The 134,436-nt window shown below is 43.0% G+C and overlaps 7 protein-coding genes across 10 annotated transcripts; 6 read left to right on the top strand and 1 right to left on the bottom strand.

Moving 5' to 3' along the window:
• The first annotated feature begins 4,203 nt into the window (after nucleotides 1-4,203).
• LOC103539789 (protein FAM83D-B) lies at nucleotides 4,204-9,869 on the top strand. The gene is made up of 4 exons (XM_008506324.2): nucleotides 4,204-4,668; nucleotides 7,174-7,341; nucleotides 8,181-8,305; nucleotides 8,662-9,869. Exons 1-4 carry the CDS (start codon nucleotides 4,219-4,221, stop codon nucleotides 9,641-9,643), a joined length of 1,725 nt encoding a protein of 574 aa, XP_008504546.2. The 5' UTR covers nucleotides 4,204-4,218; the 3' UTR covers nucleotides 9,644-9,869.
• Nucleotides 9,870-12,262: 2,393 nt separating this feature from the next.
• LOC115599456 (protein FAM83D-B-like) lies at nucleotides 12,263-15,577 on the top strand. The gene is made up of 4 exons (XM_030463342.1): nucleotides 12,263-12,712; nucleotides 14,070-14,237; nucleotides 14,816-14,940; nucleotides 15,187-15,577. The coding sequence occupies exons 1-4, from the start codon at nucleotides 12,263-12,265 to the stop codon at nucleotides 15,575-15,577; spliced, it is 1,134 nt and encodes a 377-aa protein (XP_030319202.1).
• A 2,661-nt stretch (nucleotides 15,578-18,238) lies between these two features.
• On the top strand, nucleotides 18,239-46,108 carry DHX35 (DEAH-box helicase 35). Of its 2 annotated transcripts, none has more exons than XM_030462952.1 (22): nucleotides 18,239-18,312; nucleotides 20,505-20,638; nucleotides 21,002-21,094; nucleotides 21,426-21,503; nucleotides 23,652-23,756; nucleotides 24,943-25,004; nucleotides 25,249-25,318; nucleotides 25,863-25,922; nucleotides 27,927-28,039; nucleotides 28,319-28,415; nucleotides 29,142-29,300; nucleotides 30,573-30,783; nucleotides 31,095-31,219; nucleotides 31,896-31,950; nucleotides 35,818-35,913; nucleotides 36,304-36,398; nucleotides 36,928-37,005; nucleotides 38,170-38,299; nucleotides 39,037-39,118; nucleotides 39,661-39,732; nucleotides 41,644-41,755; nucleotides 44,358-46,108. In XM_030462952.1, the coding sequence occupies exons 1-22, from the start codon at nucleotides 18,273-18,275 to the stop codon at nucleotides 44,400-44,402; spliced, it is 2,112 nt and encodes a 703-aa protein (XP_030318812.1). In that variant the 5' UTR covers nucleotides 18,239-18,272; the 3' UTR covers nucleotides 44,403-46,108. The 2 variants fall into 2 exon arrangements, with proteins under 2 accessions (XP_030318812.1, XP_030318811.1); XM_030462951.1 differs by having other exon boundaries at nucleotides 41,644-41,782; nucleotides 44,358-46,104.
• Nucleotides 46,109-54,473: 8,365 nt separating this feature from the next.
• Nucleotides 54,474-67,839, top strand: YWHAB (tyrosine 3-monooxygenase/tryptophan 5-monooxygenase activation protein beta). Its single transcript, XM_030463412.1, has 6 exons — nucleotides 54,474-54,595; nucleotides 62,311-62,611; nucleotides 63,104-63,227; nucleotides 64,204-64,367; nucleotides 65,380-65,475; nucleotides 65,946-67,839. The coding sequence occupies exons 2-6, from the start codon at nucleotides 62,318-62,320 to the stop codon at nucleotides 66,000-66,002; spliced, it is 735 nt and encodes a 244-aa protein (XP_030319272.1). The 5' UTR covers nucleotides 54,474-54,595; nucleotides 62,311-62,317; the 3' UTR covers nucleotides 66,003-67,839.
• Nucleotides 67,840-71,386: 3,547 nt separating this feature from the next.
• PABPC1L (poly(A) binding protein cytoplasmic 1 like) lies at nucleotides 71,387-81,138 on the top strand. Its single transcript, XM_030463341.1, has 14 exons — nucleotides 71,387-71,579; nucleotides 72,406-72,599; nucleotides 73,060-73,175; nucleotides 73,895-74,034; nucleotides 74,868-74,962; nucleotides 75,226-75,363; nucleotides 75,863-75,958; nucleotides 76,393-76,659; nucleotides 77,148-77,238; nucleotides 77,519-77,647; nucleotides 79,005-79,144; nucleotides 79,466-79,559; nucleotides 80,438-80,568; nucleotides 81,058-81,138. Exons 1-14 carry the CDS (start codon nucleotides 71,387-71,389, stop codon nucleotides 81,136-81,138), a joined length of 1,905 nt encoding a protein of 634 aa, XP_030319201.1.
• Nucleotides 81,139-83,614: 2,476 nt separating this feature from the next.
• TOMM34 (translocase of outer mitochondrial membrane 34) lies at nucleotides 83,615-87,639 on the bottom strand. The gene is made up of 7 exons (XM_030463411.1): nucleotides 87,479-87,639; nucleotides 87,291-87,390; nucleotides 86,975-87,127; nucleotides 86,278-86,438; nucleotides 85,881-86,025; nucleotides 85,134-85,260; nucleotides 83,615-84,666 (listed from the first exon to the last, which is right to left on the bottom strand). Exons 1-7 carry the CDS (start codon nucleotides 87,591-87,593, stop codon nucleotides 84,568-84,570), a joined length of 900 nt encoding a protein of 299 aa, XP_030319271.1. The 5' UTR covers nucleotides 87,594-87,639; the 3' UTR covers nucleotides 83,615-84,567.
• A 140-nt stretch (nucleotides 87,640-87,779) lies between these two features.
• STK4 (serine/threonine kinase 4) lies at nucleotides 87,780-133,956 on the top strand. Of its 3 annotated transcripts, XM_030463085.1 has the most exons (12): nucleotides 87,794-87,902; nucleotides 90,469-90,549; nucleotides 91,384-91,512; nucleotides 93,387-93,501; nucleotides 94,011-94,175; nucleotides 94,570-94,737; nucleotides 95,290-95,427; nucleotides 96,071-96,199; nucleotides 96,573-96,626; nucleotides 98,350-98,536; nucleotides 111,915-112,072; nucleotides 130,826-133,956. In XM_030463085.1, the coding sequence occupies exons 1-12, from the start codon at nucleotides 87,871-87,873 to the stop codon at nucleotides 130,982-130,984; spliced, it is 1,515 nt and encodes a 504-aa protein (XP_030318945.1). In that variant the 5' UTR covers nucleotides 87,794-87,870; the 3' UTR covers nucleotides 130,985-133,956. The 3 variants fall into 3 exon arrangements, with proteins under 3 accessions (XP_030318946.1, XP_030318945.1, XP_030318948.1); XM_030463086.1 differs by lacking the exon at nucleotides 96,573-96,626 and having other exon boundaries at nucleotides 87,780-87,902; XM_030463088.1 differs by lacking the exons at nucleotides 87,794-87,902; nucleotides 90,469-90,549 and adding an exon at nucleotides 91,623-91,703 and having other exon boundaries at nucleotides 91,425-91,512.
• The last annotated feature ends 480 nt before the right edge of the window (nucleotides 133,957-134,436 follow it).

Here is a 134,436-nt window from a genome sequence, read left to right as displayed (position 1 = left end):
TAAAAAAACTCAGTTTAGTTAAAGGGAGGGGCCTTCTTTATATGTTCTGAAACAGAATTCTGAGAAGTTGGTCTTCCTCCATTGTTGAAACACGTGCTAAATACAAACTAGGAAATACTGCTTGTGCTTGACTTCATCTTAAGAGATCTTAAAAGTCATTCTCTAGTACGAAGAAGATGATTTGCTAACTGGACAGACATTACCACACCTGTGTGTGGTCAGCATTGGGTTTTCTGATTAGCTGGAGAAAATCATTCTGGGGTAACACCAAACATAAGAGCAGAGGGGGAGATGATCATTCAGATGCCTCTCCCGTGGTAGTGAGGCTGTTTCTCCACATCCATCCTAATGAGAATGCTGGACTCAGCATTACAAATTTTGGTGCTGCTATCCTCCAGGCTGTGGAGCAAAATTTGGGCTCAGCTGATGCCTTCCCTCCCAGGGAAGGAGTTGGGTCCTTTTCCTTCTCAGAGCACTTCAGTGCTATCGAGTGTGTTGGATCCTACCTAACTCCAAGCAAATGAAAAGGGTACCATTGAATGCAGTAGGGCTAAGTAGTTTGAAGGTCGTTTTAATGAGTGGATGATGCATTAAAACTGTAGGAATCCAATCCATTTCAGACAAACAGCTTTTAGTGTGTTGGTATTTCACTCTGTTTATACATGCAATTCCAGGAACTCATCACTCTAGCTGTGATCTTGAGCAAACCACCAATTGATTTACTATTAGGCAAAAGATATTACAGGTTCTGCATTACAAAACGTCCCCCTAATTGGGCTTGGTATGATAAAATGCCTGTAACATAGCTCTTGTGGCTCTATCACTGTAAGCTCACCTGCTCACTGAAGTCTAGTGCTGCCTGACCAAATGTAATCATTTCTTATTTAGATGAGTCAGTAATCAATGAATCTGCCAGGGTATGTTTCACAGCCATGCCAAGTATTTATTTACCACTGGCTTGGGGCTGAAATTACATCAAAATGGGACTTGTGAAAGCTGTCGAAGAATGACCTAGAATTGATTCCAGCTTATGAATTGGTGACATGCTGGTTATAAATGTCACTGCCCTGCAGGGGCAGTGCCAATGCAAATAAGACTCAGGGAAGGAGCTGGCAATTTCTGCTGCATGCAAAGCTGCTGGTTGTAGGTTTGGGATGAGCAGTTCCATAAATTGGATATTTAACCTGCTTCTGGTAAACACTTTTGTAGAGACAAACAGGCTTTGGGGGATTAATAAACACATAGATACTCTTCCATGTGCATTGTAGGAGTGTACCTCTAGGAATGGGGCTTTTAATTATACACTTTAACAATATTACAACAACAGTGTTGCGGGGGGCTTATTATCTGTGTGTTTTAAAGGCCGTCCCAGGGGAAAGCTCTGTGGTACACAGCAAAAGGCACTTGGCTGTTTCATTGGATATAAACATTGTTAAATACTGTAAAAACTAGGATCCATGTTGTGATTGGCATATTTAGCACTTGGCTTGTTAGAGGAAGGTTTGGAGATTTTTATGCTATACTCAGTATTTTTAAGCTCAGTAAACATCTCAGTACAGATTTAAGGTCAGATTAGAGTCCCACTTCTGTTAGCAGTGAGCCAAAGATGGTAGTTGTTCATACAGACTGTACAAAGATTTGAGAATGTGGATATATTGATGGGTCTGTTGTAGGCAGAGTGAGTGGCACATGAGAATAACCCTTCTGCATGCAGAATCTTTCTGTGTGCTGAAATCATACTGTTTTTAGCAGACAGTAAGAGGGCAGCTTTACTTTCCATGTTGAAAAACTTTTTTAGATGGAAAAAAAAGGGTCTCAAAATTGCATCTCAGCTTTATTGAGCTGAACCTAGAAGGTCTTGGTAATTAAAGCTGGATAAGGGCTTAAGATTCATCTGTGTGACATCAGATCTGGATCTGTATTACATGTACCAAGTGAAGCAATTTTTTTCCACATAGTCTCACTTCTGTGGTGCTCGGAATCTTAAAACCCTCCCAATTTTGGGAAGAACTGACTCAAACTATTGTGATTTAATACCATCTTAACATGTGCATGAGGAACTCCTGGTAGAGAAGGAGAGCACAGAAGGGCAACAGCAATAGTAAAACAGGAGAATACTCAGTGGAGGCAGTGGATTCTCTAGTTTATTGAGCAGGGTTTTATTTCATGGGTTGAAAACATTTAAAAGCTCCCAAATGGCGTTACAACTTCTCTTTTCTCTTTTCCTTTAACCTGTTTACCCAAATCTCTGCTGAAACTAAATCAACAATAGCATGAAATAAGAATATCTTAGCCAAGAAAGCAATAGCACTGGTCTCCAGTGAGCCACAGACAAACTGTTGTCCATCTGTTGGAAGGTGTTCTCCCCACATATAGATATTTCTGTGCCTTATCATACTTGCTAAAGGTAAGTTGCTAACTAGTCCCTGGCAGGTTTGTGGTCACTGTACAGTGCTGTTCTTTAACTTGGAGACTTATTTTGCAGGGGGATAACAGCTCGGAGCATGCTAGATTTTCAACCTTTTATTTACTTTCAGTTTCTCTCACGATCACTGCTTTTCTCTTCCTAAATACACTGAAGAGAAATGCACAGGGTCTTCCCTCTAATTTAACAAATCACCTTAAGCTACTTTGTTACAGCAGAGTCTGGAACATGCTTGTAGTTGAAAGGGCTCTTACTACAGAGCACGACCAATATTTACATTTTTATGGTGTTTTGCCTGTGGCTGTAGAATAGAATTTGTTGACACTAGTTGATGTTCAGCTTTATCCTGCTGTTTTCATCTTGGCCAAACTGGTAGTGGACTTCTCAGTTCCATCCCACCCTTACGAGTACCACTGGGTTCTTCAGGCAACATCTGCTGTGGCACAGTTACCACCTAGAATATTTTGCTCTGTTTCAGACTGTGGAAGCTGTAGTAGCAGAGATTCTGCTCAAGATACCTGTTCCCAAACCTACACCAATGCAATTTTCTCCACCTGCAGCTGGAGGGGAGATACGGGTTTTCACACAGTGCAGATCCAGCCTTAGTATTGTCACCTCTATGTCTTCAGCCTATAGATTGCAGTGTAAGAATGGGCTCCAGTGGTGTCAGTAACCCCGGTACAGCTCGGTGTGACTGCTGCATGTACAGGTTATTAACAAACAGTGAGAAGCCTTCTGCAATAACTTGTAACTCCATTGATCAGTAGTAAACAATGTACAAATAAAACTTGATGAGATGTATTTTATGTGAAAAAAATAATGTAAGAACTGTATATTGTATTAGCAGCTTTGTGTATAAAATGGCATTTTGGCAATCAGAGTCTAATATATTTAATTTTTTTTTTAAAAAGGATATTTGATATTGTATGGAATTGACCTTATTGCTATTGTAAGTATGAAAAGATGGTTTCTTAACATGTTGAAGCAATGCATAAAATCTTAAATTGTATGTAAAACTCATGCCAAAAGGGTATGTCTGACAGTATTAGCACCTGACTCAGTGTCTTTAATAGATATTGAATTTTTTAATTTAAAAATTATATTAAATTTCTTTTAATAATACAGAAAATTGACCCTGAGTTTTATTTAATTAGCTTACATTTTGGAACTCTGCCTATCCCACAGCTGCAATTACCACCAAGAATTGCTTAGAGCAGTACGTCTAGGGAGTGGGTTGGTAGAACTTGGTATTTTTCTGCTGTTATTTTTTTTCTGGTGGCACTTATTCCTTTTGGGGACGACCAGGAGGGCCAGAATTGTACCAACTTCTCCCAGGCTGTTCGAGGTGTTAGGGCAGCTGCTGGTTTGCGTGCTCCATGAAGAGTCTGGTCCTTCTCAGGGAGGTTTGGTTTGGAGGAAGGTGGAAGCACCCTCACCCCCTGGCCCTGCCTGCGGGGAGGGCGACACAGGGCGGGTGACAGCAACGAAAGGTGCGGAGGCCACGCAGCGCCAAATGGCAGCCTCAGACCTGCAGCCTCCGGGGCGGGGCATGAACGGGGCCGTACGTTTCCTCTGCCCCAAGGCAGGAGAAGCCTCTCCAGGCTCCTTTTACTCGCTCTCCCGGTTCCCCGTCCTCCCCTCGGCCCTCCCCGGCGGGGCAGACTCTGCCGCCTCGGCCAACCACGGCTGCGGGGCGGAGCGCGGCTCTCCCACTGGCGGCGGCGGCGCGGTTCTGTTTGGATTCAAAAGCACTATAAAGGCTCTGCCGAGCCGGTTCCGTGCCTGGTCCCGCTATGGCCAACCACTCGCAGTGCCTGGAGGAGGGCGCCGGGCGCTGGCCGCCGCGGCCGCCCGGTCCGTACAGCGAGGCGCAGCGACTGGCGCTGGAGGAGCTGGTGGCGGGCGGCCCCGAGGCGCTGCGGGCCTTCCTGCGGCGGGAGCAGCTGCCGCCCTTCCTCTCGGAGCCCGAGGTGAAGGCCATCGCGCGGGGCGCTCTGCCGCCCGCCCCGGAGCCGGCGGGAGAGCCCTCGGCCGGCGCCTCGTCCCTCGACGCCTCCTCGCTCACCTACTTCCCCGAGCGCTCGGACCTGGAGCCGCCGGCGCTGGAGCTGGGCTGGCCGGGCTTCGGGAGCGGAGCCTTCCGCGGGCTGACGCGGGTGGAGGCACACTTCCAGCCGGGCTGCGGGGAGAGCCTCTACGGCTGCAAGGAGGCGGTGCGGCGGCAGATCCGCTCCGCCCGACAGGTGAGTGAGTGCCCGATGGGCTTGAGGGTGGCTGTGCCTCATGGCCCTTCCCAGCGGGTCAGTGAAGCGGAGTAAAACTCAGCGACTAAAACTCAGGATGAGCATCGCCGTGATGTGACACTAAGCAAGGCCAAGTGGCTTTAAAATCCCTTTCGAGCAGGCAAAGCCTCGACGAGAGGACGAGCCCGTGCTCCAGAGGTGGTGGGACAGGAATTGCCCATCCCCCTGTGCCGCCTCCAACCCCGCTCTGTCTAAACCACCCTCTTGTTCCGAAGTGACTTTGCTCCGAGTCCAAGCGCTGGTGTTCCTGCTGTAGCTTCCTTGCTGGTGTGGTCTGTAACCCAGACCCACTCACATAAACCTCCTACTGTCCTTTAATTGATATGACTAAAAAGGCCTCCTGTATTAAAGTAGCTACAGAGATGACCCTCTGATTATATCCCCATTCGTCTTTCTCCTCCCTGATCCACCCCTATGTAATGTGCAAATCTGCTCCTGCAAGGAATTCCCTCCTACAGGAGTGGATGGTTTTGATCTGAAGCAGAGCATGGCTTAAAACTCATGTGGTGTAGCAACTTCTAACTGTTCTGTGTGACTCGTCCTACCTGAGTTTACTGCCTCTAACTCAGGAGGGAACCACCCTTCCATTCATTGGCTCAGCTACAATTTAAATGTAGAGCTTCCTCCCGAGGTGGCCAAGTGAAGCAACCTCTGGCTCTGTAACTGCTCCCACATGGAGAACTCTGAATCAGCACCTGAGCTCAGGGAAGCTTAGGGTGTGTGTGAGGATCAGGCTTCCTGCCAGAAACGGTCACAGAAGCAGCTCTATTCTCAAAGATCTCTATCAGGATGATGAGACCAGTCTGGAGGCTTGAGTAAGCTCTGTGAATACATCTTTTCTCAAAAAAGTGAACTTGTTTATAACACACTTGCTTGTAGCATCCTGCCCAGCACTTTCCTTAAAACCAAGCCAAGAGCCAGGCAAGCTGTTCCTGACACATATTTGCCTGGAATGGGGAGAGCTTTTGTGGCCACAGAGTGGAGAGAAATTTTGGCCCTCTATAACTCAGTGAATATCAGATGCTGTGTGATGTTGTGCAGCCATGTCTGAGTTCTTTGGGTTAACATGAGGAACAGGAGAACTTCAGATTCTGTATCGTTTCATCTCAGCTTGCTTGAGCGACTAAAGAGGATACTGTTGCTATCTTGCCACCCCTATTCTGAATGGATGCATGTAGGGAAATGGGTTTTCTCTCTCTCTAAACGTAACTGTTCTTTTGCTCATTTTGAATAAAAGTATATTTCTTTTTCAGCTGCTACTTCTGGGATTAGAAAGCAAATGTGCTGCTAACTGAACAGTCGTTTGAAGGCACCAGTGTTTCCAAGTGGTTTAGTGTGAATTGTTGTGTTTTCAGGGATTATTTTTTTTTTACTCTTCTGGTCTTGCCAACAGCATCTTATTTTTCTTATCTTCATTTGACACTTAGACAAGTAATAGAGTGGAAAAAAAACACAAGACACGTAGGAAGCATAAGCATAATCTAACTTTATCTAGAAATACCAATCTGCCTGTGTGTTTTACAGGTAAGAGCTCCTCCATCTGGAGCCAGTCCCTTAGGGAGCAGGGCAGAGGTGTGAATGCCAAGCTTAGCCTGTTCTTGTGGGAAATGTTTCCTTGGAGTAGAGGCAATGCCACACACAGTGCAGAGGTGTTGCATGCAGATACACCCCAGGGCATGCTGCAGCAATGTGTGGATGATTTATCTGTTTGATAAAGGCAGGTGCCAGGTACCTGCAGCAGTTGTATAATCTGAAAGAATAGAAAGAGAAAAGTTACAAAGCTAAATTCTTTGTGCCTTTGTATCCCCATGGAGCTGTGTGTTCCTGCTTTTGAGGGGTGAAAATTCTATCACTGGAATAGATTAGCTGGAAGTGATTTCTCATTGATGTAGGACTATTGTCTTTGGCTCACTGAAAGAAAATCTCATATTTGACCTTGCCTTCTGTAAAGAACTGTTGAGTTGAGTGAGTGGAAGGATTTCTTGTGAAGGTGTGAAAAGTCAGAATACATCTAGTAAGTCTGGAAAAAATGAGAAACATTGTCACAGAACTAGTTTATGTCTTGGTAATTTATATAGGGGCAGCACAGGAGTGAAGAGGGCTTGTCTGGATTCCCGAATCTGCTGTGATAACTTCTCCAATGTTACTAAAAGAACAGTTTAAGAGAGATTAAGTAGGAAAGCAGGCTGTGAAAGTATTAAAAAGCAGCAGCAGATGGGAGGAAGAAACTCCAGGGCAATTCTTTGCACTTCATGACATAGCAAATTTATAGAAATATTGTGGGAATACAGAAATCTTCCATAATTTGTCAGGACCTGCACAGCAGGACAAAGAAATGTGTGTCTGGCCTTGATGACAGCAGCAGCAGAAGATGGCTGGGGGAGGCAGAGATCTGGCCTTGTGTAAAATTAAGCTCTTGAACAAGTGTTGTCCCTTTTCTTGCAGGTGATTGCCCTTGTGATGGATTCCTTCACAGATATAGATATCTTTGGTGACCTCCAGGATGCCTTCAGCAACCGCAAAGTCCCTGTCTATATCCTTCTTGACCAGGATTTTCTACCCCATTTCTTGGAAATGTGCAAGAATTTGGGAGTTTGTCCTGAGCAGGAAAGTGTAAGTATTAACATGAGTGGGTGTGGACTTTGTTTTTATTTTTGTGGTATGGTTTATTGTTATGGATGTTAAAGATACCCTTCTATAAAAACATGAGGCTTCCTTGAAAGGCTAGACCCTCTCTCCTAGATAACTGATATACAAAGATATTTTCTGAAATACTTCTCAGGGCTCAATATCACAAGCCTTTGGTACAGTCTCTTACCCAGCACGTGAAACTGACCACAAACTCATAAAAAATCATGTAGAAAAAGCACATCCACTCCTACCATACATTGCCTCTATGTAGGATTTGCAGTGCTGGATGGAGTGTGCTCTGTGTTCCCTGCCCTGAAGAAGAGCCATTTTCAAGCATTTTATTTTGCAAGATCTAAGTAGCTTTATTCTTTGGCTCAAGAAACTGCTTGCTAAGGAAAATAGAAACACAGGAAGCCCAAGGGTGGTATAGCTTTGGTAACATCTCATTTCTTCACACAGGCCTAGTTGTTTTATTTTAAAAGGATTTGTGACCCAGGTGGTTTACTTAATTCCTCTGAATATAAGTGGACACAACTGTGTTATGGCTTGGCTTATGTACACCCCAGTGAGAATTTCTCTGGATGAGGAAACACTCCTAGCTTTGTGGGCAGTAATTAATAAGAACTGGCTTTTCTCTCCCAAGCTCACAAATTTAGCACTGAATAAGTAAAAACATTCACATGCAGACAATGTAAGGAAGTTAATTTCACTCCTTGTCTTTTGTGGTGTTCCTAGCTGCTTTTAGATCAAATTGCTAATCAGAACCTTTTGGAAATTAACTGAAGTCTGCTGTAACTTCTTTCTCTTCTTTTCTAAAACAGCTCATGAGAGTTCGAACTCTCACAGGGAACACATACTACATGAGGTCAGGTGCCAAAATCATTGGGAAAGTCCATGAGAAGTTCATGTTAATTGATGGCATTAGAGTGACAACGGGCTCCTACAGGCAAGTATTGGGGTCTGCTGGTGCCTGATGCAGCTACAGAAAGGGAGAATTTCTGCAAGAAGAATGCATTAACTTTGCTGTTTGCTTTGTATTTATGAATGTCAATAGCAAGGGGACCAGCTTGAGTCTAAGTGGGACTAACACAAAACTGGAAGCATCTTTGGAAAGCTGATTTACACAATTTGTAGCTAGCAAAGCACTTGACCATAGCTAGAGTTCTTTGTGAAAAAGACAGTGAATTGTCTATTGACTTTATACCTTCCATACACACAGGACTTGTAAGATTAACTTTTGCTATCTCTATCTGTGTTGAAATACTCTGGAGATAACTGTGAATCTTGTTTTGTTTTCAATAGTTTCACCTGGTCTGATGGGAAGCTGAACAGCAGTAACTTGCTGCTCTTGTCAGGTCAAGTGGTTGAACACTTTGACCTCGAGTTCAGGATTCTTTATGCCCAGTCCATGCCCATCAGCCCTAAATGTCTGTCCAGCTGCAGGAACAGTGGGATATTTGATCACCTGGCAACCAGAACAGAGTCCCCCAAAGAATATACTGTGGAAAGCAACTTGAGAGCAGAATTTGCCAGGCTGGCTAGCACTCCAAAGAAACTGCTGAAAGAACTAGATCTGCCTGAAGATACCCCTGGAGGCAAACCTTGCAACTTGAGGGATTCCTGCCTCTGTGAAGAGGAGTGGCTCAGTGATCAAGAGGCCATAGTGGAACAGAAAAGTGTGTCAACTCAAACTGGCCCTTGGGAAGAGCAGCCTGTAGTGACCAAGAGGAACACTGCCACGCAGACCAGTGTTGCAACAGCAGAGTTGGGCACTCAGGCTTCTGTCAGTGCCAAAGTGATGGGCACTCAGACTTCCATTTTGCTGAAGACTGCAGTGACACAGACGAAGGAAGATGAGCACACAGAAACACCCCTCCTTCACAGAAAGCTGTCAAAAGAAGGACCTGCTCTATTTGGAACAGCTGTATCAAGGTCCAGTCTGCGATCACTGTCTTCATCATCATCCCAGTGCTCTCTTACCAGCTCTGCTGGCTCATTCTCTTCTCTCCGGTCCTTTGAATATTCTACCAGTCACAGGGCAGAATATTTTCAAAAACTGCATAAAGAGAGGCAATTCCACTACTCCACTATCAGGTCAAAGCTTAGCCACATGGTGGATATCCTGTCCCGGAGGGGACGTGTACCTGAACTGCCCCAGAGGGCACATGTGCCTGAAAACCACATGGCCCAGTACCCTGGGAGATGCAACCTGAAACAGAGGAGGGACATCAGCGCCAGCCTGCGCAGCCTCCGGGATGTCTCACTCTTTTCTCTCAATAAATGATCACTGCACTGAGTGCAGGGCACAAAAGCTCAAGTCTCAAATTGCAGTCACTTTGTATCTGCTAATTCCTCCACTTCCTTCCAGCACTTTCACTTTTTTAACACATGTACATCACTATACATGTATATCATATGTGTACATCTTATTACCTAGAAGGGTTGGACCAGATGATCCTTGAGGTCCCTTCCAACATTCTATGATCACTCTCTGGCACATGGTTTTTATTACTTAAATTGCATGGTATAAAAGAGGGGGGTTATTTGTACTGTAACTACTTGCATGTATTACTGGTGAAGGTTCATCCAGATGCTTATGCAGAAGAATAAACCTATTACTGCTTGCTAGGGTTGCTAATGTTCTGGCTTTAATTTATCTAAATTTGGAAAAATCTGAGTCAGAGTGAACTTGCTCAGAGCGGCTTTGGAGATTGAGTTTACATCAAGGTACAATAATTAAAAAAAATTTTTAATGTTGCTTTTTATTTCTACCTTACCGTTGACATGAAGAGAAACAACTTTTTATAAAGAGACATGAAGCTATTTTAAGTCTGACTTCAGGGATATATTCATTACTTTCCCAGTGAAGCATCTATTGGAGCAGTTGCAGTTGCATCTTAGCCTGTCTCCTTTTCCCCTTTTTTAAACTTTCTGAAATGGACTGAGTTAACTAGCTTTTGATTATGCCTCTCATGCCTTTGTGTATGTGTGTGTATATATATATACATATATAGTGTGTGTGTGTGCATGTGTGTACATACACCTCCTCAAAGGAGCATCTTTTTGAATGTAAGACTACGAAGTAGCAAATTAACACTCCAAGATAGCTGTACCCATTTTAGGTACAGTTCTGGTGTAAGTATTTCTAGTGTTTGGAACTAAAAGCTGGATATATTGCACCTGTAAGATTATTAGTGGGAATGTATTGATGCATTGTGCTTGTGAGAGGGAGAGGAGGTGTCTTGCTGCGGCATACCTATTGTATTTTTCTTCTGGGAGTATTACAGAGAACTTTGTGTCTTGTGCAACTTCTTACATAGAGTTAAGACTTAGTTCCAGTTCTGTCTTGGTCTAGAAATATCTGAGCCAGCTTGCTTCTGTTGAGACCTATAAACAGCTTCCTTCTTTGGAGAGAGCTTAGGGGCAAGACAATCACTGAGGGCACATGACAAAGCCCTTGCTCAAAAGCAAACTGAGAAATGCACTATGAGATGTTATGTTTGGTTACATTTTTGTTACATTTTGGTACTTACTTTTGTACAAGAGTGAAAAACAAAAAAACAGAATATTTTTCTCTTTAAACTCTCCTATCTGAAATATTGTTTCCTGCTGTTTACCTTTTATTCACTACTAATGGTGTGAAGAACTCAAGTGCCACTCTAGTTTTTAAAAATACTCTCAATATAAAATGGATCTTAGGTTCAGTTGCTTTGCAGATACATTACCAGGATGTTTTTTTGAGGTACCATGGTTGTTTGTACTTTCTGGGTTGCTTATTTGAGCACTGTACTATTGTTCTTTAGACTGTTGGGTACTGTTGTTCTTTAGACCCACATACCAGCATCTCAGTGGCCAGTCTCTGAATCCTGCCAAGTAAAATCAGAGTCTGGGTAATGTATTTTCTTATTTACAGGTATGTGTGTCCAGTAGGTGGCACATTTCAGCTGTTGTCTTGAATATTCCTGTAAACAGCAATGAATGAACAGAAAAATAGCCAAACCTGCAACTTAAGTTGCAACAGTTTATTCTACTGTCTTTGGCATTTCTGTCTTAATAGGCTGGATTTCAAAGCAGCCACTCCCTAAAGCTGTAAGGCAGATGTACAAAGAGGTATGGGTGGAAAAGCTCTGTCTGCACTTGTTTAAAAAGATAAGATACTTTCTTACACGGCCCCTGGAGCTGGAACACCCTGAGTGTAGCAAGCTGCAGAGAGGGAGCCCACCTGGTTTTTAAGAGCTTGTGTTCCGCAGTGCTTGAATGTTTGTAAAATCAACTTGTTCTGTGTGCTTTTAAACTTTATTACACTGTGCAGCTGTTTTGGTACTCCCACAGAACAAGGGAGAGTTTAAAAATAAAGTTTTGCCATGGGGGTTTTCACTTGACCATTGCTGAGTTGTTTATTTGACGTTTTGGATCTGGGGCAGTGATGCTGTGCTTCCCCTTTTGTTGGTGCTTTTCCTGCTGCTCTGGCTGAGCAGCCACTACTGCCTGCCTGGGAGGGCCACCTGCCCTCTAACATTAGGAGCAGCCTTGGGGTCGGGGGCAAGGGAGCAGGTCCAGGGGTGGATTTATTCTCCCTCTTTAATTCAAGCTTCGCTTTTCTACGGGTGCTTCCCTGGGCGGGGGGAAGTCCTCTCCTGGCTGGGGTGGGGAAACCACCCAACTTTGTCCCCCAGACGCTGGTGGGCAACGCTGCTCCGCACCCTTTTCTTCCCGGCTTTGGGAGATGGGAAGGAGCGGAGCCTCCTCACCTGCGGGGCCTCCTCCCTGCGCCGTCCCGCCTGCTCCTTCCCCTCCGCCCCGGGGTCGGGCGGGAGGCGTGGAAGAGCCTCCACGCGTGGTGGGTCCGCCCGCCGAGCCGCTATAAAGGCTCTGCCGAGCCGGTTCCGTGCCTGGTCCCGCCATGTCCAACCCATCGCAGTGCCTGGAGGAGGGCGCCGGGCGTTGGCCGCCCCGGCCGCCCGGTCCGTACAGCGAGGCGCAGCGGCTGGCGCTGGAGGAGCTGGTGGCGGGCGGCCCCGAGGCGCTGCGGGCCTTCCTGCGGCGGGAGCAGCTGCCGCCCTTCCTCTCGGAGCCCGAGGTGAAGGCCATCGCGCGGGGCGCTCTGCCGCCCGCCCCGGAGCCGGCGGGAGAGCCCTCGGCCGGCGCCTCGTCCCTCGACGCCTCCTCGCTCACCTACTTCCCCGAGCGCTCGGACCTGGAGCCGCCGGCGCTGGAGCTGGGCTGGCCGGGCTTCGGGAGCGGAGCCTTCCGCGGGCTGACGCGGGTGGAGGCACACTTCCAGCCGGGCTGCGGGGAGAGCCTCTACGGCTGCAAGGAGGCGGTGCGGCGACAGATCCGCTCCGCCCGACAGGTGAGTGAGTGCCCGATGGGCTTGGGGACACCCGCGGAGCTCCTGCTCGGCATCCCCAGACCCTCCTCCTCTTCCCTAACTTCCTTTCCTCTTGAATAAACTCCCTAAGTAGCTTACTCTGCTATTTTGTGATTGGGTTTGGTTTTGTTCCCCCCTTCCCCACCCCCCACCCCCCGGTAATAGTTTTTTTCAGTAAGTTAATTATTTGCAAGTTTTTTTCTCCTGTACTGACGTAAAGCGGGTCCGGGCTAAGCTCCCTCCGAGAGGGGCCAGCCGGTCAGCCGTGCATTCCGAGCGCGGCCCCCACAGCTTTTCTAAGCACCCGTTGCACGTCAAATAAACATCAAATAAACGTCAAATCCGGGGGTTCGGTCCGCGGGAAGGACCAGCGAGGGGTTTCCTTATGGACATGGGGAGAATAATCAGATTTGGGGTTGAAATACCCTGCGAATCTCAATAATAAGTTGAAGACAAACCTCATTCTTAAATAAGGGAGGTGAGACAGAAAGATCAGTCAGACACTAGTTTTAGGGTTTTGTGTGTGTTTTGTTTTGTTCTGTTTTGTTTTCCTTTTAATTGTTTCTTTTCATATTTGAAAAGTTTGACATACTCTGAAAAAGTTAGATTTTGAAAGTTAGCTCAACTTTTTCTCCAGGCAATGCTTTTGAGGAAAACTGTTCTTAAAGGAAAAAAAAAAGAACAAACTCTTTGCCTATGAATGAGACACCAAATTAAATCCCTCGTTTTGCCATATCTCAGGGTGAGGAAGAAACATGAAGCAATACGATTGTTTTGTCACTCTTCTGTTTTTTTGGAGTTATTCTCAGCACCTCCAAACGTCTCTATGATCAGTTTGGTACCCCTAAAACACCAAAATTCTACATTGCAATAATAAAATCTTGAATGATAATTGCTGCAAGTGAATCAAGGAAAAATGAAACAGGGGCAAAATCACCTCTAATTACTATTTCTGTCCATAAATTCTGTTCAATGGTTGTTTTGGGGTTTTTTTCTGCTTAATTGTATAGAGACATGAACAAGTGATCATAGTAGAGAGGCAATATGAATTGCGTGTCCTATACTTGGTAATCATCTTTACTAAAATATGCTTCATAGAACTTTCTTCTAATTTTTTTTCCCTTTCTCTTCTCTCTTACATGTCTGTTAGAAGTTCTAGCAGTCCTGTGAACATAAGAATATACTGTATCATTGTTTGATTGTACCTTGTTCCAGAAATACTTGGTGGAAAAAGGGAGTGGAGAGGAATGTTTTAATTTGAAAGTCAAATTCCTCAAGTGCCATCTCCCCTGGGATGCTGTGGAAACAGCCTAATGATTTCTTCTGAACCTTGTTGCAGATGATTGCCCTGGTTATGGATTCCTTCACAGATACTGATATTTTCAAAGACCTCTTGGAAGCTTGTAGCCAGCGGCAAGTTAAAGTATATATCCTTCTAGATCATTCTTCATTTTCTCACTTTCTGAAAATGTGCAAGGATCTGAGAGTTGACCTTGAACAGGAAAAGGTGAGCCTTGTCATATTTATACGGATAGCAATTTGATCCTGAGTAAAAGCTATGAAAAGAAGAAACTACTATGCCTGCTGCCACAGCTTGCATCAGGTTTCTGTGGCTCTAGCTCTTTCTTGGAAGATGTAACTGTTCCTGCATGAGAAGACAATTAATAGATAAATTGAAATCTTTATATGTAGATGTTACGGGTGTGTTATGAGCACAAATACTAACTGAAAATTCAAGGAAACGCAGGAGGAATGTCCAGACCCTAGAGCATGACTGGAGTTGCCCAGGCTTGCTGAGGCTTTGGAGGTTCTCAGGAGCCTGGGGAGTTTGGGTACCTCCAGGATTAGGCAACAGGAGTTTTTACAATAACATTTTGCACAATCAGTTTATGGATTTTCCTCTTAATGTTTACCTCTTTCCCTACTAAATCAAGGCAAAATTATCATTTGTTTCCTAGAAGGTGAATCTTGTGCCACTGCAGCAACCTTTGCTAGTCCATTGGTGATGATTATTGTTGTGTGCCACTCCTTTAAATGCAGTCATTTAACTTTGAAACTCACTTGATGCTTGCCATATTTTAACAGTTGATGAGAATTCGAAATATCACTGGGAAGACATACTACACAAGGTCAGGTGCCAAAATTGTTGGAAAAGTCCATGAAAAGTTCATGTTAGTTGATGGCATCAGAGTGACAACGGGCTCCTACAGGCAAGTGCCAGTGTCTTTCTGTTACTTAGTGTGATTCCTTTGCATGGAGAGGAAAAACATCCCTATTGCACAACTACTTTCCTCATCACAGTTTATTTATAATGTTTGTCCTAAAAAAAAGCACAATGCTTATCGTTTGGATTATAAGAATGATTTAACTAAACATGATGAAAGGGAATTTTCAGGTAGTACTTTTTTACTGTGTATTTTTAATCCAGTCAGAATTTTCTTGTTCTTTCTTTCTAGTTTTACGTGGACAGATGGGAAGCTGAACAGCAGCAACATTTTGATCCTGTCAGGCCCTGCAGTTGCACACTTTGACCTGGAATTCCGAATTCTTTATGCACAGTCAAAACCCATCAACCTCAAAGAGTTCTCCAGCTGCAAGAAGAACGAGGTGTTGGACCAGCTGGTCAGGATAACAGTGGCTTCCAGAGACTTGTCCAGGGAGAACTTACTGAGAATGGAATTTTTGTATCTTAGAGCATTTGTAGGAAATCTCAAAAGGAAGCGGAGCTGGCTGCATGCCTCCAGAGAGGCAGTGTATGTGTCGAATAATGCAATGCATACTTCTCCTCCACTGACTAAAAGGAATGGCTCTCTAGTGATGAGGCCACACTGGATTGTAGAGAGATGAACTGCATGCTCACTTGGAGTGAGAACTAAAACCTCAGGAACCACGTCCAGCTGGCCATGCCCAGGACTGTCTCACAGTGTTTGTGAGAGCAGCCGAGAAACCTCGAACTGAGAGAAAGTGATACTGGACTTGTGGTTTCATTTGAAGACCATTATTACACAGACCAACAGATAAAGTTATGAGATTGTCTTAGGCTCAGGTGTGTATTTAAAAAAAAAAATTAACACCTGGAAAGATATTATTGACTTCTAATATTCTGTCAGGTTTTCATTTTTTCACCAATGCTTTCATGTTCTAAGCTGATGGGTTAGCAATGTCTTAGATCAGTAGGAAAAAAAAATGTTTTTTTTTAAAGGAATCCTTAGATATAGGATATAATATTGCTTAAAGATCTTCCAAGATTAATAGCAGGGCTGCTATATGGCTCTGAAATCAGTCTAAGCTTAGTCTTGTGTTGCACAAACTCTCCACAAACTTGTTTCATGACACAGAACTGGACTAACCATAACCTAGGAACTAGCAGGTCAGTGCCATGCTGGTAGTCCTCAGCTGTTACGTTTTATTGGCACAAAGCTGTGCTGCTAGGCAGAACTAGCAGCATAGATCAGATGAACAAGGCTTTTGCAATAATTTTATTTCCAATGACCTTTCTTTTATAATTAAAAGAATTCTTAGTTTGTTGGATATCATGAAATAAATGTGTGCAAGGGATAGTATTCCTGAGAACACACTATGTTTGTAGTGAGCTTAATGACACCACTTTCTCAGCTTTACTTTCTATATTTTTTTGTTTCTTTAAGGTTGTTACTGCTCTCTGATCTTATGGGAAAAGTTGAGTAGATCTAAAACTGTGAAACTGTTGCTCAAAAGTCTCACTTCCACCAGACCTGCAATAACATGGAAGTCAGAAATAGAACCATTTGTTCTTAAATTTTCATGTAATCTTGACTGTGGCAAAAGCAAGGGTATGGCATCTCTCAAGCTGTTCTTGCTACTGCAAAACGCTCATGTATAATTAATGGCCTTTATGCAATAAGGTACTGATTAGGATACAACTAATCTGTGCCCTTTTTCTTCTCTGCTTACCATCATGGAAATATAATAGATCTGACTCATCTAATCTGTAAATGTTCAAGAGGTTTTTGGTTTAATAGTCTTAACTTTCATCCAGATGTAAAGAAGCTTGAAATACGTATTTTTATTCTTTGGTATATTTTCCAGACACATAAAAAGCATACAGTGTTGTGCTCTGTAAAATACTGTTTAGGCAGTTTTAGTTTCAAAATAATTATCTGTATGTTTTCTGAAATAAAAGTTTTTAACATTGTTATTCATCTCATTACTTTAATATACAACTTTTTCCACGGGCCATAGTTTGGACGGTTTCTCAGCAACTGCTGATACCACATGCTGTGCTAAGAGCTGTGTCTGGTTTGGATAGGGTGCACTTAATCTGAAAAGGATTTGAAGCAAATAGTGACAATTTGAAGCATGTCTGTAATTTAACTGATTAACTTCTTTTCCAAGTGGTTACTTAGAGACTTAGCACAACAGGTGAGAATGGAAGAACAGTGTTGTGGAGCTCAGTCTGTTACCACAACTGCACTGCTAGCGTGTCAATTTACTATTGAAGAATGAGAATGATTAATAGGAATATAAAATGTGATTAGATTTTTTTCCATAAGCATGAAGTTTTGACAGCATTTGATTCATTTGTAAGGGTTGTTTTGTTTGTTTGGGTTTTTTTGGTTTTGTGTTGCTTTTTTTTTTTTTTTCTTGCCAGCCTGTAGCTAATTAACTCAAAGCCTACATTATATTCAGTAGTAACTTTCATGGCTGTAAGAGCCTGGCCCAGGCTGCTCAGAGAAGCTGTGGCTGCCCCATTCCAGGCCAGGTTGGGTGCGGCTTGGAGCAACCTGGGCTGGTGGGAGGTGTCCCTGCCCATGGCAGGGGGTGGAACTGGATGAGCTTCAAGGTCCCTTCCAACCCGAACCATTCAGAGGTTCCATGAGGATTCCACGTAAAGAGCCTGTGGTAAGGGCACTGAGGGGTCTATCAACTATCACTGGAATTTTCTTTCTAGGCTTTCAGCTGCCAGGTGTGACCTGCAGCACAGGGTGTGAGGGAATTGGCTTCACCTCATTATAGAGACGAAGACTGTTTTGGAGGCTGCGTTCAATCCCCTTAAATCTTAGGTTCTCCCCAGCTCCATTTCTGTCACGGGGAGAAGCACCCGTGGGCCTCTGATACACCTGTGTCACTCTTCTTTCTGGTGTGGAGGTGAGGGGGGTTTCAGTCACACTAAAGCATTATCAGCTGGGCTCCCACTCATCATTACGAACCGGGAGCCATTTTTGCCGCTAAAATAAGAAAATGTCCAAAGCTTCAGCTCTTGACACTTCGCCCCAGGAGCTGCGGTGCCAGTAGCGGGCAGGACCTGCTGCAATCCCTCAGAGGAGCGCTGACTGCACTCTTCCGCAGGAGCTCCCGCTCGGCCACTCGGAAGGCAGGGCCAGGGGCGGGGCCGCCTCCCGCCTCCCGCCTCCCGCCTCCCGCCTCCCGCCTCCCGCCTCCCGCCTCCCGCCTCCCGCCTCCCGCCTCCCGCCTCCCTCTAGAGCCCGCAGCGGGCGCCATGGCAACGCTCGGGCCGTCACGTGGTCCCCGCCGCCGCTTCCGCTCGCCCCCTCACCCCGAGATGGCGGCGCCCGTGGGACCGGTGAAGTTTTGGAAGCCGGGTGAGGGTGTGCGGCCGGTGCGGGCATCTGCGGGACCGGGGTGCGGGCTGGGGCTGGGGCTCGGGCTCCTTCCCGGTCCCACTCGTTCCCCCCTCCCCGCTCCCCCCGGCTGGTTAGGGGTCGCACGGGGCTCGAGGGGAGCGGAGGAACGGGGCTGTCCCCACGGGGCTGTCTCCCCGCGGCTCTGGAGGTCTCTGTGACCGCAGGCGATGCCCGGGGTGGTGGTGGGGATGGAGTCCTCCTTCAGCCCGTTGTGGTGCGGGTGGAGCTGTGCTGCCTCCATCGGGGGGACTCGGCTGGTTGGAGGGAAGCGCAGGGGAACCCCGAGAAGTTGAAGGAAGGAGGGGTGCCCAGTCCTACCCCGGGGGGGAAGAGGCGGTGGTGCCACACAGGCGAGAGAGCCCCTCACCGTGGGGTCCTGCGGGCAGCGAGCTGAGCGTCAGCCCTTGGTGGCAGCAGAGAAGGTCACCCGGGGTGTCCCAGGGGAGCGTGGCTGGGGGGCAGGGCGGTGAGAGGTCCCCTCAGCGCCGGGCAGACCGGAGCCGAGGGCTTCCCAGCACCGGGAGTGACACCATTCGGTGAAATGCCACAAAAATGATTGAGAGATTTGAGGGAGCGAGGGGAGGCTGAGAGATATGGGAGTGTGGAGATCAGGGCTGTCAGGAGGATCTTTTCCATGTGTGTAGCTACCTGGATATAGGGGAGTGGGAAGAAGGTGGATCCAGATTCTGTAGTGCCTCTGGGCGGGACAGGGGGCAGTGAGCACAAGCTGAAATATGAGAAAGTCAGCTTTAACATGAAAAAAAAAATTCTTGTATGGTTCTGGATCAGGTTCTGGAGCAAGCAGGCAGGCAGGTTGTGGTGTCTCCAACCCAGCTGCATGAGGACCAGAGCAGCTGCTGGAAGGGACCCTCTAGTAAGCAGGGAGTTGGGCTCCAGAGGTCCCTCCTGTCTCTGCTGTTCTGTGGCTCCAGGATCATTCCCCTGGGCTTTGGGCAGTTGGATACCCTCCCATGCACTTACCCCAAAGCAGAGCTTGGTGGCTCTGAGTTTGATACAGTTTTTAAAATTCATCACTGCATTGTGCAGTTTTAAAAAAAATTAGTTTGCAAAGCTGTTCCACAGTCAAGATAAGTTCATCAGAGAACTTCCTAGCACTTTGAATATTATGGTAATGTGTGTATATACAACATGTATGCATATATATAGTAATATATTAAGGGTTGTGTATTAAAAAAAACACCAAAAACAAAGGATAGAAAATGCTGTGGAAGAAAATCAGTGGGTGATGAGATGCAATATCTGTTAACTTTGTTGATTTGTAAACATTGATTTGTATTCAAGTCCCTGGTTCTTAACTTCCACATCTGTCTTGGGGAGTAAATAATTACTGGAAAAATTGCTTATCATGCTTAAAATTGGAATAATTTGCTTCGAAGTTTTGAATAGGGACTAACTGTTTTTTAACAGTGGGAAAAGCCCAAAGAAGCAAATCCTCCAAAACGGGGGAATCCTTTTTGCTCTCAGGCTTTCCCAGTTGAATCTGCATCTGGAGGCAACACATTCTGTTACTGAGATGAGTTTTTTTGTTTCTGCTTCATTCACATGATTCAGCATTCTCAGTTGCCAGTAGTTTTATGGTTACCAGCAGGAATAAATCAAGTTTCAGTTACTGAGGTAAATTCAGATCTGAAGCAAGTGGCATATCTTGTGAGAGGGCAGGGCTGAATCTTTAAACAATTGGTGTTAGGGCAGGTTGTGTTACATGTCTGACTGGTTGGCTTCAAATCTGTGGCTGTACTTCTGAGAAAGGTATTGAAGATAATCTGAACTGTTGCACAGAAGAAAGAAGGTTCCCAGGATCCTACTGTATCTTTTCCTTGTGTGTTTTTTTCTTTCTTTATCTTATTTTAAATATTCAAATACTTATTCACATTTATTATTTTTTAATAAATTTATTTTAAATAGAATTATTATTTTCTTTAGCCATTAGGAGACACATATTAATTTGAAAGAATTTCTGTATGTTTATTATCAGTTAATACTTTGATTATTCTCATATAAAAGTTAGTCTTTTGATATATGCTGCTGTCCATGATTCCTCCTTGTAAGGAACTTTCCTATTTGAGTTTCAACGTGATACAGAAGGCTGAAGTGTGTTCTCCTTGTTCAAATTAATTTCTGTTATTTAGGCACGGAGGGTCCTGGTGTCAGTGTCTCAGAGGAGAGACAGAGTCCTTCTGAGAGCAATGGCATAACTGTCATCTATAATCCTTATGCTTCCCTTTCTATTGAGCAACAAAGACAAAAGCTGCCTGTTTTTAAGGTACAGAATTTCTTTTTTTGTGTGTATTAAATCTGTTGCATGATATCTGGCTCTTATGCCTTCTTCTGAAGCAGTAGTATAGAATCATTTTACAATATTGAACAATAATTTTATGACCTTGCTCTTGATTGGTTGTCCTGTTTGACAGCTGTTACTGACAGTTTTACAGGCTTTGCAGAATCATGTTAATTACTACATGTTGTGCCTGTCATTTATGGATTTTAATGAACTGTTTAGCTTTTGGCATTAAACTCCATGTAAATGTACTTACTGTGTCTGCTAGATGTGTAAATATTGTCAATTGAGTTGTTTTCTTGTGTTTGTGTATATCTGGTTTTCATATTTAAATGCCTTCTCTTTCAGCTAAGAAATCACATCCTTTATCTGGTGGAGAACTATCAGACTCTGGTGATTGTTGGGGAAACAGGTTGTGGGAAATCAACACAGATTCCACAAGTAAGTGTTTGTTTAACTTGGCAAAGCCAATGTCATCTGCTTCAGTGTGAGTGAAGGACTTGTGCCACTTAGCTCTTTTCTTAAGGGGGTTATAAAATAAAGGAAAACAGGAAAAATGAAGTAGTTAAAAAATACTTGAGACACAAAGAACTGCTCTTAAAAGCATTCTAAAAGCTTGCATGCTTAGGATGTAGGTTTTGTGCTATATTAGGCACAATGGTGAGATCAATAATGCACAACATCTCTTAGTAACTGCTTACACAAGGTCAAAACACCTTGTTGTAATCACAATGTGACCAGTTAATTTCTGAACCTCATTATTTGTTGGCAGTACCTGGCAGAAGCTGGCTGGACAGCTGAGGGAAGAGTTGTTGGAGTGACACAACCTCGTCGGGTCGCTGCTGTTTCAGTGAGTTTCCCCGTGTCCAAATTTTCCTGGTTTGTTGTTGGTAAAACCTTCAGTTCCTGAGCAGGTTTTGCTGAGTAGCAGGAATCACAACTGCACGAGCTCCCGGATGAATTGGCAATTCTGCTTATCTTCCTCACAGGACTTTGTGTTGAATTCAACCTGATTAGTAGGCCTTGCAAACATTCCAAGTTCAGAATTGCAGATGTAGAAGCTTTGAAATAAAATTGCATGGTATCAGCAGAACTGGGTGCTGAAGTTAGGGCTGCACGGGGTTGAGCTATGATTGACTTTGGACTAGAACTGTACTTGTGTGACCCTTAACTTTTTCACAGAGTTACACAGTGATGTAAAGCTCTGTGTTGTAACATAGCCAGTGGAAGGAGGAGGTTCTGTACCTCTTCCTAGCAATACTTGGTTAACTTGAATCTTCTTTCTGTAGTTTTTTTCTGTTGTGAGGATTTTTCATTTTTCCCCTTGTAAGAATGTCAGGGAAAAGAAGAAACAGTTTTATTGTGAGAAATCTTTTCAAACACACAGTATATCTATGAGAGCATAACATCAGCTAAATGTTCTAGGAGAGGAAGAAGAGGGAATGCTGAGGGCAACAATTTACACTCTCAGGTAACAGCCTGCACAGAAAGCAGCCAGCTTTTGTCTTCCTTGTCTTCATAACTGCTGCCAAACCCTGCCTTGGTGGGCTGAAGTTTCTACTGCAGTGTTCTGTTTGTACAGAAAAGTGAGGTGCCATTTTTTAATCCTCATTTTGTCTGTTATAATATATTGAGCTATAACTGCAAGAAATCAGCGTTTGCCTCTGGTAAAAATGTAGCAGACTGTACAACTTGCTGTTTCACCTCATCCAGTATTCTCTGACCAGTTCCAGCATGGTTAAGGAAGCTGTCTCTAGCAGTGATCTGCATCTTGTGCATTGGGCAGTCTGCCTGCAGTGTCCTCCCTTTTCTCCTTCACAGGACATCCAGCTGACAGTGCAAGTGATGTTGTGTATACTGCAATGATTTCTCATGGCAACCTTACTTTTTTTCCCCTTTGATGTCTTAACACATTATTTGAAAGCCTAAAATAAAAATATGACTCAACTAGGTCTTGGTGTGTAGATACAGTAGGATTTTTCCTCAAGAATGTTATTGCAAACTGCCTGGACTGTATGTCTGTTGCAGGGAGATGAGAGTTAAAATGGATTTGTTGCTTTGTCTTGAACTGGAAGTGATTTTTTTTTCAATTGATGTGTTTATCTACCTTCTCATCTAGAGTACAGGGGTTGCTAGAAGTAAAGATATTGTAGAGGCATAAGACATAGTTTTAAGAATTCATGAACTTCTGCTTGCATTAATCAAACTGACAATTGACTGAAAATAATGGTGTGATAAGATTCCAGGTGAAATCATTAATTCACTTACTGTTGGTATGGTTTAGAATGTCACTCAAATGACTGAAAGTAGCTTCCTCTTGGAACTCTACTACAACTGTTGTAGGTATTGTGGAGTTTGAGTGTGTCTTTGTAGCTTGCTTAAACTGTGGCCTAATTATACTTGCTGTTCTGTAGAATAAGTCTGGATAACTTCAGATTTTTAGCCAAAGGACCCTTGGGTAGTACTGTTATTAAATTTAGCCATTTCTCTGTTTTCTGAATAGAAAATTTTGCATTAAGAAAAGTAGCATTTTTTATTTAGAAAAAAAAGTCTGAGTAAGTCCAGCTTAACTGATTACATTTTTCTGCATGCCATATACCTGACTTCTTTCCCTTTTTTGCATGCCAATTACATTTCTTTAATTATGCTCTGCCATTGCTGGTAGGTGGTCCTTCCCCAGCATTGTGACTGGCTGGGTGGCTGCCTGTATAGATCTGTCAGTGTACTTCTGACAGAAAGGTACCTCCCTAGCTTTCCTGAGTAGAAGCAGTGGGAAATAAAATTATTAGGCAGCATTAAAACGTTTAGAAGTACTTACCACTTGTATGTTTAGTATGTGCTGTTGTCTTAATCAGAATTATGTGTTTAAATGGGAACAAATCTTTGGAGGCACTAGCTCTGTTCTCATTTTGATGCCAGTTCTCTATGGCCAGAATAGTGATATAGTAAGGAAGTGTGCTGTGGGTTGTCTCTTGTTTATAAGAATCTCTTTTCTCAGGTTGCAGGCCGAGTTGCTGATGAAAGAGGTGCAGTGTTGGGGCATGAAGTTGGATATTGCATTCGGTTTGATGACTGCACAGATCCACAGGCTACAAGAATTAAGGTGAAACACGAGCAGGATGTGGTTGCTCTGAAAGGGTCAACTGAAAGTTTTCAAGTACTTGTGCAAAATTCATGAGAATTTATGATGTCCAGTAAAGAGAACAGGTAGCATTTCAGTTTTCCAGGTGTGCTTGAACTGACTGTGGCCATCCAAGCATGAGTAAGACATGTACTTGTTCTATTCTGCTGGTCAGGCAGCCACCATTTTAAAACTAAGGGAAATTTCCAAGGGAAGTATGGCCACATACTGTAGTGTGACTGATGGATCACTGAAAACTGTGGTGAAATGCTGCAGTGAATCACAGCTAAAATATCCTCACCACCTTAAAAATAGATTTTGATTATAAAAGCACAGATAAAACATAAAATGATTGGGCTGAGAGTAATTGGTTGTGGATTAAAGAGCAAGCTTTGCAGCTGTTCTTTAGTACTGTGAGCAATATTCATGTTGCTTGTGTTGGTTCCCAGAGTTTAGTTATGCTAGAATAGAAATGATGCTGATTGAGGCAATTTATTTTTTGATTCTTTTTCTGAGGTTAGTAGCCCTTTTACAGTGAAAGAAATTGAGCTGTTTGTTCATTAAATACAGCTGGAATCATCTTTTTTTGAGTGTGATGATGAATTGTTTGGAGTTGGATATTTGGAGGTTTTTACCTTGCATTCCAGCTCTTGCCTAGTTCAAGGCCACAGCTGGAATCCCAGGTCAAACTGCTGTTTGATGGCTAGATAAAGCTGTTGGGTTTCCACTGTCTAGTAGGAAGACAGTATTAAATTAAGATGTTGGATTTTGTTAAAAGTGTTAAAGTTTGTGTTCTGGTTAGAAGTGTGGGATAGATACTAAGTAGCCTGCTTTGAGAAGGTCAAGACTGGATTGACACACAGAAGGTTATTGGTAGGGCAGATTTAGCCATATTACAAACAAGAGTGAAAAACTTCCCTTGCTGTTTTCTACTGCTGCCAAATTCTTACTTCTATTTCAACAAAAAAATGACTAATTTAAAAAAAATCAATAGTGGATAAGAGCAGTCACTGCTTATCACTGGCTTAGCACTCAGAATTACATATTTGGCTTCTATATTAATTTAATTGATCATTCGAAAATTAAAAGGAAAATAATCTTTTAAATTTGTATGGGTAATCAAGAGTACCTGATGGTTTTTTACATTTTTCATTGCATTCACTTTTAGTTTCTAACTGATGGTATGCTGGTGAGGGAGATGATGGCTGATCCTTTACTGACAAGATACAGGTAAAGAAACATTGAATCAATGCTTGCTGAAGGGTAAGTTAGTAAACAACTGCATTTTTTAATGCAGTTAGTAATGATTGTTAGTAATAATTTATTAATAATAACGTGATTATTGTAAATAATATACCAAAAGATTTTAAAATTCTGCAGATTTCAAGTAATGATTTTATAGAAGACAGGAAGACATGGATTCTAGTGTTTATCAAAGCATTTCTGAAATCCTATCTTTCTGCTTTATTCACAGTGTCCTCATGCTGGATGAAGCCCATGAGAGGACTCTTTATACTGATATTGCCATTGGCTTACTAAAAAAGGTTGTTTTTTTAATGTTCACTGTAACTATTGTCATTTTCATCCTTTTTGTTAAACATCTGATCCTGATGGCCAATTAGTGAACCCATTTGAGAAAGGGTGATTTTTAGCTCCTTGTTTATCCTACAGCCTGTAGTACATACCCAGCTATTTCCTTTGCACATCTGACACTTGGAGTCCTCTGCTTCCTCTCCCTGATGCTGAAATGTTTCCTTGGCTGATATTAGCAAAAAGGTGGTCTTCATTCTGCTGCTGATGATGATGTGAAGTGATCTGATAGGGAGCTGTTCTTGACTTTCAATCTGACACCCACCAGAAATTAAGAGTAAGTTATAATGATTACAGACTGAAGACTCTTAAAATGTAAATATATATAAAACTCCAAGCAGTCTTCAGTTTGTTAAATCTATGAGGTGATATTGGTGCTCGAGTTCATCAGCTTGTAGTTTCAAAGTATTTGGTAATCTGAATGCTCTAAAACTTGGTTCTAGTTTTATGCTTTAGGAAATAGTTTTCACTCTGAGTGTTCTTGGTCTCTATCTTAAGGTTCAAAAGAAGCGTGGGGATCTTCGACTGATTGTGGCTTCAGCAACCTTGGATGCAGAGGTAGAGCTCACAGATTTCATTTGAGATGACCTTAAGTGGCAGTTCCACTTCTATTTATATACAGCTTTTCCTCTGTGCTGCTTGCTTCTTGTGAAGCTTTATTGCTGTTCTAGTGGTGAAGAAGAGGAGGAGTATGGGAAAAATCTGCTGTAAAGTTGCTGTGTTTGGTTTTCATTTTGTGTCAGCAAACTTTTTTGGAAGTAAATTTAAACATGAAGCTGCTTTTCACATTATTATGCCTTTTTTCCTCTTTTTAGTGTTCTCTGGTCTTAATCTGGTCTTGTAAAACATCGCTGTCAGCAAAACAGCTAAATCATTAATTTGAGACAACCACAGACCAGTAAAAATAAGTAATAAATCAGTAGATCTAATTTCAGTGAGATCTTAATAGTCCCCTGATTAACTCATGGGCTGTGGAAATTTACCCAGCTTACTAAAAATGTCATTAATTTAATTTTGAGTAGCAACAGAAGGAAATAGTTAGATCAGAACAGTGTTTCACCCAGCCTGGTGTTCTGTGTGTAGCAGCAGCAATAGATGCTGTTCAGGAGAGCATTTAAGCCTTTCCACCCACTGTGGGTCTGTTCTTTTTGAGCTGCTTCAGCATTTGCAGTGGTTGTAACAGGGATATTGGACAGTACATTCCTGCTGTTTCTTTCTATTATATGTTTATGGACCTGCTGGTTTTAATTTGTCTGAGAATCTGCTTGATGAAGCTGTAAGACTCCAGGACATCACGTAAGAGTAATTTTCAGAAGTTTGCCATCTGCTACATAATGAAGTTCTTATTTCATTTATTTCAACCCTTATAATTTTATCAAGGACCTCCTAGTTTTAGTAGTGTGTGCATTGGTGTTTGTTTTTTTTTTTTTAAAACAACAACAACAACAACAAAGCCTCAAAACCAGTTTCACATTTACTTTATCTGTCACCTTTGATTCTGTAAACCTCAGCGTGGTGTCTCTTATCCTTCTGCTCCTCAAGCAGAGCCTCAGCCTTTTCAGTCTCCTTATCAGACAGCTTGTCCCATCTTCTTTATAATGTTCAGTGCTTTTCCTTGCACTTTTCCTAACACCACTGTGTCCTTCATGAGATGTGAAGGTGAGAGCTTGCATGTATCACTGCAGATGGAGCTGTGCTGAGGTTTCCTTTAGTGGCAACCACCAGTTGCCCTAAAGCTTGATAGGATGCTGTGCTTTGGTAGTACTTACACTGCTGTGTGTTCTCAGATCCCATTACAATGTGTTGCCTTTGCAAATATTAACTGCCAGAAATCACACGTTTGAAATAGATTACAGTTAATGTAAAAATAAGTTAATAGGAGGAAAATTATTAGTATGACTATATAAACATTTATTTAAATACAGAAAGTTTACAATATCTCTACAATGGTCCTGAGAGTTGAGATGGATTATTTGGATTCTTAATGTTCATTCTTTTGCTATTAAATATGTAACAGAAGGTGCCTCATGACACATAAATCAGGAACTTACGTAAGTCAGCCTAAATTGGCTTTTACAAAGTGAGATCTTGGTGTTTACAAACAGCTGTAAAATTTATTTATTCATCCAAAAATGGATGAGGATGTGCAAGCCCCTTGCAACACTTTCAGGACCAATCATTTCTAAGTTCTTTTTAGCTTTAAGTTCACTAATGTTATAGTTCCAGTAAAAAGTTATGTATTTGCTTTTCCCATCTGTATCATCTGATCTAATTTTATTATTTCAGTATTTGCTTCTCAAAGTAATAAACATATAAGACAGTGTAGTTGTGCTAATTACCTGGATCTCAGATAGAATTTAAGGCAACAAAATCAAACTTCAAAAATTTCTTAAAGAGGACCTTTATCAAAATGCCATCAAATTTCTGAAGAAAACATCCAAGTAGTAGTTATTTAGCTTTGTCATGTCTATGGGTATCTCTCTCAATTCTTGGAAGTGTCAAAATAAATTTTGGGTGGATTTTTTTTGTTGTTTTTCTTTTTAAAATATTATTTTAATGTAGAAATTCAGGGATTTCTTCAATCAAAATGAGACCGGTGACCCCAGCAAAGATACCAGTGTGATCCTTACTGTCGAGGGGAGAACATTCCCAGTGGACATCTTTTACATACAGAGGTGTGTTTTCATCTAGTTTAGACTCTTACCAGTGGCAAGGAGGCATAACATTCAATTTGGGAAACATCTGGATATTGCTCATAACAACAGACATGTTTGTAAGATTATTGTGGTGTAAACAAATGAATTGCTGAATGCTGATTCCCAAGGTTGCATCAGGAACTAAATGTCTATGGCTGATACATAGTGTCACAGTTGTTCTCTCTTTGTTCCTTAGGGAAGTGAGGAGCCTGTTCTCTATTTTTCTGCTAATATCTCTGCTATTTTTTCTCCCCATAGTCCTGTTCCAGACTACATAAAGTCCACTGTGGAAACTGCAATGAAAATTCACCAGATGGAGAATGATGGTGATATACTGGCATTTTTAACTGGACAGGTATAGACAGAAGATTTTTTTTGTTTGTTTGTTTTTTGCTTTCCAGCTATGCTGTGGGCTTTGAACCCGTATCAGTCTCCTGCTTTACTTACCTGTGCTTATTTAATCTCATTTATATTTCTGCATTGATGGGAGCAGAGTTAAGGCAGTCTGAAAGAAAATGTAGTTATGCTCTGGAGTTATCAAAGCCTAGTGAGGGGTGATAGTTTTTCTCATTTAAAGCTCTATGCTTTTTGGCTGTATTAATAAATAGAACAAAATGTGGGTTTTGGTGCCAGTCACAGCTACACAGTTGACAGTGAGTCATCAAATGAATGTCCTTTTTTTTGGCTTTAACATCTGAAGTCTGACAGAAAAAAACAAATTGCTCTGAGACAAAAATATACTGATCTCTTCTGCTCTATTTATACCTATCCACTCATTTTGCAGCTGAGAAGAGTGAAGGGAAGGTAGTTCATAATTTTTCCAGTGGGGAGCTACCTTGAAGAGCTTCAGTAACATCCTCATGCTTTCAGAATGAATTCTTCATCCCCAGTATTGACTCTGGAAGAGAGAATTTGGTATCTGACAAGAATAACTGTTTGAATGATTAGTATTACATTGAGATTATTTTGGTGTGTGTTTTGTACAGAAGTGACAGCTCTGTGATATTAAAGTGATGATAACTTCTCTCATAATAAGTGATAAACCTCTCCCATTCTGCCTCCTGTCTTGCTCTGGCTGTAGGAGGAAGTGGAGACTGTTGTTTCTATGCTCATAGAACAGGCTCGGGCCCTTTCTCGCACTGGGATGAAAAAGCACCTCCGTGTTCTTCCCATGTATGCTGGGCTGCCTTCTCCTGAGCAAATGAAAGTGTTTGAGAGAGTTTCTCACAGTGTCAGGAAGGTAAGGCAGTTGTGTTCTCAGTTTCTACCACAAAGAAGGGTGTCTGCATTTCAGAGTGGATATATCATGTTTGTATCATACAACTATTGCAAACACTTACTGAGGGAGATTTTTCTGCATCTCCTAACACTGACTCTCAGTTTTCAGGCTGTGAATCAAGGGCATATTCTCTGGCTTCCTTTTTCACCTCTGATCAGTCCTACATGTGTCATTCCTAACTATCCTGTCTACTTCATCAACTTCTCAATTTCTAAGAGTCTGCATACAATCCTGTATTTGTCTACATCCAGTTGCAGCTTCTTACACCCTGAGATCCTCTACTTTTACCTGGTTTTATTTCTTTTTGTGGTCCGAGTGTCTATGGCTGTTTTCTGTCACTGTCTATGGCTATTTTCTATCACTGGTGACAGTGTGGTTGAGTGCTGTATTTTCACCTAAGAAATTAGTTAAAACTTGCTTGGTTTTAGTAGAAAAAAAGCTTAATTTTAACTTCTGCAAGTCTTGTTTAGATGTTTAACGGAACTCTAGTATCAGTCATGGTTAGTGGTTTCTGTTTAGGCAGAGCCTGTCTTGGGGCTGAGATAAGCTGAAAGAATTTCACCCGGGTGAGTTGTTATACTTGTCCCTGCTGGAGTCTAACAAATAAAATTGTTGATCTGGTATTGGATTTCATTGAGAATACTTTTCCCTCCAGACTATGACATTAGTCAATTACCTTCCAAGATTTACTTTTTAAATTTCAAGTGAAATAAGAATTAAATTTCCCTTTGTCATCTGGGAAAAATAATTTTTTTAATGTTTTTGCACCAATATGTAACTGTTGTCTCTGCAGGAATACTGAACATAGAATGCTTAACCAGCTCTGTTCCTCTCCTATCCCTTACCCCACTCCAGTGTTACAAGTAATAGCTTAATATAACTGAGGGGCAGAAAGGAAATATTTTTACTTTTCTACATAACATTTGGTTTACAGCCAGTTAATGGTTTTCTCTGCAAACCCTGCCAATGTTCTTCTCTGCAAATGCTGCCAAATTCTTTTATGAAGAGAGAATAAATGTGAATAAGAAAGTGATTGTGGAGCTGTAAAAACTGGGCTTATTTCAAGCTGACAGCTCTTTCTGCTGCATATACTGTATCATTTTGTACTCCAGAGTGTGCTTGCTGGCTCTGTAGTATCCAAGATCTTTCAAGTCCTGATTTTGAGTCCTGATGCTTTCCAGTGAAATTGAGATTGGGGGACTCGGAATATCCTCACTGTGTCTGTGTCTGCAGGTGATAGTAGCCACCAACATTGCTGAGACCTCCATCACAATTCATGGAATTGCATTTGTAATTGACTGTGGTTTTGTGAAGCTTCGGGCCTATAACCCCAAAACAGCCATCGAGTGCCTCGTGGTGGTCCCTGTGTCCAAAGCTTCAGCCAACCAGAGAGCTGGGCGGGCCGGACGGAACCGCTCTGGGAAGTGTTACAGACTTTATACAGGTCAGTGATTTCATGCCTAGGGAAGGTGAACTTGCTGGTGTGGCTTCCATTACGTTTTACAGTATATTTAGTGTTAGGTTAAGGAGAAGAAAACTGTGTAGTGTAGCCAAAGCCATTGAATATTTAAATTAAATATTTTAAAAAATATTAATTTACATTAAGTAATTGGAGAAAAATTGTTTTGGAGTTAGAGTTCTTTTAACACTTAAGTACTCATACTTTATAATTTTATCTTGAAGTGGGTACAGTGAGTTTACTCACACAGTGAGTTTAAAGCCAGCCCCAAAGTGCTTTGTTTTCTCCCACAACAGAGGAGGATTTTGAGAAGCTGCCCAAGTCGACGGTTCCGGAGATGCAGCGCAGTAACCTTGCACCTGTCATCCTCCAGCTGAAGGCTTTGGGGATTGACAATGTGCTCAGGTTCCCCTTCCTCTCGGTGAGTGCTGGGCTGTAAAGTCTGTCATCTTTCTTTACTGTGAAGAAAGGTCTCTAGATGGTTTCTTGATAATCCACAGAACCATTGACCAGTAACCTTTGTTTGTAATCTGGGCAGCTTTACCTCCTCCTGACTATTGGTCAGCCAAGTATGTTTCTGAGAATCACCGAGTGCAAGTAATGTGTGACAGCTTAGAAACAACTACTGTTTTCTAGGGTTTGCTATTAGAAATGTTGAGAAAAACCTAGAAAGACAAACTCATGAGATTCTGGAAAACTCTGCTACTCCCTTTGCACTGAATTTATGAACAAAAAGGGAAAAAAATGGTATCTACAGAACTAAAGATGCTTCTCTGTCTTGTTACAAAGAGCAGTGCCAATTTTTAGGTGTGCTTTCTAGGTAAAGTTTCTACCTACTCTTGCACTGATGTGAAAAATGAATGGTAGCATTAAAAGGGAAAATTGAGTTATTGTTCTGATCCCTGCTGGGCTTGTTGCTGAAATGGTTTTGACTCCCAGTGCTGGTGGTCAGTGGAAGGAAGAGTTTGAGAGCTCTTAGCTTTGCATAAGTAGAAAAGTAGGTAGGTAGAACTTAAGGAATTTTTGTAAGAGTTTTCTTTGTGAAAACTCATGTTCTATCATGATAACTTTAAACAATTCACATTTTTTCTTCACAGCCACCTCCTGCACAGTCAATGGTGCAAGCATTGGAGTTGCTGTATGCTTTAGGAGGTGAGAATGTTATGCATTGCTTTCTTTATGATGATGTTACAGGAGTTATGGAAGAAATTGTTAACTTGGTATTGATGCTTGGGTGGACATTAACCAAATTTGCATTTGAGAACTGTGCTTGGAGAAAGAGAAACCACAGCCTTGACTGATGGAAGATTTTTGCTGGTGTGTTTTTAAAGTGTAAGCCAGTCTCCTCTGAGTTTATTTTCTTTTAGTAATTTCAGACAGGTAAGAAGGCAGCAATAACTTTTGGGGAGGAATTAGGAATGTATTGCATAGGATATAAACTACAATTTAACTCTTTGGCTTGAGCAAATATGTATTTTATAGCTATTTTCTGTGTATTTTGTGTGCCTTTGTAAGGCTAACCAGCTCTTTGTCCTCACTAGGAACAGGCTTTTGCACTATTTCTTTCCTTAATATAGTACCTGTTTTTATTATGTTCCCTGAATTACTGACCACTGCCAATTTTCAAATTCAGTGGAATCTGAACAGTGTTCTTAGTCATATGGTTTAGTTTCAGGTAGTCCTGCAAGGATCTGGGAGTTGGACTTGATGATCCTTTTGGATCATTTCCAACTTGAGATATTCTGTGATTGTAAATGTGTACGTTTGGGTTTTTTAATTAATTATTCTGCTGTTGGATACCTATAACACTCAAATCACAGCATAGTTGTATCCTTATACACAGTTTTCAATTTCTTTTTGTTGTGGTGAGTGGAATGTAAACTGTCTAGTTTTGTTTATAGGACAAACTGTTCCATTGTTGGCTTTTTGACAGCTGTTTAATCTTTTTGAATGAAACAAACCTAAGCAAAAATTAAAAATGATGGGAGAACAGGTAATCAAAATGAAACTCTGTTTGACTTTAACTCAGTTTTTGTAGTTAATGCAAAGTTAACAACATTTGCTCTAAAATGGAAAGGATAAGGATAAAAAAGATGGTGTAAGTTTTGGAAGGTCCCAGAGGTTTGTGGCTGTTTTTATACCACAAACAAATGCTGCGTTGCAAGTTCTGGCAGTCTGCACTCCTGTAGTTCTCATGGAGCTCTAAGTCTCTGCTTGGCCACAGTTTTGCTCTGTGCTGATTCAGTTCCATCCTGCAAAGGAGGGTTTCACTTCAGGCACAGAGTCTTGGCAACCATTTCAAGCTTGGAACAAGGACCTTCACAGTGGCTCAGAAGCATGTTGCAAGGATGAATTCACAGCCAAAACCACCTTAGGGAAATGGAGAGGAAAGGTCAATAAACTCATTTATTAGCTATTTGATCTTGTGGCAGCGTCAGAGAGAACTAGAGAGGTGTTAAGTCTGCTGGCTGCCCAGCTTGTGCAGCAGAGCAGGGAAGTGCTGATGTTAGTGTTTGAGATGGAAAGAAATGTTTGTGCATCTGTGTGATCCATGGATTCACTCTCCATTTTTTGCTGAAGTTCAATGTTTTAGGTGGTTTATTATGGGGATTTTATATAAGTTGCAGAGCTGAAGCTGCCCAAGTGCAGTAAGGATTAAATTCATCTTATGCAAGTAGGAGCATGGATTGCATCACTTGCATTGTAATCACATGCAAATGTGCAGATTAGGGTCAGAACACTATTGTGCCAGTTTGGTGCCAAGAGAGAAGGTTGTGCAGAGCAAACTCTCTTAAGGTTGAGATAATTCTGTTGAATAAACACATCACTGTTTTCAGATTGATTATTTTTTTTTAAGTCATGCAAATTGTTTACATCAGCAGTATCTCTGCCCAGCCTTCTCCTTTGATGCCCCTTGGAAAGTCAGAGTTGTCAGCTGGAGTTTATTGTTTTTAAGCATAATGTAGGAGGCAAATAAGTAGGTAATAAGTGGTTTTATTTTCAACTTTATTTCACATCCAACTCTTTGTTAAAGGTTTGTTTGCAACTGTCACCTCTCAAAAACAACTACTCTCAAGTAGTTAAAATACAGTGTTTTAATCTCTCATCTCATCACACACTAGTTAGTGGTTGTTGTTTGAAACTTCCTAGTGCCACAGTGCTTCAACAATCTCTTCTGAGCATATTAAAAAAAATCTTTACAATATCGTTTTCTAAGCAAAGCTGAAGATCTCTGGTTTCATACATATATATCAATACAATGGTGCTTCCAAGATTATTTGAAGGAAACTTTTACCTATTCCAAACTTGTGTTCATTGCAGACCTTTTATGTGTGCTCAGGCTTACTGCAGCAAAGACATCTGTATACAAGCTATATATATCCTTGCAAAATTGCACAGGGATTTGCAGGATTCAGCAGAAGCCAAAGGGTTCTGGCTTGGTACACCAGTAGAAAGTTAAGAAGATTACAGTTTTTCCTTCTTCCTTCTTAGGAACCCAGTTATCTTCCTGTAGATGCAAGACCATGGATTCTAAGCTATTAATTGTGGTAGCACTTTAACTTCTTACATTGCACTGGTCAAATGAAAGCTATCAAACCCTAATTTTTGCAGTTTGTGTGACTTGGTGTTTAAATGTATTACTTTATCATTTCACATAAGCTGCCTCTTGTGCCTGTTTCTGAGGAAAAGTTTTCACTTTATGTGAAATGCCTATTAGGTTTTGTTGAACAGTTTGGGGGTGAATTAATACATTGTCATAATAAGTGAGATGATAACATATCAAATAATAAAGGAAATTAGATAGAGACATCTGTGGTTTTAGATGTGCTGCCCTGAGTTATAGAAGCTCTCATTCCTTGACTTGATTTGTGGTTTTGCTGTTCTCTGTGCAGTCTCACTAAAGCACAGCTGTGGGGTTTTGCCACCACACAATTTGACAAATAATGTTCTTATAATGCATGGGCCATGGTTGTGTTTCCTCAGTCACTCTGCTGTGGTTATTGGTGCAATCTACAGAGCCCCAAAGTCCTATTATTGGCTCTTGGCAGTCCCTCCTTGTGTAGCTTTTCTCTTGTGCTTTGCCTCCTGGTTGTGCCACATACAACTTGGCTTACCTGCAGTTTTCTTTCTTCTTTCAATTCTTACTCTTTGCTGCCTATTTTAGAGAGCTCATTTCTCAATGTTTCCTGTGTCTGTACTATTCCATTCCCCATGTCCTCTTTCAGAAGAACTGCTTTTCCATTTAAATCCTTCCCTGGAATATCAGCACAGTGCTCTGGGATTAGATTATGACCTGATGGTTTGCATGGATAAACCTTACTGCAAGTGTTGGCCTGTGGGAAGCCACACAACTAACATGGTAAATGTGCAGGCAGGGGCAGCTGGGAATGGAAAATTGAGCTGTCCTGCCCTTGTCCTCTGCCATCTCCAGTGAAAAAGCTGCAGTCAGAACACAACTGAATAGTGTAGTTTTTAATGCATAAGGCAGACTGAACTGCAGAGACTCTTCATCAGCTGTACAGCCCTAGTTTAGGTTATATTAAAATTAAATTATTTTTCTCCATGACCCAAGCAGATGTGATTCAGAAAAATGTTACCTTACTCTGCCCTCAGTAGTGCTTTCTCTTTCTACAGTTATGCCTGTTCCAGAATTATGCTCTTTTAAAATTCTCATTGGGACTCCTTCTGCTTCCTGTCACAATGAGTAAAGGAGCTGGTAAATACTTCAAAAGGAGATGCCCAGTTCTAACAGCTAAGAGCCACTCTGGCCATCACATTGATTTTGATTGCAAGTTAAATGTTTAAAAAAAAAAAAAAGTACCAGTGACCCATAGGAGAGTAAATGAATATTAAGGAAAGACTTTTAAGCTTCGTTCAATATATATTCAGAAATTCCTAGGTTTTATTTTTGGGTTTTTTTTTCCTTAATTCTTTTCTTTACTACACAGAAAATTCCTGTTGAAGAGTTTCTGTGCTGCTTTTGCCTGTATCACAACTCCATTTATTAATGTGCTGTAGGTTTGGATATGCACTGCCGTTTAACAGAGCCTCTTGGAATGAGAATAGCAGAGTTTCCTTTGAATCCTATGTTTGCAAAGATGCTTCTGGAGTCAGGTATGAGGAAAAAAAAGAAAAAAAGTATTTTTTTCAAAGTGCTGTGTTGAGTAGGGGCTATTGCCTGGTGATTACAGGGTAATATTAGACATTTGTTCAACTTGGAACAAACTTCATCTTGATATGGTATTTTGTGAATAGAACTTGGTTGAACTCATAGATCTCTGATAACACATTTAGGACACTGATTAGTAAGTCTTAACACATCTGTCTGCAGTTTTGTGTTAAAGATGTTCACTGTTGTACACACAAAAAATAAACTAGGAATTTAAATATTATGATTTTATATGCTATAAAAATGTATTTTGCTTCTTTTCCTCTTTATTCTCTGTGGAAATAAGTTGAATGGAAGGGGATTTCATTTATGCAATTTCTCCATTCATACCTCAGGAAATTTTGGCTGCTCCCAGGAGATTTTGACAATTGCTGCCATGATGCAGATTCAGAACATCTTTGTGATCCCTCCAAATCAAAAAGCTCAGGCTGTAAGTTCAGTTGTGCCTCATCTTCCTCTTTTCCACATATCTGAATTTCTGTCAAGTGTTTTATTGGTACCTCTTACAGACTGCAAGTTTGTATGAATATTAGACAATGTCTTGCACTGCACATGTTGGTTATAGGTTCAAGAAGAGCTGAGGAATAATGGGAACCTTGGAGTCCCTTATTCATTTTAAAAGCCTTCTTCTGAGGACACAAAACGTCGTCCCCAAACACCTCTTTCTTATAAGAGGAACAAAAAAGATAGTATTAGGATGCAGCAGCACCCTAATTTTAATGCATCCATCTCTTGGGTTTTGGGGGTTCGTTTTCAGTTTATTTTTCTAATTTCAATTTAAAAAATGTTCCTGAATATAGGTGGGTTAGTAAAATACTGATGTTGCCCAAAGGAACTACCACATACAGTAAGATTTTTGATAGTCACTGGGAAATAAGAATGTGATAGGAACTGAATGTATTGGATATGACTTTTGTAAAAGTCAGTCTGCCTATAAAAATATGTTATTGCTTCTCCAGGCCAGGCACCACAGGAAGTTTGCTGTGGAAGAAGGTGATCACCTCACTATGCTTAATGTTTATGAAGCTTTTGTCAAAGTAAGTGAGTTCAAGTGTATGTGGATTTGCAGAAATGGGAAGAACTTGAGGTCCAGAGTTCTGATTCTGGAAGTCCTGGATACAGCATCTTGAAAGCTGTGAACTTACCAAGTTTGTTGGGTAATAACTGCTTTAGAGGGTAATCTGGTTGTATTTTGCCACAGACATTCTGCATTTCTTCTGAACAGCAAATAGAAATAATTCAGTTTGTGTAGATCACAGAGGTCTTACAGGATGCAGCTGTATTTGTGAGGAGACTGGGATGTTTGAAAGGGCCTAACAAAAACAGGTATTCAAATTGCAAATTAGTTAATATTTAAATATTATTTTAAATTAATGTTCTCTCATCTATTATTTAGATGTATTTGTTTTACTGATTATAAACTGCATCTAAACCTGTCAATCCTTTTTTTTTTTTTTTAATAAATGCCTTGTTGATCATCATATTCTCTTTTTCATGAGCATTATGCATTGACACCAATCTCAAAACTTCTCTGTAAGATGAGGCTTTACTTAATAGTCACAAATAATGTGACTATTTGAGGGAGAAGTATATTTTACTGGTACAAAGCACTTTTGTAATGCTACATTTGCATCAGTAATGAGCTGAAGCAGTGTAACCACTCAAGTGGTTAAATACAACTTCTCTCTCCCCTGCCCCAAAGCAATCAGTCAGGCATTAAATGAAATTTGGCCCTTTAAATTTTAGGTTGGCAGAATTCTTTTAGAAGTGGCAAAATGCAAAGGCTCTTGGAGTATGTGCTGGCTTCTGAAGAAATAGTATTTAGCATAGGGAAGAACAGAAAAGGTTGTTTATGGTTTGAGAATGAAAACAAACTTGTTTATGCTCTGATATGTGTGGCTGGAATGACTTACACTGTTCTCTTTCACCACATATGAAGAAATGAAGCACATCTGTTTGAAAATACCCCACAGCATTTGCTCTGCTATTATTTAAAAGTTTTTTGAGACATATTTTTTAGTTCTTGGTGCTAGCTACCCTTGCTTGTTGCTATGTAAATAGGTGATTTTCAGGGAAAATCACAATAAAAATGTTGTAGGAGACAGCAGAAAACCAGAACAGGGCAATGTGCTCCAAAAGAGACTGGCTTTTGTTCTGCTGATGGAATCTCATCGTAATTTTTTTCTGTTCTCACTATACAGCACAGCAAGAGTTCTCAGTGGTGTCAGGAACACTTTCTGAACTACAAAGGGCTTGTTAGAGCTTCTGTTGTAAGAGAGCAGCTGAAAAAGCTTCTCGTCCGCTTTAAAGTGCCAAAGAAGTCCAGTGAAGGTGAAATTAACTTTTTTTTCAACCTCTTGTCTAACACATACTAAAGGAAGTCTCCAAATCGTCAGTCTGCTTCCTGCTTTTCCTGTAGCCTTTGGAGTATTTTCTCCCTGGACTAAAAATAATGTTAATTAAAACTAGAAATTTTTCCTTAAAGTGTCCACAGAGAGTATTTTAGCTCAGTTTTACAATTAACATTTAGTCCAGTCTTCATTAGCTAAACTCTCCAGCAAGAGATTATAACCACTGATGGTTACTTTAATGGACAGATTGACCAGAATAATCATAAAGAGATCACCCCAGTCACTCTTTGGACTTTTCAAAAAGCCATTTTTATGGTATGTACAAAATGATGTGAAGTCATTGGGATCTCATTTCCAGCAGAGCTGTATGTGTGTGGATGTTGTGACTTGTTCTCAGCACTTGTTTTGTAACTTCACTGAAAAATCAGACCTCAGAATATCGGTCTGGCTGTCACTCATGGTTGCTCTAAGGACTGTGCAGCTATCTTGGAGACACCACTGGCTACAGTAGTTTTTATAGATAAAAAATTTAGATTCAGATTTAATTTACATTTGCTGTGCTACCGAAGTCAAAAGAGATTGCAGGGTTTGTCTGCCTTCAAGCCGTTTCTATCAAAATCTGATGCACTGTGAAAAGTTTTTTGAGATAATTCAGTGGTATTATAGGGATTTTTGCCATTCCATTGACTCATTTTACAGAAAAATTCCTCTTTTCAGGTGATCCAGATCCTGTTTTGAGATGCATAGTGTCTGGATTCTTTGCTAACGCAGCTAAATTCCACTCTACTGGGGCTTACAGGTAGGTGTAGGTTTGTTACAACTGTTGTTTAGTTTAAAAGCTCCTTTGACTGGGTAAATATAAAAAAAAACCCAAACAGATGCTTCTTTATAGACTTGCAGTAATAAATGTGGCAATTAATTTGCTGATGTTTGAGGTTTTGTATTTTCAAATTGCTTCAAAGTTTTATCTATCCTCTTTGGCAAATATAAATAAAATTATTGATAGTGGAAAGCTGTTACTAATAGTAATTAGCTTGTGTTAATGTAAGCATGCACAGTTACAGTGCAACAGTGCTGTAGCACTCCCAGTGCACCAAATAAAAGTCTGAAACATTACTTTTTCATTTATTGAAGATAGAACTCTTTAAGACATGAAATTATCAATTGCTCCTTGGGCCAGAATTTAAGTCTGATTTCATCTGTTCATTAAGTGCCAATGCTTTTAATTTGCTCCAGCTCTTTCATTGTTGCCTTTTATTAACATTCTTACTTGGGGGAGAAAGGAACCAAATGTTAAACAACAAACAGACACACAGTCTGAAATAATATCTTGCTTTCAAGGACTATTCGTGATGACCATGAGCTTCATATCCACCCCACATCAGTGCTGTATGCAGAGAAACCTCCCCGCTGGTAAGTTAAAGCTGCTTTCCCCTGTTTTGGGATCTTTATGAGACATCTTCAGCTTTCAGGTGTTCTCATGAATGCTTTTTCTCCATCAGTGTAGCAACAGATGTAGAAGGTCATAGTTCCCACAGAGGGAATTCAATGAGTATTTCCTTTGCAGCTTTTTGTAGGCAGTATCCAAATAAGTCATGGAAATAACACCTGCAGAGATTGATTGGGAAGCAGAGTCAGGTGACACTTTTTTTAATGGGCACCATATTGTGCAATGCACATTGCACAAGGAGTCTCTGTGCCTAGGTAGAACTAGGGTTAATTTATTTTTATTAAGCCTATTAAGGAAATACCTTGTCAAATAGGTCCTTGCAGTGATTGCAAGGAGTGTGCTAGGAGAGGGCATACATGTAAAATGTGTGATGTGGAAAGTTATGGGTGTCTGGCAGATTGAAGAAAGAACTGGTTGTGCTTTCCTGCTAGCTGGGATATTATGGAAGAATACTTTGCAAACATTGTAAGCTTGAAAATTTCAAATATAACATCCTGAAAGAGGTTGGGTTATGGGATTGTGATGGGCAGTAAGAAGAATAAATTGAGAAGAAATCTGTAGACAGTCTAGTGGTAGGAGAGGACTGGCAGATTTCTTTGCTCCATCACACTCCTCCAGGACACAGCTTTTAAATGGTGAGCCCTTAGTGTGCAGCTTCCATCCCAGCCTTAGGCACCTCCTGACAGAGAAGCAGAACAGGAGGCAGGTAGCTGGAAGTCTTAACTGGCAAAACCTTAAGACTGCTCTGTGCTTCACAGCCTGCTTGATGTTGGTGGCAGCTTAATTGCTGGAGTTTTTGACAATGCTGATTCTGGGCAGAAATCTCTTTTTGGACCAACCCCTATGTTGCAGAACAGGCACAGGGCTGTCCTCCAAGGCCATGTGGTATTGCCACCACCAGCCTAAAGTTGCTGCTCTGGCTCATGGCATTCTATAAGATAGGAGTTTAACTTAGCAATCCAAATTTCAGTGTGCTCCTGCCTGGGCAGCCATCCCATACTGAGAGGTCCAGTCCTCTGTTGCAGGTGTGTAGAAAATGTGTTCTCATTCCTGTTTGGTTTCCTCAGATTTCTCTTTAGTTGTATTAGTTAGTAGGTCTCTGGCCACGTTTGGCAGAGAAGATAATTTTGGACTCTTTCCTCATGCTTTTGAAAGCAAAATACCAATTAATGAGAGACTACAAAGCTTGTGGGTTTGCAGCTCTGCTGTGTATAGATGCAGGTATCAACTTCTGGTTTGGGTGACTAACCCTTCAGAATGTGGCTTTGTTCTTCCTTGGTAAAAATGACTTTTGCTGCTGAGGGATGACTTCAAAAGTAGGTTGCCCATGCTGACAACCTGTTCAAGCTGGCAGCAGGGATTGAGTCCACATGGCTATCTGTTTCTAAATCTCTAACCAATAGATGTTCTGGCAGTACTTAAAGCTGACATCTTCTAATCCTTATCTTGCTTGTCTGCAGACAGGAATAGTCATGCTGTGATTTGTGCCCTACTTGTTATGGGCACAGAGTTTTGGTGCTTTTGACATCCTTCCTCATGGTACCATGGGCTAACTAATGCTCTGTCTTCCAGAACATCATTATGAGTCCCCCTTGGCCCCATTATAAGAAATTATCTTTCCTACCTTGAGCCCATATTTCCTGGTAGTATGTGAAGGTGTTTTTAATGTCAGTCTAAAGGTTGTCTTCATGTAGGATACTCTGAACAACCAGAGGGAAGGAGGTAAGAGGCTGTATTATAACTTAAGGACTCTCTTGTCAGTCTGTAAACACTGCCTCTGGCAGCACTGATGTGAAACTGCCTAAAGATGCTGTTAATCATCTCTCTTCCTCATTGCTTTCGAGCAAATGTGTGTTTTTCTTTCTTTCTTCTAGGGTAGTGTACAATGAAGTCATACAGACTGCTAAATACTACATGAGAGATGTGACTGCTGTGGAGTCTGCATGGCTCTTGGAACTGGCACCTCATTTTTACCAGCAAGGAACGGTACGGAATCGGCATAAAGCCCAAACGGTACCATTGCTGTGTTAGCAGCTCTTGTATCTGAACTTTTTAATGTGCTTATGCTTTGTTGTCTGTCTAATGGTAAAAAAAAATGAATTTGCTTTTGTTCATTGTACTGGTTTTAATCTAGGGAAAGGGGGTAATAGTTTGCATGAAAGCTTTTTCCCTATTACCCAGCCAACAGCCATGATCTCAAAGTTACAAAATAGTTTATCAGTAAATGAAGCCTTCAGCCATTTTTCACTGTAATATAGGCACTTAATGAGCTTTTCTCTGAGCAGCCCCATAGCTAGGCAGTGGTCATACTATACACAGTAATTCTAGAGCAGTCTTTGCATGCTTTGCAAATGTTTGTGCAAATTCCAAACCCTTTTGTAAGCATTATTTATGTTTAATTAAAAAAAAAAAAAAAATCAGCTCTGATTTGTTCAGGCTTGGAATGGCACAGAACAGCTGCTGCTTGTGCAAACCTTCACTGAAAATTCTGTTTTGTGTGATGTACAAACCTTTGCTTTATGTCTTTTTTAATTGTTGCCACCATGCTTTATCAACTCTGTCCCCTGTGAATCTCTCAGTCTACACTAACTGGTCATTCTGAGAACTGGATTGGCATTGTATATTATTTAAATGTTAATTACAATGGAGATGATGTTGATACCACATTGCATGTTAATACTGTACAGGCAAGATTACCAAATTGGTCTTGCATGTGAATTTCTCACGGGAGATTAATAACTACTCAGCTTTTTATCCTAAATTAGTGAAGTATTTCAAATTACTGAATGAGAAAATGCACTTGCTTATCAGACCTGTACAAAGCAAGGGATCTGCTCATGGAAATGTGCAGCATGTTCAAAAACAGCAGTGTTTGATTTATAAATCTGCTGCAGGATTTTACTTTTCTGAGAATCTGTTTTATTTTTCCTTTTTTTATTTTTCCTTCTTTTTTTTTTCCTTTTTTTTCCCTTTTTTTTTTTTTCCTTTTTTTTTCTTTCTGTTTGTTTGGTTTTGTTGTGTTGTTTTTTTTTGGTTTTGTTTTTTTAAAATAAATAATCACTGTGTTGCATGTTGCACCTAAGGATACACCTCTGTGGTTAGTGTAGAGCAGCACTGGCATCTGTTCATGTAATGGACTTGAGAAACTGTTTTGGTTTTTTTTAAATGTTGAACTTGGGTAATTCATCTCAGTTATCCAGATGCTTCCTATCTACAAATGCAGAGTAGCTGAATATTTTCTGCCTTTTTTTCTATAACACATTTGGCAAAGGCAGTAATACCCCCTGCAGGGCAGACCCTTAAGTCTTTAGCTGCTGTTCTGCAAGGATGGTGTAAGAACAGATTACCAGTGATCCAGCTGTATCAAATCTGCTCCTGGAGTAATTACTCCTTTGACTCAGATATTGACATGTTGCAACAAACCATACATATACAGCATCCCCTTGTGATATGGATTTACCACAGGCTCAGCTTTGGGGTGAGGTTTTCCTTCAGGTTGATGGTGTTGGGGAATGTGACTCATTGACTTGTTCAGGCAAAACTTAAATTGCTTTTTGTAAGTGAAGATGTTGTAGTAAGTGAAGTCTGGTTGTAGTAGTGTCTAGCATCTACCAGACTGAGAGAAGGTGTTTTTCAAGCTAGTACTACTACTGTTATAGATATTCTGTGAAATTATATCAGAACCTAATTTTTACCATTTGAGATGAACTCAGTTTGCAGAATGACTTAAGCATTGCTTTCATCCTAAAATAAATGGAAGCTTTGGAGGATAGTGCTGGTTTTGAGGACAATTTCTTTTCATGTTTGGTCAGTTATTCTTATCAGCCAAAAGGCTTGGATGACTTTGTGAAATGTTTACAAATTAGAAATATTCCTTTTGTGTAAAGCTTTGAATTATAGATGTAAATTTTGAACAAGCAAAACATTGCAAAACACAAATTTATGCTAATAGACCCTTTTTCTATTGAAGGGTACATTTTTGTGCTCATCAAAGATACCAGAAATATGAGAATTTTATTCCTGTATCAAGTTAAGAACAAATTACAACTGAATAGGATCCTATCCTAAAAGGTGTTCTTCTACAGCTTGACCATGTTCTCACTTAATTATGTCTCATTCCAGATTTTACAGGACTTCCTTCCTGTTTTCATTCCAATTTTGTAGGCCTTTAAGGTTCAAAGGTCTGATGCAACTGCAGCTGAATTGTTAAAGCCTTGTACCTCATATCTGTACTCTTTGTGTTTGTGCAAATGTATTGCTAGGAGCACACATATATCTTTCTCTGCATTTTTACATGCTGCAAACTTGGTTCCAGTGGGGAATTGTTTTCACACTTGCAGTTAGCATGGAAATATTAGTATGGAAATACTAGAAGGTGATATTTTATATCAGGCCAGAAAGACACTTCATGATTTTTCCCTTTCATAAGTTTATTTTGTCTTTATCAGTATCAGCCAGATGTTGGGAAGAATGGTCTTTGTAGAAGAATTTATTTAATTGGGGATTAATGATTGAAAGCATTCTAGTTAAACATTTTTCTAGCTGTGTATATGCTAAGCAATTTTTCTTTTCTTTTCTTTTCTTGCAGCATCTTTCCTTGAAAGCAAAAAGGGCTAAAGTAGATGACCAGTGATCTGTCATGACTTAAGTCTTGTGGCATCAGATGCAGAACCTACCAGTGATTTCAAGCTGGCTACAGTCCATTCAGCAGTTGGTTCATTAGCAATTTGATCTTACATCAACTTGAATGTTTAAATGCCTGCCAGGATCTCTAGAGGTTTATGCATGACCAGTACATTGTAAACCTATTGTAGAGCTTGCATCATGGACATTTTATTCTTTGCCTACTTGACCACTGTTTTTCATCTGGGCATGTTACTCCTTTTAAATAGGTAGAAAAGCAATTTAAAAAGTAAGGGGAGACATACAGGACCACAAAAAAAACCTGAAACCTTTGAAAAGGAACCTGATCTCCTGGAGTGTATGGCTGCCTTATGAGAGTGGGGAATAGGGTACCCTGCCTCCTGTTACCTAGAGCACTGTGACTACTACTGGCCAAACTGCCACTGACTCCTGACAGGGGGAGCTCAGGGCAATGAACTAGCCCTTGAAATCCAAGGTGCTGCCATGGAAACATTGATTTCATGTTGGACCATCCCAAATTGGTGCAGCTTGTGCTCCCAAGCAGTAGAAATCTCCTGCCTGAGGATGAGCTGCTCCCAGCTCTCTTTGCTGCAACAGTCCTTCTGTAGGTAGCATTATATTAAAATGTCTTGTTTCCATGTATGAGAGCTGCTGTTTGGGGAGAGGGAGGAAAGTTAGCTCAGTATTTTTAAGAAGGATTAATTTTTGGCTCAATCAGGGGACTATACACCCATTTTTGCTAACAAACAAATCACAGATGAGACATGATTTCTGTTTGGTTTGGTTTTTTTCCTAATAAGAGGAAAGATATAAGCCTCTCTGCTTGGAAATACCAGAAGAGCAGGAGTATACTGTGGAAGACAGTTTTTTTAGCCTCTGTCATTCAGCAAAGACTGTTCTGTAATTTCCTCTAGGGATCTGTTCTTTGCTGCTTGGGAATCTGCCTCACATGTTACTGTAAGAGAAGGGTGCTCTGAGCAGTTGCTGCTTTAATCAGGACTCCATGGCTTCTGCTCAGTAAGGAACTGTACATTTTTGTGTTTTAACAAGATAGCTTGGATACATGTATTTATTTTTTTCCAACCCTATTGATATTTATTTTAGAAATACATAGTTTGAAAATTTTATTTTTGTAAGTCAGCTGATTTGATGAATGTGTTTTTGGCACGTTAACTGTAATTTTTTTTTCTTCTTAAAACATAGGGATGTAAATAGGCAAAAATATCTATATGGGACAAATGCCTTCCTCATCACAGGACTGCCTTGAAAACTTTCTTGAGAGCTTCTTTACCTTCTCTGTTCCAAACACCTGCAGAGAGAACGTGTTCTGTCATGTGCAATGTGTGGTCTCTTCAGTGTCTACATTCTGACTGCCAGACAGCACAAAAAGATGTACCAGTCTCCACGTAGGGCACCAGCAGCATGACAAACTGTGTCACCTTCCTTGTTGTCTTCCCTGTGAACCTCACCTTTGTATTTCTCTCTAATATTTCTCTCTTAGAGTGGAAGCTCTTCGGGGCAGGGACTGTCTCCTAGCCAGAGCTGAGTGTATTGTTGACACTAACTAAATGTATTAAATTTGCAGGGTTTCTTTTCTCTTAAAGGATCAGAGAAAGAAATTAATATGGAGACATAAAATGTCTGTGTCTCTCTGTTCTCTAGGAATATTCTTAAGAAAAATAAAACCACTGAATCAAGGAAGCTTGGCAATGCATCACTTCAGCTTGAGTGGTGTGTAATTTCCCAACGTGCTGTGTGATTGTGCTGTGCTGGTGTGAATTGTGCTGGGCTGTCAGGGGATGGCCACTTCATTTGGCACTTTTGGGAATTTCAGGTGGTTCTGAAGAACCCTGTTCTCCAGATATTCCTTACCTGGCTGTACAACTGCACAATTTTCTCTTGGAAAGATTGTGACACCCAGGGGTGTACAAAGTTTGTAACATGCTGCAAGCAATTGTACTTTTTTAAGAATGACTGCAATGTGTCTTTGTAAACAAAACCAGGATTTGAGATTTGTCTCTTCAGCAGCTTTGCAAACTCTTGAGGTTTTGTCACAGATGCAGACACAGAACAGAGGGACTTGATACTAGAGATGCAGGCTGAGAATAAGTGGCTTAGGTATCCAGATAAATACCTTTAGAAAGCAGTGCTTGCCTCAGAAATGTGGATCCTATATTTACTTTGTAAAATTGTGGTCTACAGCCCTCTGCTAGATTTGTACATAGCATTATGCTTTAAATAACTGATTAAGAAGATGGGCAACCGTGCCTTGTTGTTGGCTCTCTGCTGCATAAACAGTCTGTGTGCTGGTGTGGGGGAGGCTGGAGTAATTTGAAGATTATTGTCCAGAGTTTATAAAACACTTCAAGGATCTTAAACCTGGCTTTTAGAGAATGAAGTTAAAATCTTTAAGCTACTGAATCAAGATGCTGCTTGAAATAGAATCCATGCTGCCACTGGCAAGGAGACAAATTTACTTCATGTGAATTGACAATCCATTAATGTCAAGTTAATATGGAGGAGAAAAAGCTGAAGTCATAGGGCAGTGCTTGTGGTGTTTTCCCTCATGAGAGAGTGGCCGCATAGGACTGGTATAGCCAAGGTTTTCCTACTAAAGAAAACCCATAGACTGATTGCTGGTGGTGTTGTGGGTCGGGTTCCATGTAGGGTTAGGGCCAGCAGAAGTTTTCAGTGGTCACTCTTTGCATTTTTTTGCCAGGCCCATTTGTATGGAGTTTTGGAGCCATATTGAGTGGGTTGCAACAGATTTCTTGAAGATCCTTGTGTTGGTAGCTGTGAAGGGCTTGCTACGTGTATCTTGGCTTTATTTTTTTTTTTAAAAGGCATTTTCTGGCATCAGATGATCAGATGATCAGATGCCATCTCCACAGGTCTCAATGGCTACAAAATTTACAGCAATATATTCTGTTCAATTTCTGCTTGGTTTTTTTTGCACTGCCACTATTTAGAAGCCAAACATAAATTACCTGAGTTTAATTCATGACCCAGGGTTTAGTGCTTTTCTTTAGAAACAGCATTATCTCTTTGGGACAGTACTGCTAAAATTGCATTCCTGGAACTGAATTCCTATCCCATCCAAGACATTTGTTCTACCCATATTTCTCATCATACTATTTCATACTATTTAAGTATTCATACTATTTATATTTTCATGTGCTCAGAGATGCTTCTTGTGTGCTGCTTTATTACTTTGCAATTATGCTCTTACCTTTGTTCTCTCAAGTCACCTTCAAACCTCTAAACACCTCCAAATTAAAATAGCCCTTTGACTGCAGTCCAAATTTCATTGAGTGCAAAAGCTGTACTAAGCCACTTGCATTCCTTGAATAGAAAGATTCCCAAACAAAATATTATTTAGTCTAGCATTTAGTTGCCAGAGACCATCAGGAAAACCTGCTGCTCTTTGCTACACATCTGGCTTTAATTAAAGTTAATAATTATGCTAATATTCTATTCTATGCAAGATGTTTATCTCTGATCCCTGTTTGGGTGTAAATTTAATCCTAACTAATCTAATTCTTGTTTTAACTTCATCTTAGCTGCCTGTAATGTCACAAGCAGTTTATCTACAGAGAAAACACAAGACACACAATGTAGAAATTCATCCCTTTTTGGTTTATTTATTTATTTCCTATAGCAAAAATAGTCATGAAAATAAACCTGATTGTTTTCCTTTTTTGTAGTCTGTGCTGCTCCTTACAAGCCTCCTTCTTCCCTGCATCATGTGCAGGTCAATGCAGCACCACAACCAGCACAGACAAATGGTGAAATTCTGACCAGACCTGTGCTGGACATCGCAGCTACCAGTTCCAGCAGGGCAGCCAGAAGCCACTGAGCTCATTCCATTTGGGATCCATCACCCAATAATGCATTTATTTAGTGACCTGTGAGATCCAGCTCTAGAACAACTGAAGTGTCCAGGTGTCAGACTCTCATACATAGAGAAGACAGAGAAAAGAAGTAAGAGAAGAAATAAGAAATAAAATATACTTAGTAGGTAACAATTACATTTTGTGTGTTTTTCCTAGAGCATGAAAGTGTAACAGTTTCCATTCAGAGAAAGACTTCTGGGTAGCCAGGGAGACATCAACTGAAGGGACAGTGATCCTGCAGTGCCATCAACTGTTTGCTTCTGGGATCCACAGCATCTTAGAGCCATTGCTGTAACAAAAATGACCGGAAAAAAATTACAAAAATTGAGCAACTCATCATGATTTTATTTCTAAATGGTAGTTTATCGCTGCCAATACAATATTTTGCTACAAATCTCAGGTTCACTTTTCTTGTGTGAGAAGCCAGACACCTGAGGACAAGCAGCTGGCTGCTGAGAGCAGCACTCGCAGCAGCTCAAGCAGTTGTGCCATCTGCTGGGAACAACTCCAGTGTTGCAGCTTGCAGAGGGAGCAGTCCCAGTCCTCTTTACGGGTTGTTCTGCTTTTTTTAACTATTAGCAACACATAGTAAACAATGCTAGGGAAGTATTTTGAAGATTGAAACCCTCTCTCGGTAGCAAAAGCGGTTGCAAAAGTCAGGGACAAACCACCCTTGGACACCTCAGCTGCCTGCAGAGAGTCTTCTTCTAAAGGTGAAGTATAATGTGTAGCCTGGGGAGAGCACAGGTCTCACAGCTCTTACAATGAACCACTCGTCTAACGAGGGGACTGCATCTCCACCATGGGCTGTCTCCTTTTCCAGAGCAGAATTCTGTAATTTCCCTCACTGCAGTTTTTCTCTATGCCCACCTGAAACTCACCTTGGGCACATGCTCTGAACACAGCTGTTCTGCCCTCCCCAATGCAACAACAGGGTTAACCTGACCAGTTGCTAGGGCTAAATTTGATTTAAAACTCTTCCTGCTTATTTTCCTGAAATGTGTCTCTTTGGGAAAACCTGAGAGAGCAGTGTGTTTTCTACTGGAGAACCAGGCAGGTTGGTCTCTATGTTGAGCTTGTTCATTCGTGGATCAAGATAAAAGCTGTTCTTTCACAGAGGTTTGGATCTCCTGTCTCAGATCCTTTGAGCCACCTCATGCTGATCTGCACTTCCTCCTCTGAAAGATGAGATTTGGAAAACTTTGCTCCTGTTGCAACATGCTTCAGAGCTGAGGTTTGGTGTTAGTTCCAGTATTCACCCTTCCGTGACTGAAGAAATTGCATGCAAGGATGCATGGCTTACCTTTCCCACCAAGCCAAGCATAAGAGGACAAAGAAGACCCCAGGATCAGAAGAGCTCAAGAAGGAATGAACTGCAACATTAACACAGTTGTCTCAGTGCCCTCTGGCCCAAGAGGGACCCCGCCGAAAGAGCAGCAGCACGGTCTGTAAGAGCAGAAGTTGGCATTTTCACCTCTGTGACTACACAGTGCTGAACTGCTCTACCTGCATTGTGTGATGGCAAATTCATGGTCCAAAAACAGCAGCTGAGGATTGCTTCTTCAGAGGGGGATGGAATTTGATCTGGATAAATTTGAGAAGCAGCATGAAGAAAACTGAAAGTAGGAGGCCTGAGCTGTGACAACATGGGCAGTGATAAGGAAGGGCAGGCAGTGAGGTGAGAAGGTTGAAGGAAGTACAGCAGGTGATTAAACAAATAAATGGTGACAGAACACCTCTACAAACCAGGTATTGTGTGGGGAGATACAGGAAAGGAATGTTGAATACAATTAATTCTGCCATGATTCAGCACTCGCGAGGCCTCAGCCAGAACACTGGAAACAGTCCAGATGGAAGCAGGGAAAATAGGGGTGATGGAGAAGATCAGGGGGAAAAAACAAGCTTAGCGTAGGAAAAAACAAAAGGGAGAGATGGCAATAACCGATCAGCTGAATCAGTTTGTAGCTTAAGTTTTTTGCAGCTTAAGATAATTCCTGAGTCACAAGCAATTCTCTTCCTGACTTTCCAAAATAATTAACCTTTGGATTGAGACTAATCAGGAAACTAACGAAGTTCTTCCATCACCAAGAAGGAATCTGACGGTGACTTTGACAGGACCACAACTGTATTTGGAAGTGTAAGAGAAAATCGGGCTCCAGGATGCTGTAATTGAGCAGAATGCCTTTCAGCCCTGGTAATAATGCTTTGACAAGTGGTGCTGCTATAAACTTGAGACTTGGAAGGCATGGAAGTTGTGTATTCACCCACTTCTTATCCAGAAGCATTACAGCCATTGTAAAATTGAAGCCTTTTCCTTGAATTCCTTCTTGGAGACCAAACTAGACTTTTCCTCATCCCCCCAAAATTCTATTTTGCTCATAAATGTAATTTATTGCTATTGCATAAAGCTTATCTAACTGATAAAGATCTTGGTTTTTCAGAGACAACATACAAATTAAATTGTAGGGAGGACCCACTACCAAGTGTTTAAAGGTGATTTTGCAATTTCATGTAAGCATTTCATGTAAGCATTTCACGTAAGGGTGCACAGAACAGTAACCACTGTCTGTGGTCTGAGATGATCCCTTATTGAGAGGTTCAGCCAGTGAACAGTAGTGAGAAACAGCAAGAAAACAAAAAAAGCTGTGTGTTTGTTGCTGGAGAAGTCAGAGCACCCCTCCCCTAGACACGCACCCCATCCCTTCATGGAGCACGGCATTGACCACACACATTCCAGGGCTTTCCCTACGTGTGTGAAACGCTCTCTGACGAGACGAAGAGTTCAGAGCCTACAGGGTGCCAAGGTGTGGCAGAAGCTGCAGGCCTGATGCTGGGTGAGTCTACACAGCGGGCAAGGGCTGGTAGACCTCGGCCTCCCTGAGCACCATTGCCTTGGGTGTTGAGGTCAGGGACCTTCTCTGGGAAAGGGTCGGAGCTTCTGGATCAGGGGTTGCCTGAGGGGGGGACGGTGGTGCTGGCTGAAGGGACTGAGGGGCTGAGGGGACTGGTGGGATGGAGGAGACTGAGAGGACTGAGGGGCTGTGGTGGCTCAGGGAACGAGGGGCTGAGGGGAGTGAGGGGACTGAAGGGGCTGAGGGGACGGAGGAGACTGACTGGACTGAGGGCCTGTGGGGGCTTGGGATGAGGGGCTGAGGGGAGTGAGGGGTCTGAGGGGAGTGAGGGAGCTGAGGGGGCTGAGGGGCTGCGGGGACTGAGGGGAGTGAGGGAGCAGAAGGGACTGAGGGGATTGGGGGAACTAAGGGGATTGACGGGACTGAGGGGGCAGAGGTGGCTGAGGGGAGTGAGGGATCTGGGGGGACTGAGGGGCTGCGGGGGCTTGGGATGAGGAGACTGAGGGGAGTGAGGGAGCTCAGACGAGTGAGGGGATAGAGGAGACTGAGGGGACGGAGGAGGCTGAGGTGAGTGAGGGGGCTGGGGGGGCTCAGGGGCTGAAGGGACTGAAATATAAATAGAAATATAAATATATATGAAATATAAATATAAAATAAATATAAAATATAATTTTATATACTTATATTTATATTTTATTTTTATTTTATATTTATGCTTATATATAAATATAAAATAAATATAAAATATAATTATTTATATTTTATATTTATATCTATAAAGCGCCTATCACTATATTGATATACATTCTTTGGAACCACTCTGACAGCAGAGGTAAGAACAGGAGTCAGCCTGTTAGTACCTCAACACTTCTGTTTCCAACCAGTTTTAAAAAAATAATAATAAAAAAAGCCACAAGACTTTGCTGATGGAAGTGAGGGGGCTCAGGGGCTGAGGGGACTGAGGGGGCTGAGAGACTGAGGGGAGTGAGGGAGCTGAAGGGACTGAGGGGGTGGAGGAGACTGAGGGGATTGGGGGGACTGAGGGGCTGAAGGGACTGAGGGGGCTGAGAGACTGAGGAGATTGAGGGAGCTGAGGGGGCTCAGGGGCTGAGGGGAGTGAGGGGGCTGAGGGGACTGAGGGGAAGGAGGAGACGGGATTGGGGGGACTGAGGGGGCAGAAGGGACTGAGGGGTGGAGGAGACGGGATTGGGGGGACTGAGGGGCTGGCTGAAGGGACTGAGGGGGCTGAGGGCCTGAGGGACTGAGGAGAGAGGGAGCTGAGGGGACTGAGGGGACGGAGGAGACTGAGGGGACGAGGGGCTGAGGGGAGTGAGGGCGCTGAAGGGACTGAGGAGACGGAGGAGACTGACTGGACTGAGGGCGTGCGGGGGCTCAAGGGATGAGGGGCTGAGGGGAGTGAGGGAGCTGAGAGGGCTGAGGGGCTGCGGGGGCTTAAGGGATTGAGGAGACTGAGGGGAATGAGGGAGCTGAGAGGAGTGAGGGGATGGAGGAGACTGAGGGGGCTGAGGAGAGTGAGGGGGCTGAGGGAAGTGACGGAGCTGAGGGGGCTCAGGGGCTGAAGGGACAGAAATATAAATAGAAAAAAATATAAATATATATATGAAATATAAATATAAAATAAATATAAAATATAATTTTATGTACTTATATTTATATTTTATAGTTATTTTATGTTTATATTTATATTTATGTTTATATATAAATATAAAATAAATATAAAATATAATTTTTATATTTTTATATATTTATATATTTATATCTATAAAGCGCCTATCACCATATTGATAAACAATCTTTGGAACCACTCTGACAGCAGAGGTAAGAACAGGAGTCAGCCTGTTAGTACGTCAGCACTTCTGTTTCCAACCAGTTTAAAAAAAATAATAATGAAAAAAAAGCCACAAGACTTTGCTGATGGAAGTGAGGGGGCTCAGGGGCTGAGGGGACTGAGGGGCTGAATGGACTGAGGGGAGTGAGGGAGCTGAAGGGACTGAGGGGGTGGAGGAGACTGAGGGGACTGGGGGGACTGAGGGGCTGAAGGGACTGAGGGGGCTGAGAGACTGAGGAGATTGAGGGAGCTGAGGGGGCTCGGGCTGAGGGGATGGAGGAGACTGAGGGACTGAGGGGAGTGAGTGGGCTGAGGGGAGTGAGGGGACCGAGGGGAAGGAGGAGACAGGGGACTGGGGGACTGAGAGGCTGGCTGAAGGGACTGAGGGGGCTGAGGGACTGAGGAGAGAGAGAGCTGAGGGGGCTGAGGGGGCAGAGGAGACTGAGGGGCTGAGGGGACTGAGGAGACTGAGGGGGCTGAGGGGATTGAGGGGGCTGAGGGGAGTGAGGGAGCTGAAGGGAAGTGATGGAGCTGAAGGGGATTGAAGGGGCTGAGGGGGTTCAGGGGAGTGCGGGAACTGAAGGGCCTGAAATATAAATATAAAATATATAAAAATATATATGAAATATAAAGATAAAATAAATAGAAAATATAATTTTATATTTATAATTTATAAAACGCCTATCACCATATTGATAAACATTCTTTGGAATCACTCTGACAGCAGAGGTAAGGAGTCAGCCTGTTAGTACCTCAGCACTTCTGTTTCCAACCAATTAAAAAAAAATAAAAAAACCCACAAGACTTTGTTGAGAGGAGTGAGGGGGCTGAGGGGAGTGAGGGAGCTGAGGGGCTGAAGGGACTGAAATATAAATAGAAAAAATATATAAAAATATATATGAAATATAAATATAAAATAAATATAAAATATAATTTTATGTACTTATATTTATATTTTATATTTATGTTATGTTTATATTTATGTTTATATATAAATATAAAAATAAATACAAAACATAATTTTTATATATTTATATATTTATATCTATAAAGCGCCTATCACCATATTGATAAACATTCTTTGGAACCACTCTGACAGCAGAGGTAAGAACAGGAGTCAGCCTGTTAGACCTCAGCACTTCTGTTTCCAACCAATAAAAAAAAATAAAAAAAGCCACAAGACTTTGTTGAGAGGAGTGAGGGGGCTGAGGGGAGTGAGGGAGCTTGAAGGGACTGAGGGGACAGGGGGGACTGAGGGGCTGCGGGGGCTCAGGGATGCGGTGCCGAGGGGACTAAGGGAGTTGAGGGGGCTTAGAGGACTCAGGCAGAGGGCAACAGCGTGCGCGCGGCGGGAGGGGCTCAGCTCCCCCTTCCGTCGCTATAGCAACCACGAGCCGGCTGGCTCCCGGCGGCCCAATGGGGAGGCGGGAGGGGCGGGGGCGCCCCCTGGCGCCGGGAGGGGAGTGGCGGCGAGGCCGGGAAGCGGGTCCACAGCGCCGCAGGGTGTGTGTGCGTGCGCCGAGCGGCCGCCGCGCTCCCACTCGCCTCGACCGCCGGGATCCAGGCCGCGGTGCCGCCGCCCCGACAGGTGAGGGTCCCGGGCACGACCGCCGGATCCGCCCGCTGCCCGGGCTCCCCCCTTTTGTTTTCCCTCATTGCCTGGGTTGGGCCGCTCCGGCCCCGCTGGCGCCCGCGGGGTGTGCGGGGGAGGCCTCCCCGGCCTGCCCCCCCGCCTCCCCTCGGGCCGGGCCTGCTCCTCCCCTCAGGCCGGGCCGGCGCAGCCCCGCGGCGGGGAGAAGCGTCGGAGGCCACGGGGGCCTTCCTCGGGAGCGCTGCGGAACGGTCCTACCGCGGAGGGTGGGCGGCGGGTCCTGCCTGCTCCGAATAACGGTGTGACCCTCCCGCGGCTGCCGCTGCCGAACCCGGGCGGGCGGTGCCGTCTGCCCGCCCCCCCCCCCCCCCCCAGCGCCCGGCCCTGCCCCGCCCCGAGTGAGTCACTGGTCCCGGGGGGCGAGGCCGGCCATGCACACCTGTACCGAGCGGGCCGTGGCGGCCTGGGGCTCCCCTGCCCGGCCGAGGAGGAGGGATAGGGAGCCAGGGTCACAGACCTCATCTTGCCGCAGGCTCCGGCGTTCGCGGCCACATGTCAGGAAAGGGGTTGGGGTGTCCTTGCAGCTTCCCTAGACCAGTAGCTTTGAGCCCATTCAGCGGGAGAGGGGAGGTACCGTTTCTGTGCCGGTTGGTACGAGCCTGCTCACATAGGAAAAGGCCATCGCTGCAATGTCGTGAACGCTTTAGGAGGAAACAAGTCATTTTATTGTTACCTTCAAATTTTGATCATTTGTGTCCGTTTGGGAATAGAGATGCGTTTAGGGAGGACTCCAGATGGAAAGAAGGCTGCCTCAGGTCAGCTTCAGTCTACAAAAAGGCTGGGCAGTAACTCCAATGTAACAACCATAGTTTTATTTGAGGTATGTATGATCAGGTATTAATTGGGATGATAATTTGTCAGTGGCATACGGCCACTGTGTTAGCATACAGGAGCAAAAATGCCTCTAATGCCAAGATCACAATATAAATCAGTTGTTTTCAGCTACATTTCTTTCTGATACGTAAAATAACTTTTTTTGGTGGTAGGAAAACAAATTGCACATCCTGCAGCACCATCAAAGCTAAATTCCTACATAAAAATATCAAAGAGTGTGAGAACATTTGTGAGGTTTTGTAACTTCAGTGGCTCTAGGAACACATTCTCTGCTGCAGGACACCTCAGCCACAAATTTTAATACTTCTTTATGAAAAGAACAGCTTGCTTTTCTTTTAAAATATTAATGACACATAAAATGGTCTAGAAAAGGAAACGAGTGAGACTACTTGGGCCTTTTTCATTCTTTATATTAAAGGATTGTAAAAATATACCCTGTCTAATAATTTGTTTATTAAATTGGTACCAATGAAGTGATAGACTCGTTGCACAGATGGGCCTGGTGCAGTTTTCTCAGCCTCATGATGTCAGTACCGCATGTTCTGATCTCTGCTATTTTCATATTGAGTCTTTTTTTTTAATTTTTTTCTTCCCTAAGCAGGCTTTTGCCAGTATGCAGCTCTTTGTGCTGCATGTGGATAAACTCAGATGAGAAGTTAAGTAAATAGTGATTTGAATAATGAGGTCAAAAGCTAGCAGTCCAATCTGTTTAGTATCCCAATACATCCCAGTAAGACTGGGCGTTATAGTGGGGTGTTTTATATGGCCATGCTTTTTGCCCCACCCTGTAATAGAAATACTCTGGGTTTATTATTAACAAAAGCCATTAACCTGTGATATGAACACATTAGTTTGGCATGAGCTTCATGCCGGGGGGAAGATTTTTTGGGATAACTCACTATTTCCACCTGGACTCGAGCCAAACCCAATTCTGCTAGCTGGAACAAAAAGGTGTTACTGTGTAAGTATGTTGTGCTTTGGAACTGTGCTTGTCTCCACCTGCAGCTGTCCTGTGTGAAGTGCAGTAGGTATGTAGCAGTGCAGTGCTTTCCCAATGACATCAAGAAGAACGAAGACTGCAGTGGCTAAATTTAAGTTCTCCATATAATATCAGTATCCCTAAATGCTACTGGAACTTGTCAAAGAAATGTCATCGTTGTCTGTGGAGACTGAATACCATTGAATGTCACTTAAAAATTACATTGGTCAGTTTTAGGAAGCAACAAGTAATGTTGTCAGAAGATGGCTAGAGCATGTTAAGTTATGACATTATAGAATATTAATTTTATCTGAACATTTGCATGAAGTCCAGAGGATAAGGTTAATTGATAACAAAAGAGGCAAAAGTTACATGCTGCACAAGGTCAGCAGGAATATCACTATGGGAAATCACTATGAAGTAATTTTCCTTTTCCCCTCACTATGTTTGCAGTACCTTTTACTGAATTCATTAATTTACCCAACCTCTTGACAGTTGTGGAAGATCTCACTGTTGAGATCTTACTATTATTGTTCGTTTCTAGTCATTTAACAGTAGCCTTTGAGGGAGCCAAAACAGAGGAACACAACTGATTGAAGTCAAATGTATATACTATGTAAAGCAAGAAAGGTGTCCTGCACTCTGCTAAAAGAGAGCAGATTCCTTTCCTATCAAGGATATCTACTGGGAGTGGTGACTGCTTTACAGTGAATGCCATAAACATCATGCAGATACTTGTGTCAGCATCTTTGTACCTGAATTATGGAGAAGGATTTTCCATTTGTTTTAGAAATAGTATCTCCAAAGCTCTTACTCTGTGTAATTATAGAACTGTCATTTGAAATACCACTTACCTCCTGTGAATGTTTAATGTTGGAACGAATTGCTTGTCCAGAAAACAAATAAGGTATGTTCACATATTGTTGGAAGATTGGACCACAAATTGTGTACCAATCTGCTGCTTTTCTGATAAAATTTAAGTGGAATTACAGTGTTAGGGACTGAGAAGTGTGATTGCATCCCATTTCACCAAATCTGGCTGTATATTCATTTCTGACAGAGAAACATGCAGGTCTGTTAACCTGCATCTCTGGTGGAGTCATTAGGGATCTGTATGTCAAACCAGTAACCACACCATTTTTTTTTCTCACCAATTTTTTATTATTATTATTTTATTTTATTTATTTTACAAAATGGAAGACTTTGTCTGATAGATTCTAATGCTTGCTATAAAGAGAAAAACAGTACACAAAAATCAATGACTTAATTAGCATCAGAAGAACAGGTCATCCAGAGCAACAGACTTCAGGCCAACGTAGGCTTATTAGTATTGTCTCATCAGTTCAATATGTTATATAAGCCAGATTTTTTCAGTGTCAGTTTTCATTTGATTTCTGCAAACTTTTAAACAGTTACTTCTGATCTGCTCTGGCTTTGTTCTAAGCAGCTCATTCAGATTGGAAACAATAAAAGCTATGAAGCAGATGTCGTAACTGCTGAGCAGTGAGATGTAGTTGTCCTTGAGCTCCTGCAGTTTTCTGAAGAACATTATCTGTATGTTTTACTCCTCAGCTGTTACTGAGATGTAACCCTCCAGTTCTGTGTGTCCATCTATCTGCTCTTGGAAGTTCTGTGAGCATACTGCCTTCAGGTGCTGCTCCCAGGATGGTCACACCATGCTCTTCTTACAGCATCTCCCACTGAAAGCAGCAAGACGGTTCCAGACTGATGTGTTTGGCTGGATCTGACCTCTGCCTTTAATGCTTTGTATATGATTCAGAGTCTCACCTATACAGGTGTAAGGCTTTTCCAGGTCAGGAAGTAAGCAGTTGTAAATCCTTGTACCTGTATACATGCTGTTCTGCATTTGTAAGAGAGATTGAAAGAACTTCGGCTGTGTGAAGATTAAAAAAAATAAAATAAAAACAATTACATTTTGAGTGGGGAGTTTAGGGTGATTCAAATTTCTGGCAGCTGGTACTGCTGGCTACAACTGCTGGCTAGTGGTTGGCATTCCTTATTCTAACTAGTGTCCAGCTACTTCATTTTGGAGTGCTGCTAAGTTGTGGTTTGACAGATTCTTAAGAAAAGAGTCTTAAGAATTTGAAATGTATTAATGCATCTGAGAATCTTCTGCTTAGAACAAGAAACTGTCAGGACTCCTCCATGGCTGTGGTCTGCACGTCCCTGCTCCTTGTTCCATCTTTCCTCTTTCCCCCTTGCCTACATGGCATGGCTTCATTAGTGCTAGAATAGATCATTCCTGTTGGCCTCCTGTTTGTCACCTCTGTGTGTTTCGCTCCTAGCTGCAGGTAATTGTTAGATGGCTTCTGTTTGTGGCCTAGGAGTATTTTTAGCTGTAGGCTTTGCTTGTTTAAGACTGTGGCACACAGATCCATTGTTAGAGTGTGGCTTTCATCTCCTTTATGGGAGGCAGCAGTTAAAACTGATAGTTGCTTCTTTGCCTTTTCAAACATCACTCCTTTCCTTGTATCTTTTTTCCCTCTGGCAAACACTTCCCTCTTTTGGAGCTCAAGCCAGCATAGCTCTGCAAAGCTCTCTCCAGGCTTCTAACAAGGTAAGCAATGGAGAACCAAGTAAGGATTTTAAGTGTTCCTTTATGCAGCACCCGATGAACAAAGCAATGGTAGGCTTTCTGGTGATTGCAGAGATTTTGTTGTGGGCGATGATTTTTCTTAATGCATTTACGTTCTGTTAAATCCATGTCATTGAATAGTACCTTGTGTTTCACAGCAAAGCTACTAACAGTACAAAGAGTAAAATGAATTAACTAAGCAGCTCAGTCCCCTGTATAGAGAGTTTTTATGTCAAAACTAAGCCAGCAAAGTTCTGAGGAACTCTTTCTTCAGTAACAAGCTTGATTTACATTTAAGATGTGCACAAATTAGTTACATTACTGAAGAAAGATGCTTGAGGAGAAACAACATTCTAATGCTTTGTGCTGGTATTTTGCCTGTATAGCATGTGTGCTATACATGTCTCTTATCCACTAGGTCTTTATGCCCTTGCTGTTCCCTCTGTGATTTTCTTCATGTGTCCTTATATGAACTCATTGACTTGCATCTAAAGATAAATATGTCAGTGAGCTTGATAAAACAAACTCTGCACCATTTCTAAACAAAACTCTATCTTGTTTGTAAATGGAATTCTGCATGGATGACTTATCTACAAATTAGACTACTATTGGCAAAGTGCAGTTCAAAGATAAAAGTGACCTTTCAACGGCAAGATGTAAACTCTGTTGGAGCTACTTGCCTCTGGACTTCAACAAGCAGACTTTTTCTACATAATACATTCCATCAGAAGGAGAAGAGATAAGATGGTTGCAATAGGAATTATTCTAGAAGCTGTGCAGACTGTGAGGGTACTAGAATGGCTCTAAAACTGTTTTTTTTTTAATGTCCTGTTATTTAAAGTTGGCCCTTGTAACTTAAAAAGCATTCCTCAGGTGTACTTTGTTCACGTTCAGATTTTAGTGGGTGGGCAGAGAAACGCCACGCACAAATGACTTCTGCATTAAGCACTTGGTCTAAACTGAGTGCTGAGTGAAGGGAATGGTTTACAAAGCCTGATAGACTCAGCAGTGAAAAGTGGGGTGGGTTCTCTCAGTGGTAAATGGTCTGATGATTTCCTTACACTTGTTGTGCTTTGGTACCATGGGATGCTTCAGTGTTGGGAGAGAAAATGCACATCACAAATTCCACTTATCCCTTTCCATCCTCAGGAGCCATCCTTATAATAAGCCTGCAGAAGGCAATGACAGTGCAGCACATCCCCATGGTAAAAGCCTCTTGGGAAAGACAGCCAAATTAATCATGCCTTACAAGAAACTGTCACACTGCTGCCCACAGTCTCTTGTTGAGGGCTTTAATCCAAAGGCTGTGTATTACCTTTTAAAAGGAGCCAGAATCTACTAGTTTGAACACAAGAGTTTGAAATGGAACTGAACTGCAACCCAGCTTTACTATCAAGTCTGCAAGAGGTCTCTATCCAGGAGGCTGGTTTTAGCATTACGTAGCCTACAAGGATGGGTGCGTTAGGCTAGATCTGCAAAAGATGAAATGCAGGCAGGACTGTGACTTGCAAATGTATAGCAGGTAGGACATTTGGTTGCTGGGTTTACTTCAGGAGCTTTGATGTGAGGTAACGATGTTTCACTTGATATCTTGGGTAATTTTTAATTTTATTTTTTGAAAAGTATAGTATCTTCAGTTGGAAGGGATATTCCAAAATAATTCTGTAGTTAGGATTCTGTCCTTGGCAGTAGGAAGCTCTGAGACTGCTCATATACATGATGGGAATTTGGGTCTGCATCTCATTGTCCTGGTTGAGGAGTTCATGTAGGGATTTCCCTGTATAATGGTGTGCTAGGTGGTACTTGGTTTAAAGCAACTGCTCAAAAACACTGAGCAGTGTGTGTGAGACATTATCCAGAGCCTTTCAAAGGAGAGAGAGTCAGGGAAAGTTCTACAGCAATCACTTTCAGTTTTTGCTTCTTTCTAACGGGGCTGTAAAAGGTTGTCTGATGAGCAGAAACCTGTGAAAAACAATTGAAATCTTACTGTTCTTGTTTGCTTTTTGTTGTTCTTCTGGAACTACTTCAGGCTGTTAGGACTTAGCCTGAAAACCTCTCATCTGGACAGTGAGGGACCTGATTATACTTTAGGGAGCAGGAGAGGAACATGATTGCTCTGTACTGACAGGAGCAGTAGTTTTGTGTCTGTCTGAAAGTGAGCCTATGCACCTGCAGAAATTTTACAGGTAAATTTGGGACATATGGGAGTTTGAGGTTCACTTACTTTGTCAAAGGCAAAGAAACTTGTTTAATTTCTCCTATGAGACTGTCTCTAGGTAGCTGAGTACAAGGTTGGTAGCTCAACAGCCAAGCTAACTACATGTTAGTTTTATCTTGTAGATAAAACCCTATAGAAGTGAGCAATACTCAAGCTACCTCACTGATGTTCCTTACTTCATTTTTCATTACTTAAGCTCTTCAGGGGCCTTGTGGTCATGTGATGTGATTTTCTTGCCTTCAGTTGTTAAGCTGCATTAGCAAAAAGGGTAAACAAGTTGTTTCCATATAGGCAGTTTTGCAGTGAGCCATCATGAGGGCCATGTCCCATTCAGTTTCTGTGAACATCAGTGTAAGCTGAAACGTCTTGAAAATCTGAGACTGCAGCCACTCTAGCTGTGTCCATTGTAAGTACATTGATGTATATATATTTAAAAAAAAAAAAAAATTTTGACAGAACAGTATAAATGTACTTGCCAAAGTTGTCAATAACTACAGCTTGATGGACTGGGTACAGTTTGTTTAATCCCACAGAAACATCTCCTGCAGTGGTCAAAATATCTTCATTGTCAGGAGGAGCTGTCCAGTGCTTCAATGCTCCTGAGTAATTGTTGTTTTCTGATGGTAGGGGGGAAACAAACCAAAAATGCCTAAATAAACAACCAAAAACTGTGGGCTTAGGGTTAGAAGATGCAGTGTCTTCTAGGCTGGGTTATGGGGAGGGGAGAGACTTACCTAAGGAGCATATTGTGATAGGCTTAATGCCAATATGAATTTTGCTGCATTTTTAAAGAATAATCCTTACATATCTTCAGGACTGTGATTATTCATATACAACGGAAATTACACATATTTGGCAAAAAAAGTCAATTTTTAAAAAATAAACCCTTCATGTTTCTTTATTAAAGTTGTTAAATTTCCCACTTACTGGTGACTGTGTGTTCTGCTTCACCCTTCAGAAGTAACTTGCACAGTGCAGACAGTCAAGAGACATTTTTCTCTGTTTTTATTCCTTACTAATTACAGGACAGCCATGGATAAAAGTGAGTTGGTACAGAAAGCCAAACTGGCTGAACAGGCTGAGCGTTACGATGACATGGCTGCTGCTATGAAGGCAGTCACTGAGCAAGGACATGAACTGTCCAATGAAGAAAGGAACCTCCTCTCAGTTGCCTACAAGAACGTGGTGGGTGCCCGTCGCTCATCCTGGCGTGTCATTTCCAGCATTGAACAGAAAACAGAGAGGAATGAGAAGAAACAGCAGATGGGAAGAGAGTATCGTGAGAAGATCGAGGCTGAATTGCAAGATATCTGCAATGATGTTCTGGTAATTATCCAGCAGCAAAAATAACAGAAGGTAGTGCTGCAGCATTCTTCAGAGAGGCTTAAGGAATTTTAGTAGGGCTGGAGACACTTCAGCACCTCAGTAGGGGAGTAATTCCACATAGCTGCATGCTTGAGTCCAATTCTTAAGTCATCTAGTTGGTTTCTTTGGGAATTTGTTATGAAATAGCTTTTTTTTAATAGAAAAAAGCAAACCAGGCCATGTTGAAAATCCATAGCTGCTGGCTAGGGGTCACCAGGAAACAGTTGGCTTCACTTGTGCTAATGTGATCTCCTGCTGTTCATGAGCCTGGTTGTGGACCTAAGTTTATATCAGCGTATTTCAAGGAAAATCTTTGCAGTCCTAAAGCTGATAGTCAGTAGGTTCTGCTTGAGTGAACTGGGGACAGCCTCAGCACAGCAAATTTTAGTGCTTTGCTTCAGGTGTTATTTTGATGACTCAGAGGGAAAAAAAATGTAATGTTTCTTTTCTCAGGAACTCCTGGATAAGTACCTTATTGTCAATGCCACGCAGCCAGAAAGCAAGGTCTTCTATTTGAAAATGAAAGGTGATTACTACAGATACCTCTCAGAGGTGGCATCTGGGGACAATAAGCAAAGTAAGTAGAGATTAAATCTCTCATGCTGCTGGGGACTGAGCAGAATAAAGCATAAAAAAATGCCTGTGTTCTTTTCCTCTAACAGGAAGATTTATTTTTGCTTCTGCTCTGTAATATTGAAGAGAGGTGCAAGTCACTTTTAGAGAAAGATTTCACTGAAATTATTAGAAGTGATTGACAAATGTTCATCACACCAGTCAAATTCTGATTGCAGCCCTTGACCTCTGACTGGTATTTGGCAGCGTAAAATATTTCCCTGGAGAATGTATTTTTTTCTTGTGGAAAATGCTTTGTTCCTATCATCTCCTGTTTAAAATAATAACTTGGCTCACAAGTCTTCACTGGTATCAAGCTTTCTGGGTGCAATCTAGGATACTGGGTTACCAGGTCTTAAGCCAGTTAATCCTGACTGTTAAGGCAATGATGCACAGTACCTGAATTCCTGATGTGTGTCTGATTTAGTCCATATCTTGCACACTTAGTTTCAGTCCATTCTGGAGCTGTTGTCTTTCCTCTGAAACCCTGAACTGAAATACAAAGTTCATGACCTACATGCCAAATGTTTCCTTCAGTTTGAATAGGTAGTGTAAATAATTCTTCTTCCCCATATGGTTTTCTCTGGATTTATTATTGAGTACTACTCCTTCTTTGGCAAAATTGGAAGCAAATGCTTAAATCACAATACTTTTTTTGACTTAGGTAGAGCTTAAATGCATACAAACTGGAATTTATTTTGAATAAACTTCATTTTCAGACTCTTTAAAATGTTGAATTTAATTTCCAGAGCTCAGAGCTTTATCTGAACAAATATTTCTGCCTTAATAGTTTCATCTAAAAACTCTGGAATACGTGTTTGTGCATATGTAATTGTATAAATTTCTGATGGCACAATAGTCTAGACCAAGGGTATAATAACTTCCCCCATGAGGTATGGTGATGTACTGTGCATTAATATGACTGTAATTACTTCTTGCAGCAACGGTAGCAAACTCTCAGCAAGCTTACCAGGAGGCATTTGAAATTAGCAAGAAAGAGATGCAGCCAACACACCCCATTCGACTTGGTTTGGCTCTAAATTTCTCTGTTTTCTACTATGAGATACTAAATTCTCCTGAAAAAGCCTGTAATCTGGCAAAGACGGTAAGCAGACTCTTCATATTACCAGTTTTTGTGGAGGCTAAGGAGATAGTTACATGGTTGCAATAGCTCTTTTTAGATTACTGATTTATAGTATAAAATTCCTTTAAAACACTGTTATCTTTGAACTATTGTCATCATAGCATATTGTCAGATAAGAAAGTAATTTTTGTCTTAGCCTTCTCCTTAAAATATGGTTAGAGCCTTCTAAATGGAGCTTCTGGCATCTGAGAATTACCTGGTGGTAACATGAGTAATATGGCATTAGGTGAATGGCATTTGTGTTCTTATTATGTGCTTTAATAATGCTTTGTAACAAGTCATGTTTTGCTGTGTAAAACTGCTATTCCTATTGGCTTTTTTTCAGTTAATGTGCTTACATTTGTTTGAAACCTGAATAAAGAAATAGCACTTACTCATGGCTCTCAGCTCTGAGACTTTCAGCATAAGCTTTCATGTGCAACAGATCTATTGGAAGTCTGGCCTTAGTAATATTGAGTGAAACATCCCAGATTTCCTATGCTGTTTTGAAAAGAAACCCAAAACCTTCCACCCCCTTGTCAAAAAAACCCCCTTATCTTCCATCCATTGTCTTCTCTGCAATACATACATTAGTGTAGTGTCACCTTGTGTCTTTTACTGTGTATTTAGACCAGTGAGGACATCCTCTTTAATGCAAGTATTGCTTTCTAGTGTTGTTACACCTGGCCTCAAATTGTGTGAATCATTCTTCAGTATGACAGCGTGTGTTTGCCTCTTCAGGACTTGGTATTGGCATGGTACTAAAGTTGTTCTGGGCTTTTATCTGGACACCCTTGAAAACTTCTGTTTTCCCACTTGTCTAAAGACTTGGTGCTCACTTTGGTCTACATTTCTTCACTTGGTGGAAAAGAAAATCACTGGAAGCTTTTGTCACAGAATTGGAGTAGTGATGCAGCTAATTTGTAAGCTCTTTGTAAGCAGAAGTGAATTTGGGGAGAAGGAGTTGTGAAAATGTTGTCTTGAATGTTTTCAGGCATTTGATGAAGCGATAGCAGAGTTGGACACGCTGAATGAAGAGTCTTACAAAGACAGCACTCTCATCATGCAGCTGCTTAGGGACAACCTCACTGTAAGTATCAGGGGGCAAACTGCTGCTCTGGGTGCTGCCACTTCTGGCTGCTGAGTGGGCCTCAACATCTGAAGACATAAGTAGTTCTGTGCCATTTAAAGCCTTCTCTGAGGCATTAACTGCATGTCTTTACTGCCCTGCTTTTTGTAACCAGACCAGTTAGATTTGCTTGTTTAAAGCAGAAATCACTTATTAATTGTTGGTACAAAGTAAGCTGTTTTTGTAACAGAAAGGCCAGTTTATGTGTTGTCAACATCCAGCTTGTCTTTGTGTTGAGCTTGCAAACTTTTGATGGCTTTTAACTTGTAATCCTCTGCCTGTTTTCTTGCTCATTAATCTTTACTGTTTCGTTCTGTGTTTCTCTTAGCTGAGAATATTGTGTGGTACTTCTAACTGTGCTGTGCCTTTCCTGAACAATTTTCTTTTACTGGATGCTTTCAGTATAAACATGTGTTTGCATTTTCTTACAGCTATGGACGTCGGAAAACCAGGGAGATGAAGGGGATGCTGGGGAGGGAGAGAACTAATGGCTGTCACGCTTCACTCTGTGTTCAATGTCACCCTGTATCCTACACATATATCCCTTTGTGCGACAAGCAAAAAGAATAGTACATTGACTTTCACAACCTCAACGTAGCAAAAACTGTCTGTGGGGTGAAAAAAAAAAACAGTTGGTTGATGTTTTGTGTCCTTAAAGCGGAGGTCGGTTACTCTAATGGCATTCCGAACTTTCCTATTCTGAACATTTACAGTTACGATTACCGTGTTTATATTTTTAACTGAACACTGTGATTATGGGTTTTGTGATTGCAATTGACTTTACAAAACTCTTATTGGTAGAAAAGTAGACATCAGTTGTGTAACTCTGGCAAGCTTAATTTGGCACCAAAATAGTCGAAGTACAATTCTGTTGTAAAGTTGTACAGAAAGTTATAGAGATTCTATTGTGACACTGGGGCATGGAAGGAAAACAATCTGATGTATGGCATTCCAGTTTGTAACACTGCTATGAGTTAGTTTAACAGGCACACTCTGTAGACATTTGTAACCAAGTCTGAGGCACCGCTTTCAGTCAAAAGCTCACTTTGTCAGTCCTGTCTTTCTGGGCATGGGGTTTGTTTTGGGGAGGAGGCTAATGGGGGAGTTAGCAGCTTGAATTCCAAACTCTTTACACTGGCAGATAACTGGGATTTGACTTCTAAAAGTGCTTTCATGCTCATAGGACATGCATGACTAAGCCCCTTCCCACAGCAATAACATACCTAACTATACCTTAGATGTTAGTAGTGAGAATTCTTTGTTCACTACCATGGACTTGCAATAGGAGAAGATTCAATTTTTTGAATGGCCTTATTAGTTTGGATGATACCATGAAGTGATCTGCCACTTTTGCATTACTTTACTCTTGGGTGAATCAAAATCTCCATGGTATTCCCATTTTGGATTTATCCTGAAAGCTTCTTAAGTAATCCACTGAGCCATCTTTAAGTACAGTTTATAGAAATTTTTCTCCCTTTGGACTCTGTTCATCCCTGACCCTCTCAACTGTTTAAACTCCATTAAAGCAGTTCTGGACTCCCACATACACATCATCCTTTCTTTAATTTTGTGTGATGTCAGGATGGTGGGTGAAACCTGAGTCTGCTCAAGGACAGGTTTCTTTCTTGGATGTTTGACAGCTGCCAGTACTGTTGCAGTCTTCAGCTCTCATCTGCCATTTTTTTGATAGCACCAGGAACTGGCTCAAATATTCAGGATTCCCCATTTATTGTACTGGAATGCAGACCAACTCATTTGTAATGCTTGTAACTTGTAATATTTGAGCTCCAAACGTCCTCACCTAGTTATGTTTCAGACATGTCCCATTTAAAAAAAATTACTAAGAGTTGCGTGAATAATACAGTGGAAAAGATTAGGAGTAGTCACCTGTCAGTCCCGCGGAATCATCCCCCTACCTTCACATTCCACTTAGGTATAGGATCCATCTGTTTGTCCATCTGTCTGCTGAAGAGAATTTCATGCACTGATTTTAAAACTCCCCTCTACTAGCTGAACAAATTGTGCAGTTAATACTTGGCGCTTGATAAATGCAGTAGTGAATGTGGAACCGAGCCTGTCTGTATATCTGGTAGCTCTTTTCGCTTTGTTTTTACTGACCAGTATTCTGCCTAAAGTTTGCTTCTGTGACGGTTATATTGCCTAGCACACACGTGGTTGTGAGAATAGTATAGCAAAAAGAAAAACCTGGTTATTGATGTACTAGATTTGTGTATGTCTTTTAAACAGTTCTAGTTTCACCTTACACAAAATAATCAGGAAAGTGTAAAAGAATTCAAAAGTGAATAATAAAAAAAAATTTTATCAGTTGTTTGTGTCTGTTATCTTTGCTGTGCTAGTGGCAAGAAAAACTTGTGGTAGTAAAATCACCACTTCTATTAAATGCTCGGATCTTGGATTGTGTGAGAAGATTGATGGTTTCCTAGTAATTACTCATTCCTTTGTAGAGACATTCACACACACCCTCCCAGTTTTATAGTAGAGAACACTGGTTCTCTTCATTTTTGTTGAGGTCATACTTTAAATATATTGTCATTGCAGAACTTGAAGAAATGCAACTATAAATATTTAACTCCCCATGAATCATTGTATCATGGAACACACCTTACATGAGAAAAGTCTGTTGGTTACATTTAAAGCTTTTTTCCTTAGGGAATCTTTTAAATGCCCACTGTGAGCACAGGGTTAGCTCTAACTCCACTCTTCTCAGCTGTTGCTGTTACAGAGCCCTACTGGGAGTGCAAATGCCCATTTTCAGTGCAGGTGGAGATCTCTTCTGCAAACATTATTTGAAGGGATGGAGAGGGGTTGGTCAGGGCTGAAGTAAATGCCCTTCCTGCTCTCAGAGCCTCTCTCCCTTCTGCCATGAGATGATACAGAACTGTGCTCTGTGGATAATGTCACTCAGCTTCTGAGTGAGCTGCAAAGGTGCTTGGCCAAAATCTAACACACTGCTGATCGTCACTGGTTTGTCTTGTGCCATGGGTTTACATGGTGATCCCTCTGTATTTGCACTTACTGCTACTTCGTCATTTCTTCAGCCTTTAGAGTCATAGCTGTGCACTCCTGAATGGTTTTATAGTGGGTGCCAACTCTCAGCCTGACTCATGCTGAGGACATTGTCAACTCCAAGAGGAAAACTCAAGTCCTGCTAAATGTTCCTGTTCATAGGGCACTTGTCCCAACTCAGTACTTTCAGATAAAAACTCCCATCCTTACTGTTTTCTTCTGGGGAAAGTTAGGAGTCTAGAAGAGTCATCTGCAGCAGTCAGAGTTTCAGGGACTTCTATGAGTTTTGAGGTAATTCTGTCTTCTTGGGAAAGGGTACTCCTGCTGGCCCAGCCACAACAAGAGCCTGGGTGTAGACTACCTGCCTGAACTGATCTAATTGCTTCTGCTGTGGCTTTGCTCCTGGCACTGATGCTCATCTGACCTCTGTGTGAGACAGTTCAGTGAGGGAAACTGCTAGAAGGCTTTTGGGAATGTAAGGTTTCATCCTATCCCATGCTGCAGCTGACCCTTGCAAGTAAGGGGCGGGATGGAGCTGAGCCACCTCGCTTGGGTAAGTTCTGTTTTAAAGTGTGGTGCTGTGTGGTGTCTGGAGCAGGATGGTGTCTCCTGGGCTCCATGGGAGCAGAGGAATCACCCTTTTCAGGAAATCCAGCAAACCTGTTCAGCAGAAGTCAACATGTAACACTTGTCCTCCTGCATTAGCTTCCCTGCTTAAAACCATGGAAGCAGAGACAGCTTGGCTGTGAGGAAGGGGTCTGGGTGATGCATGGAGATGCTGGTGGCCCAGGTGCAGCACACCCACAAACACTGGTGCTGGGGAAGCTGCTGGTGACACTGCCCTGCCTGCTTCCTCCTGGTGCTTTTCATCCAGTGTTTCAGATGCACAGTCAGGTGTTTGATGGCAAATCATCAGCCCTCCTCAGGGCTGACATCCAGCACAGCCCGGGGGGGATCTCTGTGGATGAAGGTGACCTTACAACACCCACATGTCATCCAGACCAGATGTGACGGCAGGATCTGTATCCCGTGGCTCTCAGATGGGCGTGGAGGGACTTCGCTGTGGAGTTTGGCAGCACTTAATGATGATGATGGGGGATTCAGACCCAGCTGCGTGCACTTTACCGGCCCCTGCCCGCATTTCCTAACGCCAGGGAATTACCCACTAGAACTTGCAGGTGGTTTCCTAAAACCACCTGTGCTTTTTTTCCTGTGGGCGAGACCCCCCGAGTTAACAGCTGCTGGCACTGCTCAAGGGCAAACTCAGCACCCTCACCCCCCGGCTATCCGCAAAGACACGGGGAGCAAGGGCGGCTGACACCCCCCCAACACTCCATCCCTTTACACTGTGCAAAAATTCGGAGCTGTGGCTGCTGCCTCTGCCCATCGCCGCGGGGCTGGGGCTCCCGGGGGTCTCCGGGGGGCTGCGGGGGGTCCCGCTGCCCACCCCTGCTCGGGGCGGTGCCTCAGCTGGCGGAGGGCGGGGAGGGGTCGCGGGGAGGGCCCGTCCCACCCCCGGGGCCAAGAGGCAGCCGGTGCCGGTAGCCGCAGCCGCGTCCTGCTGCCTGCCGGAGCCCTGGGTGTGAGTGCGGGGCGGGGGCCCTCGCTGGGGGAGTGGGGTCGGGCGGGGCGAGCCGAGCAGCACTCCCTGCTGCCGTTCCCCCCTGGCTCTGGGGGGTCCTGTGTGTGCCGACCCTCCCTGGGGGGATGTGTGTGTTCAGCCCCTTTGCTCCGCTGGTGGGGCTGGGCAGCCGGTGGGGCTGGGGCCGTATCTCATCTCTGCTGGCTTCCCGTTTTGCTTCTTCTGGGTCCTCGCAGCTCTGGCTTGGTCCTATCCTCTCTTAACTCCTTTCTCTCGCTCTCTGTCGCGTTTGTTTTCCCGGTCTGTGTTGGTTCTGCTCTCAGCATTGCTGAGAGGTCCTTGGAAGGTACCTCTCGGCTGCACGTGCAGGGCTGTCGGGTGGAGCCGGGGTTGCTTCTCCGAGTCCCACCCGGGGTAGTGCCTTGCCTGTGGCTTGTTGCCCCTCTCCTGAGCGTGTGTGTTTCTTTTGGCCATCCGTAAGGTGTCTTAACATGTGTCTGAGGTCTTTTGGGCTTTAAGGTAAGAGCTCCAAAAATGGTCTTAGCTTTTCAGGGCAGGAGCTTCACTTGTGCTTTCCCAGGCAGCACCCTGGGATGCTGGAGCAGCCACTGGCATCTTCACACACAACTTTACACCCAACTGAATGAAGTGTGAGGCTGAGCATCTATTTTTCCAGCTTTGGGGGCCATGTCAGCAATCTGCAGCTTTTTTCTTTTGGAAGGGATGGCTAAAATCCTGTGTTTACCTTGTGGGGGATGGAGATGCCTGCTGGGAGCACTGGCTGCAGCAGTGCAGGCTGCAGGGCTGCTCATGGGCAGCTGCTCTCAACTCCTTGTGTCTCCTCTGGCTGAGGGAGCAGGCTAGGAGGAATTCAAATGGAAGTCTCTGATGGGGAAGGGCTGTTTAGCTTCTGAGTAGTAGAATTCTGTTTCTGGAATTCTGAGGCCTGACCACTGAAGGGAACAAATGGCTGTGTGTTTGTGTTGTGTCCCTCTGGCTGATCCCTGGGGGTGCCAGGGCTGTGATTTGCAGGGTGACCCAGTTCAGCTTTTGCACCAGTATTGAAATGTCCATGAAAAATCCAGGAACTGCAGCATCCTTGGGGGATTTCCAACCCTACCATTTCTGGGGGGAAGGGCACAGGTTGCACTGCTCTATTTGGGCCAGACTTAGTGTGGGCCCATGACTGCTGCATGTGATCTGAAATCTTCACTTTGCAGCCTTGGGCCTGTGTTCCTCCACAGCTGAGCTTTGTGGCTGACCATGAATGCCAGTGGCCCTGGCTATCCATTAGCCTCTCTCTATGTGGGAGACCTCCACCCAGACGTGACTGAAGCCATGCTCTATGAGAAGTTCTCACCCGCTGGGCCCATCATGTCCATCCGAGTCTGTCGGGATGTTGCCACGCGCCGATCCCTGGGCTATGCCTACATAAATTTCCAGCAGCCTGTGGATGGTAAGGCCCCCAAAATGCAGCCCTGAGGAACTGCCTTGCAACAGGGATTGGGAGGAGGGAGGTGGAGAGTGCAAGAAAAGGAAGGGCAAGTGGTGGAGAAGGGGGGAACAGTTGTTTTTAGGGGATGCATCAGCTGTTGGGGCTTGGGCAATATTCTTCTAAAATTGAGGCTTTGTTGTAACTGATTCTAAGCTGCTCTCTTCTTTTGTGGCTGAGGACGTGACCCACCCCACTCCTATCTCTGATTTGAGATGGAGAAGATGTGCCAGCTGGGCTTTAGGCTTGTATGGGAGGCTTAAAGCTCCATGAGCTGTTCGAGAAGGGCAACAAAACCCCTTTTGCCCTTCCCTGAGACAGCTGTCTGCCTTCTGGTTTGTGGCATGGATTGTGTGGCCTCTCTCCTGCCAGGCATCACAGCGATGCTGTGTTTCAAGGAGTGGTACCCAACAGGAGCCTCATGCTGGAGTGAGGCAGCAGTGGTGGGAAGGTGTTGGGTTAGTTACCCCGGAGTCTAAAATCATTACTGGATAAATGAGTTGAGTCTCTGCCAAACTAGAGCTTGCAGTGAAATGAATGATCATGTGGGAGTCAAACATGCTTTGGAGATGGAGGGGGGGAAAAAAAAAATAAAAAAAAGGAAGAAGTGTTGTGGGAATGAGAGCAGCCTCTGTTGCCCTGGGAGGCAGAGCTGCCTGTGTCATTTAGGTTAATGAACCCAAGTCCAACCATATCCCTGGTTCCTGTGCCCATCTCAGCTGCTGCAGGATGTGAAGGTGATCTGTCTCTATTACCCTCCTTTCTCCCCCTGGTTTCACTTCTTTGCCAGCTGAGCGGGCCCTGGACACTATGAACTTTGAAGTGATCAAAGGCCGTCCCATCCGCATCATGTGGTCCCAGAGGGACCCTGGGCTCAGGAAGTCAGGGGTTGGAAATGTCTTCATCAAGAACCTGGATGACTCCATTGATAACAAAGCCCTGTACGACACATTCTCTGCCTTCGGAAACATCCTTTCATGCAAGGTACACGTGCACGTGAGATCTGCAGGAAAGGGCTTTGCCACAGAGCTGCCCTGTGTTCTCAGCAGTGTGCTCCAGCCAGCAGACACTCGCTTTCTCTTTTGAGTTCCAACAAAATTTCCTCTAAATCCCCACCTGTTTGAAGCCAAAAGGTCCTGCTGTGTTTTCCCTGGGAATGAAGGTTTTTACCCATGCCACCCCTCTTCCCTGTCCCTGCACAGAGATGTTGTGTGATGTCCTGTCTGAGCTCAGTGCATCAGTGGAACTCGAGTCTCAGAAAGCCACGACCTTCTGGGCATGATATCAACCACTGAGCATCTGGCCCTGGGCTCACCCAGCTCCCTGACCTGCTGCCAGCATCCCAGCACTGCAGGGGGATGTCAGGGAGGGGAAATTTCCCTGAAAAATGAGGGTGGGTTTTCCTGCAGCTGTCTCTTTCCTCCTCCTTGTTCTGCATTTGCAGGTGGTTTGTGACGAAAATGGATCCCGTGGCTATGGTTTTGTTCACTTTGAGACTCACGAGGCATCGACTCGGGCCATCGAGACCATGAATGGGATGTTGCTCAACGACAGAAAAGTGTAAGTGTAGAGAGGAGAGTGCACACTCAGGAGCAAACCCATGCCCTGTTCAAGCTGCCACCTCCTGCTGCTCTGTTTCTCCCCCCCTCCCCATTCCCATGGGACACGGTGGCTCTGCTGCTCTCAGGGCAGTGAGTCACTCGTGGTCAGTGCTGGGGGAAGTGTGATAGTGGTTTGGAGCTGTTTCCTCACTGGGGAAGGAGTCCAACCCCAGGCTGGGTTTTATTGCTGAGGTAGGGTAATGAGTGCCCACAAAGCAGGGCTGGTTCTCCAGCTGTCTGCCAGCATCAGATAATCTGGGCAGGAAGAGGTTTTGTTGTTCTTCAGCTCTCTGCTCACATTGCATCACTTCATTCTCTACGTCCCTGTCTCCGTAGAGGCAGGCAGCTGCCCAGAGGGCTTGGGAGTATCCTGGAGGAAGAGAGCTGGCACTTGATGGCATCACTTGGGGTCTTTTGGGGTCTTCTGAAGTGACACCCCCAGCATGGGGCTGTACCAATCTCCTCACTTCAGTAGTGTCAGGCAGGGGAACACTCAGGTGGGACATGTGGAAGTTGCTGGATGTGATACACAGGATGGGTTTATGGGTGAGCAAAGCCCAGCCTGAGGTGCTGGGGTCTCCCCTGGCCTCCTCTGGCACAGCCAAGACAGACACACAGCCTGTGTCCCCTCTGCAGGGAGTACAGGGGGTTTCATGTCCCCTTCCTTGCTCCCTGCAGGTTCGTTGGCAACTTCAAATCCCGCAAAGAGCGCGAGGCAGAGTTCGGGGCTCGGGCGATGGAGTTCACCAATGTCTACATCAAAAACTTTGGGGATGACATGGATGATGACAGACTGAGGGAAATATTCTCCAAGTTTGGTGAGTATGGGTGTTGAAGCATAACATCCTCATGTCTGATACTTTGGAGTTGTAGTAGCTGCAATGAAGCCTGGAGTGTGTGTTTCAGTGAAATACTGAGCCCCTTTTCTTGATGGGGTCTGAGCTGCTGAAATATCACCTCACTAAAGGACCACAGCAGCTTAAATGGTCAGGACACTATGTGCTTTTCCCTGCTATGATGGAGAATAACTTGTATTAGGTGCTCTCCTGAAAAGAAAGTTTTACTTTCTTTGGTAACCAAAATGTGGTGGGTTTTTTTGTTTTGCTAGTATTTTAAGTTGTCTTGAACCAGGTTGCTGCCTGGTTATAGGAGCCCTGGGAATAAGAGATCCTCAGTCTGAATAGAAAGGAAAAAAAAAAAAGCTTTTTGGTTTAGTCCATTACTGGAGTTTGCCTCTTGTGATGGGACTTAGTGTTGTGCCAACCCACAGATCCTACCAGCCACGTCTACCCAGTTTCAGCTCTGGTAGTCTGTGAAGATCATTTGTATGAATCCCATACACTGTTTATGCATAAAGGAGTTGAGAACTTCTGGCCAAAGGGCCTCGTTGCTCTGGCTGGACAATCCAAAAAGCCAGAAGTGATAAGAGCAACATCCCAGGTAGGAGGGATCACCCTCATGAGCACACAAAGCCCATTCCTGCCCCACGGGGAGGCTCTGGCTGCCCATCCTCCCACTGACTCTTCTGTGTTGCCACTGCTGTCCCCTCTTCCCTGGACTGGCATCTCCTGGTGGCTCCCGGGAATGGTGCTGGTGGCACCCCCTTGGTGGGCACCCTTCTCCAGACAGATCCTTCCCTTCCTTCTTGCAGGAAAGACCCTAAGTGTCAAAGTGATGATGGACAGCACTGGCCGCTCGAAGGGCTTTGGGTTTGTCAACTTTGAGAAGCACGAAGAAGCCCAGAAGGCAAGAGGCTCCTCATTGCCCATCTGCTGTCTCAGCCCTGAACTTGTCACCTGCTGATGGTCCCACATCTCCTCTGGGAGGAAGGGGAACCTCATGGGCTCCATGCTTGCCTGGCTGCTGGCATTGGAGGGGCAGGGCCTGGCAAAGGGGAGCAGAACCCCTTCCCTGCTCACGGTGGGGCTGGGCTGGGGTTGTGGGGGGGGAAGAGCAGAGCTGTGGCTGTTGGCTTCCTGCATGCTCAGAGCCCTCCCCTGGGCTGGCAGGCAGTGGCTGACATGAACGGGAAGGAGATCAACGGGAGGATGGTGTACGTGGGCAGAGCCCAGAAACGGCTGGAGCGCCAGAGCGAGCTGAAGAGGAAGTTTGAGCAGATGAAACAAGAGCGAGTGAGCAGGTACCAGGTAAGGAGAGCTCCATCCTGCAGCTCTGCACCTGGGGACTTGTCCTGGGGATCCAGGGACAGCTCAGCCTGGGCACAGCGCAGGGCTCCCCAGAGCAGGTTGGTGTTCTGCAGTCCCTTCTGTAATTAAAAAAAGACCCGCTCAGGGTCCAGTCACTGCCTGTAATGTCCTGGGAAGACACATTAGGAAAGAGCAGAGAGGTCTAACCCCAGGATGATGCTAGCAAGTGAACAAATGGATTTGCTCTTTTTGTGGCTCCTTGAGGTCTTAGAACAGCTTCATAGTGAAACTTTGGGCACCCTGGGGTGTCTCACCTGTGAGGGGAGCATACATGTGGTCCTGGCTCCACATCACCAGTGCTGTGGCAGCTCTGGAGAGGAGATGTTTGTGGGGTCTCCCATCTTCCAGCTGAGCTGCAAGTGAACCACACATCTAGCTGGAAACACTGCTACCAACCCTGGGAGCCCAGAGGCCAAGCTGCTTTTCTGCCTCTCTGCAGGGGGTCAACCTGTATGTGAAGAACCTGGATGATGGGATAGATGATGAGAGGCTGAGGAAGGAGTTCTCTCCCTACGGCACCATCACCAGTGCCAAGGTGAGGGACTGGGGACTCTCGGGGCCAGCGTGCAGGGATGGTGTGTGCAGCCCTTGGATATGGATTGGGATTGTCACTTATCAATGCTGGTGGCTTGTGTCCTACTCATCCCCAGCCCTTGATGACCCCTATAGCATTAAGCACCAGACCATTGATGGCCTGTGGGTCCTGGGGGGCTGGGACACAGACACCTGGGAGGTCCCAGGCTACAGATCTGGGGATGGCCCTGATTTTGCATCTTCATTTCCCAAACCTATTGGTTTTGCCCAAGCAAACCATCCCCTTCCCTGGAGAAACCTCCCTGGAGCTCCATGGGTGCAGCCCCATCTGTCCCACCCTGGGGGTCCCACATGCCCCTGACACACACCATGCCATGCTTTGTGGGTGCTGCAGTGATCTGTGGACTTAGCTGTCTTGTTCTAATCTAATTTTAGGTGATGACAGAGGGTGGCCACAGCAAAGGGTTTGGGTTTGTATGTTTTTCCTCCCCAGAAGAGGCTACCAAGGCCGTAACAGAAATGAACGGGCGGATTGTCAGCACTAAGCCCCTCTACGTTGCTCTTGCTCAAAGGAAAGAGGAGAGGAAAGCAATCCTCACCAACCAGTACATGCAGAGATTAGCCACCATGAGGGCTCTGCCCGGCCCTATCCTGGGCTCCTTCCAGCCCCATCCGGGCTACTTCCTACCCCCTATCCCTCAGGTGAGTCCCTGTTCCCAAGTGGGACCCGAGTTTGCCCTGGGCTGGATAAAGGGGGGCAGCAGTCAGGCTGAGGAGCATCTCTGGGTTTGTGCAGCCACTGGCCTAGGATGGGTGGGGTCAGTGCTGGGCTCCTGTGTACTGCAGGGCTCATCAAAATCCTGGTGAGGTGCAGGTGGTCCAGGCAGTGGGATGGGGAATTTCATAGCCCCTGGCTCCTCCTCAGAGGAGGGAACCAAGGATGGAGTTTGGTGTGAGCATGGAAAACTAGTCCCCTAATGAAAGAAGGGGTGGGAGAAAGGGGAGATGAGTGGAGCTGCTGGAGGACATGCAGACAAAGTTGAGAGGTTGATCTTAAAAGTGGTCTGGCATGCTGCAGACTGTGGCTTTGCCACACTTGTCTGTGTGTGGCAGCCACTAAGATGCTCACGGTTAGATCTGGCTCAGCTCAGCTCCCAAGTCACCTCAGATAACATCTTCTCCTTTCCTAGCCACAAACCAGAGCTGCTTTCTACAGCCCCACCCCCGTTGTCCCCGTCCGTCCTGCCACTCGCTGGAGCACACAGCCCTCCCGGCCCCCCCGTGAGTTGTTCTGCCCCTCCTGTGGATCAGGTGGGGTCCGGGGGTCTCTAAAAGCAGCACAAAGCCTGTGGCCATGGGGAGCTGTTGCCTGGAGAAGAGCTGTAGGGGTTTGGTGCAGGGCACGTGGTGATGGGCACCAGGGGATGAGATATCGGGGTTGACCCCAGAGGTGAGGTGCTCCCAAGCTTTTCTTAGCTGTGGTCACTTTACCCCCTCCCTCGTGTCTCCTTCCATGTTTTTGCTACGAAGGAGTGTTATTAATCCTGCTCCATCTCTGCAGCAGCTTATCCTGGAGCCACCCCCATCCTGAGGACTGCAGCACCGCCCCGGCGCCTGCTCTCCAACATCAGCACCATGAGACAAGCATCCACCCAAGTGCCCCGTGTTCAACCCCAGGCCCAGAGAGTGGGTGAGTGTGAGAAGGACCTGTCTTGGGCATCACCATAGTGACCATGTGAGGGCAAGGGTGCTTGCTGCAAGCTTGGATCTGCTTCCAAAGGTGGATGGGTTTGTGGGCTCATTGAGGAGTCCAAGTAGTGCCCTTGGATGCAATGGGACCAAGAGTAGTGTCTGTAGTAAATAAGTGTGTAACCACTGGGGAAGGTTGTGGCCTTTAAGGTTATGGGGGTGGTCTCTGCAGGTTGGTCTTGTTGACCACTGGTCTTTGAATATATGGATTAAAGATGATGCAGCCACAGTGCTAGGTTTAGTGCTCAGCCTGAGGTGGAGGTTGGGAAAGGACCTCTTGGGCAGAAGCAGAGGTTTCCACCAGCTCTAGCAGAGCCACTGCTAAGGCCAAGCCTCCAGTAGAACACTCACTAAATCACTCACTCATTCTAACCCCTGTTAGAGGTCTTTGAGGCTACAGCCCAAGAACCAGACCCTGCTGGCATCCCCAGTGCCTTGCTGTGCTGGAGCTGTCCCTGTGTCCTGGGCTGTCCCCTCTGCCTCGCCAGTTCTTGTAGCTCTGTTCCTGCAGGGATGGTGACCAAGCTGCTCCCCTGTACGTGGTGCCCAGGGCAGTCCTCAGCCTAAGAGTTCTTCCACCCTGCATCTGTCCCTTCCCCTGTCTTGTGTGTGAGTGAGGAGAAGGATGCTCACTGGGGCTCACAGCATAGCCCCCCCTGAAGGTTCTTCATGGGCAGAGTTTGAGGAGAGGCAGAAGTAGCCCAGGGTGGAAGCTGCCCATGTGCTGAGTGGGTGAAGGTCTGAGGCTCTCCCAAAACATGGACTGTCTGGTGGGGCAGCATCTAACTACAGCCCTCCTGGCTTCCTGTGATTAGTCCAAGGTGGTCTTTGGCACCAAGTGCCTCATTGTTGGAGTGAGGAGGGGGACCAGGAGGGCTGTCGTCAGCTCAACTCTGGTTTATCCTGTTCCCTCATTCCCCTGCCCTTGCTTCCCTGCAGGAGGGGAGCCAGAGGCAGCTGGGGGTACTTGCTCTTGCAGTCCATGCTCCTTGGTGCTCTGCCTGTCCTCCAGTTACTGATGCAGATGGGTGTTTCTGGAGCAGAGACAATGAGGTGTAGGTGCCTTTGCCAGGTCCCCTCCCCTCTGCACCAAACCAGACAATCCCAGCCCAGCGGATGGCAGTGCCCCCCTGTACCAGGGGAGCTGCCTGTGACCTGGGGGGGGCTGCTTTGAGCCCAGGGAGGGACTTTTCAGTCCCTCTGGTTGAGCATGGCACCCTTCTGGCTTCAGCCTCCTCAGTGCAGCAGGCAGGAGTTCAGCAGGCTCCTTCTCACAGCTGTCCCCATCCCCATTGCAGCCAACATCGGGACGCAGACAGTCAGTGCCCGGGTGCCCTCCTCACCCACCCTGCCACGGGGTACCCCGCAGTACAAATACTCCTCAGCTGTCAGGAACGTCCACCCCATGGGCCACCTGCCATCCGTGGTGACCCCACAGGTAACAGCTCTGTGGGCTTCTGGCTTCAGCGTGGCCACCACCCAGTCCTGGGTTCACGTGGCTAACCGGTGGCTCTGTTTATGGCTGGTGCTAAGGAGCATTTCCTGGGGGCTGCTATGGATCCAGGAGCCATGCAGCTGTGATGTCTGGCACTGGGTTCCCTGGGAGCTGGTGTTTGGATACAAGCAGGCAATGCTGGAGTGGGCAGCAGCACCTCAGAAGGTTGAAATTCTCCATGGGGTTTGGGGGCCAGCACTGTTCCTGCAAGCCTGGGAGCTCCTGCATCGCTTCCAGAATTTCTGATTTATTTTTTTCCTCCAGGTGGGAGAACCTGCTGTGCATGTGGAGGGGCAGGAGCCACTGACAGCTTCCATGCTTGCAGCAGCCCCTCCACACGAGCAGAAGCAAATGATAGGTGGGTGTTGTGTGGGGCTGTGCATGCCTGCAGACTTGCATGCACCAGGGGAAACATAGCTGCTGGGGAAAGCCTTTGTGGGGATGCTCTGTGTCACGTTTTGGACAGGTGGTCTATCAGCCAACCCCACCCGAGAGGGGGGAATCAGGAAAAGGAAGAGCAGCCCATGGTTGAAATGAAAGCAGATTCGGTATAATAACAATAATGGACTAAGATTAATTCCAGTGCTAATGTACAATACAAAGATCTACTCGGCTCCAGATCGCAGCCATGAGCTGTGTGCTCCCAGCAGTGGGGACTGAATGCCCAACACAGCCAGAATGTGACAGTCATGGCCAGAAGGGGAGCAGGGCTCAGGCAGGACCCTCTGGGGAAGGCAGCTATGGTAGAATTAAAGAACACCCCCCCAAACTTCCCTATATATAGTGAGGGTGATGTTTATGGTATGGACTACTTGCACCCTGGCAAAACTCTGATGAGAAATCTGGCAGTGAAATAATCTGTGCTGGAGGATGGGATTAAAGGACAGGGGGAATTAGCATTGTCCCTGGTCAGACAGAGGTGGCTTTCCTCCTCCACCTCAGTTGCCTTGTGCAGCTTTCCTTTCTGGTAAATGTGTCCAAGAGGTAGGGTTGACTCTCCCAGCTACACTGGGTGTTGCTGTGGGACTGGGAGCATTTTGCCTATAGACACTGTTGCTGTGACATGCTGGAGTAGGTTTGCTTGTGAGCAGTGATTTTTTTTTTCTTTTACACCCCCACCTTTGTGTCTTCTTTCAGTTGAAAGAGCAGAGCTGGGAGGGCAGGAGGGTTTCCACTGGCTTGGAAAATGGTGAAGGTCTTGCACAGTGCTCATGTCCTCTCTGGTGTTCGGGGCAGGTGAGCGCCTCTACCCTCTGATCCATGCAATGCATCCCTCCCTGGCTGGCAAGATCACTGGGATGCTGCTGGAGATAGACAACTCGGAGCTGCTGCTTCTCCTGGAGTCCCCAGACTCCCTACGCTCCAAGGTAGGAAACACTTGGTGCCCAAAGAACTCACATCCCAAAGGGCTGCCTACCTGCTGCTGCAGAGGAGGTGATCATGGCCCTGGGTTGATAACACTGTGCCCCAACACCTGCCTGCCTTCAGCAAAAGAAGTTCCAAACAGCTCACAGGGTGGGTGTTGCTCCCTGAAAGGAGATGGGGAAATGTTCTTTCCTGAGAACAGACATCAGATAAATGCTGCTTCTTGGCAGCACTTCTTCCATTTCCTCCTTAATCCTGTTAAATACTTAGCTTTGGATCACTGTCCTGGTAGAAACAGAAGATTTAGATTATGATTGTATTACTATTTATTTTTTATTACTACTAGTACTTTACCTCTTGGTAAAGTGGATGATGGTCACCAGGGGATGAGATATTGGGGTAGATCAGGACAGGATTATTGCCTTTCTTGTGTAGTTTGCTTCTGTGCTGGAGAAACTCAACTTCTCCCTCCTTGTGCTCTTTGTCCTAAGATGGAGGAAGCAGTGGCTGTTCTCCAAGCACACCAGGCCACTGAGACCTCACACAAGAGCAGCTCCACAGTGTTCCTGTAGTGACTCGGGGTAGGTGCTGGGACCTGTTGGAATATGTGTGGTGTGTTCAGTGTTTGCAACTCTGAAACTGAGGATTGGGTATCTTGTCCAGATCAAGTAAGGCTTGATGAGCCACGTAAGACTCTTTGACTGTAATATTCTACTTCTTAAAAGGCATCCTCTGTTTCCCTGATGTAACTGTACTGCAGGACATGGTTCTGTGTGGGTTTTATGTTGATGAGGGCAACAGCTGTGCAACCAGAAAGGAAGATATAGACCTTGCTTTTCTGTAGGTCTAGTGGGGACTAGCACAATCTTTCCTGGGATTTCTCAGGGGTTTTTGCTGAGCCTTGTCAGTAGATACCTATAAATTGTGGGTGGTAGATCAGGAGAGGTGGTCCTGCTGCTGAGGCTGAGACAGATCCATTAACAAAAAGTTCAGACTCTCATATACCCCCTTGAAGATAGTATTTTCTTGGCTTGTGGTCTCAAAGTGTGTGTTAATCCAAGTTCAGATGAATTTCATCTTGTCTGGATGAAATTCTTCCTCTAGCAGTCAAAAAATTGTGTGTGGGTTCTTTGTTTCTTGTAGACTTCAGTCCTGAGAGTGAGCCCTGGGAACATTTTGTTTGAAGAACAAAAACAGCAACCCCACCATGCTTTTGGAATCGTGATTTACACAGGGATCCTGGCTTGCTTTCAATGCCCCATCCTAATTTTTGTGTGTATTGTAAACCTCACAGAATTGCTTTCTCCTGCACTTGAAAAAATTCCCATATTAATTCTGTTTTTTCCACTGAAAGCATCTTGTTAAAATGTAGTGTGGAACCCAGCCTGGTCCAGGTGCTCAGGAAATGACAACTGCTGATGAATCATCAGTTTTAGTGAATTTATTGGGCTCTGTAGTTTTATTTGTTCCTGTAGATGACACTAATAAAGAACTGATGCTTCCACCCTCAAAGCGTGGGTTAGTTCCCTTGGCAGAAAGACAGCAAATACTTTCTCTTTGTTTCATGCAGGGATGAACTTAGGTCAGGCTGCTCGAGTTGGTATTTGGTGGTGGGGCAGCGGACACGAAGGGACATGTAGGACTAAATGGACAAAATACATTCACAGCCCATCACATCCCACTGAGATGCTTCCTGCTTGCAGGAGTAACTGGGAGACCCACTCTTACTGTGTTCTGCTCTCTGGCCTCTTGCAGAGTATGTCACTGTCACCATCCTGGCCTTAATGCTCTGCTATTCCTATTTAGGAAAGGAGTTTCAGTTCCTAGAGGCTTCTTGGTACTTTAAACTGATGATGGATTGACCTTATTTGACTGCTTCTTTGAGCTGACAGGAGCTCACTCCTCCATCAGCACCACCTTCCTTCTGTCCAACTTGTGCTGCTGTTGCTATCTCAATTTTCCTTCTGTGCTGTATCATACTCTCACTTCAGATTGCTGCTGAGTCACTCCTCCTACTTCTTGTTTCCTTTCCAGCATTTTAATAGACTCACACACTTGTTCCTGCATGGTGTCTGTTCTGCTCAGCTGGGACTCTTCCCTGGGGCTTTGCATCATTCTTTTCTCTTTCTTTTTCTTTGTTTTTTATTCTTTATTTTTTCTTCTTGCTTCCTTGAACATCTTCCTTGTAGTGATGCTTCAAGCTTCAACTTGAACTCTGCACTATTTAGGTATCTCCTCAGTCAGAAGGAGAATTTAAAGGACTTGAATCCACCTAACAACTTAATGAAGATTCTGCATATTATTCTCTGTATTATTTTCTGTAGGTATCTGCCACTTCAGGTAACAGCAGGGCTCTCTAGAGGGCAGCTCTTAACTAAGTCAAGCCACTCTTCCTCCTGTATTTGGTGACCTTCCTCTGCTTATCTGTACTGCTTCCCCACCCTGAAATCCATCACTCTTGTCAAGAGCTTGGGCAAGTGCTTGTTGCAGGATCAATGGAGCTGTGGTTTGTAGAAGGGGGAGTGAATAGAGCAATTTGTGCCCCTCAGGGAGGAGTTCTTTCAAGCCTTGACACATTTCAGCTGACGGAGTACAGCCCTGGGACCTACAGAAATGTACTTAGTGTCAGGCTATGATAACAAATCTTTGTCTTTAAATGGCATTAGAGGAACTGCCTTCTGAATGCAGTTCAGTGGGGTACCTGCCTGAAACACTGACTGCTGGCAGGAGCAGGGTGGGAAACAAAGCTATGTGAACCCTGACTATAACTGGGCTAGCTTCTGTCTCCTGGTCTGTACTGTAAGTTGGCTCAGGTCTAATGTTGTCTCCAGCATCCTGACTCCCTGGTTAGAGCACTCTGCCCATGCAGTGTGCAAAGCTGAGCAATGGTTACAGACCCTCATCTGTTGTCATTATCTTACCCCTGGCTTCCAAAGTGAGGCAGCACTTCATGTCCTCTGACAAAAAAGGGGGATAGTATGAAGTGAAGAGGTTTAAGTGTTCCAGTTCCCCTATACCATCTATCACAGGAATAACACAACTCTTAAATGAAAATAAACATGGCTTTAATGAGAACTGGTTTTGATGGTTCACAGAGTAACTCCACCTGTCTTTTTACCTACCATTACAAGTCAGTGCCATCAATACCAGATAAAGACATCAAAAAGTATAAACATGCATCAAAATAGTAAGCCAAACTTCAGCTGGGATATTACTGCATATCTTCCTCCCTGTAACACCCTGTAGCAACTGCTCCAAAAGGCACAGAGGAGCTAAAGTGGTTTTTAAAAAACAACACAAAAAACAACTGTAAAATTCCCAAGCACCCAGAATCTCAAAGAAGTGCACAGTGTGACAAGGCAGGCTTAACTTGCTGCTGTTTTCTTAAAAGTGCAGAATAATTCAAAACAAAAGAAAGCTGCTACTGCAAACATCTGCCCAGCTACACTAAGCAGCAGAAACTCAGCTGAGGGCCAGCATGCATCAAGTGGGAGAGGTAACAAGCTTGGCCCTGTGCAAGTAACTGTGCCTTGTTACAAGAATGGTATGTGGTGCCAGGGCAACTGCAGCAGGTCCTGCAGCAACCTTATTTAAGTAATAGCAGCACAAATGCAGCAAAACTGTCACCTGAATAATGACCCAAAAAACCCCAAACCCTGCAGCTCTTCAGAAAGAAGAAAAGCCACTTTACATGCATCTTAGCCAACTCGGTAAGAATCCCTGAGGCCAACAATTACAGGCAAGTTGGCTTCAACCAGGGAAGTCAGCCCCTCAGGGAGGGGTACAGAAACCTTATTATCTGGCTCTAAGATAATTCAAAGTTTGATACAGATTGTGTGTCTTAACATTCACTATGCTGGCACAGAACCTGTTACATCTCAGTAGCAGTGGAAGATAGATTTCAATGCTGATCCTGTATTAAGATTGGTCCCTGTAACATCAGAAGGGAAAAAGCTTTTTTCTGCAGTGGAAACCAAAGCTTTCCTTGTTGCTTAGTTACCCTAGGCTCTGTTCAGTTCTTGCAGTAATCTCAGTGCAGCTGTGTTCTTTGGTTCAGTTTTTAACAAGCTCTTGATATCGGCAATGCTTGATTTGTAATCCTAGAAGGAGAATATTTTTTAAGCATTAGTGCAATATAAATGCAGTCTAAGGCTGCAGAACTACTACCCAGCAACAAAGCCACAGGCAGCACAACTAAACCTGTGATTCCCTCTCTAAAATTGCTTAGGGATTAGCATTGATATAGCTGAGAGGATAATTTCATCACTTAAGTGGGTTCTGAGTCCAACACCAATGCAATGTGTCATTCACTATTGCCTACAGATTTCTCTCACTAGCTACAGAAAGATAAGGCTTAACATGCAGCCCTAGAAACAAGACCTGATGCTGAGAAACTTGTGATATGCAAACAGTGATGTGAAGGAAAATCTCCCCTTTCTCCACACAGGTCCCAGCTCTCAGGTGGCAGTGCTGTCAAGCACAAGTTCAAAAAGCCATCTCTGGCCCTGATCATGCATGAACAGGCTTCTGGTCCTAGCCTAAAACAGTCTGAAACCTCCTGACTTACCTTCATTTCTTTAAGTGCTTGAGCACGTCTGTAGAGTGCCTTAACATTTTTGGGATCCAACCTCAGAGCTTCTGTGCAGTCCTGTACTGCTTCCTTGTACTGCTTCAGAGCCAGGTAACAGAGTGCTCTGCAATACAGTCCCCTGGTTAGAGACATTCAGCTAAAAGCAGAATCTTCTGCTGCAATATACACAGCAGATCTCAGCCAACCCCAGTGCAGCACAAAACTGGACTCAGAAACCAGGCTGTATCCTTGTACATTGTCACCTGACTTCTTGAGCTCAAGTTTGCTTCAGTTAAAAGGAGGAGAAAAAAAGAAATTTTTTCAGTCTTGAAAAACCCCACCACCTCTAAAGCTAAGAACCTGCACTTCAAGGATGCAGGTTCCTGCCTATACCAGTCCAGAATATGCTCTGCTTGCTGCAATTGCCTTAGAGGTACTTTGAATATTTAAGTATAGCAGTCTGCAATTTGTTGCTCAAGCACCAACAGACACTACTCAAAATACCACTGTCCTGGCAGCATTAAAAGGGAGAAACCCCTTTGCTGAGTGTCTCCAGGGGTTTCTGCAGTGCCTGATTAAATAATGTTACACAAGCTACAAGGAAGTTTACACTTGGGGTGAACATGTGTGGGTGTTTTTTTTGATTCATTTGTTTGGGAGCAAACACCAGACTGGTCTGTCAGAAGTACCATGGTGGTTTTTATAAAGGAATGAGAAGTACTTGGGTAAAGAGCTGAGTAGTACCTGTTGGTGTACGTTGCACATTCCTGGTAGAGCTTTAAACTCTCACTGTACTTCTCAGCTGCTTTTTTATGGTTTCCCTTCTTTACAAGTTCATTTCCTTCTTCTTTCAGAGTTCGAGCTCTCTCAGTTCCAGCAGCAGTCTGGTCTGGAATCAGCATGAAAGAATACAGAATGCTATAAAACTGACAAGAACAGAAAGCAAATATCCCCACAGCAGAAGTGAGACACACAGACATAAAGAACCCAGAATCAACCAAAGAGGCTGTGGCAGAACCAGGTCTGGGTTTCTCCAGCCTCAGCCCCAACTGCAGACGTGCCAAGCAGGTGTGGCAGCTGCCTTGTTCACCACCCTTCTGAGCCCCAGGGCTCTGTGCCCTGCCCGAGGACATGGTCTCACCTGGTTTTCCCCCTGGTGCAGCTGCAGGAGGAGTGTCAGCCCCAGGGGTTCCTGCAGAAGGAACACTCCACCTTGTCTGGGCAGAAACAGGGACTGTGGGGATTGGTGGAAGCTTCTGGCGCCAGTTGACACCATCTTTTTCCAGCAGGGCTTTAGTCATCCTGGAAAAGAGGGCTGTGTCAAGGACAGCATCTCTCCACTAACAATTTTACATGCATCTAAATTAAGTTCCCTCTACTGACAGGACATTCTTCATGTCAGAAAGGCTAAAAATATCATAGGATAAAGGATGGGACTGTCACTGCTCAGGCAGGCAAGAGATGTGCATGTCACTCCCCAGTCTGCCAGCTCCAGCAAGAGAAAACCTCTACAGCAGCCTGTAAAACCAGGCAGTATGGGAAGCCTTAAATGATAGGGCACTGGAACTTGCAGTTTATTATTTCCTTGAAGCCAGGCACTGAGCAAAGCAGAAAGTCTCAGGAAATTCATCCTGAAAGGACCTGAGGGCAGCAGAAGGCACAGGGCTCATGGCCAGCCCTTGTACAAACCATCAGAGGCCACGCTGGTTCATCTGTGTTCTTGGGACCCAACTTAATGGGTGCAGAGAGCAGGCAAGGCTCTTGGAGGCAGCACACCGAGCTGCTGCAGGTCCCAGCCCTTCGGCCCGGCCCTCAGCCCTCCCGGTACCGCTCCGAACCTGTTGACGCCGTCGTGTGCCGCCTGGATGGAGCAGTCCACCTGCAGCGCCGTCTTGTAGTCCACATACGCCAGCTGGTACCGCTCCAGGGCCTCGTAGGCCGCGGCCCGCCTCAGCAGGGGCTTGATCCCAAAAGGGACCAGGTTGAGTGCGCTGCGGCAGAAAGGGGAGAGAAACAGAACCGCCCCGGGAGGCCGTGAGCCCGGACCGGCCTCGGGAAGGGCCGCGGAGCCCCGCCACGGCCCGGGGCTCACCTCCCGCCCGGACCCAAGGGTGAGGGACCAGGCGAGCCCTCGGACCCCGCCACCCCGCTCACCCGGTGCAGTCGGCGACGCAGAGGCTGCAGGCTCCATCCTTGAGGTGGCAGGCGGCGCGGTTGGCGAGCAGCGCGCTGCGCTCCGGGGCGGAGGCGTCCCCTGCGCCGGGACACACGCGGGACAGACCGTCAGCCGGGCTCCATCCCCCAGATTCCCGATCCCCGCTCCCGCCCGGGACGCGCCGTACCTGCGGCCTCCAGCAGCTCCAAGGCGCGGGTGTAGAGCGCGGCTGCCGGTCCGTACTGCCCGCGCCGGAACTCCTCATTGCCCGCCCGGCGCAGGGAACCGGGCGAAGCCGCCATCGCCGCAGCCTGCGGGCCGGGCCGGTCAGACCACGCCCCCCGGAGAGGGGTGGGCGGGGCTTAGACAAGACCACGCCCTTCTCGACGGCGCGTCTGCAATAGGCCACGCCCCAATAGGCGTGTAAAAAAAAAAAAAAAAAAGACCACGCCCCCTCGCTCGCCGGGCGGGCTCTCCCGCTGACTTCCGGCGGCGGGCGGAAGCGGCCGCTGTCATGGAGCAGTGAGGGGCAGCGGAGCCGCCCGCACCCCCGCCCGAGGCACCGCTGCTCCCCGCGCCATGGAGACGGTGCAGCTGCGGAACCCGCGCCGGTGAGTAGGGCCGCGTGTCCCCGCGGGCGGTGCCTGTTTGGGGGGGTTTGTGTTGTGTTTTGCTTTTTTTTTCCTGTCAGCGGCGCGTCCCGGGCCTGAGGAGCGCCGGCGGGAGCGGAGCAGCCGTGAGTGCTGAGCAGCCCCTGCTCCTCTCCGGGGCTCTGCCGGTGCTTCCAACGGGAAAGCGGTGCTTGGGGGAGCTCCGGTGCCCTTGGTTTTAGTTGGTTCTCACCGGGAAGCACCTGGCCGGTGGGTCCGTGCTGTGACAGCACCGAGCTCACGGGGGGGGGAAAGGGCTTAAAACGGAGCGAGCGGGGCCTGCGGAAACGCAGCGGGTAACGCGGCTGCACCGAGGGGCGCGCTGGGCTCTGCCGGGTTGGTGACAGCCCCGTTGACGGCTTCTTCCCTCCCGCCTTGGGTGAGTTTTGGGTGGGTTTATCAACCTTCCGGTGCCGTGCACAGACCGGGAAGGGTTTCACGGCGAGGTCGGAGCGAAGCCGTGAGCTGTGTCCCGTCTGTCAAACGCTATCGGGGGATGGCAGCTGGGCCCCGGGGAAGGCTCTGGGCAGGAACAAAGGAAGCTGCCGGCTCTGGTCTTGGATGCCGGAGTCTTTTTATTTTAAACGGAACAGTGATGCATCTTCTGTTAGGAGGAAAAAGCCCAACCAACCAGAAAAAAGCAACAACAAAAAAGTCTGGTTTTATTCTGTAATTGCTCGTGCCGGTGTTTAACTAAAAGGTGGTTCAGATTAGAGCTGAATTAACAACTGAGGTGAGGTTGGTTTCGTGTTCTGTTGTGTCCGTGTTGCATAAACACGCAGCAAAAGGGCAGAGCGGGGTCTTTGGCAGCAGCGAGCACTGCAAAGGAATTTGTGCTGCTCCTGACGGTGGCAGGAAGAAGTCAGCTTGATGCAGGCACAGGACTTGTCTGCTTATTGTACTTGAGTATATGGAAAGCTGGGGTTTGTGCTTTTTTTTGTGGGGGGGGTTGTGTTTTGTTTTGTTTAATTTAGCCCTCAACTTCAGCGAGAAGGATCTGCCTCTTGCATCACCACTTTTTGGGCTCCTTGGGAATGGCAGCTTGTGTGGTCACTGATATGTTTTGGTGGCTTTTTTTCCCTTTTCTCCTCTTCCCTTGCCTTCCTCCCTCCCCATTTTCACAAGGACAAGTAACATTCTGCTGGTTAATGCTTATCTTTGCAGGGAAGCTGCTGACTGCTTTCAGTATTTCACCACTTCCTGAGTCTGCTTCTTTATAATGCTTCCTTTGCTTCAGGAAGCCATTGTATGTACTCCATGCATGAGCTGCTCCTCCTGTGTGGCTTCTGTACATAATCATAATAGCCAGGGGTCAACGAGTGGTTTCTCACTGTGTTTCTGAAGAATTTCTGGGGGCAAAAATTACATATTTAGTATAATAAATAGCATGCTTGTGGCTGGAGTTGTGCCTGTAACAGCAGCACTAGGAGCTTTCAGTGGTAATTTGCAGTTTCAGGTGACCATGCACCTTTTGTTTTAAACACTGCTCACTCAGACCAGTAAGTTCTGAAAACTCTGAGACTAATATGTTTCTGTGTTTCAAAAACTGGTATGAGCTGGTTTGCAGAGTTCAGAGCTTTTTTTCTTTGTTTTGTGTGGTTTGTTTTTTGTTGTTGTTGTTTTTGCTTCAGATTATTTTTCGTTAGTTCATGTGAAAATGGAAGAGCCCTTGTTTATGGGCTACTCAGTGCTGTTTTCTCAACACTAAAATACTTTGTTTTCAGAATTTTTTTGTATGGAGTCCTTAGCTGTTTCAGGAGGTTTCTTGAACTGCTCTCTGGTGTGGTACAGGAGGACTGAAATAAATGGAGTTCATCCTGTTGAAATATTGTACACATAATCCCCCTGAAAGTTGTACTGGGGGTGGGGGGGAGGAAGCAAAGAACACAGCACAGTTTTTTTTTTCCTGAGAAATTATTCCAGGTGGCTCTTAGTAGCAAGACAATTAAGAGGGATAGACAAGCTCTGAAAAGAGTTGGATACCAGTTTCCTTTTTTTTTTTTTTTTTTTTTTTTTCCCCTGTTAGAATTTTCCTAGTGTTCCTAGGCCATCAGAGCCAACATCTGAACTTTTGGTGTTAAAAATCAGATCACTGTTGCCTCCTTCTTCCCAAGAAATGTATTCCATGTGTACAGGTGATCAGGGGAGGTGATTTTCCCTTTTGCAAGGTCTTAGTACGTGTCCTTCCGTACAAGATGCTGAACTTGAGCAGGAATGTTGAGTATCTGCAAGACTCTGTAGTGTTGTGTTGGGATTCAGCCACCAGAGTATGGATCCTGAGTTGGGTTTCAACTAAGAGGAGCTATAGATGTGTGCACCTGATAAAATTCTCCATCTGATTTTGCTACAGAATGCCAGTAAAATTCAGTCTTCTGATCAAGTGAAATAAGTTTACTTCACAATCAGTTTGCTTCATGTGAAGCAAATATATAAGCCTATATTGAAGCACTACTATATATTCTTTTTCAACAAACCCCAAACTGCTATAAAATGAAATGTAATAATTTCTCTGTTTTTCTGTATGCAGGCAGCTGAAGAAGTTAGATGAGGACAGTTTAACCAAACAACCTGAGGAGGTATTTGATGTATTGGAGAAGCTTGGAGAAGGGTATGTGTTCTGTTCCAACGTGCCCAATGTACATTTCTATAAGAACAAATCTATGTCATGGATACATGTTCAGCAGTCTCATTTTTCACTTTTGTCATGGTGCTGTTGCTGCAAAGGTCTGCACTAGCAAACTGTGTGGCTTAGAAACAGAAAAGAGAATTTGCTTCTCAAGATAATCTGAATCCAAACAGAAGTTTATGGCTCAGCAGCAGGGAGTTAAAACATTGTTGAAAAATGCCCCCCTGAAACTGATAGGGCTCTGTGGGAACTGGAGAGGGTTTTCAGCTCATCCCTGGTACCTCTTGTGGAAGATCTGTGTGGTGGAAATGAGCTTGTGTTGCATTGTGCTGCTTGGTAAAGCAGAGCAGCAGGGGAACATGTGGAGAGTTGGCACGTTTGCATCCTGCAGTTCATTTGAAAAAACTGAGTGGTAAATCTGTGCTGTAACTGGAGAAGCTGGAAATAAAGCATTTAATACCTGACAAGAACAAGCAAACCTCTCTGACCAGAGCTGTAGCTCTTACTGATGCTTGTCTGGTACTGAATGCTGGAAAAAGAGAATTATATCTGTTGGATTTCTGTGAAAGACCCTTCCAAAGCTGTGAGCGGAGTAATAGTGTCTGACTCCTTTCTGACCTTTTCAATGTGCTTACTTACATTATTAGGATGTTTAGAAGCTAGTGTCTGATTATTGACATTACAATAGGAAATGTATTCAGCAGGATGATAATTAACTTTTTACCCAATGTCTGCACTTGAAAAAAGCATAACTATAATATTTTTATTTTCAAAATGTTACTGTGTACAGCATTTGTTTTGTGCTTTGTCTCCTAGTTCCTATGGCAGTGTCTTCAAAGCCATTCATAAAGAAACGGGTCAGGTTGTTGCAATTAAACAAGTTCCTGTGGAGTCTGACCTGCAAGAGATTATAAAGGAAATATCCATAATGCAGCAATGTGACAGGTAAGTGTATGCTTCCAAACCTAATACTGGTGTGCAAAGAAAAGTATTGTCTGTGCTCTGGCATTTAAGGAAATAAAAGCCATGATGTTGCCTTAAATGTTTTTTACAAGGCTGGACTTGTACGATCAAGTTACCTCGTATCAACTGAGTCTTGTTAACTGACCATTGGGGTAGTGTTAATCCAGGCAAAGGTAAGATGACAAAATTTTAGCTTGTATGAAGAGAGCCTTAAGCTGAGTTGAATAACCTTGCACTCGCTGCCAGCAAAGAGCCAAGTGTGTGAGCTGCCATTCCCTGATGTGCCATCACCTGTTGAGCAGTGGTAACTTGATTGTGTGCTAGAACAGCAGTTCCCCTGCCCAAGGGGGTAAGTGACTCCTGAACAAGTCTTGGTATGGCTGTAGAAAGCTGTTAGAGGAGGTGGGGTTTTTTTGTTGGTTTTTAAGGGACACGTGGATGAGAGCCACTAATGCATGACTGCTCTTGCATGTGCATAATCAAGGTGCTGTCATCTGCTTGGGTGGCAGAATTGTCCTTCCTGGCTGTTTTTCTGCCTGTGCAGGTTCTGGTGTGGTGCAAGCTGTCTGCTGAGCTGAGCATCCCAGAATAACACGCTGGCAGCTCTGCAGGCTGATGGTTGGCTCTCTGGATTGTCTTTGCATGTTTCTCATGGGAAAAGATGCTGTGATAACTTAGCTCCTGAAAAACTCACAGGTGCAGAAGACCTCCTCTCAAAGCTGAAAGTTTAAAATATACCAGTTTCTTCCAGCATTATGAATTTAGCCTTAAGAAGCACTGCTTTGTGGGGCCTTAGGCATGGACAACCATTTAAAATAAATCACATCAGCAATATAAAACTATGGTCCCAGTCACTTACTCTGTTTTGCACTTCTCTCTTACTGTCTTTAGATGATGGTGACTGGTGGCAGACAACAAAATGCAACTTGGAAAGTATTTGTGTGTGAGAAAATCTTACTGTGTAACTTGGAAAGCATTATGGGATCTCTGTTTTGTTTTTTTTTAAAGAAACTAAGTATTAACATTTTAAGTCCTGAAATGAGACCTTACAGTTACGACCAGCAGAGGGAGTGAATCACTGGAGCATCACATTTTCTGTGCATGCATTGAGGGACATTGAGGTGTGACTGTGTTTTGCTAGCTTTTCATTTTTTCATTAGAATATCTGTCAGAGAATACATCAAGTGCACTTTTGTGCCTTAGCTCCATCCCCACAAAATCAGGAGCAGTCTTTCTGTTAGTTTTCCACTTTAGCAGTGAACGTGTGCTGTTCTGATTGATACACTTCACAAGGTTGTTTGGTTTTGGGGCAGCCAGAGAGCTGACTGTGAAAGACAGCTTGACATTGTACTGCATTCCTAAAATTCATTCTGGACTAAATTGTAGAAAGAAGTAGCTTCATACTGTAGAGGAGGAATGTTTCTCTTAATAAACATTATAGCTGTTTAGCTAACTTTGGACCTTATTTAACATCTTTACCAAGGTCTTTCTCACTTCCTTTTCCTGCCTTCTGGCTTGTCACAGCACTGACCTTGTAGTCTGGTTTATGGAGATTCACTGGACTGAAATTTTTCACCAGATTTCACCAGTTTGAAAGCTGGACATTTCTGGAAGATTTAGCTCCCTGAACTTAGTTGCAGGTCAGATGAGCACCACTGTGGGGAAGAGGCTTGGCAGCACCAAAGTAGCCCTGTGCCAGCTCAGCCTGTTTTGGAATACTTTTCATCAGGGTTTCAGTGGCCTCTTAATTCTGAATTCCTAAAACATACTTGGCGAGTCTTCAGTGCACTGTCAGTTATGCTGGTTGCTAGTGTTTGACTCTTTGTTTTCTTCTCCTTTTTTTTCACATTTCCTAGTCCTCATGTGGTGAAATACTACGGCAGCTATTTCAAGAACACAGACCTGTGGATAGTCATGGAGTACTGCGGAGCTGGATCTGTGTCTGACATCATTCGGTTACGAAATAAAACCGTAGGTCCTTTCTCCTCTGGATGTGTGAACAGGAAATCTGGGTGTCCAGTGGCTCAAGGAAGCAGAGTTTGAGCATAATTCTCATGGTGTTCAATGCCTGATGATTGTTGGCCATAAGTTGAGATGCAGAGCCTTTGTTCCTCTGATATCAACTGAGTTCTGGTTACCTGGATAGTGGGGAGTAGATTTTGGGATGTTTGGTTCCCTGCAAGCCCAGAAAGGTTCTACATTAACAGACTCTACCTTAGTTTGGTTATTGGAGGATAAACGTGTCTTGTTGAGAAAGGAGGGTTATAGTATGTGAAATAGAATACCTGTGTGAATGTATGCTGGTTGTAATCTAATTCTGCTGCTTGGTGCTGTAAGTTGGTAACTAATTTCCCATTATGAGACAACCTTTAGTGAAGGCAGTTAAATGGCAATTAGTGAATCTCTGGGAAAGGTAAAACGAAACAATAGGATTACGTCTTGGCAACTGCTAGATTGGCAGTAACTCTTCTCTACTTTAGCTCACAGAGGAAGAAATTGCTACAATAGTGCAGTCAACCCTGAAAGGACTAGAGTACCTGCATTTTATGAGGAAAATACACAGAGACATAAAAGCTGGAAATATATTACTAAATACAGAGGGACATGCTAAGCTTGCTGATTTTGGAGTGGCAGGACAACTTACAGTAAGTAAAACCAGGAGGGCTGGGTACACTTTGGTTTGTTTGCATGTGTTGTGTGCTTGTGGAGACTTTGAGAAATTCTTCCAAACTTGTTTTTAGGACTTTACATCAACATAATTAGATGCTAAACCGGAAACAGATTAGAGCAGAACTTCCACTGTGGAAGCCATTCCACCTAAGTGATGGTTTCCATAGCATTTGCTCTTTTCTTCAGGATATTTTTAACTCCTGTAAGCACATTTCAGTTCCTCTTTGTAGCTCTCTGTATCCCAGTCTTGCTGACTCTTAATAGTGCGTGTATGTGCCAGTGGAAGATTAATTAGAGTAGTAATTCATTAATGAATGTTTGTGGCTTATACAGTTGCCATTGTCTGCAACTTTCTCCTCCTGTCCTCAGGACACCATGGCCAAGCGGAACACAGTTATAGGGACCCCATTTTGGATGGCTCCAGAAGTGATTCAAGAAATTGGGTACAATTGTGTGGCAGACATCTGGTCCCTAGGAATCACTGCAATAGAAATGGCTGAAGGCAAACCACCCTATGCAGATATTCATCCCATGAGGGTAAGGACTGTGGCCTTTTAAAATGTGTTGCTGCATGGAAATGATTTGTTATTGTAGCTGGCTGCATATCATATCAACATTGTCTTGCTTTTAATTTAAAGTAAATTAGTTTTCATTATTTCCTGTCAGGTCTTTGTGCTGTTGGTTAAATGTAAAAGAGGTCTGAGAAGGAGAATGTGGGAAGGAAAATCACAATCCTCTTCTGTTAAGCCTTAGCTGCAGTTCCCTGTGTTGAGTGTGAAGAAACAGTTTCAACTGTGTTATCCAAAGTTATTTTTTTAATGCAAAAAATAAAAGTGGCAAATTAACACCACTTGGGGCATATAAAAGCTCAGACACAAGTGTGAGCACTGAGTGAGAAAAATCTGATTTCTTGCTACTTGATCCCTCTGAGTAAATCTGTGTGTAGTAGCAGCACAAACTCTCCAGAAGCAGCAAGCTTGAAATGTTTACTTTTCTTTAGTGCCAGTGTATGTTTGTGTGTATTTATGTTGTAGCATTGGAAAGCTTTAAAACTCTGTTTGGAAATTAGGAATATTCTTCTCTTTTCAGGCAATTTTCATGATTCCAACTAATCCACCTCCAACATTCCGGAAGCCAGAGCTCTGGTCAGACAATTTCACAGACTTTGTAAAACAGTGTCTTGTGAAGAGCCCTGAGCAACGTGCCACAGCCACACAACTTCTGCAGGTCTGCCTTTTCTTACAAGACCCTCAGCTCTAGAGAAGGCTTTCTGGGGTAGACAGTGCTCTGCATCTCTGTTGAGATGTTGGTTTCATTTTTCGATGCTCCTGCTTACCTCAGGTTTTGCTTTTTAATATCTGACTTTTAAAATCTTACACTCAAATTCAACTTTGCAATTCTTCTCTAAGAACCAGCCCAACGTCAGCTTCCTATCCTTGTCTTCTCTGGGTTGTTTTGTTGTTGTTATTTTGCTTGATTTTGGTTTTTTGTTGGTTTTTTTTTTTAATGTACAATTCTCATGAGCAGTGCCAAGAAACTGCCTCCTAAATGAAAATGATTGCTCAGAATGGTTGAGGCATGGGAATTATTTGTGTAATTGGTTCTCAACAGCTGAGCTGCTAAGGAAAGAAGTAAGTGGAGCTGTGGGAGGGGAGTGAGCCCAAGGCCTTGCAGCAGTAGAGCCTTTGGAACATGATCTTGGTTGGAGGATGGGAGATCTTCCTTCTGTACCCAACAGTAGTGGGGTTTATTTCAGTCATGTATTGAGTTAAACCTTAACTTTGATGGGAAGTTGGCCATACTATCAGTGGTTTACTGTTACATCTTGGTTTGGATGCAGTGCTTATTTGTTTTTAAAAATCCTTCTCAGCATCCATTTGTTAAAAGTGCCAAAGGAGTCTCAATCCTGCGGGACCTCATTAATGAAGCAATGGACATCAAACTGAAACGTCAGGAGGCACAGCAGAGAGAACTTGATCAAGATGATGAAGAAAATTCAGTGAGTATTTTACTAACAGCAATTCACAAGCCCAAGCATTTGCTCCTTTAATTAAGGGTTTTAATTACTTTGACTTAGTTCTAAGCAGTTTGTAACTGCTTAATCCAACATTTGGTCTCTGCTCAGTTTTTCTGTTTGAGTGGGACAGCCAGCACTGCTCAGTGTGGAGTGGAGCTGGAGACCTGTGACTGAACAGGTCTGATATTGTTTGCAAAAGGCTTGGTACATTTTCCCGTTTGGATTATATTATTTATATAGTCATGAGAATTTTTCATTGTAGATTCAGGTCTTAGACTGCTGTCCTAGTATGAAATAATACAATCTGTGATGCATTATGATATGTTATGTTGTTTTTACTACTGTTGTGCTTTAGAACCCCCCTTATAGAAAATTTCTACTACACAAGAGCAACCGACAGAAACCTGAGGTGAGGGCATGACAAGTGTTCAGGGGGTTGCTGTGAATTTAAGGTCGGGCTCCTTGTTTCAATAGATACAGCATGTGGATATGGAAAGCATGTTGAAAGCTGTTTCCTGAGCCTCTGCCTGCTTCAATGAATAAATGAGCAACTAAAGGCATTGTATGCCAGTCCTTGTCACGGGATAGCCTTAAGTAGCATGGTCCACACTATGCTGAGGACATTGTTCACTTGGTTTTCCAGTTCAGGACTGTCTGTTTATTCAGTGTGGAAGTACCTTGACTGGTCATGTTGCCATGATGTTGAAGAGTATTGTCCTTCCCTCTCTCCTTAATTTCTGACTGATCTGGAGTCATGTTGCTGGGAGTTTGTGTCTCTGCAATGGAGCTGAGTGGTGTCTGTCAGCCTGTGTGCTTTCCTGAAATTTCTCTGCTTTTGCCTGCCAGCAGAAAAGTGTTCCCAAGCACTTCCCAAGTGCTATGGAAATTTCTGCTGTAGTTTTTTGTTAAATGATGTGTAGCTAGCAGATGTATTACTACCTCTCACCCACTCATTTCCACATAAAATTACTTTTTCTCCATTAAGATCTCATGTTGTTTTCTCCTCCTCTTGAGGTGTTGAGGCTGGGAAGTAAATTCTAGACACCTTTGACAGAACAGGTAAAATGTGTGGAACAGCAGAACATGGAAGGGTGAACTTCCTTCTTTCAGTGACACTGAGTTGGGGTATTACAGATTGATGTGCAAGACCTGTGTTTTCCCTCTGACAGTAATACAGCTCAGTAAGCCCATGGTCACACATCAAGACCTGTGAAGTTTATTCTTTTAACAAAAAAAGAACATCTCACCCTAGGCAAGTTGCCTGGGTACTCTCGTGTAAAACTGGAAAGTGACTTCTGTTGTTCTAGCTGGATACCTGGTCCACATTTCCAAGGAATTCAATAGATTGTGGAAATTTTGATGTTGTTAATGAAATCCTGTTCACAATGTATACTTAGTGAAGCACACACCACCTAATGAAACTACTGTTGCTGGCTGACATAATTAACTGCCAGGAATCTGTCCTACCAGAATCTCTTTCAGGCACTTGGTTTTTCCAGTCTCTTTGCTTTTTGACACCAAAAATTCAAGACACCAAAAATTCAAACTTCTATAATATTACTACACATTAACAAATGGAGAGATAAGAAAATAAATTAATCTGAAAAAGAAAAGACTGGACTTTGATAACTTCATTCCTTTTTAAAGACTTACAAATGTACTTTGTTTTTCTTCAGTGCTTCTGAAGTTTGTAGCAAGTAAAACTACCTAAATGTTAAATACAACCTCTAAATGTAGGGTGTGCCATGTGGCCTGGAGACATAGAGCTGCTGTCTAATAACTAATGACTCCTCAGTGGACTGTTCCACTTAGGATAGGGGCTTTAGTTCAAACTGGCAACATGAGTAGAAACACTACTGACTGACTGAGCATTGTAATCTACTCTCACAGACAGGTCACTGGTTCAGAAATGAGATACAACTTGCACTGAGAAGCCTCTCCTGATAACTTATTTGCTCTGTTACTTCTGCTGGCAGAAAAGTATGAAGGCTTTGAAGTGCATAAAACAAAATGTTGCTTCTGTGTGTATTTGTGAAAAAAAAAGACTTGAAAAAAAAGGTCCTTGAGTAGAGGTGTTCTTCCTGGGGCCTCACTGCCATCAGTAAAAATGCATTTATGGCATCTTTGTGCAGGAAGAAGATGAAACAGATTCTGGCACCATGGTGAGGGCTAGTGGAGATGAAACTGGTACCATAAGAGCTATCAACACCATGAGTGATGGAGCCAACACGATGATAGAACATGATGGCACCCTGGAATCTCAGCTGGGTACAATGGTCATCAACACAGAAGAGGAGGAGGAGGAGGGCACCATGAAAAGTAAGAAAACATCTTTAACTTCTTGAATAATACTTAGAACCCAATGTGGGTTTTTTTGTTCTTTTTGTCTGTTTTGTCTTTTCACAGAACATAGGAAGGAGACTAGCATAGGCTTAATCAATAAAACTGTGTTCATTTAGAAGGTGATCTGGCTGTAACCAGGCATTCTGTTTCAGAACTGATGAATCCAATTAAGGGCTGCAGCTATGAAATGGCTAATCCTGCACATTTCAAGCACAGCACAGCATGCAGTAGGAGGACCTAAAAATCTCTCTAGTCTTGTGTGTCTCTTTAGTGTTACTTCACTCTGTAAGGACAAGTGAATAGGCTGTGTATTGCTTTTCTGAGATGTTCAAGTTGAAATCTGTTCTGCCCTAAAATAGAAAAGCTTAATAAAACTACAAGCCTTATCATAGGATGCAAGATTAAAGATGATGTGACTTGGATCCCTGATAATCTGTGGAAGACTCCTCAGCTTGACCTGGTAATGAGTTCAAAATGTTTTTTTTTTCATTAAAGAGATGGTAGAAAGAACATCCTTGGAAATGTGTGGCTAGAATGAAAAGAATATTTTCTTAATTATGGATTCCCACAGAAATCTATTCCCACAGATTTTATAATCTCAGCAGGACTGAAGCAGAGGCAGTCACAGATGAGTCAGCTGGCTGGGATGGAGGTTTCTTCAGGGGCAGAGGACAGTGCTGAATGGGGGCTCAGCAGTAGTGAAATTACCACCCTCATGGCCAAGACTTGTTTGTTTGCTTCTTGCACTACTTCCAAAGGCTTCATTGGCCCTCTGAATTTCAACCTTTGGCTATTGTGAGAAGGAAAAAACTCTCAACTGATGTTTGGAAAAATTATTTTCTGTGTTAAAAGCTTCTTCCATGTGGGGCCTGCTCTAGAGCTGGTGGAAAGATCCTGTTATTAAGGGTGAGATTTCAGCAGAACCTGTTTAAAGAGTTTTTCTCAACTTTGGCAAACACTGATTCAGCACATTAAAAACCAGAGGTGTCAGCTAATGTAGCAGCTTGTGACAACAAAGATGGAGTAATGCTATCAGATTTTGTGGAACGTGGTAGCTCTAGCAAGGAGATAAATGCTTAGAGGACCTAAAAGGTCATCCCAAGTGTGGGACATCTTAACAGCCATATGCCAAGTGAAGTTGTAGGATATTTTACAAATAGAAATCTCTCATCATCAGTGTGTACAGTTCTATTCCATGATTGACAGTAACTGATTGTACTGTGTGTGGTGCTTGTGCCCTGGCTACTGAAGCTGTGTGTTCATCATCCTCTGTTTAACATATGCTTCTCTTCTTCTCTAAGACTGCAATGCTTGTAACTCAAGAACATATGATGCTTTCTACAGAGTAGTGCACAGAGGTTTGTGAGGGTCCCTTTGATAATACCTTTTTTGTAAGGACAACCTCGTTTTGAGTAGAGTTCTTTAGGAGGATGCAGCAATGGCTTTTATGTGGTGCAGGATGTAACCTCAAGAGGGAGCTCCAGAATAAGCTCCAAGAGCTTCCAGGTGTCAAAGTCTTTTTGTTTTAAACCTCCCGTAGAGTCTAGAGTTCTGATAAGACCACTCTGTTCTTCTCTGCTGCTGTGCCACAGTGTTCAAAGCTGATCCTGTGGCAGAAACCCTGGAGCAGCTCTGCCTGCTGGAGGCAGCATTTTGGGATCCTGGGTGTAAGTGAGGGTTGACACTGGTCCCACTTTTATGCCAGTGGTTTCACACTGGTATCTGGTGAAACCCAGCTGCACTCTGCTCTCTCTGCTGCAGGCTGTGCTGCATTTTAGCAACTTGTGCCTTGATTCCAAGAAGCCTGATGTAAATTATTTTTATTGGCACATTTTTTTCCTTCCCCAGTATCATAATGCTGAAGTTGTGGCTGTTGCACAAGGCAATTTTGTGTTTGTTTCCTTAGACTCATTGCAAGGGCAGTGTCTTTGAGCAGCTTGCCCTTCATGTGAATTGCCTATAGCTCCATTTTTAAGCTTGCTGTTTCCATATTTATTTCATCTTAGCAGTCAGTTAAAATGATTTAACTGTAAAGCTCAGCAGAGCTCTGCTGCAGAGCTCTGTAGACCAAGTTCTTTTTGTAATCTTAACTATAAATGCAGTAATGATATTTGGAAACCACTGAGTTTGAAGAGGCTGCATTGATTCATATTTTTAAAGAAGTCTGTATTTCACTTGGCAGCTTGTGTTATGGCTCGCAATAAAACCTGCTTTAACTCCATTAAAAAATCTGATTTTTCTTGCATGGCATAAGCAGGAGAATTTAACTTTCCCAGGTGTCTGGGGCTTTTTAACTGCAGGCTTCCGAGCTAGTGGTCTAGCCTTTCCTAATTAAAAAAAATAAATAAATCTGCCTCTTCACCAGGTTTTGGTTTTATTTCTTTTTCATGGAAGTAGTGTTTATAGAACTGATATACAGTGCTTTAGACAGGATTAACTTAGAAGTTTCTAGCAAGCAACTTTCAATAGCCTTGAAAGTGATTTTTGCATAAATTGGTTCATAACTGCCCAGGCTCAAAGGAAAGAAATTCTTAAATTCCAGTATTTTGCATTGTAGGGAACATTTTGTTTTATAGTTAATTGATCTGTAATTCTGTTTGCTGAAATTCTTTCATTTACTTGGCTTTTTTTCTGGCCACTCAATATAAATATTCAGGCAGCATTAAAAATGTCAGTATGACATTATGCTGCACGCTTTGAAAGCACTCAAGTGATTGCCTGAAACCACAGATAGTAAATTGTGCTGCAGCACATTTTACTTCTAAATCAATTGCTAACACATTACTTAAGGACTGCAGTTAAACTCTTCCAGGAAAACTTTGGAAGTAGCTGAACAACTAGAGATGAACACTCATTTGTAAGAACAGACATTTCTATGGTGCATGAGAGCTGGAATGACTTTTGAACTGTGAATATGTCTGAAACCATCTTTTTATGTAGTGCTAGTAAATAATGCAGCTTTTTTAACTTTTTTTTTTTTTGCTTTTATACTTCATATACTGTAGGTCTTCAGATAGTGGAAACTTGGCATCAGTTTGTCACTTCGATTTAAAGAGTGGAACACAATTTTATAATAAAGCAGCAAAACATATTGCCTTCCTTGGACACTGAAATAGAATCAGATCCAAGTGAAATAGGATCTAGTTCGTAGAATACAGAATGGTTTGGGTTGGAAGGGACCTTAAAGCTCATCCAGTTCCAACCCCCCCTGCCTGGGCAGGGACACCTCCAACCAGACCAGGCTGCTCCAAGCCCCGTCCACCCTGGCCTTGGATACTTCCAGGGATGGGGCAGCCACAATTTTCTTGGGCAACCTTTTCCAGTGTCTCACAACCCTCAAGCTTTAAACCATTTCCCCTTGTCTTCTCACTACACACCCATGTAAAAAGCCCTACTCCAGCTTTCTTGTAGCCCCTTTCAGATACTGGAAGGTTGCTATAATGTCACCTTGGAGACTCCTCCAGGCTGAACAACCCCAACTTTAGACTGTCTTCACAGGGGAGGTGTTCCAGCCCTCTGAGCATTTTAGTGGCTCTCTTCTGGACATGTTCCAGGAACTCTGTGTCCTTCTGATGCTGGGGACTCCAGTGCTCCAGCTGGGATCTCACAAGAGCAGAGGGGCAGAATCCCCTCCCTTGCCCTCTTGTCTGTGCTTCTTTTGATGCAGCCCAGGACCTGGTTGGCTTTCTGTGCTTCAAGCACACACTGATGGCTCATGTTGAGCCCACCCCCCCAAGTCCTTCCCTTTAGGGCTGTCTGCAGTCCTTTCTGCTCTCCCAGCCTGTGCTCATTCATGGGATTGCCTTGACCCAGGTGCAGAACCTTGCCCTTGGCCTTGTTCAACTCCATGCAGTTTGTACAAGTCCACTTCTCAAGCCTGTCAGGGTCTGTCCTGTTTTTCTGTTGGAGTGCCTCTTGCTTGTTTAAGCACAGAATAAAATGGCACTGTAGAATGTAGAACTGCTAAGAATGGAGTGAGCTGGGCTGTTTTTTTTGGGTTGAGGTGAATAAGACATTTGGAGAGGTGGGGAAGAACTGTGGGTGCAGGGTTTTTGTTAATGGGGTGCACATTCAGTAGAGCCTCTGATTCAGAGGCAAACCAGAAGCTCTAATATTCCAGTTGCCTCTGCCTTGATAATGTTATGTGCAGGTAAAAATTCTTAAAAGTTCATGAACGTTTAAATAAATTCTTGGGCTAATTATGATACATCTAGGGGGTGGGGTGGGGTTGGGTTTGTTATGCTTTTACCATCCCCATGCTGCTGAGGATGGTTGTGTCCTTTAAAAAATAGGCTTCCACTTCTGAGGTGAGATTGGGTTTCACTATCAAATTAAATGAGCTGAGATGCAAACTTGGCAATTTCTTATTAGACAAATTATTTGGAGTAAGCTTGTTAGTGTTGGTAGCTTTGTGAGACTTCCAGTGGGTGATACTTAAGCCTCAACCACAGAAGTGTTGCTGCCAAGAGTTGGGAAACTTTTTGTCACCACTAATTAACCATTAATTTTTCATCAAAAGCAATGACTGCAAAAGTTGTAATGTGAAGAGCAGAAGGAATATGGATGCCAGAAGGTTGGTGTGATTGCATTAATATTATAATTGAAGAAAGTATTAGTGGTATGTAGTTGAGGTAGATTTAGGTGGTGTAATAGCAGTAATTTTCCAAAAATGTGTAGATGCAGGTTATTCAAATAGCTGATGCAGGTACTGTCAAGAATAGCTCCAAATTTTCTCAGCATTTACATCATGTGTATGTCAAAGATATTGACTGTTTTGCCTCTGTGCATAGGCAAATAGCTCTTTGTAGCAACTTCCCACTACTTAGTGTTATTAATGTCCAGTGGTACATTTCTGTGTTTAATAAATTGGTCCATTTAGGCAAAATTGGAACATAAAGCACTCATAATATTATGCATTTAAGTAGCACACACTGCTTGTAGAAATGCCTACATTGATTAAATTCTTCTTGAACTGTGATAATCATTACATTGCCACTCTTGAGGTGCAGGGAATATAAGGTAAGTCTGTCATCTATGCTATTTTCTGACTTTTATCCTAATAACTGCCTTGCTGGCAAGAATATCTAGCTATGCAGACAGTGTTCTTGAGCAATGGGAGCAGTTGTATTTGCTGTCATTTTGTTGTGGGGTTTTTGATGTGGGCTTTGTTTTTCCAAACACAGTGCACAGTGGTTGCACAGTGGTTGGCTTATGGACCCCTGTACAGTGTTAGCAATTGAAGCAGTGGTTCTGTGCAGCCTGAAGGATGAAGAAAAGTTAAATCTGGGAGCTAAGTTGGATGCTTGTTCAACTTTGCTTGTCCTGAATATTTAAGAAAGCTTTTAGGATAAAATTAACCACCTGCTACTATTTACATTTTCAGAGACACTGAAATTTCAGAAAGAGATGTATATGTTTAACACAGCTTTTTAAAATATATTCTTTATTATTAAGCACCCCTGCATTTGTGATGGTGAGGGATAGAAAGTAAAAGATTTTTTTTTTTTTTTTTTTTTAACCTACATGTGTTTTCTAAGAATGAACTAGCTTGCTACTGAATCAAAATAAACCCTGGAGAAAGATCTTTCTCCTGTGCAGGGAGAAAATTCTATAAACTCTCATATGCATCAACTGCAGAAATTTAAAACAAAATTTTCTTTTATCAGAAGATTTTTAAGCTTCAGGAAAAAATTACTCATTTCCATGTTGTTTTCTGCTCTCTCTAGATAAGCAAAAATGTTTCCAGGTTATGAAGAGAAAGGGTGTTAGCAAATGCTGGGTTAGTTACATGCCATTCAGAGAGATGAGAGTTTTGTCTTTTGGGCCCGAAGACTGCAGCCCTATTGATGAGGTTGCTTCTTGTTAAGATCCATCAGAACCTGAGCCATAATTGATATTGCAGCCTGTGAAACCTTCAGTTTTTTAATGATGCACCTTTACATCTCCCTGTCTGTGTCATGTCCTGTAGCTGCTGGACTGAACCAGTAATTCAGGCTAATGAGGTGAGAGACACAAATGTCCACTGCAAAGTTTTGATGAAGAGAGCTTCTATATCTTTATAACTTTCTGAGTTTTTATGTAAAAGAGATCCTAAAGGAAGTAACCTGGTCTTAAACAGCTTTTATTACTGTGAGGTTTTCTTTCTCTTTCAGAAAGAGTCCTCAGTTCTATGCACCACAGCTTTGGATGAGTGTTGGTTCTCTTCTTCTTACGTGACTGTCTTATAATCATTAAAAGAGATGAGTTAGGATATCTGGCATTGATTTTTATGGTCATTTAGGAGGTACTTCTTAATAGCAGGACCTGTCAGGTATGTTCTGCTTTGATTTAGTTTAAGATAGGCCATAACTACGGGAAGACTTGTCCTAATAATCTTCAATAGTTTTGAAGTGTTGTGTGGTCTGCTTTTAATGTGAGGAAGTATCAGCATGTGTTGCCATGGGGTGAATTCATTCATGAGGGGAATACTTTTTGCTCTAGTTGAATAAATTGGCATCTCTCTGCTCTGCTACATAAAATGAATCAGTGCTGTTCATGCTTTACAAATTCTGCTGTCTGGCTGCTAAAGTTCATCTGTGATCTCTAAAAATAGCCTGAAGCAAATAAAACTGCAATTCAATTTAAATTTTAATATTAATGAAGTGTTGCTTGCACAGAATCATAAGGAGTTTTGTGCACCCTAAATCCACGTTCGTTTAAAGCCTTAAAGTTACATAACTCAATCTAAAGCAGACAGAAAAGCTCACAAAGACTACTAGGGGCTAAGCCTGTTACATGGGAAGTCAGAAAAAGACCTATGCTTATTTAGACCATGAAATGAAAGATTACATTGGATATTTGTAGTCTTTAAAAAAAAAAAAAAAAAAAAGCAGTGAAGGGAGGGAAGGTCAATACTCTAGAGAACAGTGGTTTGAGTCCCTAATTGCTGAGGTTTGCTTAAGAACAAAGTGTGTACATGGGGCTACCCGTAAGCTTCAGACTGGAAATGAGGCAGTTCATAACTCCAAGAGAACAGCAAGCCTGTCAACAGCAAGGACAAAGCAAACCAATTGCTTTACAATAGATCTTGATCCCTCTGTGCAAGGAGCTGTATAATCTTGTATATGATAGCAGAAGACTGTGCTGCTTGTCCCAGGGGATCCTTTCTGGCTTATGTCTGACAAAAGGCAGTGATAGCTCTGCTTTCTTTAAAGTTAAAGAGTGCTCTCCACTGCATCTCTGCAGAGCAGTTTGAAGCTCCTGCTCACTGGGGTGCAGTTTCCAACTTTGTGCAGGGCATTCTTGATACTTCCCTAGCACAAGTCAACCTAAAAATTTTTAGTCATGTTCCTGCTGCCACCTCTTTGTCATAAACACAGTATTCTCCAGGGCCATGGCCAGATGTCTGTAAAGATTGCAGCCTCCTGAAATCTTGACAAATATGTATATGTGCACCAAATGCCATGTTTTAGTTTGATATTGCTGATGTGGTAACTGATCACTTAATTATTATTTACTTTACACCTCCTTTGTAGATTAATTTGTGGCATGTCTCCTGACTGTTCCCAGCAGCAACTCTGGTGCTAATTTCTGCAATATAAGGGAGGAAATATGTCACCATTGTTTAAAGAATAGGTATATTAAATATTAACTGTGTTAATTGGCTTGAGTGAAGAGCACACAAAGTGTTCCTGAGGTTATCTTACTCTCTTATGACAGGCTTTGTGTCTCTCGAATATTTACTCCAGGTGGTTAATAGCAATCTCTCTTAAGTGGAAAGAATAAAAAAACAAGGGTTCTTCTGTCAGTAATTTTAGAGAAAAGCAGAAATTCCAAGTTTCATTACTCAGCAAGCTTGTTAAGATAGACTGAAGGACTTTGTAAATCCCACTTCCTTCTGAAAGCATCCCTTGAAGCCCATGAGCTTCTGAAAATTTTCAGCTGAGAGAACTAATTTAACAAAATTAAGAAAACGAGTGCTTTGATTTCTGGGATTAGAGGATACTGAATGATCTGTTTCCATGGATGTTCTTTACTGTTGGAAAAAAAGCAAATCTCTTGCTGGTTTAATTGAGTGTGCTGCTGCTTCTTTATCATTATTCTACTTATTCTGCAGCATCATATGGAAATAGAAATGTCTTGGAGGTTCTCAGCACCTTCTTTGTCATCTCTTGCTTGGTGTATGAAAGTCTCTGTGCTTCAGTCATCCACAAAGACCAACCTCTTCCAAGCCCTCAAGAATTCCCAGACAGCAGGTGATATGTTTTGGGAGGCAGCACACTGTTGGTTTGGTCTTTCCATAAATCTTGCTCTTGCTGTGGCCTGACAGAGGAGAGGATCCAGTGTGCTGAAGCCCCTGGTTTTTCCTTGTGTTGCCTTGTTGGCTTCTTGAAATGCCCAGCCTGTATCTGTCAGTCATCTCTTGGCTTGTCTAGGCTGTTTGTGCCTTTGATAAGGTTTGTCCCAGCTTACATGGCACCACATACAGTTGGACTTTTGCTTTCTAGTGGTGAAAGATGTAACACTATTACTGAGGTACTAAACTCCCTAAAAAAAATTCAAAATCTTAGAGGATATTTGTTGTTCACCATTTAAGGTATTCTTCACCAGTTTCACATCTTATTCTTCTCTCACACAAAACAATGCTGATGTTCTTACACTTTTCTATGTGTGACTACATACCAAGCAGTGCTTGTGAGTTTTCCTCTGGGGCTTCTGCTCTTCCTTGCAAGGCCAGGCTGGATGGAGCAGTCTTCCCAGCACCAGTGGCTCCATACAGCTAACCCAAAACTGCAAGTCTGCAGTCAGCTGGACTGGCTCCAGCAGAGCTGTGGTGTTCCATTTGTGTAATTAATACAGATCCTGAAAAGATGACTGAGTATCTAAATGATAGATGTTAATGGCTCCAGGGAGCTCTCGCTGCTCACCTTCAGAAGCAACTCTTTAGGTTCCAAAATAAATGCATGAAGTCTCTTTTGTCACTGCAGGGTGACCTTCTAATAAAAGGCTCTTCTCTGCCATACTTGTGATCTCACTGTCTGTCAAATGTTCATATTTTAGTCTAACTCTGTAACTGGGATGTGAAATGCTTTTTGGCACAGACACATTTTGTTCAGTGTCATCTTTCAGCAGCCTCTGCTTCTGCAAATAGCAGTGATCGATTTCTGTCTTCAGCTGCCTGTTATAAAAATCTTAAAGGTATAACGGTGTGATTCTTGTGTTGAATTAATAGCAGATCATTGTTGGAAAGATGACACTGCTGTCAAGTGCCAAGATGAACGAAAAGAGACCCAGTGGTGCTGGGATGATAATTGATTTGGTGTAATGTCCTTCTGTCTCTCTACTGAGATCGTGGCAGCAACTAAAATTTCAGACATCTTTGATCTATACCAGATTTTTCCCATTCTTTTTGTCAGTTGGCAATCTCTGTTTTAATCAGTGTAAACAACAACAAAAAACACTAAACAGAGACAACATTACATGTTGATGTGTGGGAATGTGACTAAATTGGTGACTAAATATTCAAATTGGTGACTAAATGTGGCATGCACTTGGAAGGCCTGAGGTGACTGCAAGGTTCTCTGGGTCTCTGACAGTGGGTGTGAGGTGTCAGTGGCAGAAGAGGTGGGCTTGGCCAGCACCTCTGGAGGTCATCAGCCTGGTTCCCCCTGTCATGGCTGGGACCAAGTGCAATGTTAGATCTGGTTGCTCAGGGCCTTGCACAGTTGCTCCAGCCATGCTTCATTGCACAACTGTCCTTGTTGTGAAAATGTTTTTGTGTTCAGCCAGCCTGCCCTTGCTGCGGTTCAGACTGTTCCTCATCTTTTTTTCTGGGGATAGTGGGGCTCTGGTGATCTGTTTGGGTGGGAGATGGCAGCTGGAGGCCCTGTACCCTCTCCAGGCTGAACACCCTCCCCCCCTTTCCTCCCCTCCTTACCCTGGAGGTGGCAGGGACCCCCTTTGGTATCTCAGCAGCATTCTGCGGCTCCCCAGCTTTTCAGACACTTGTACTGGTGGGACTGAAAATCCAGTTGTGTCTTCAGAATTATAAATTACTGCTGCCACTTTGTGTACTTCCTTCTTTGTTTCATGTCTGTATGAAAATGTTTGGTTTTTTTTTCTTTAATAAAGCTTGGGGTTGGATATGCCTTTTGGTCGTTCACGTGTGCTGCAGTGGGTTGCTGATTAGTAGATGGACCAAGTTACTTACAAATACTGCAGTTCTTGGTAAATTACTAGATGTGGGGAAATGAGCATGACTTCTTTAATGGACACTGAATTTAGCTCAGGTGTGAGCTGGCTTTTTTTAAAAACAAAACAAAAAACCTACCAACAACAACAAAAAACCCAAATAAACCAATGTCACTAGAGTGAAACACTTGCTTTCAAACTCTCCTGTGAGGCAAATGTTTTGAAAACATACACTACAAGGTTGATTTAGATTTTGCTTTTGGGTTGTTTTTTTTTTGCCTAGGAAGCCTGAATTACTGAGACCTAGGCTGGCTGTCAGTGGGCTATGTAGTAATTAGCCAGGGTAGTTACGAATTCCTCTCTTTCTACAAAATTTATTATTATTAAACATTGCCATGGCTGGCCATAGTGACTTGCCTCCTACTTCAGACAGTCTGGACTGCAGCAGAATACAAGGGATGCCTTTACTTCATTCTAAATAAATGTTTTATCACTTAGCAGTAATTGGATTGATATTGTATTTCACTAATTATTCCCAACAGCAAATCTATTCTCCACTTTGCAGATTTGTTTCCTGATTGACCTTCATGCAGCCTGTCTGAAGGTGACTTTCTTCATCTAATCCTGTGGGATGGGGGTTTGGTTTTGTTGTTTGTTGTTTTGTTTCTTTTTATGTTTTGTTTTGGTTTTAGTTTTTTTTTTAAAGAAAGGGGGAACTACTGCCAGGGGCAGAATAATTTGTCTTTGCTCCAGTTGTCATAGTGTAAAAGTATAAGCACTTCAGTTCATGCTTGAGTTTTTAGCTGACCCTAGAGAGGCAGCAAGATGCTAAGCTTTTCAAAATGCAACATAACATTTCAGGCTGTGTAGAACCACACTTCTCAGTATCACAACCCAAATATCCTGCCAAGAATTCTCAGATTTTGAAGAAATTTGTTCTGTAGACAAATAACTTCCTAAAGTATCTCATAGCTGACCAAGGAATTCATACACTTCTCTGAGGATCAGACAGAGTCTGCCTGGGGAAGTTCTGGAACACTACGTGGCAATTTTATGTGCAAGATTAATACTTGGTGATTAAATCTTAATGGGTTTCCAGAGTAGCTAATATTTTTTCAAGAGGAAAAGCACTGCTGAATGTCCTTAGTGAGCACAGTTGTGTGATAGCCTGTCTAATGTATGGACTCTTGTAAGAGAGTCTGTGGGTTACAGAGACCCTGCAAGCCCTCAGAACATGGCTCCATCCTCTAGTGCTTGTGTGAAGCTCTCAACTTTTGGTTGATTGTCTGCCTGCCAGGTTGTATTTATTTCAAATGTATGGCATTCCACAGTCCAGAAATAAGCTATTCTGATGCCCTTTTTTGTCAACTCCAGCCCTAATCCTGCTTTCTGAAAATGATGATAGTTTCTACATTGCCAAAAACATGTGTTCCAAGTATGATTAACCTACTCTAACGTCTAAAGAACCATATTTTAGCAGAATAAACACATACTAGGTATTGTACTTCTTCCATTATGCTCACAGAGTTTTGTGAAGAGCAGCACAAGGGCACTCAGCTGTGAGTACTCTTCAGCTGTGTGCAGCTGTCATGATGTTGTGGTGCAGCCCCTTTAAAACCTCTTTTCTGTGCAAGACTGGCTTAGATTGGAAATCCTTACAAGGTACCAACTGTACTGGAACTCAGAGGCCAGGCCAGTTGTCAGTAGTCTGGGCAGCACCTGATGCTGTACCAGTTGCACTGGTGGTGATCTTTGGAGACAGTGAAGGTCTTTCAGTCCTGACTTGTTGTGAAGTTAAATTTTCTGTTTTCTTCCTGTCTTGGTTTTTCTGTGGTCTCTGCTAGGAATCAGTGTCCTCTCAGTTTTCATCACTTCCTTCCCCACTGCACTGTCATCAACCCTGTAGCTGAAGCTGCCTCTGGAGCCCACCTCCTCTCTCCAAACAGCACTGGGGATTTGCCTTGATCTGAGAACTTGTAACCCTGTTTTTCTTCCTTCAGTGATGGAAGCCTGTTTGCTGAATGGGTTGCTGGATTTATTTGTATGTAATGAGAAGGGACTGGGATGGAGTGATGGCTGAAGGAAGAAGGGATATGTTACTGCTCCCATCCATAATCCCACCAACTACCCCAGCATACCTGGGCTCCCTATGACAATGCAGTTTTACTAGCTTGTTGCTCTTACTGGATCAGCAACATTCTTCCTTTTTGTCAGACAGAATAATTTAAACAAATGAGAATAATGTAAATCCAGCTATGCTAAAGTGTTGTGCTTCTGACTCTTTTCTCATCAGTATGGGTGAACTCTTCCATAATGAGAATGGTGCTTGGGAAGCTTGTAAGATCTGCTCTTAAAAATCAAAATATTCATATTTAGGGGTTTATTTTGATTCCTCGCTCTCCCTTTTTTTACCCCTGCCCATTTCTTTACCCCAAGTTTCTTAAGTGCAGTCTAGGATTGAATGGTTAATCTATATATGTGGTTTATTTGAGTAATCCACTAAGCAAGTGTGTTCAGAGGACTTACCTTACAAAAAGAGAACTAGGCAATAAACTTGAGTATTTACTAACTGACTGTTTATAAAGAGGAAAAAAGGAAGCTTTGTAAGCTACTTAATCCTTTCTACCCAAGAGACAGAACTTGACTACTTCTACCCAAGGCAATTTATGTGATACTTGTACGGTGGATATTGTCTTTCAAACCCTGCCTGTTGTGATATTCCATTCATAAATATAAAAATTAGTTTCTGCTTCTAAAACCAATGCTGTTTAGTTTTAGAACTTCACTTATTTTGCAGTGCATGGAGCCTGACTGGGATGACAAAAAACCCAGCCACTTCAGTAGGTAGCAGTTTAATTCTAGCAGTCAGTGTGTGAGGCTCAGTTACCTGGTGCCATGCTTTGATGGAGAGATTGCAGGGTTAGAGGCCAAGGCCTCCAGCATTGTAATAACTTTTGTGGTGGACTTTAAGCTTCCCTTCCTCAGCTTTCTCACTGTACAGTCAATTTTGTATTTGAAAAGCTGCTGAAAAAAATAGTACTTTAACAATACTGGGTGATTTAGTGTGTGCTAAAAAAATAAAATCACTTTTGGGCATGATGTAAGGCATTACAACCAAAACTATATTTTTCAAAATAACTGTGGTTTGTTTGGTTTTTTTTTTTTAAATTTTTCATCTTTCCAGGGAGGGATGAAACGATGCAGCCAGCCAAACCATCATTCCTTGAATATTTTGAACAGAAGGAGAAGGAGAATCAAATCAATAGCTTTGGGAAGAATGTGTCTGGCCAGACAAAAAATTCATCTGATTGGAAAGTGCCACAGGACGGAGACTACGAATTTGTAAGTCTATACTTTAAAACTCAATCAACGTGAAAATCTTTAAGTGTTTTAGTCAGAGCTGCTGTAAGATTATTTCTTTTTTTGACAGACTAATGGAAACTTGAGGAGATTCTAATTGCTAATGCATTTGGATGGGCCATTTTGAAAAACTCATTTTCCTTAGGTATTTCTGGATAATCATAGCCAGTCATTCTTTGTATACTTCCCTTGTTTAAGCACAAGTGAACAAAAAAAACCTGAGGACTTGAAGGTACAAGCTATGGTGCTCTACTTCCCCATTTTGGATTTAAAATAATACAAAAGAATTCCAGGTAGTGGTTGGAAAATGCAAATCCTGAATGTACAGTGTTTGGGGAAAAAATGGTGTTAAAATCTTTGAATTCCTTGTTTTTCCCAAGCTTTGGCAATGGGTTTTGGTTTATTGTATAAGCATTCAGCTTGTCTTTATCTCTCTTTGGAGTCCTCAGTTTCAGTCCTCCTAAGATCCATATGCTTGGAATTTTGAGGAACTTTTCAGAAGTCCAAATGATGTTCTATTATTCATAAATTTTTTATATAATTCTTTTTGTGAGGATTGAAGATTTCTGATTTGAGTTCAGAATGCCAGAAGATGCATGCTGTGCTGAATACTTCCCTCCACTGCTTTTTCTTTCCATTGTACTCCTGTGCAAGCATTTTTTTCCTTTAAGTGCATTGTGTGCCCTTAACCCTGTGTGTCTGTGTTGCCCATGGTCTGTGTTTTCGTGCTGTGTTCAGTGTCTGATGAGATCCACTCCATCTTCACAGAGCAGTATGGAAGGTGAAATCCCTCTCATAGTCACAACTCAAAAAGATGCTTTACTTTTAAGCCTGGAACAATAGCTGGAGCCTATTGTTCTGTTTGTATAGATTGTACAGACTACTGCTGTTTCCTATATTTTGTTGTCTTTGCTGCCTCATCTTAAATTTCCCTATTTAGACTGAAAAGGTTGGCCAGCTGAGGGACCAGCTCCAGTCTTTCTCATAATCCTTTTTACTATGTTGTGGTTAGCATGAGGGCTTAAAGTCATTGTATAAACATGTTTTGCAAAAGTAATCTGCAAACTTCCTTGTCACTCTGTGTGTCCACAGAGTCTGGCCCAAACACACAATTCCATCTGAGTCAGATTCCATTTATCTCATTCATTTTGTGTGCTGTAACTTGATTTTATGATAAACAATTATTTTTCAATGTGTGGCATTTTTCAGGAAAGATGGGCTGGTTTGGACCCTCTTGGAAGTCTTTTTGTAGTCTGCACAAGATGGCCCAGGGGGGGTATTTGCTGCAATTGTTTTACTTTCTAATTTGGTTAATAACAAGTTTGGCAATTACTCTTATTCCCACTGAGTAGGATGTATTCCACCCTGCCTATCATGAGCCCTGGGTGCACCCAGCAAGCAGCACAGGCAGAGCAGATGGCACAAGGAAAGGTCAGTGTCATTCTAGCAAACAGGACCTACAAGTATTTTTAGAATGTGCAAAGCAACTGCTTGACACACGTGTGACCTTGTTTACTGATTTCCATTAGTACTGAAGTATTGCCATGTGCATAGATTACCAGTGTGCTGGAAGCAATAAAAGCAAGCAATAAAACCTAACAATAAATTGGGCTTTGGGTCACCTTCATGTAGTACTTTTTCTTCCCAGCTGTGTGTATTTCTCTGGTTCAGCTGTGTATGATTGTGCCAGCCTGTCTTGCATGCAGATTTTGTTACACAGCTACTTTCTTTTCTGTAGGGTCAGAAGACTCCTTGAAAGTAACTTAAGTAAATCCATATGGGTATTAGTATAATGCTTATCTCTGAGAGTTAGTAGCGGTAACCTCAGATTGTGTAATGTATTCAGAGACTTAAAATTGGGTATTTTTCCTGTTCGGCTAAAACTAGATCAATTTGGCTGCTTCTGGGTAAAGATTGTGTCTACTAATGCTTTAATAATTGAAAGCATCAATGCAGTAAGTATTGTGAAATAAGATAACATACACTTGCTGGTGTCTCAAGTACATCTGTCCTAGACTTGCCTGCAGCAACAGCTGATTTCTGTATGGTCAAAGTTGGCAGGTTGGAGCAGAGTTTGTCTATAAAGTCTGCAGGATTCCAAGTAAAAATGAGATCAGTGGGACGTGGGGTGACTACTAGTTCCTGCTAGGCCACAGGAAATGATTGAAATATAATTGCTTTGTGCTACTACAGACTAGATAAATAGACCTTATCTCCTCTGTATTTCTCTCCCTCCTATGTGACTAGCACCTGGAGTCTCCTGTCTTCCTCAAAAAAAAAAAAAAAAAAAAAAAGCAATATTAAATTACAAAAGATTTTTGCTCTTTTCCCTGTAGCAAAACCATTTGACCTTTTCTTGACTAACATTGTTCCTCTGAAGCAGGCAAATAAGACACTATATATCTCACACTGGCAATGTCATGTTAGATAAGGGTTAGATGGAGTCAGCCCCATCCACTGCAGAGCTGAAAATTCGGAGTTCCTGTTCCAAGAGGTGATGAACTCCATTGCTCCCAAACATGGTGCTCTGGCTGGGGTCTGAGGTGGCAAAACCCCTGTGTATTTCTAGCAGTGTATTTCCACCTTGGACTTCTTAGATAGAATTTATTATTAACTGATTAGTCAATACCCAATCATGTAGTTTATTCCCACTCATGTTTGAACAAGGACTCTCAAGATTTAAGCTTTGCTCGATTGCAAAAAATGTTTTCAGGAACATAATGATTGATTTAACACGTGGGGGGAAGAAAACACTAATTATGGGCCAAAATGCTTGCTATTAGGATGAATACAGCTAACTCTAATATGAAAATGCTGCAAGAGTAGGATGTTAATGGGCAGGCTGCATTGTATGTAGAATTCCTAATTGCCATAATCAGATCTCAACATTTTTGTAGTTGGATTTAACTTTGCCAGTGAACATTAGTCACATACTGTTGCACAGACTTAATGCTGAAAGATTTGTTTAGATAATAGCATACATATTTCACTTTAATCTTTCAGTAGGACTGTAACATACAGCAAAATTAATTGTGCAGTATTTCCTGTCCTTAGACACAAAAACCACTTCGCTTATTCCTATTTTAAAAGCCTTTTAACTTCTCTGAGCAGGGCAATATTCTAATATCATCGGTGGCTGAAGTGGGATCACTTTTTTTTTTATTCTAGCCTTGCTCAAAAGGCCTTGAGTCTTGCCAAAGCTGTTGTATCAGGTCTTTATGGATCATCCAGTTATGAATGTTGTTTATTAGATCACTAATCACTTTATTGAAAGTCTATTTTGTTAGCAAATTAGCAGATTGCAGCCTTTCCTGTCTTACTGTAGCTACAACAGTACTGAGAGCTTTTCAGTTTTATTTCCTGAGCGTGGTGTGAGTGGGCAGCAGCAGTAAAGCCCCTTTCAGCCCCTTTCAATCTTGCATTTTAGCATCATGGTTTAACTGCTGGCTTTTTTTTAACACCTGGAGTGTTGAACTTAGGTTCTAATTGACAGGTTTTCGTATATCAGTGAGTCTATGCTGATGAAGTATCCTAGGGGCTTGTTTTAGATGTGGAGTTAAGTAGGACCTGATCTTTCAACAGCCAGTAGAGCAGGAGCACTACAAGACATCCCATTTTTCTGTGGGCTTTACACAAGGACTTGTAGCTGTTTGCTCCAAGGCTTTTTTCATTCCAGCACCTGTACGTCTGCCAACCCATCCTGGCCTCTGTAAGGCAGCCTGTCAAGAGCTAAATTAGTACAGACACTTTGACATTGTCTTTAGAAGCTCCTGCTACCTGTGTTTCCCTGGAAGAACCCCAGATGATAGCTGAGGTGGTGAAGGCAAGCAGGACCTGCAGGACCTCAGTGGAGAGCTGCAGCCATTAGCAGTCCTTTCCACACTGGCAGCCTCCATGCTGCTGCAGCAGCTCTGGGAAGGGAACTGACACTCAAAACCAAGGTTTATGTCTCTCTCCTAAGTGTCTGCTTCCTTTGGGAAGACTGTGATTTGCTTGCAGCTGCTAAATCTTGGTGATCAGACCTTTCCTTTTCCTACGGTGACCAACAGCCAGTAGCTGGGGTCTTTTCTTCTTCCTCTTTGGTTTAATGAGGAGGTGCTGCCTTTACAGGCTTTCTCCTTGAAGCAAAAAAACTTGGGAGCAACACTTTTTTTCCTTATGAAAATAAAATTAATGTATGTCCTTGAAAGTGTCACAGTTTGCAGAAGCAGAAAAAACAGACATGGCAAATCCCTCAGCATTCTGTGGCAGGACTGTGGATGATGGCTGTTGTCATAGCCTTTGTTTGCAGGTTCACCAGACTTGGTTCTGCTGGGAGTGAGCCTGTCCTTCAGGTTTTGTGTTCCCATGCTGTGAGTGCTGTTCTCTGCACCAGCTCATCTATTTAGTTGCCTTTGAGAATTGTCTCACTGTCTCTTGATGGGAATTTCTTCGGACAGGAAAGGTTGGTGTGATTTCCCCCAATCTCAAAACAAGCTGTATCATTTCTCAGTGCACAGTGTCATCTCTTTCTACTGCTGGGGCAAAATTGTCCTGCAGTCAGGACTGTTGCTTCTGAAATTCTTTTCAGGAGAGAAGGAAGGATGGATGAGCAGAAGGTGTTAATTGCCTCTAATTGAGGGGAAGAAAGCAGGTGCTCATCAGCTGCCACTTTGGTCAGGGCTGCACAGTTAGAGCCCTTCTGTACAAGCAGCACTTCCGTCTTCACCCTGCCATCTGCTCGACAGGGTTGGGCAGGGAAAGGACTTTGAGTAACAGTAACTGGAAAAAGGGCTGGGTTTGACCCTGCAGATCACTTCCCAGTAACCTGCATTTCCAGGCTACCCCCTTACTTCCAAAGTGCTTGGGCCCCAGCTTGCTGTCATTATCTGATCTCTCCATGGGTTTTTCTCCTTATCACTCACTAATTTTGAAATGAAGCATCTTTGCTTCAAAGTGTCTGTAGACAACTTAATGTGGTCTTTGGTTTTGCTTAGAAGCTGAGCCCTGCCTTTCTGGGGTAGGAGCTGGATGGGTCACCAAGCCAGGGGGACAGAGGAGTGAGCAATAGAAACACTTCACACTTGGGATTGCAACTTGTTTGGATAAGAGACAGAGCAATAGTCTGGCAAACTGTTAAAGCAAAACACCAAGAAAACACACTTTAATAAAATCCAGTTTCTAAAAACATACTTGGGTGTTGTGGTTCTTGAATTATCTGCACTGCAAGAGTTGGTATCACAACTGCAGCCACCTTGCAATAATTTTGAGTAACTGTATGTCTGATTATACTTGATAGGAAACCATGATATTTTTTGTGTCTGCCTGTAACAGCTTCTATCAGAACTTTTAATAGCTACTGCTTAGATCTTTCTTTTTTACAAGTATGATGTAGATGAAAGTCAGCCTTCCACTTACCTGAGTGGAGGTATAATTTTTTTTCTTGAAGTAGTAAAGAGAAATATAATTTTTCCATTTACTGTGACAGTTTCATTATGCTGCTCTTATCTAGGATACACTGTGTTTTGTTAACACCCTCCTTTCTACGTTTTTACTTAGTAGTTTGAAACATTACATGGGAAACAAAGATTTTAAAACAAAAAAACAAGAAATACCACTTCTGGTGTCCTCACCAGCAGAGGAGAAAAGTGTTTTAATATAATGGTGTCTGCAGCTTGTTCAGTCAGACAAATGTCTTGGTTTGCAGGGAAATCATGAATGTGAATCCTTGTCCTTCTAGATGGACAAATGAGGTATTGATGTGACAGCAGGAGTTTGAAGTTCTTACTGAAAAGTTTATAGAAAGCTTAATTCTTTCAAATCAAGTCAGATTGCATTAGGATCATCTTGTACTTTTGAATCTGGTGGTAGACACCAGCCTGGCAGTGCCTGCAGATCAGAGGCTGCTTCTGCAGATCAGGTGTGGTCCAGGCAGTAAGGGTGGCAACAGGATGGATTCCTGCAGGCTGGAGTCCAAACCAGGGGGGTGCAGAGACTGATGCTTGCAGAGGCTGCAGCTCTGACTGCTGCTCAGCTCAGGCATGAATTTGCAAAAGCTGCAGCTGCTCTCTTGGGCTGCACAGTGCCTTGCCCTGCTGCTTTCCTTATGCCACTATAGAACAACTACAGTTAAAAATGGATCTCCCTCAGTTCAGTGTATTTCTTCTGCCAGCTCAGGACTGTGGTGAAGAATGGCTGCATCCTGGAACCATCTGTTTCTTTCATTGGAAGTGATTTATAAGGAGGAACTGTTAGAGGGCGGGTGATTTATTGCTTATCAATAACAGTAAACACATTCTGCTTTACAATGACCAGAGTCTCTAGTTTATTGTATTCTGTCTCTGAAGGTGTCATTTGTCTTGTGAACAGCTTGTTGTCTACTGGTACCTGGAACATTCAATGTCTTTGGTTTCTCTTGAACATTCATTTGGATAGCATTTATTAGCAATCTAATATTGATGGTTCATAGCTTTGCCTCCTTTTGTCCTTCTAAAAGTTCAATTGGTTGAAAAGTTGGGAGTATTTTCTGTACAGTTGCAGGCATTGAAAATGATAGCAGACTAAATAATTGTCTCTCATTTTGTTGGAACTGTTTTTTGAGTATTTTCTAGCTGTAGCAAGGATATTGAGGATACATGGATAAGGCAGTTGCTAGAAGAAAAGTACTCACATTATTCTGGTAAGGTGCTGTTGTGTGACTTCTTATAGTTTATCATTTTATTCCTGACTCTACTGTGATCCTCTGAGCTTTATCTTGTTTTTACTTATGTCTTTTAGGCAGCTTGGTAAAGGTGTCAGATGCAGGCCTCTAGACACCTTCCTGTTTATTCTTTCTCCCATGCAAATTATTCAAGTGAATAATCTGAGCTGGTTACTAAGACTCCAGAAGGTCCATCCACTTGGACTGGAGCAAAACAAACAAACAAAAAGCTTTATTAGAATGTGTACATTTTCAGGACACTTACATGGTATTGTTTGAGAATCAAATAATCTTGAGAAATCTCTTGAATTATTATGAAACTTGCAGTGTGTTTTTTCTTTTCTAAGAGAATAAGTATTTCTAACTTGTGTGATGAGACTGATTGTTCCAAAAATTCCTTTGGATATGGATGGTTTTCTATAAGAGAAAAAGAAATGTTTGGTTAAAGTAGAGCTTTTTTTTGATAGCATTTTTGCTAAGACTAAACACTTTGAGTGCATCTTCAGGGATTTCTCTGTCCAAAAGTTTCTTCCCTTAATCTATCATGAACTTCATGTTATCCCAGTGGTGGCTGGAATGAAAATTACTTCCCAAGCAATCATTTCTTCCAATAGTCTCACTTTGCTTGTGAAGTGAACGTATTTTCCAGGGTATTTATCAATTGGAGAGAGAAAGCCAGATCTGGGATTGCTGATATCCCTCTTTAGATCTTAGAGAACTGCGATTGGTTCCTAGTTGAGAAACAAGACAACATTTTTGTGCTGTGCTACCTCTAAAATAAAGGTTTTGTTCAATGTGAGAGGATTGACCATCCTCTTTTTTGTGGGAGAAAAAGAAAGGCTCTCATAAAAAGTGATTTTCTGACAACAGAAGGTGGTATGGAAGAGACAACTATTAATTTCCAGACCTGAAATTGTACCCTCATGGTATCTTCTGCTAATTGAGGGAGATTGGCTGTAATTTCCACTGTGAGGTATGATATATAAAAAGAGACAGGTTTTTGTGATGTTTTATTCATTGGTTTTAAATGTCACCTGCATTGATTCATAACATTGATGTCCCTTAAATGGATTTCCTTTTTCTTCCTTCAGCCATCTGCCAAGAGTTTTTAAAGCTCTGCTAAATGTTTGTGCTTGTTTTAAGTATTACCTTTTCAGCATATTTCGTATGTTCTTCTCAGCAAATACTTCTAACTTCTGACATCTTTATTAAGGGAAAGTGGTTTGTTTTGTCACCTTGTAATCAAACATGCAGTCATTTTAAAAATAAGCCCAGGAACAGCTTGTTTGTCACTTTTATTGTTTGTTAAGTGATCTTGAATCTTCTGTAACATGTACAGAAGGAAGACTCTGAACCTTGCTGCAAACCTCATCAAGTTCAGAGCTGCTTCAAACCCAGCAATGAGATCTACAGCAAACTCCAGGAATATGGGTTCTATAAACCATCCTAAATTGCCTTTATAACAACAGAAAAAAAAACCCCAAACAAAAACAAACAAACAAACAAACCCCCCAGAAGATATCATGCTTGTTTTTAAAATTTGTTAGCAACATTTGAAATTGCAAAAGGTAGTTTAGTGGCTTGACTTTATCTGTTGTGGAAGGGAATAGATTTCTGCTCTCTTCTGTTTGCTAACAGGGTCATTGCTCACCACCTGCTTTCACTTTGGTGCACACTGACATTGATTGCAAAGCACTTACTGCCACAATGTGCTGTCAAAATTTCATTTTTTGCTATATTTTTGTATATAGCAGGCCTTCTGTGACATAAGGCTTTTAAATGAAACCTGCAGTGAGTGGGAAGTAAAGTGAGTTGCTGTTGTGTTGAGTTGCTGAGGTCACAGCCCTTAATGGAAACTGAAATAATGTAACCTGAAATCAACTGTATATGAGAGTGTTCAGACTTGTAAATTTAACATCCTGGACTCTCTTGGAAGCCTTTTTCCTACTTTTGCATTTAATCAGCTGAGATGTCGCCTGAAAGTTTTGCAGATGAACTAAATAACTAAGAGAACCTCATTCAGGGCCTTTGATGCTGGGATTTGTTCTGCTGCTGCTGTGTTTGAGGTCAGGCTGCAGTGTGCATTTCTGCTTTGGGAGAAGAGGAAGAGGAATGAATAATTGAAGATGTGACATTGGAAAAATCTCTGAGCATACTCAGTTCTTTACAAAACCTGTTTGAGTCTTGTTATGCCTTGAGATTTCTTTGTGAGGTTGGGTGTGTTCCTGGCACTGCATCTCCCTTAGAGAAAGAACACTGCTGCTCAAACGAGATCTATTTGAAGTGCTTCTAACGTCTTCTTGCAGCTCATCTGTCAGTACAAATGTTTGTAAAGAGTAAGGTAGCTTAAAAAGACAAGCTTGACCAGTTTTTTTTTCATCTGTAGCAATATGGGCTCCTTCTGGGGACTCTTTAATCAAGAACCTCATGGAGCTGCTCTGGATTGCCTGAGGAGAGTGGAGTCTCTGGGCCTCAAGGGGAAAGCCTGGGGATTAAGTCCCCATCCAGGCTCTCTGTGAATACTTTCCAGTGGGCAGAGTCTTAGCCAGAAAGTGCCTGAAATGATGTACTTAGCTATGACTTCTGCAGCTGGTGCATTTGCCTTTGTGCAGTCTCTTCTTATATTACTTGGAAACTGAAGCTTTGTCGTAAGCCTTCGTTATGCTTTACAGAAGTCTTCAGATAAAGTAACAATTCTAATACACCAGTAGCAAACTTTTCACTCCACGTTTGGTAATGAAGACTGGATTGACATCAGGATTTAGTGATAACTAATTCAGTTACATTTGTGTTTTATGGTGATCACACACTGAGCAATACTGTCTGAAGGAATCACTCTTCTTGAATAAATAAATTAATTGTTAATCCTTGAGTAGAGCCCTCAGGGTCAAAGAACAGAGGAGGAAACTGTGTCAGCTTGGAAGGAATTTCCATTACAGAGCCACATACCCTTCCTGGCAGAGCCTAGTTAAGCCTAAGTAGAAAATTTTATTTGGTTTAAAGAAACCAGCATTTTCTGACAGATTGCTTTTCTAAAATAATAATAATAATAATAATAATAATAATAATAATAATAATAAAAAAATAAGCAGAGAGAAACCTTCAAGTTGATCAGCTGGGTACTTTACAGTTGATTTGTGCAGCTAGCCAGATCTTCAAAGCCCAATGACATGATCTATTTTAGCATGTCCAGAGTTATTTTGGTACTCTTACTTAAGAAAATTAAAGCATAATCACTTAGAGAAGGGAAAAAACCCTTCTGCTTTGTTTTTCCTTAATCGAATCCCTGGCAAGCAAATGTTTTTTATAAGCAAATGATGCTCCTTTTCTGCTCTTCGATTGTTTGGTTCTTTTTTCTTTTTTGTTTCTCCAGACAGGCTGACCTTTTAGCTTGATATCTAATTCAGTTATTGAAGAAAAAGCAGTGAGATAACTTGTCTTCATGGTTACAGGATTAGTCAGCCACTTTCTAAGTCTCTAAAGGATTTTAAGGTCTGGACTTCTTGAAGTTCAGTATTACAGAATAATACTCACACAGTTTGTCATTTGCTTTGTTTAGGTTAAGTGTGTGTGGTACTTGGGATGATCTTGGAAGTGAATAACGTTGTTCATACTCATAACTGATACCAAGGCTAAAACAAGAAATTTAATCTTGAAGCTCAGAAGATTAAAATGCATTGCTCTTTCAAACAAAAAAGCCCCAAAAAACAAAATTATTGCCACTCATATCAATGAGTAAAGCTCTGGGTGGGTTTTCTTCCTTAATATAACTTCTGTACAATGCAGTGTGCAGAGTTTATGTGGTTGTGCTGGCTGTAACACTGAAGCTTTCATGAGGCTTTTAGAGATTACAGTAAGGATTGATAAAGTGCAGTTCCTGGCTAAGGACAGCTCAGGGATGCAGGCATTATTGATGCAGGCTACAGCATTCCTGCAATCGTGCAATCTCTGTGCGTAACCACTCTGCATAATGCCTGGGTTATGGCTGGGTAGCCAGAGCAGCCAGGGAGATCTGAATGTTTGCTACAATCTTCTGAATCTGCTTTCTGTATTGGGAATTTTCTGACATCTTGCAAAAAGCAAAGCTCCCCCCTGGCCCTTACAGGCTTTTGAGAAATGAGGGAAAATTTCCAGACAGTGTGGAGGGTGAGAAAGCAAAGCAAAGATGCTTCTTAGTTGTTGGAGGAGCAGCTGTTTGTTTTAAGTTGTGTGTGTCTTCCACAGAAGTCACAGAAATTACCTGCTAAAAGCATGCCTGAGGATGGTCCTTGCTGAACTAGGAGGGTTAAACATTATGGGTATAAATACACCCTCAAAGAAGTGCTAGCTGAGAAATGAAACCATGGCAGCTCTTGCTAGAGAAGAACAGTGGCATCAGCAGCCAGTGCTGGGTGAGACTTCATCAGTGAGGTGGTGCTGGTGCTGTGAACAGCATCACCTCAAGGGCAGGGGCAAGGGCAGCTTCCTGAGAAATCCTGTGATGGTTGGGGCAGCTTGGGAGAGGCTGTGCTAAGCTAGCAAGGTGCTGAGCTGAAAAGAGAAGTCTGGGCAGCATTCCTTCCTGCAGGTACAGGACAGAGGGAAGTTTCCAGCTTAGACATGATCTTCACAAAGTGGTCTGGCTGGGAGCAGGGAGGAGAATGGCACACATCACCTTCCAGTAATTCCGTAGGTATTCCTCCAGATGCAATGATCTGGTATCATGTACCTTTATTTTAATCAAATAAGCAGAGCTACATAGAGAATAGCTGGTGTCCTCACTGGCACTGTAGCAGTAAGCAGTAAGCTGTCTCAGTGGCCATAAAACTCTACATTTGTGAAATGAAGGTAGAGCTAGCACAGCCACATCATCTGAGAAGTGCTGGGCCTCCCCTGATATAACTGTTAAATACTTTTTTCCAGTTCAGCTAGGGATCAAATACTCAGTGTCTTTGTGTCTGTCCATCCTCCACAAAAAAATGATGCTGTGATTGAACTCCTTTAACTGCTTCAGCTGCTTGCCTTGCACTGACTCAAGTTGACTTGACCTCTAAAGCATACACTGATTTAGTAGAAAGCTGAGTGTTATTTCTTTGTGGGAAGTCATCTGGTGTCCTCATGATGAGGTGGCCTGAACCAGCTATCTCCAGATGTGCCTGGATCACAGATCCTGTTTGCTTTCTTTGGGAAGTTACAGCTGCAATGCTCTTTTGACTTGTGCTGGGTGCTGCAGCCCATGATGTGTTTTGCTAGCACTTTGCCTAAATAATTAAGATGCATTAAAAGCAGAAGCTTGTGCTGCTGAGACTTATTTTTCAAATCCTTTGAAAGATTAATATCTGTATTTTTAATCTTGCATGAAATCCCACAGTGAATGCATTTCATTCACTGCTTTCATAACAGTGAGAAGTTTCACTGACATGTTAATGCTAAAAGGGGGGAAATCAAAGATAATTAATGCTTGAGTAGGCACTGGGGTTTGTTCTGATTTACTGTAGCCCCTCTGTAGTGTGGCAGCTTGACAGATTTGTGAAGTTATAGGGACCTGACAATCATGATGAAGAGTGGGTGGGAAGTACCTGTAGGTTTCTATGTTCTGGTGTCCTTTGCACTGGACAACTTGCAGTGAATAAATAGTTAATGCCTGCTGATCCATTACATCGAGGCCTCCTTGTGCTAGAAACATAAATGAGAACAAGGCACTTAATTTTTAGATCAGTGATTGAAAGTATGCCAAATGGTATTGAGCCAGCATTTCAGGAAAGTGCTACAGAAAAAAAATGGCATGCTATTCCAACACCAATTTATATCACCATTTTCAAGATCTAAAGTCTGGAGCACTGCTTAGCATGAAAAATCACCTTCTACGTTTAATTTTGGCCAGAGAAATTGAATGCTTTTTTTTGCTGGTTTAAAAAATAGTGCATACTACTATTCAGTAATCTGTTCCCTCAGAGTATATTTGATATGAGCTTTTTATTGATATTGTGTTTAACCAGTCTTTCAAGGCTAATTCCAGATTAATCTCAGTTCTTAGACTTATCAGAGCTCACATTCATGAAGCCTTGAGATCCAGCACCTCTCCCTGGCTCCTGTAGCACCCGTGCAATCACACATGCAGCAGCCTGAATTATGCTCCGAGGTGGTTGCCACAAATAGCCACAGCAAGTGGCATCCAAAGGGTGATCGCTTCCCCAAAATAAAACCCTGCTTGAGGAGGTGATAGAAGAAAAGTTCAGAAGTTGAGGTGGATACACAGCCAAGTGATCTGCAGGATCCTGGAGAGGAAGGGCAAGCATGCCCTCGGGTTTATTGGAAGGGAAGCATCTTGCTAGGGTTGCTGGAAGCCAAGGTCAAGTGAAGTAAGAGTTTAATCAGTCTCTTCCGTGAAGAGTCTCCTCTCCCAAAGGACAGCTGGGCACTTAATACACTATTTGTAGGAATTCTCTAATACGTAGCCACTTCTGGTGTTGAGTGTGATAATCAATAGCCCTCTGAGAGAGGCTCAGATGTGCTTCCACACAGTTGTAGTCCTGGCTGGTTGTTTTCTTTTTTGTTTTGTTTATTTCCCAAGTATCCTGTTGCTCCTCTGTTACAGTGGTAATATTTTTTCATTAACTCTAGCAGCAAATTTCTATTTGGCATTTAATGTTTAGCATATCTTGGGTAACTTAGTTTGTATAAAAACACTTTTCAAGTAATGTTTAGCTTATGCCTGTCTAAACACACACAAAAGCAAATGAGTTGTGCTCCCTATGACTGTGATTCAAGATGTTTTGAGTTTCACTGAGGGGCTTTTATCACTGGGCATAGAGTCAAGAACTGTCAGATTGCAGTGTACAGCTACGCAGAAGAGGAAAATACAACAATAAAAGCTGTGCTAAATAGACAATTAATTTGTTTTTTTCTCTTTACTGCTCGTCTAGCTCGTATCTTTCCCACTAAGAATTTATTTCCCTGTGTAGCGTGGGAAGCTGCAATTTTACTACTTCTGTATTTTAGTCTTCAAACTCCCACTGCCCCTTATGAAGTGATAATTGCTAAAGCCAGTTTTTCCTACAGGCTATTTAAAACTTAAAAGTTTAACATTGAGTTGTGTTGAGCACTAAATGCCACCTGTAATAGCTGGGTGGAAGGCAGACCCATTGCTGCTGGCTGGTGCCTCCCTAACAGCCTCAGGCTGTTGGTGGTAAAGGTAGGAGGATGCTCAGCACTGACTGGGTGTGAGCATGTGGAAGACAAGAGTTCATTCTCACAGAAATTACAGTGGAGGGGTATGACTGGAGAGCTAAGGTAGCAAAGAACAACTACCTAATTTTAATTACTGTAGTATTAAGGCTTGAAAATACTGCAAAATATTGCAAAACTGTTCACCATGAGGAAAATAACCCCATCCCGCCAATGTCCTATTTATATTCCTATTCTGTTCCAGAACCCAAGGTCTGTCTGCATGTTTGAAGAGCTACATCCCCTCCCTGGAGATGGAGAGGTCATGTTTATCACAGGCTTCAGGACTTCTAATGCAACATTTAGAACCAAAGCCCAGGTAGCATGAAATGTTGCAAAGACACAAAGAAAAGGCTTTGTGCTAAACCTAAGGATCAGCTTCAGATTCAGTGAGTGAAAAGAAAGTTACAAGAAGAATGTTTTTCACTTGCCCCAAGATAGTACTTTCTGTTCCTGTGCAGCTGGTGAATTAGTGCTGTGCTGAATGTCTTTGTTGAGAGAGAGAGACATGTGAAAGCTGCTGGGAAACAACTTGTTTCTCCTTGATGCATTATAATTTAAGCAGCAAGATGATTTTACTGGTAATGTTTTTGGTAGAGAATAAAAAAATGATAGCTGAAGTGACTCTGGGATTACTGGACAGCATCATGCAGAATGGTCCAAGTCAGTGGTGACCTTGTGCTGCTGCAGGGCCCTTGAGGCACCAGAAAAGTATGATAGGTGCTGACTGGTCAAGTTACAGACCAAGCTGTAGGAAAACCAGAGATGAGTGTTCTTCAGTACAAGGACTGTAGGTACCAAGAGAACTGTGTAAACGATCTGCATTGGCTTCTAATTAAAAACTTTCTCACTTTTAGGGTTCTTTGTTTGGTTTTCTTGGAGAGGGAAAGGGTTGAGCTAATTTTCTATGCTTTGTGTTTTCCAGTAGAGCTTATGTAAAACAGAAATCTGGTGTGGTCTGTTTAAAAATACTGTGGCAGGTTTTTTAGACTGCCTCTTGCTTAGGACAGAACTGCATAGCTATACATTTCAGACCTTGGTGCCCTTGAATATTGAACCTGTGTCTACAGCCAACCTGTCTGCAGAGAGCCTTCACTGACTCTCCTTTTGCTGCTTAGATTCATTTACATTCCATAGAATATCATGTTGCTGTGACATTTCACCTGACTGTAGCAAATGAAAGTGATATTTCTTTCCTCATATTTTTAAAATGCTGATTTGAAAGCAGTAACTCAGAAGCAGTTTGCTGAGGTGCATGTTGTTCAGCAGAGTTGTTGTCCCCAGGTCTGTCTGAATTGCTGTAAAAGGAATGTAATGAGTAGCTTACCAATCTTCTCCTTGAGGAAGAAATTGTATATGAAATGATCTGTTTCTGATTTGTCCATCATTACTGCTTATGCATGGGAAGGCCATAGGATATGTCCTTCTGAAGGACATAATTGTGTATGTTGTTCTGAATTGTACAGTAGAAATCACCAGCACAGTAAAACTGACTTTTGCTGTCAGTGGTCTTCAGCCTGAGGATCAGTGAAGGGCATGCATGGCCCTGGACAAGAGGCTTTGAGGTGAAGACTTGCACCTCTGATATTTGTCTTCACTTGGGTACTTCTGCAAGTTAAGGTCATTCTCAAACCCTTGAGTGAAAATACAGTCTTAATCAAATGGTTAAAAACCAGGTTTGTGCACATACAGTTTTGCTTGAATGGTTGTGCTGTGCTGCTGCCTCTTCCTCTTGGTAGATGTGTTTGACCAACTTGGAGCAAGTATTTTAGATCAGCTTTTTCACATGAAATGAGATTACTTTCTTTAAAGGTTTGTCTTGGATGGTTGATCACTGTGGACAAAAATAGATAGCTCTTACAAAGACACAAGTTCTTGTAGCAGAAACACTGCTGAGGAGAAGTGAGGAGAGGGATGGGACAGCCCGTGGCTATAAGCAGCTCTAATTGCATCTCTTCAGCTCTGAGACTTCACCCTGAGGAACCATCTGTCAGGAGATGCTCTGTCCTTGTCCTTCTATCCTTATTTTGCTTCTGGCATATCTCCAAGAGAATAATATCAGTATCCCAGGAGCCCACCACTGCAGACAGAATACTAGAGTGTAAAAACTTCATTTCTGGGAGAAAGTCTGTCTTGTGGCATTGGCTTGCAGTGCCATGCAGCAAAGTGAAATGGAGACCATTATGTTTTAAACAGTTCTCTTTTATTTCCTTTAAAGATGCTTACAGGTGGAAGAATGAGCTGAGTAGCAGCTCAGTGCAGGTCCCAGGGCTCATGTTGTGGCAGGCCTGAAGCAGAGGGCTGGGCATCCTCTGCAACTACATGGGTGCTGGGTTCTCATGAGTGACTGGGCTCTGTCAGTCTCTTGTCAGCTCAGCTGTGGTGGGAAGTCATGTTCTGGACCTTTTACTAGTGCTATTCCCTGGCTTGGTTGCCTCTTTCAGTAGTAGCATGGCATTCACAGCTGTGCAGATGCAAACTCAGTAATTAGTTCATCCTCATCAGCTCACAGCTCTTAGATTTCTCACTGCACTGACTTGTTTCTCTTCCTTCTCCCACCACCCCTGTTCTGTTTAAACCATGATCAGTCTGCTCAAATAGCTACTTCGTTCTGTCACACACTTGCACAGGTAACACCTCACAGTTTGCTCATATGAATATATATCTGCAGACTTTTGCCCACTCCAGATTTAGCTGTGCTCCCAGCATCTTCCACACCCTTAGCCATCTGTCCTGCAAACACACAGGCCCAGGGACTATCAAAGCCATCGTGTCCCTTGGCAAGCAGTTGCTTACAATTAGCAGAAAAACTTGAAGTGTCAGTATCCATGGAGGATGTCCCCTGGTGACAGATCATGTTCAAGAACATAAATAGGACAGTTTTTTCTTCTCAGTGCCACATTCTTGGGGTCTGGAAATGCCACTGCTGTAAAACTGCTCTGCTAACTTGTCATGGAGTTGTCCCAGCATTGGAGACTGCAGCCTAGAGGCGATTTTTGTCACCAAATAGTTTGCTTAAGCCATGAGGAAAATGGTTTAGATCTGTTCCAAAACTCCATTTTAGTATTCTAGTGCTGGGTACTCTGTTAGAGCTGACACAGCCATTTGGTCTGGTATAGCTGCTCAGCATATGTGTTCAGTATTTAAATTAATATTTTCTTCTTTTCTTGCATTTTTATTTAACTGTTCAATTCCCTGGACTGTGAGTAAGGGGAATGTTGAATAATTACCTGTTCCATAATAAATAAGTGTGAAAAGGCAACTGGTGCCATGCATCAACTTAAACTGCTGTCTGGTAAAGTTGCATTAACATGTATAAATAATGTATACCTTATCAGAGGAAGTGCTTTGTCTTTCTAATGAACAGTTGGCTGATTGGAGAAACCCAAAAGATGGTGTACTGCTGCTAAAAAGGTTTTGTTTTGCTTGTGCCAAGACTATTAAAGTGGATTGCTGATCCTGTAACTGCAACTAGGAAATATTTTGTGTTATAGAATAGTCTGAAGAATTTCAAAAGACCTTGTGAGAAATCGGCTAACAAATGACTTTGTGGTTTGGGGACTGATGTCTCTTCCATCTCGGGAAGCAGGATCAGGATTTCCTTATTTTTGTATTTACATAAGTTTTAAGGACTGTTGGAAACTATACAACATTACAGCTATTAAACAGCCAGTAATTCAGCTTTTCCCTTCTGATAGGCAGCAGGCATTTCACTGAGAGTTTTGGTTCAGAAATGCCTTGGAGAATAACCACAACATATGACTAATTAACAGCTAAACCAGCACAGCAGCATCACTGGCACTTGACTGAGGTAAAGATAAGTCGCTCGGTCATGACATTTGTTGAAAGTCTGAACACTGACACTTCTTTGCTCACAAAAAAGAACCCAACCCGAATTATTTTGCATGTTCTTGGTTTGCACAGCAGGCAGTCACTGGAAGCAGGTGGTGCAAATAGTCATTCCCATCCTGCTGCTCCTCTGTGTTTCTGCTTGGCCTCGGGTGGGAAAAGGAGCAGTGCTGAAGTTAACATTCACAGTGCTTCCAGTGTCTGTATTTTTCATCTTAATCCAAATAAAAGTCTGTCTGTTCCACAGGTTATGATAGTATGTAAAGGGCACAGCTGTGGCTGTCTAGACTGATCCCTTGGCATCTCAGATCCCAGAGTAAAACTCTTCTGTGCCAGTCCTCAGCAAACTGGCACACACAAGAGAAGCAATTAAATAAAGGGCAGGCAGGTTAGGAATTCAGTCAAGAGAGACCTGTCCAGACTATCCTGACATCTTCACGTGTACAGAAAAGTACAAATTGTATTAGTATGAGGCTGACCCCAAGTGACCTATTGTGTGTGTTCTGGGATTTCTAACTTACAGGAATTCGAATTTGCCATGATTGAGGCTCAGCCTAACTGTACATAAATGATTTTTTTTATAAGTGCAACTCCTGTCAGTGATAATTTTCCTCTTCCCGTCTCCCTTTGTTGCTTAGCATAATGAAGTTTAGTTGCAAGGAAAGAAAGGGAGGAAGAGAATTTCACTTCTATTCCATCTCAGTACAGTATTTCTGTTCTAAGCCTGCAAAATGAAACATTATTTAAACAACTCGATGAAGGAAACATTTCGGTGGTTGTTTTATACACTGATGACCAGAGCATGTATCGTATCTATAAAATGAGCAAAAGCAGCCCAGTATCCTGAGGCTCACACCAGCCTCACAGTGAGCAGAACTCACCCACCTTCTCCTCCTGGCAGACCCGTTGCGACCTCCAGATGGGCAGCACAATCCCTGTAGCTGCATGGCTGGTGGCTGTACCAATGCCTGACGTCTGTTCTTATTTTGTCTCCCTGCTAGCTAAAGACCTGGAGTGTTGATGAACTTCAGAAGAGACTCTCAGCCCTGGACCCCATGATGGAGCAGGAGATTGAAGAAATCCGCCAGAAATACCAATCAAAGCGGCAGCCAATCCTCGACGCCATTGAGGCCAAGAAGCGGCGGCAGCAGAACTTCTGAGCCCCTGGTAAAAGATTCTTCCACCCTCAAACAGTCAGCTCCTTGCTTTTATGACTACTCAACAGGTTGATTTCTATTGAAATACGCTAGCAAAATAGAGGGCAATACTTCTGCTCGTTTATTTTTCCATAGCACCTTTCTGATCTCAGGAATGCCATGAAGTGGGAGATCCTGAGGGTATGTTTTAATGTTAGACATGGATTTGAAACATTGCTCTGAAGGAGTTTTGTTACTGTTTTAAGGGGGATTGTTTTTAAATCAGAAGGACAGATTGAAATAGGCTAATGGAAGTTGGCTCACTCCCTTTTCAACGGAACGTTCAGTTGTCTGGTTTAAGTTCATATGAATTGTGGTATTTAACAGCTGCCTCTTTTGTGTTTTTTGTTTTTCTTTGTGGATGAACAGACTCCGTTTCAAGCTGTTAACTGTATCTTTCTACTGTTAAGGTACTGGTAAGTTTTAGGTCACTGAAGAGAGCAGGTGAGAACATACACAAACTGCTCCAGCCTTTAAAATGAAACTTAAATCTCATTTTTAAAAAAGCCTGTAATAAGCCCCATGCCTTACACCATGTGCTTTAAGCAAGTGTGGTTTCCTCAAGACCTCAGTTTTGTCCTCTCTTTATGTACCTTATAAATTGATATGAGTAGTTAAAAGCATGTTGTGCCTCTATCAGAAGTTACATTCTATAATTTAAAATCCACACTCACTTAAAACCAAAATCCAATCAGTGATCTGATTCCTCTTCATCTGTCTGCTTGGAAATGTCCTTCAGTATTCAAATAGGTGAAAGTTGTGTGAACCTCTCTCAGGAATTAGGTACTTCTGTGTCTGAGAGGACTTAAAAATCTCCATGGTTCGTGAAATATTTTATAAGCTTCATTTCAGATTCACATTTTTAGATGCTTGAATAAAAACTTAATTTCACAATCCTTCACATTTCTGCAAGGTTTAGCACATCAGAAAAGTTGAACTGAAAGTAAAGACTGTTGAATTAACAAAGATGTGCATTTATGGTGGCAGAGCAAAGGCAGAGTTGATTGGGGTGAGAAGACAATAATGTCCTACTGGAAGAGATTCAGTCGCTTCCAGGATGCTCTTGTGTTTTTTCTTTAAATTTCCCTGCCATTCCTGCCTGGTAGAGCTCAGTCAGTGAGAACACCCCAGCACGTACAATCGCTGTGAGAATGGTGCAATTAACTCACACCAGTAGAGTGGAGAGTAAAAGAGAAGCAGCAAAGAGCCTCCTTGGAGGGCAGAGACTAAATGATGCCTCTGCCCCATGGGCTGTAACAGCAGGTGGGTTTAGATGTATGTAGTGAATGATTAAATATTTGGACAGAACAAGTGTTTACCCATTTGTTTTTACTTTGTTCTTATAGAGCGGTTTCCCCGTCCGTCTGAAACAGGCCTCAGTACACCACCTAGATAATTAAACTATATAGCAGTGTCTCCCAAATCAAATGCTGCTAGAGGGGTGTTCATTTCACACCTTTGTAGGCTTTTTTTTTTTCCCCTTGGAGCAGACTCTTGGCTACTAACAGGTATACACCACTGCTGTGAAAGGAACCAAGCCATGTCTACCCCCTCTGCAGATCTGATTGCATCAGTTTGTCCCAGTGGGATAGGCAGTGTGAGCACAGAGATCAGCAACCCAGCTGTTCCTGCAGGAAAAGGGAGGCAGCAAGCCATGCATCTAGGGTTCTGAAGTAAGAGGACATCCTGGAATAACCAGCTATTGGAAAGCCTCATGTACTGGGAAAGTTTTGAACTGAGAAAGCCAGGTAATCAAAAGCTTCATTGTTGTTAACAGGCTAAAATACCTTAATATAATCCTCAATGAGGTCTGGTGAAATGCTGTGTGAACATAAGGGCTCACTCAGTGCTCATCTGAAATCTGTGCAATATGTTTTGCCCTAAACATGTGTTTATTCTGAGCAATATTTGTGTGAGCACCCTTTGCATCTCAGAAGCTCCCACAGCTCAGGAGGGAGTTTTCTGGTCAAGTGTTGGATCTTGTATTAGTCACTTGGGTGGATCTGGCCCAACACCTCTGGTGTGATAGTTGTGGAGATGTGATGTGGTAAATGCCTGCATGTGGTGTGGGTCAGGCAGATTCTGCTGGGAGGAGTTTTACTTCTGCACTGTGTAGGTAACTTTTTAGTGATAGGAGGGCATTAGAAACCCCAGGCTTTAGGTGAAACACCACAAGGTGGTGTCTGTGTATGGAATATGCAACCTGTGACTGCTGTAACTGAATGTAAGCACTCTTGAAATTATCTGCTTTGCTGGTATGATTGTCTTAAAATACAGCAAATGAACCAAAATAAGTAAAACTGGTCCTATGACTTAGCTGTCTTTGAACCTTTCTTTAATGCTTGCAGTTGTTGAGACTCAATGATGTGTCTGCAGAGGAATTATTTTCTCCTTCGCTGATTTTCAATCTGTTAGAGAAAATAATTCCCTTTTTGGTCCTTTTGTAGTGCCTAGGAGCACAGTACTTGCTCAGTCCTTAGAGTCCTCCAGGCTATGACCAAGGCTTGTAGCCCACAGGAAAGCTGTTCTGACAAAGGTTGTCAGCAAAACACTTGCTTAATTGTGAAATTGCATTCAGGGCTCCTTGGGTCCATCTGCATTGCTGAAAGTGTTCTGGACAATCCATTATCTTTGCTTGTAAAACCCAGAGATACTGCTGATGTCAGTCAGGTGAGACTTAAAAATGTGAAGTTTGTAGCTTTAACTTTTTTTGTAACAAACACATTGGCGACACTGGCATAAAGTGCTGACTTGAAATGATATTTTGTAAGATCTGGCTGTTTGTATATAATAGTGTTGGGTCATTAGTTTGTATATGTATGAAATAGTAACTTTTATGGCAGTCCTCTGAGTTTGATACAGGAGATTTTGTTTGATCTTCCTCAAATATTTTGCCTTATTTGTTCAAAGGGCAAATAAACTGTCCTTTCCTGAAAGCATCAGTGTTGTGATTTTCATTTATTCATTAAAATTATCTGGTGTATTATTGCTTATCAGGGCAAGTTTTGGCATGATTTGCTAGTCAACCAATGTGCAGAATTCCAGAGGAGCACACAAACTTTAATGAACACCAGCAGTAAGCACAGCAGAAATACATTTTTGAACAGGTGGTTTTGTAGCCTTTAAACATTAATAAATCTGCAGGCGAAGGAGAGGTTTGGTTCAGTTCAGGGACAGGTCTGCACACTGCCAGCTCTGTGGCAGTTGTGAAGGACACACAGTGGAAGTTGGAGTTGGGGCTGTTTGCCCCCACAAGGAGCACTGGGATCACACAGGAGGTTCAATTGCCCCAAGAATGAACTCTGCTCTAAACAGTTGATGTCTCTGCTCTGTTGTTTGGCACTGCAGCAACTTTCCTGAGCCTGCAGTCAGGTTTGAGACTGGACACCTATCAATTTATCCGCCTTCCTACACAA

Source organism: Calypte anna, chromosome 20 (genome assembly GCF_003957555.1).
Source record: "Calypte anna isolate BGI_N300 chromosome 20, bCalAnn1_v1.p, whole genome shotgun sequence".
Lineage (NCBI taxonomy): Eukaryota > Metazoa > Chordata > Aves > Apodiformes > Trochilidae > Calypte > Calypte anna.
The sequence above is the reverse complement of the archived record's forward strand: the minus strand, read 5'-3'. Positions and strand labels throughout refer to the sequence as shown.

Excerpts from the sequence above, each read along its gene's own strand:
- LOC103539789 (XM_008506324.2), top strand. The coding sequence starts at position 4,219 with ATGGCCAACCACTCGCAGTGCCTGGAGGAGGGCGCCGGGCGCTGGCCG. Across the intron at positions 4,669-7,173 it reads AGATCCGCTCCGCCCGACAG|GTGATTGCCCTTGTGATGGA; the intron begins GTGAGTGAGTGC and ends CTTTTCTTGCAG. Across the intron at positions 7,342-8,180 it reads TTTGTCCTGAGCAGGAAAGT|CTCATGAGAGTTCGAACTCT; the intron begins GTAAGTATTAAC and ends TTTCTAAAACAG.
- LOC115599456 (XM_030463342.1), top strand. The coding sequence starts at position 12,263 with ATGTCCAACCCATCGCAGTGCCTGGAGGAGGGCGCCGGGCGTTGGCCG. Across the intron at positions 12,713-14,069 it reads AGATCCGCTCCGCCCGACAG|ATGATTGCCCTGGTTATGGA; the intron begins GTGAGTGAGTGC and ends ACCTTGTTGCAG. Across the intron at positions 14,941-15,186 it reads GTGACAACGGGCTCCTACAG|TTTTACGTGGACAGATGGGA; the intron begins GCAAGTGCCAGT and ends CTTTCTTTCTAG.
- DHX35 (XM_030462951.1), top strand. The coding sequence starts at position 18,273 with ATGGCGGCGCCCGTGGGACCGGTGAAGTTTTGGAAGCCGG. Across the intron at positions 25,923-27,926 it reads CAGCAACCTTGGATGCAGAG|AAATTCAGGGATTTCTTCAA; the intron begins GTAGAGCTCACA and ends ATTTTAATGTAG. Across the intron at positions 31,220-31,895 it reads TCAGGTTCCCCTTCCTCTCG|CCACCTCCTGCACAGTCAAT; the intron begins GTGAGTGCTGGG and ends TTTTCTTCACAG.
- YWHAB (XM_030463412.1), top strand. The coding sequence starts at position 62,318 with ATGGATAAAAGTGAGTTGGTACAGAAAGCCAAACTGGCTGAACAGGCT. Across the intron at positions 62,612-63,103 it reads ATATCTGCAATGATGTTCTG|GAACTCCTGGATAAGTACCT; the intron begins GTAATTATCCAG and ends TTCTTTTCTCAG. Across the intron at positions 64,368-65,379 it reads CCTGTAATCTGGCAAAGACG|GCATTTGATGAAGCGATAGC; the intron begins GTAAGCAGACTC and ends GAATGTTTTCAG.
- PABPC1L (XM_030463341.1), top strand. The coding sequence starts at position 71,387 with ATGAATGCCAGTGGCCCTGGCTATCCATTAGCCTCTCTCTATGTGGGA. Across the intron at positions 79,145-79,465 it reads CATCCGTGGTGACCCCACAG|GTGGGAGAACCTGCTGTGCA; the intron begins GTAACAGCTCTG and ends TTTTTCCTCCAG. Across the intron at positions 79,560-80,437 it reads CGAGCAGAAGCAAATGATAG|GTGAGCGCCTCTACCCTCTG; the intron begins GTGGGTGTTGTG and ends TGTTCGGGGCAG.
- TOMM34 (XM_030463411.1), bottom strand. The coding sequence starts at position 87,593 with ATGGCGGCTTCGCCCGGTTCCCTGCGCCGGGCGGGCAATGAGGAGTTC. Across the intron at positions 87,128-87,290 it reads TGCGTCGCCGACTGCACCGG|CGCACTCAACCTGGTCCCTT; the intron begins GTGAGCGGGGTG and ends TTTCTGCCGCAG. Across the intron at positions 85,261-85,880 it reads TGTGCAACGTACACCAACAG|AGCACTCTGTTACCTGGCTC; the intron begins GTACTACTCAGC and ends ACTGTATTGCAG.
- STK4 (XM_030463085.1), top strand. The coding sequence starts at position 87,871 with ATGGAGACGGTGCAGCTGCGGAACCCGCGCCG. Across the intron at positions 94,738-95,289 it reads CAGATATTCATCCCATGAGG|GCAATTTTCATGATTCCAAC; the intron begins GTAAGGACTGTG and ends TTCTCTTTTCAG. Across the intron at positions 98,537-111,914 it reads GGAGGAGGGCACCATGAAAA|GGAGGGATGAAACGATGCAG; the intron begins GTAAGAAAACAT and ends TCATCTTTCCAG.